The sequence below is a fragment of the Vanessa cardui genome, chromosome 14 (genome assembly GCF_905220365.1).
Source record: "Vanessa cardui chromosome 14, ilVanCard2.1, whole genome shotgun sequence".
In the NCBI taxonomy this organism is placed as follows: Eukaryota; Metazoa; Arthropoda; class Insecta; order Lepidoptera; family Nymphalidae; genus Vanessa; species Vanessa cardui.
Window position 1 is genome coordinate 5168181 of NC_061136.1, and position 144179 is coordinate 5312359.

Consider the following 144179-nt stretch of genomic DNA (forward strand, 5'->3'; position numbering starts at 1 on the left):
GCATTACTGTAAATAAAAATAACGTGTAAAAAGGCAGCATTTGAGAGACAACGTTCCAAGCTACTTAGATCTATCAACTTCTAGTAGTGCAGCGTGATGAAAGAAGGTCCAAACTATCTTTTTTTAATGGTATAGGTGACCAAAGGGCCAGAAGCTTAACTGATGGAAAGTTACTACTATTTATTTTTAATGATATAGTTTGGCGGACGAGCATATAGGCCACTGGTGGTAAGTGGTCACCATCACCAATAGGCAATGAAGCTGTAAGAAATATTAACTATTCCTTACATCGTCAATGTGCCATGTCAACTAAGATGTTATGTCCCTTGTGCCTGTAGTTACACTGGCTCACTCACCCTTCAAACGGGAACACAACAATACTGAGTGCTGTTATTTGGCGGTAGAATAACTGATGAGTGGGAGGTCCCTACCCAGACGGGCTTGCACAAAGCTCTACCACGAAGAACTATATAACTACTATCTGAAACATTAGAGGGCAAGAATCTGTTTTTTGCCGAAAAACTTCTTGATAGGGGTCTAGCAGTATAAGGCTACGTTACTATTAACTCGATTGCAATCCTTAAACTTATACCTTTCCTATGATGTGAGCCCTCGATTCTCTTCAGGTTACCGATTTACGTCGAGGGGATACTCTAAGCTGTCTGCACATGACGCTATTTGCCGGTCCGTAATTTCTAACCTAAGACTCGTCTACTTCAAGTACTATGTCAGTCAAATGCCATTACAGTCTGTTCAGGCAAAGCTCACTTGATAAACGCAGAACGATCCTGAATTTAAACCTTAACTTACGTAGCATACTTATAAAATTAATAGAAGTATTAATTCGTTGTTTTTATTGACCACATATATTGTCAATTTTTATTACATTCAAATTTTTCAGCTCAAAGACAACTTAGAGCTCAGAAAATTATATAATAGTATTTATTAATTTTCAAATTATACTAAATATATTATATCATGGCAAATACACGATTTCTGTGGAATGCATCTAAAGCCTTGTATTAACTATACATGGTGTATAATAATATATTATGTATTTTGCTACACAGCTAAACGGATTTCGAGGAAACCCATTTGGCTTAATGTTGAAATGCCCTGAGATGCTTCAAACTTAGATAATTTATAACGCTCAAAGAAATTATTATAAACAATTATGTGTTTGTGTAATAGGTTGTATAAGCATGTGTGTGTGTGTTATTAAAATATTTCCGTTATTGGAATTGGTGTTTATGTTGTGTTTTTTTTTCACATATATTTTTGTATTCTTATGAAGTTTTAGGGGAAACACGTGAGCATTATTAACTATTTTATTATACCATTGAATTGCATTACTTTATACTTCGGTTTCCCTGTTAGTAGAAATTTGTGTCAGTCCGTTTACGGACCTAAGAGACCTGACTTCTTTCTTCTTATAATTATTGATGCTGATGTAGCGAATAGTTAATAATGTATAAATATAATTCTTATAATGTCAGTCAAATTCGAATCATGTCACATTTGGATTGCCATTTTTGTTAATAAAAACTAAATGTAACCAATTAATTTATATTGCCCGCATAATAAGAATAATACTTTATATAAAATGAGAAAAAAAAACGTAACTTCTAAATTATTTTTAACTTTATTATTTCGTATAAAGTTAAAAATAATATAGAATCTTATTCTCTACGCGATAAAAAATTCTTATATTCAATTATTTACGTAAAACTTATTGCTGTATTATCTATATTTGGTTTGAGTGAATCAACCAATATGAATAATACTTTATTGTATTAATATATCATTACGAATCTCATTCCAAATACATTAAAATATGTCTAAATAATTTATATATATGTATTCGTATAATGTGTTTAAATAGGATTTAGCTTGTATGATATTAATTTTGTTATTATTTTAACCACAATTTAGATTACGTAGATACATTTTCAAATGATATAATAATTATATTCTGTGGTAGGTCTTTGTTCAAGCCCATCAACTAAACTGTTTACGGTTAATAATTATTATTTTGTAATACGTTGTACTGTTTTCATGTTTTAAAATACGAAAGAATGGTTTCAGGTAACTTATTATCAAGGAATATTTGATTTTTTAATATAGTCTTTGAGCGATTATGATTTATCAACCTCTAGGGCAAGATAAAATAACATGGTGATTGTTGTTTTTGGATAGGACTGAATTGAATAGAAAAGTGAGTCGAGATCGCCCAGTGGTTAAAACGCGTACATCTTAACTGATGAATGCGGATTCAAACCCAGGCAAGCACCGCTGATTCATGTGCTTAATTTGTCTTTATAATTCATCTCGTGCTCAACGGTGAAGGAAAACATCGTGAGGAAACCTGCATGTGACAAATTCCATAGAAATTCTGCCACATGTGTATTCCACCAACCCGCATTGGAACAGCGTGGTGGAATATGTTCCAAACCTTCTCCTCAAAGGGAGAGGAGGCCTTTAGTCCAGCAGTGGGAATTTACAGGCTGTTGTTGTTGTTGAATAGAAAAGACCAATTTATTGGACTGGATTACGAGGTGAAGAATGTACGTGATAAGTCGTAGCTGTTACTAGTATAACAGCTTGTAAATATCATACTGTGGGGCTAAGAAATCTCCGTTTAAGGAGAGGACTAGCATATTCAACCTCGCTTTTTATGGCATAGATGGCAAACGAGCAGGAGGCCCACCTGATGGAAAGTGTCTACCACCGCCCATGGACATCTGCAACACCAAGGGGCTTGCAGGTGCGTTGCCGACCTTTAAGAAAGTAGTACGCTCTTTTCTTGAAGGTTCTCATATCGTATCGCTTCTCCAATACTGGTTTTTGGATACACATGTGGCAGAGTTAAATTAATATGAGACATGCAGTTACTTCGAGTTATAAATACAAATGAAGCATATGAAAATTCAGTTTTGATTTGAATTCGCAATCATCACTAAAGATGCAAGCATCCACTAGACCAACTCGGCTGTCTAACTCAATTTATTTCAAAAATATAAATAGATACGATCGGGCTACCATTGCCGAGGACAATGCTGGAAGCCTTCACGCAAATATTAACAATAAGTGTACAAAGTATCAAATCAATTGAATGAATTTTAAAGGGTCGTATACGGGACTTACAAAGAAACAACAATCTCGATAACATATACATATATATATATATATATACACAATTGATTTTTATATACGTTTTATTAATAAATCGTTGCTTGACGCGTAGCGAGACTTTTCGAAAATAATGAAATTTCGAAATTAAAAATACAGGACCAGCTTATAATTACTTTTTTTTAAATAATCGGATAATAAATAAATTAAGTACGTCTGTAAACTTTTGTTACATATACGTCAAATTTAAGACTCTATTTCGCTTTTTCACTTAAATACAAACATGTATGAAATTCTAAGCGATGTAAAGTTTGAGGACCACTTGGAGTATTGCCTCTCGCAAAGGAAATTTTGTTGCCCATTCTTTACATCGGTATGCTATTGACATACAAAATAGAATAAGTTCGATAAATATAATATTACAGATTATAAATATGATTGATTTGTAATATAATCGAAGAATATCGAATAATAAAACGAGTTAAAAGTAAAAGGGAATATGTCTTAAATTTTTAAAATATGTAGTTTAGTTAGATAGTGGCTTAAGAAAATATTGTGATCGTTGAATTTTCATATGCTTTATTTTAGGTTTATCATACATCTCGTGATCAGCGGTGAAGGAAAACTTCACTAGGGAACTTCTCTATCGTATTAAACTGCCATACGTGTATTCACTAATCTGCAATAGAAATATGTGTTGCCATAAGTTTTAACATTTTCCTCAAGCCGAGTAGGAGCGTTAGTTCAGCAGTAAGATGCAAAGTTGGTACATTGCTTTATTTTGCTTATCGCAAAGAAAACAGCATTGAAGTCGTAACAATCGAAATATCACGCGTACAATCCATTAGCCCGAGTTACTTGTATTTAAAGGCAATTGTAAATTCAGTACGGTGGTCGAATAGAGACCGCGTCCACCTTGAAGGTGCCGGTAATAAACTTTTAGGGTGCATTTTGAAATACGTGCCTGGAATCGCATGAAATATCTGTACATTTGTTTCACAAAATAACCTTATTTTCGATAAGCGTTGTATTCCATTTCCATTTCGATTAAAAATTTTTAACGTTAGAAGTCTAACAGGGGATAACTCCTATTATTAAATTCTTTTTTTTTTACTCATATATATACATTTTGAATTGTAAAATAAAAAAAAATATGAATAAAATATATTTAAAAATATAAAATATAGGGCCAACCAATGGCGGGAACAGAGTCCAAGCCACCGGTGGTCAGGGCTCCAGAGAGAGGAACTTCCTTACAATACGCGCCGTGCCGAGGAGTACTGCCTTCTGCATCAGGCCCTTGACCCAGCTGCCTAACAAGAGCCTCTTAAGGTGTCGGTCGAGGTTCTTAGCCATTAGGCATTCGCTGAAACGATTATCGGCACAATAACTGCTGACAACCTCGTGAGCGAAGTCAAGATATTTTATTTGCTTATCCTTCTCAGCCTTATATTATTTATTAAATTATTATACTATTTATAGCACGTCTAGTCAGTCATGTGTATGACGTTCTTGTGTAAATATATAATACTAGTTGTTGTCCACGTCTTCGCTTGCGTTTGAGTTGTCAGGTAAAAACATAACCTAACCTTCTTTGGAGTTCAAGCGTGTTTCACACCAAATTTCATCAAATTTAGTATATTGGTTTGGTTGTGAAAGTGCGACAGAATTACATTCATTTTTATAATATTAAGAATATATATGTTTATTAAAATGTCTTGTAATAATAGACTGACTGATGTATAATAATTATATGAATATAATATTTGTTAAATGCGACAAAGTGGATCAAATATATAAAATTAAAATTATCAAGATAAGATAACATAAAATACTATCAAACTTTAATAATTCGTTACGAAGATTTTTTTAAGATTTTGATTACAATGGAAAAATTATAATTGAACTAATCAAATTCGTTACCAAGCTTTTGGAAAATAAAACTTAATCCACGAAAAACAAATTAATGATGGTATAATTACATGATTTCCGACTCTCTGAAAAATAAAACCTCGAAAAAATACAACACAAACAATATAAGAGTTTATTGGAAACGGTTATTTCTCTAATTAACCAATAAAAGAGGGGTACTCATTATACTCGAAACTTAATATGAACTTAAAAATGCTATATTTTTATTATAAACTAGCGACCCGCCCTAGCTTCGCACGGGTGCAGTCCTTATACTAAATACACAGGAGAATTTGAAGAAATCAAAAATCAAACCTAAACCAAAAAACTTTCCTCTCGAATCATTCTATATACATATATTAGAAAAAACCGCATCAAATTCCGTTGCGTAATTTTAAATATCTAAGCATATATACGGACAGACAGTAGTAAGTGATTTTGTTTTATACTATGTAAAACACAAGACATAATAGATTAGTGTTAGATAAGACTGTGAAAAGTACAGTGAAATGTATCATAAATTTGATACTCGTATCGCTGTTATTTTAAGATAAAAGTTGCAAAGTTTAATGTCTACGTCAGATGAACCATCGTTACTGAATAGCACTTCGAGTCAGCACTCTGACAGTCTTGCTATAAAACGCTAAAAGTACTAAAACTCTCTTGCGTTAAAACCGTAAAAAATAGTGATAATCTCGAAATAAATTTTATTTCTGTTTTAGAAATAAGTGTTTTACAATTCGAAAATGTTTTGCTGTCTGTGTTTAGATATTGTTTAATGTTATAAGTGAATTAGTTTGTTATTATATTTGATTACAAGTACCACATTTTTATAGGTGGATACGGTGGAGTGGCTACTTGGCCTCCTGAGAGTAGGTCGTTACCACCGGATTGGTTTTATCAGAAATGTTAACCATTCCCTGCATTTCCAATTCACCATCAACTTTGGGAAATAAAATACTATGTCCGTTGTGCCTGAAGTTACACTGGCTCACTCAGGTTTCAAACCGAAACACAACAACATTAACTATGGCTGTTTGGTAGTGGAATATCTGATGTGTGAATGGTGGTTTGTGTAAACCCTAGAAAAAGGTGAAAATTTAATAATTTTGATAACATCTTAGAGTTAATCGCAATGTAGACTGTCTGGGTGAGAAATGTCCAAAATTTCTTGTCATCAGAGAAAGCAATATGATATATGGTATGTTTTAGCTCATTTGATATTGATACAAAATGAGCTCGTATAATTATTTTCATAGTAAAAGATTACAGAGAGGTGCACATCTTTGACAATGAAACGATAATAAGGATTAAAGTCAATCAAATACATAGAATTATTTTAATATTGTTAAAGATAAAATTGTTCATTATTAATTATAAAACGATGTATTCGTCACAAATCACTCAGATAAATACAGCTTTTCTTGGCTTATATTGATATAATAATAACTAAATGTTGATATTAATATCACCTTGTTTGAAAGCAATATTCAATGTCTGATTGAATTTAATAGAGGCATTGAGGGCTGTAATGCAGTCGAGTACTATCAATATCTTATGTATAATGTCATTAATAACTGGTAACTTCTGTTATTTTTAATTATAATATAAGATTTTGATAATTTCCATCTTCTGGTTAGTCAAATATGACATTTTATTTTACAAATATAAAAATGTACAAGTTTTTAAAGCAAATATTTTTAGGTATTTGACTCGGCATGTCGTATTGATATGACATGACATCCATTGATTCACGTAGAGGGACTTTTTGCAATCCTTTGATTTTTAACGTTTGTTGAATTTAAAAGGCGAGCCGCAAAAATATAAACCTGGAATATCATAATAACCTGGCCATAGTTATAGACGGAACTTAACTATGAACAAAAGTCGAGTTAACTTTGTAAATTGATCATTATTTTACCGAATAACTATGTGTATATTTTACTAAATGAATCCAACGAGAAGATTTGACAATTTTAAACATAAAACTATATAAATGTTTAAATGAATATATGTAAATTAGGTTATTACCTAATACTAATCGAGTATTTATTACTCAACCTAATTAAACAACTTATTAGGACTCTAAAAGAAAAAAACTGATACCAAAAATCTTTTTAATAATGAAAATAAATATTTAAAAAAAACCTTATGGCAATGCCTTAAATTAATAAAGAAATAACGAATATTCCTATTTAACCCTCCTTTTAAGCTTATCACTTGTCTTAAGACTGAGTACGAAAATAGCCGAAGGGGCCAGAATCGATCCTGCGGAATTATATCGTTAGACGGTCCGTAAACCATTGCGTTATTGACGCTTCTACAACAGATATAAACTAAACCACACTCAATCAAATAATGTCGACAAAAGAAAGTCCTATCTAAAACAAACAAGACACAAAATTTTACTATTTAAATCTCGACATTTTAAAAGTCTAAATTTATAGATGTGACTCTTTGCAAATTGACTCTTTAATTGACACTACAAGCTAACAGGAGCTATTTTTTTTTGTTTCTCGTTGATTTTTACAGAACTTTGTGTAACACGAATCAATGATTTCACCAAAAGCTTTTCGGTTTGAAATATCATCAGTTCATTGTGAGTTTACATTTGGGTTATTCGGACAATTCGACTTTTTTCTGCTCAGACACAAAAAATCCTATACGTTTGTATTTTAGTTACAAACAATACAGAACAAATACTGTTTATTTATACTTCGAACTAAGACATACACTAGGAACAAAAACGAATAAGATGTGGTTTAGAGAATAGACATAGAAACAAACTTACAAAGGAAGGGGTAAGTCCTCCATCATTACATAGTATAATACAATCACTTTTTTTGTCGCTCTATACCTATTTATGCTTAAATCTTTTAAACTACGGAACGGATTTTGATGGGGTTTTTTATAATAGACAGACTAATTCGAGAAGAAGGTTTATATATAGAGCACATGGACAATTTCGCAAAGAAACATTTACACAAAGAACAATTTTAAAAGTTTTACTGTGATGCCATTTAATTAGACCTCGCGGGTGGCAAACAGCGGATCGCTAGTGCTATTATAAGAACATTTAACTCCATTTAAAAATACTAACTGCAGAGCGGAGATGGTCCAGTGTTAAGAACGCATGCATCTTAACCGATACATGCGGGTTCAAATCGAGGGAAGCGCCACTAAATTTTCAGTTGCTTAATTCATTTTAAAAATTCGTCTCTAGCTCGGCGGTGAAAGAAAACATCGTAAGGAAACCTGCATTTGTCTAATTTCAACTGAAATCTGTCACATGTAAATCCACCAACAGGCATTGGAGTAATGTGGTGGAATATGCTTCAAACCTTCTCCTTAAGGGAGGGTAAGTGTTGATATGGAAATTTCAGGATATTACTTTAAAAATACTAACCAAGTTTACATAAAAGGAACATTTTAACTGCAAGTATCTATAGGATCCATCTAAATCACTTATGTTCCTATATGTTAAATGCTATCTCAAAAACAAAATTGCCGTTTAATGGACTGTGTTACGTTCAAGTTTTACGACATATTAATCAATTTTGCTTGAATTTTTAATGTACGGTGATTTTTTTGAAATACTTTCAATAATATAAAAGCCATAGAAAATGTCTTATATATATTAATAGAATAAGCCGATTTTTGTCCCATTGGGGACGATAGTCTCATATAGAAAATAGTAACGGTCTCATTTTGAAAAGATCTAGCCATAGATGAGCAGAAAAATAAAGAGGACTCTTGATTAATAATGAAATATAGATTTAGTATTAGAGAATTGAAAAATGTTACTGGCCTGTTAGAAAGCCGTACTAAAGCGTTATAAGAAAAATCGGAAACGTATCTTTGTATCCAATCGGCAGCAATTTTTTTTCAATTATATAGGAGGACGTGCAAATGGGCCAGTTGATGGTAAGTGGGTGCACACCTACAGTGACGCTATTAAAATATTAAGGATACTTTACATCGCCAATGCGCTACCAACCTTGGTTACCAACCAAGATTTGGGATCGTGACTGTAGTTAAATTGGTTAACTGTTTGGGATGAAAAATATTTTTGTTTTTATTTTCAGTATTAATTAAAACGAATTTCTGAAGTCGGTTTAATTCTTTGCTTTTATTGGTTTGTAATAAAGCTTCATGAATGTTTATTGTTCCATTGTTTCTGTATGAATTTTTTTCATTATTGAATCACATATAGAGCTGAGATGGCCCAGTGGTTAGAACGCGTGCAACTTAACCGATGATTGCGGGTTCAAATCCAGGCAAGCACTACTATATATATATATATATATATATATATATATATATATATATTTATATATATATATATATCTGCTTAATTTGTGTTTATAATTCATCTCGTGCTCGGCGATGAAGGAAAACATCGTGAGGAAACCTGCATGTGTCTAATTTCATTCATCATGTAAGATAATAGAAAAATAGAAATATAACTAACACACCAATCACTGTAATTATTTCGGTTCACTTTATATGAATAACAACTTAATTGAATTCGAAGAATCATTGAATGATTTAAAAAAACCGATCTTATTGTAATATAAAGAAATTGCTCGATAATTTTGTTTTTAACTAAATTCTTAATAATGCTTACTTTAAAATTGGTATAATTAAAGAGAGACTAACCAAAGGTACAGTCAATAACTTCGCGTGTAACGTCGTTCGTTTTGTCCAAATTATTTGTAGCGTATCCATTGTACATTTTACTAATAATCATTATTTCAAACTCATAATTGCTACGTAAGCTATATTTAAATTGATCAGTATACTTTTACTTATTTTAGTTGTTAGACCCATATTTAAGCTAAGTGAAATTATTGCTTGTTTACACATATTTACATTGTCATACTCTACCTTATAGCGTAATGCTCTACCCATTCAAAATAGTCCCTAATAATACCTCCACAAGCCGTACCTTTATAATACAATAACATTTATACCGTTACCTTAATAAATTTCAAAGTAATATTTTATAAACGTAACTACGTCTTGAGTTAAGGTTCGTTGATCTAAATAAGCTTAAAGAACCATAGCGAGCTGTTAATGAGAATTCAGAGCCACCGAACCTTCTCATATTTTATCTGACATTATACCTTTGTAATACACGTATATGATACTTCATAAACATATTTTGGAATGACATTAGAATTGTTTATTCAGTACAGATTTTTATGTTGATTTGATGTTGTTTTAGATACTTTTACATATGACTATGACATATGATTTATCGTTATTGTATACACGTTCTATGGAAAAAAACTTATGCGTTTTAAGATATCAGACTAGTCAATAATATCTTAGCGTGGGCAGGGAACTTGCTTGTAATAATAATGTTTAATTGTAAAATGTTTTGGACTAATTACGTCCATCAGCTCGTAACTCAACATGGTAATAACAATATTGATTTTATTATTATTATAAGATACCATTCCTTCGTCGGAAATTATCACATTCCTTAATAGAAATCTGAGTCGAGATGGCCCAGTGGTTAGAACGCGTGCATATTAACCGATGATTGCGGGTTCAAACCCAGGCAAGCACCGCTGATTCATGTGCTTAATTTGTCTTTATAATTCATCTCGTGCTCGGCGGTGAAGGAAAACATCGTGAGGAAACCTGCATGTGTCTAATTTCATCAAAATTCTGCCACATGTGCATTCCACCAACCCGCATTGGAACAGCGTGGTGGAATATGTTCCAAACCTTCTCCTCAAAGGGAGAGGAGGCCTTTAGCCCAGCAGTGGGAATTTACAGGCTGTTACTTTACTTTTTTTTTTAATAGAAATCATCGGAATAATCAGTAAGGAACTCAGTAGCTACTTTTAGTTTTCATAAATAATATTAATTCTGTATGAAAATCAACTTAAAGACGTCTCTATCGAAAGGTACGTTACTTTATATCAACCGATTCAGAATATACGTTAAACAGATCCTCACACTTGTTAATAATTTTATTTAAATAGGAATGTAAATATTTCACTTTAATTAAATATAGTCTCCATATATTTGTCTTAAAATAAATTACAGGTACTCAAGTTATGATTACGGAAAAGTTTTCGACGCTACGACACACGGCATCCGAATTTGTTTACCGAACGTGACATTCATATCGGATGCGGTATAAACTACGTATCATTTGACGAAGTTATAATCGATCAGAAATAAAATGACAATTGTTTTTTATAGTTATATATAAATAACATAATGCTTCTTAATTTTAACGGATAACCTCTCATGTATCCGACGGCAAATAGTAATCTGGTGGTTGCACGCACACATAGATATTCTACCGTAATATTAACCATTCTTTCATTGTCTCGCATTGTTAAAGCACTACAAACTAAGCTATTATCTTCCTTATGCCTGTAATAACACTGGCTCATTTAAATAGAGCTGAGGTGGCTCAGTGGTTAGAATGCGTGCATCTTAACCGATGATTGCGAGTTCAAACCCAGCCAAGCACTACTATACTTATATATGTGCTTAATTTGTGTTTATAATTCATCTCGTGCTTGGCGGTGAAGGAAAACATCGTGGGGAAACCTGCATGTGTCTAATTTCATTGCAATTCTGCCACATGTGCAACCAACATACACCAACCTGCATTGGAACAGCGTGGTGGAATATGTTCCAAACCCTCTCCATATGTAAGAGGAAGAGGCCTTATCCCAGCAGTGGGAAATTTACGGGCTGTTACTTTACTTTTATTTAAATAAGACCACAACAATACAAACAATTCACTCACTCTTCTAAGTATTTTTTAATAAGAACATCAAATAAATATCTAACTTTAATTTTTTTTGCTGTCTCTACTTATAATCGTCTCACGCACACTAAGCTATCTTATAAGCACGAGCATCACTCACATCTTAATGCACGCCGATATTAATTTAACGAGGTGGAGCGCGCCTTTGTAAGTGAATAGATCTATAATGCTGAAGGAAGTGACAAACAAGATTCTACCACTAATTCGATTAAAATTGTGCACAATTAAATTAGATATTAATATTAATTTTTTTTTAATTGTTTCCGCAAATTTTGAAATGAATCAATCAATCGAAATAAACTTTATTCAAGTAGGCTTTTACCAGCACTTTTGAATCGTCATTTTACAATTTAGTAAAGCTACCACCGGTTCGGAAAGTAGATTCTACCGAAAAGATCTAGATAAAGTGATATAAAATCTTGTATGGAATAATATACTTTTTTTTTTTACCAATGTATTTTTTACCAACGATTTAAAATTACGAAACGGCAAAGTTGAAAATTTCTGCGGAATTTTATTAAAAAATATGTATATTCAATAATAACAATATATATGTCTTTCATCATTCTTACTTTGCATCTAGGGATGCTTCAAAAAAAGCGGTTTGGCCACACGATCCTTATCTCGAAGCAGTTCAAGCGATTTCCGACCTTTTATTTACGTTCAATGATTGAGTCTAAGCGCGTGGTTTGCTTGTCGATATAAATCGCTAATACAAAATAGTTGTACTGTACATAATATAATACATAATATTGTAAATATTATATATAATATAATATGTATATATATATTTGTACACCAGCCACGCGTTGTTGAGGTGGCAGGATACGTTAAATTTAATTTTATGATAATGTTCAAAAACCTTCTATGAAATACGATAACATAAAGGTATCAATTTTATTATCATGTGGGTTTAAAAAAACTGTAATCTTGTTTCAGATATTAAAGATATACATTTGACAAAAAGGCTTTTTATTCACCAAAGCGCATACAATATTCAAACAAATATCTTAAATATTCAGAAACAAATAATATTTACTGGAAAACAATGTCACTGAAATATGTATTCGCATTACAAGTAACTATTGTGAAAATACGAAAAACAAAAGAAGGGCGCGGTAATGATATTCATTGAATGATACCAAACACCAGTGTTTTGCTACAGGATTTTCACTGGATCAAAAGAAATCTGCCGTTTTGTCGTATTTTGTTTTTATCACAATATATTCTGTTCAAATATGATGCTACGTAATACAAAAGAAAACACACCGCTTAGATATTGTTAGTATAATCTTAAGCAGTAAAGTACAAGTACCCCTGGGTAGGTACCAACTTCTCATTACTTATTCTACCGCTAAACAGCTCTAATTAGTATTGGTGTGTTACAGTTTGTATGGTGTGTGAAATTTTTCTTAAAGTACTAATGTTTTTGTGAGGTAACCAATCACGTGGACTATTTTCCAGTCTAGATAATAGATATCTTAAATATACTGGAATAGGGTACCGTAATATAAATAAGAAAATAATTATACCATTGTCATTCTCACAAATTATCAATAATAGGTGTCTCCGCGAAAAATAAATGGCCGTAAAACAACCTTAATACTTATAAATGTTAACGAAGATTTATTCGGTAATTTGTCTTATTTCTCGTGAACAAGACGATTCATTTCTTTTATTTCATTCCATAAATATACTTTTCATGTTCCGTTTTAATAAAAGACGGTGGTAATTATTATTAATGATTTTATTATTTTTATATATACATTTTTTATGCGGGGAATTGGTGAATATTGACTCATGATTGTTTTTTAAATTCCAGGCAAGTACAAATATATTTGCAAGCGCTATTTATGTTTATAATGCTTGCGATCAGTCAAGAAGGAACACATCGTGATGAAAATCTTCCACATAATTATTGTCGTGATGGAACAAACTTTTTTTTTGAGGCTCACCTGATGGAAAGTGACTACCACCGCCCATGGACATCTGCAGCACCAGGGGGCTAGCAGGTGCGTTGCCAGCCTTTGACAAAATATATTCTCTATAGGAGGAACAAAGTTATTTTCGTTAATTATTTATATATTTTTTTGCATACATTTAGCTAGAATATAATAGACTTACCTAATTAAAATGAGGTGTTAAAGATAAAGTATTATTATTAAAAAATATAACACCTTAAAAATGTAACTAATTCAGTAACTTCATTATGAATAGAAAAATCTTATAAAAATCCTAGTTTTATTTGTTAGTAGAACAATGATTTATAGAATTTTGTTTACGTTGTTTATGTCTATGAATATACTTAAGAATAACTATGTTCTGATAAATACAGTTCGTTCCAACAAGATGGATGTTAAGATGCCTGTCGTAAAGTTCATGACGACGATTAAGGTAATCTTCAACCTTCGGGTCTAATCCAATCAACGTATTTCTTTTCTTTTCCTGTCTCAAACAAATACAAGAAGCAAAAAATAGAAGCTTTGTTAAGATGTAAATTAAACGATAGTCTTTTTTTACTTGTAAGTACATAGGCAGCTCACCTGATCGACACCGTTGCTTTGTGAGCATTTGTCTGTGTGTGTGAAATCAAAAATTAAAATGTAAAGTCGTCATCATCCTCCAGACTTGTTGATGGGCATTTATTTTACGTGTTATTCTATTGTTAAAGTATGAAAAACTTATGACCTTATATATAACATAGCAGTTCCCATGTTTCAAGTTAGTTTTTCATCGAACTCAAAATAAAAAATCATTCGCAGGTCTTTTTCCAACGCTGAAAATACAACAGAGGGCACAATATTTATGGAGGAATCGTAGACGTCCGAAATGTCCCGAAAAATAAATGAATCTGTACGTATGTAAGAATGTATGTATGGTCGTTTGTACCTTTTTCAGCTCTCTAAAATTAATTATTTATTAAATAGTAACAGTTTAATAAATTATAATCCAAAATCATCGATAAGTTTTTTTTTTTTTTATGACAGTTGGCAAACAAGCAGGAGGCTCACCAGATGGAAAGTGACTACCACCACCCATGGACATCTGCAAGCCCCCTGGTGTTGCAGATGTCCATGGGTGGTGGTAGTCACTTTCCATCTGGTGAGCCTGCGTTGCCAGCTTTTAAGAAAGGAGTACGCTCTTTTTGCACATTTACAGCTGTAGCTATTAATAATAGATAACAATCGATATCTACAACAATCCCAAAATCACTGGGACAAAAATCGTCTTACGCTATGAATATATAAGATTTGCAAGTATAATATTTTTCAGTTGTTCAAATAATATAAGTCATTTTACTGTTCGCCGAACGCATTTACCAATGTGATTCATTTACTTCAAATCGTAGTTATATACACTCGCCACAGACATTAGTAGCACGTGCTCTCTGAAGTACACGCGTTGCTCTAGACGCTATTCCTGCACTGACTGTCACTGACTGTGTAGTAATCAAATTAACCGTAATGTAACCTAAGCTCTTAGTTGCCAGACATCACTAGACAAAGACGTTTTAGAGTAGTTAACATATTCAGTTGTAAATGTATGTCGAATGAAACATTTAAGGTTGTAAATGGGCCACTTGTTAAGATGTAGTAATGTCAATGCTATTAAAGAGCTGTTCTTTAATTTCATGCATTGTTGGTGGTATGGTTTTGCGGTAACCCGACTAGGTATCACCTACCATCACTCCCGTAACCGCTAAAGAAATGTATGTAGCATTATCGTTATGGTTTGAAAGTAGATTGAGATAATATAACCAGGCACATTATAAAACTTTCGGTTGTAAGGTTTAAAAGCCCGTGTGTCTGTATACTGTTTATTCCCAATATGTCAAAAATTCCTGCCATTATATATTTTTATATCAGGAAGTATGTAACTTTGAATATTAACCAAAAATATTTGGTGAATATTGGAAGGAATTCGATACAGCATTTATTATTGAATTATATGGAGTTTATACATATATAATTAAAGAGGATCATATTTTTTTACCTTTTTCTAGTAGTACTTGCCTTATAAGAGTTTGTCAAATACGAGTATATTACATAATAATTAGTATTTATGGACTAATTCACTTTTATTTATTTATTTTTACTCATATTATATTACATTTTTAAATATAAAATACAAACATATGTATAAAATATATTTAAAAATATAAAATACAGAGGCCAACCAGTGACGGGAACAGGGTCTAAGCCACCGGTGGTCAGGGCTCCAAAGAGAGGAACTTCCTCACAATACGCGCCGTGCCGAGGAGTACTGCCTTCTGCATCAGGCCCTTGACCCAGCCGTCTAACGAGAGTCTCTTAAGATGTTGGTCGAGGCTCTTGGCCATTAGGCCATTCGCTGAAACAACTATCGGCACAATAACTGCTGTATCCACATCCCACATGTCGACAACCTCGTGAGCTAAGTCAAGATATTTTATTTGTTTATCCTTCTCAGCTTTCACGAGATTCTCATCATGAGGGATGGTGATGTCAACAATTATCGTGCGGCGCTCTGACCGATCTATCACCACTATATCAGGCTTGTTGGCGACAACAGTCCTGTCAGTGATTATAGATCGGTCCCAGTACCGTGTGATATGACCATTCTCGAGAACTGGGTCGGGCACATACTTGTAGTATGGTACCTCTGATACCACAAGACCGTATCGAAGTGCAAGTTGTTGATGGATAATCTTGGCCACTTGATTATGTCTGTGCAAATACTCTCCGTTAGCAAGACGAGAACAACCGGAAATAATATGTCTAAGGGATTCGCCCGGAGTGTGACACGCCCGACATATGTCCACCGTGCCATCCCTCACAATATACCTCCGGTAATTGTTCGTCATGATAACTTCATCCATAATCGCACAGACAAAACCTTCGGTTTCACCAAATAGGTTACCGAACCGTAGCCAAGATACGGACGCCATAAAGTCCACATCGGGTCCATGAAGGGCCCGATAGAAGCGTCCGTGTAACTCCTTGCTCTTCCATACCTCCTTGCGGTTCTCAGTACTTAATACTACAGGTTTGTGCCAGTTCTCTTTGCCTAAAGAGAGCGGAGTTAGTCCCTTGTCCATTGTAACTACATCTCGGTGCATATCCAAGTCAGTGTGGAGAAAATACTCCCTGAGTTTGTATACCTCACGATTATGTAGGGTCTTGGCATTTAAAAAGCCACGGCCACCACATCTCCGTGGGATGTACAATCTCATCACCGAAGACCGAGGATGATGCATTCGATATGCAGTCAGCAGGACACGAACTTTCCTATCCAAGGCGTCTAGTTCTTTTTGAGTCCACTTGAGTATGCCGAAAGAGTACATCAAGACCGGCATGACCCAACCATTGAAGGCGCGAACCTTATTGCCACCTGATAAAAGACTTTTGAGTACCTTTTTCAGGCGACCAAAGAAACGCTCCTGCAATGATTGTTTCATGTCGGTCACATTGATGCCTAACGCTTCCGACATACCCAAGTATTTGTATGATTCGTTTGCGGACAGTGACTTAAAGTTTATGGAATCTGAAAGTTGTAATCCGTCAGATTCCATAATCTCTCCTCGCTTTACATGCATAACCGCGCATTTGTCAACTCCAAATTCCATTCTAATAGAATTACTAAAAGTTTCTGTTACCTTTAGTAACTCCATTAGTTGTGAATCTGAAGGTGCAAAGAGCTTTAAGTCATCCATGTAAAGTAGGTGGGATATTACTTTACCTCCTCTCCGCAAACGATAGCCTAGCCTTGAACTCTCCAAGAGAGTACTTAGGGGGTTCAAGGCTAAACAAAACCACAAAGGACTCAAACTATCGCCCTGGAATATTCCCCGCTCAATCCTTATCGGTTCGTCATTACCATGAATCGTTCGGCATCCTGGATAGCGAAGGACTGTCCGCCATTGCCCCATACATGATCTCAAGAAACTGCATAGAGTTGTATCTAATTTATACAACTCCAGCACCCTCAAGAGCCATGTATGCGGCACGGAATCATAGGCCTTCTTGTAATCTATCCAGCATGTCGACAGACTCTTTCGAGAACGACGAACCTGTTGGCTAATGGTCATATCAATGAGGAGTAGCTCCTTAGTGCCTCGTGATCCACCCCTACATCCATTCTGAGAGACAGACAAAATACTATTATTCTGTATGTGACTATTAATCTTATCTCTCAGAAAGGCGGTAAGGAGCTTATAGACCGTCGGTAAACAAGTAATCGGTCTATAATTTTTAGGATCCGTTGCACTACCTGACTTATGGAGCAGGTGGGTGACTCCGGTGGTAAGGAACTGTGGTAGCGACCCAGACTCTAGAGCTGACTGGAACTGGGATGCCAAGCATTCATGCGAGCTGCGCAGCCATTTTAGCCAGAAGTTATGCAGCCCGTCCGGTCCCGGAGACTTCCAGTTGGCAACGGATCGAACTGCAGCAGCTACATCTTCAGAAGCAATGGAAATTTTTCCCATCACTTCCAAAGGCTCGCACGCTTGCCTGACCTCCAGCATCCAATCACCTTCAATGTGGTCGACGGGCACCGACCAGATGTTGCGCCAAAATGTATTCGTGGCATCATCATCTGGGCGGCACCCATCGCTCACATCCTGGTCGAGTCGCTCCCACGTTCTGTACACCCACCTTTGATCGCTCTGGAATTTGCGATTCAAGTGATAACGGTCCACTCGCCGCCTGTACCGACGGATGCGGCTTGCCCATGCATAAACTTTTTGTTTTAGGAAGTCAATACGCTCCACGACATGGGATGGATATTCTTGCGGACTGATACCAGTTCCCAAGAACGCCCGCCCCACGAAACGCATTACACGTGGACGCGTATTCCCTTCCTTAAAACAATATAGTTTTCCAATGAGCACTCTGGTCTCATTAATACGTTTCTCAATCCTGCTCTGCCAGGCCGGTGCAACAGCCTTTGGTCGTGTAGCACGTTCGGTGTCTTCAAATGTAACACCAGCTACACGACATGCTGCAACAGCCGCACAAAACAGAATTGAGTGCGTATCCTCAAGATTTTCACTGCTCTCAAAATAATCTGCGAGCAGTGAATCCAGAGTGCACACTAGGTCCCTATTCCGTTTAGTCATGGGTAAACGTGGCAAACGTGGCCTAAGCTCAGCGGGAGTGTTACGATACTCCCGAATCGCATCCCCCAGTGCGCTCCTCAAATGATCACTGTACTTACTTTTTGTAATAGCCATGTCACCACCACCCTCATCATCATGTTCTGGGCCCTGTGGTATTGCAGGAAGTGGTTCCTCAACCACGGGCGTTGACGGGCCAGAAGTGACATCGCTATTACATGTTTCCGAGCGAATCCGATCAAGTACGGTGTCACTCAGCCTGTTGTTACGCAGAATGACTCGCACCTGATCCGACAGTCGTTGAGCCGAGACGTTGACAGCTGGTTCAAGCGCCTGAAACAGAGAGAGCATCCTAACACGGTACGCAGTGAGGTTAGTTCCCCCCTTTGTAGCCCCATAGTATGCGCGCATGACATTTTCATTAATGGGTTGTGTCCATCGCATGCGCTGCACACCACCACCGGAAGCGGGGACCCTGTTCGAGACCGGTTGGCCTCTGGCTCCCAAGCCCGTCGGTGGCCGGCGTCTCCCCTCTCGACGTACAGGTGTTGGCGACGTCGGCGGGGAGAAGTACTCGTCGCTCGAGCTCGACGCAACTGCAGACACCAGACTACTTCCTTGTGCGGGGTCCTGTGCCTGCGAGGCGGAGCTGAGCGGCGGGTCCGGGGATGGATTGTTGTGCGCTTGTTGTCTGGCTCTTGTCAACATGATCTTAGATTTTTACATTATTTATTGTGTTTTGACACTGTCATTTTGATTTTCTGCATATTGTAGTTATATATTTGTTCATACTGTTATATACGCATATTTTATTACTGTTTTATTTTATATACTGTCTGTATTTTACTTTTTTAGGTTTAAAAATTAGATTTAGATTATTTTAAATAAATTTCTTTGAATAATTCTTTGACAGCTCAATTTTTTGAATGTTGACGTATTCGTTTGGACTTATTATTATTCTAAACATAATAACATAATTTTTCTGACCTTTAATTTTCGGTTTTAAATTATTGAGGTTCCACATAGTTAATGAGGGTTTTGTGAAATATAAACTCCGCCCAAAGTTAATGGTTCGGAATTTGTTTTCGTGTTTATTAATATATTTTATCGCGTATATTTTTATTACCAGGCAGCCACACAATTAATTAATAAGTTTATTATTACTTCTATTTTTTAAATATTTATATACAATATTATTATGAGTCTATATAAGTAGACGATTCCAGACGGTTTGATCATTGACTCGGAATGTGCCCTTGTCCTCGGGACTCTAAATTCCTTAGCCGGTCCGGATAGTATTCAGTAGTTGTATATAGATATCTATGTGTGAAATTTATATTTATGTGACATCAATATCAACCGGTTTGCATTATTTAAAACTTGGCACATGTGCCCCCTGATAAGATAGGTGGTCACCACCGACCGATACGATAGATACAGGTCTGAAACCTTAACTATTTCTGACATTACAATGCGCCACCAATCTTGGGAGCTAATGGTGAAGGTGAGAGTAAGTCAGTGTAACTACAGATACTAGGGCCATTACATCTTAGTTCTTTCTAACAGGAAAAATAATTGGAGTGTTTTAATGTTTGTCAACGAATTGATGTAACGCTTTCGAAGTTCATGTGCATGATATTAATCACCTTTTATTAAGTACTTTTTAAGAACCCAGACCTAAGGAGTAAAACGAGTTCTGTTAATTAGACCTTACTGTCGGCTCACCTGGCTGTCACATGAACCGTAATAGATGCTTGAAATTTTTAGATGACGTATTTCTTTTTCCGTTGAAACAAAAATGTAAATAAGGAATAAAATAATTATTTAAATTTATTTAAGTCATAAATAAATTACTGACTAAAAATGTGCAATTACAAATATTTTCCATCCATGTATGTCATTCAGTTTAAATAAAAACAGGGTCAAAATGAACATACCAACTCTATTGCTGGCCCGTATGCAAAAAAAAAAAATACAAAATGTACAATTAAGTAGTGTGCTCTTTGACAAGCATGCTTGTTAGAGAACCACTGGCTGTTAATTATCTGTTGAAAAGTGTGTTCGTAGTTGTTTTTCAAATTTACTAAAATACATTGTCAAGTGAAACTAAAGGTAGGTATTATATTAAGAAAATGTAAAATAGATGCCATGCCATGCCTTGCATCTTCATTAGCAGCGTTACGAACACTTATGAGTCAGATATTTGCGAGTCTTGCAAATATCTGCAAAAAATGCAAAAATATAATATTAGACACATGCATGTTTCCCCACGTGTATTACTTGTTTTCGGTCACCAGCGTGCACAAGATGGAATATAAACACTTAAGCACAAAAAAATCCAGTGGTGCTTACCTGGGTTTGAAACCGCAATCATTCGTTAAGATGCAGCCGTTCTAAACAATTTTATATTAAAAATACAAATAAAACAATTTTATATTAAAAATACAAATAAAACAATTTTATATTAAAAATACAAATAATATGAAAATAATAACATTATTTTACGAACACCTTATACGCACTCAACAAGAAAAAAATATATACACCTACCGACATGGAGTTATTTCAATAAAAATGTTTTGTAATATTACCTGCATGTCACTAATGTTATCATTATATTTTCTCTGTATAATTTAGTTTAGTTTTTGTACTTTTTTTTAATCAATTTTTACTTTTGTAATGATTAGAGTCGATGACGCAGGGTGCACGGGAAAACTTCTCGAGTTTGTGTTTGCACCCTTTAAACGAAAATATTATTGTATGTATGTTAACAAATAAATAAATAAAATAAAAATAAATAAATAACCACTGGACCATCGGCTCTATTGTATGTAGCCTTATGTGAAAGTAATATTCATAACCAACCGGATAGATTATCATCCATTAGAAATATTATTCAGGTATTTTTTTATTATTGGAGTGTTTAGGTCACGGAACAACATTTAAATACGATTTATGTAAATTGCATGTAAAAAGGTTACATAGAAAAACGGAAAATAATAAAACAAAATGTGAATGAAACAGCATTTCCCAGTGGTTTATATAACATTTAGTATCGAAGTAAATTTATAAAAATGTTTCCTCAATTTTATCCAATTAGATAATGTCTTTCAACTTGTATTTATAAATAGAGCCCTATAAATCAAAATTAACATGTAATAATAACTTCCAAAAAAAATAGAACTTGTCGTAAAATCATTAATCTTGAAATGCTGTAACGATTAACTTTTACTCGTTAACGGGAAAAATTATATATTTTACAAAAATTAAAAATATAGAACTTTCATTCGAACTTCCACCCTCAGTTATGCTCTCGGCTGATTTTATCAAAAATCATTCATCATCATCTTAAAATAGAATACATTATATGGAGTGTATTTGTTCACATAAAGAAATAAAATTATGAGAGAACTATATGTAGTTATTATATATTTATACATGCAATAAAATTTCTTTGAAACGATCCCAAAGTAAATTAGATAAAGGCTCAAATAGGTTGAGGAGCTTCAGACAATCTTTTTTGGATCTAACTCTCTTTAGACCTAATCATATCATAGCTTTGTTTGTATAAATAATAATATATTATGCTCATTTATTACTCACTATAAAATGAACATTTTTTAGTCTATTATAGTTATGTAAAATATTTGATCAAATTTTAAATAAAGCCTATGGTTTCGAACGATTTTGTTTAGGCGTATTTAGGTATGTGTAAAATTCTACAGCATTCACTTTATTTTCATAAAACCACAAATAATCACAAAGAGTTTAAAAGTATTGAGCGTTGAAACATTGAGCAGTTTCTAGGAAAGCGTTCAAAAAGTAAGCACTGAATGCACTCCAATCATTTTCCACCCTGACCATACATGGCGTAACGTGTTGGAACGTGTGCTTTGCGTTCATTGAATAAATATAAAGGCCACCTTTATAGTGTACTTATTAATAATGTTTGTTATGACATTTTGTACCTGTGTAATTATTATTATTCGTTTTAATATTTTTATTCTACTTAAAATTAATTTTAAGACTTGATGTTAGTAACAAGTAAGAAATAATTACTTTATACATACATTTTATGTCAAGAGCTATTTAGTACTTATTTTATGACAGTCTTAAAATGTGTAGTTTTTTTAGTAGTTTACCCTAAAACTAATTTTAGCTCAACTATTTGTTTATTTATAATCTTCATTAAAAAAAAACAATTTTTTTTTATTATTAACAGATAATATACTTAAAGTGATCTAATGAAATGAATGACACAAAATTGATTTTTAGAACATAACACAGCAATAATAAAATAGAAAACATTATATGAAATAAAACAATTTCATAAATATGAAAATAAATAACGTAACATTTTAAAAGTTTAAAATATATGAAAATACTATCGTTCAAAAATAAAATAAGTAACAAAAGGTTAGGTTCACTCAAAGACACAAAGAAACACTCGTATATATCGTGTGTTGTCTTAAAGTCAGTATTTGCTTTACCGTTAATAAAGAAAATACTGTGAGACAAAACAAGGTACAACATTTTTAAGTTTACACATACACAAGTACTACTGAATGTAATTGAATCAATACTGCATTTTGCGAGAACTAGTATTTTTTTATTATATTTTGATTTTTATAATCAGTCAAATAATTTCTAATGAAAAAAAAAATGTAAATTGAAATCAATGAACCGATGAAATATCAACAAGCCATTATATGTATAAATTTATATTTAAATTGGTATGTATCATATAATAATATAATATTAAAAATTATCTACATTTTTTTAATCTAAATAATAATACCTGAAATAAGCACCTTCTAATAGGATTTTATGAAAATTAACTTCCAATGGGATGAATGATGGGTGAACTAGACATTTATTTTGATGTCGCTACTTTCACTGTCCTACGCAATCACTCACTTAGATTGGATTTCACCAAAATTGATTCCCAAAAGGTTACAATTGGTTCTTGAATTCATGATATAAATAGCTCTTGTAAAATTTTCCTTCATATTTCTTAATATAGTATTAAAATAATGTGGAACCAGGTTATGACTTGATAATCCGATTTCGTCCGATAATTTTTATAATAATAAAAAATATTGCTACCATATTCTATGTGGAAATATTTTTCCAACGTTTTGTCATAATATTGATACGACATATTCGTGCTCCGTGCTATTTGCTCTCAGTCTGCTCTCGGTAGTGTGACATAGTAAACTTATCGTATACCAGTTGTCGCCCGCGTCTTCGCGTGTGTGTTAGGGTGTTCATTGCCATGTGTTAGGCAAAAAACGTAGCCTATGTCCTTCCATGCAGATCAAGTTTTCTTCCCACCAAATTTCATCAAATTCTGTCGTGAACGAGCGACAGATAGACAAGAGTTACTTTCACATTTATAATAACTATATAGATTTGAGAGAATGTCATTGAGGCTTTGTCAGTTTATATTAAAACGATTTATTTAACATTATTTAATGTACAAGATCAAGCAGTAACAGGCGTTTGTAAATGTGACGCAAAGTAATTATACCTAAGCTTGGCATGACGTTGAGCCATCGCCAGTAGCGTAATCCAATGATGGAGACTCTGCCCTATTTATAGATTACATTTAATCCAAAGAAGAGACAAAATAACAGCAAAAATGTCAGCATGTACAATTAAAGTAATATCATAAAGGAGACACCCGATTTTGGGCCCAACGTTACAAACATGAAATTTATCCCAAAAAACTTGTCTATTTTTTCAGATTATGCCCTAAAAATATTAACCGAAATAGCAATGGCCAAGTATGAAAAAAAAAGCAAATCATTAGTCTGTAATCACGAACTGACTTTGTAAATGCTTTTTTACCGTAAGCGTTAGATTAACCATATTCAAAGTATTTAAACAATTGTCAATGACAAGTATAAGGTACGTAACCGTACGAGATATACTTTTAAATCGATACGAAATAATGTCGATTAATCGATTGTTGATGAAATTGTTTTTTTATTCTTTAGAAATATTTATTGTATTTTATTTAATACAGTAAAATAAAAATGAATAAATATATACATTATGCACTAAATGCCTTCATACTGATTTTTTATTGCGTACATAATCGGGATAGTCTTATTAATGATCGATTGATTCATCGATTTTTTATCTTAAAATCGATATCGATGGACATTCCTTCAGCAACTATGTGTCATTGTCGCGTCTGTGGGACCTAAAATGCTGGGATGACAGAAACTGTCAGTTTGTGTTGTAGGTACATATCAGAGAATTTATTTAATTGTTATTTTGGTAGTAGGGTATATATTGATGGGCCTAGTTGACAGACTGTTTTCTGGTAGTCGCCAATTGTGAATAATATTGTTAAAGCCCTAATATACACGACTTATTAAACTTAAAACAGAATTAATTGACATAACCTAAAATATATTAAATAATTTTTTTATTGATTTGGCCATTGCAGATCAACCTGAAAATTGGCCCAGCAATATATCTTTATAAGAACTAATTGAGGGCTAAATTGGAGCCCTGTAACGTCAGGCCCAAGTTTGTATGGAAACCGGTGGTCTCCTTTTTATTCTTAAATCCGTCGAATAATTTGTTTTATTTTCAATAAATATTTTGTATTTGTAGTTGAGGCAAGACAAACTGAGATTGAGTCAAAGTAAAAAAATAGTTACAATGTAAGGGGATGGTACTAACTGAGGCATCCGTCCGAGTCGCACAAAGGCCTAACACAATGTATTGGATAATCATAAGAAATATAATTGCAAATAGCCTTCAACATTGTTGTTGAGTGGGAATTTACAGGCTGTTGTTGTCAACAGCCTGTAAATTCCCACTGTTGGGTAAAGGCCTCCCCTCCCTTTGAAGAGAAGGTTTGGAACATATTCCACCACGCTGTTCCAATGCGGCTTGGTGGAATACACATGTGGCAGAATTTCTATAAAATTTGTCACATGCAGGTTTCCTCGCGATGTTTTCCTTCACCGTTGAGCACGAGATGAATTATAAAAACAAATTAAGCACATGAATCAGCGGTGCTTGCCTGGGTTTGAACCCGTAATCATCGGTTAAGATGCACGCGTTCTAACCACTGGGCCATCTCGACTCAAATAGCCTTAGACTGTATTAATATCAATCATTAAATAGATCAAAACCTAATCATACTGGTTGGGATCCGAATCAGTCAAGACTAACGTTTGTTTTCTCACTCTAATGTGTACGTAGCCTTATTTATCTATTGTTTTATTTTCAAACGTTTTATATAACAGATAGTTCCTAGTACGTCACGATGACGGTAGATATCTCTCGGTCACGTGTTCAATGTCTGAGTTCCCACACGGTCATGTATACGCAATCAATCAAGAGGGTAAATGTGAGTCACGGGAGTTGCTTATTATACGTTCCATTCTTGTTTGCACTATCTAAGCCGACGACGGTAAAGCGTGAAGTGCATATTTAATATGATTGTATAATAACTACAACAAGGGTCTTATAGTTCAGATTTTAACATACGACATTTCTCTTTTGGGCATGAGAACTGACATTATCTTTATATCCTTAAGGAAAACGTTATTTTTACAATTCATCCTTGCGTTTAATTTAAATGTGTTTATAAAAAGGTATTAACGAATACTTCTCAGTATATTTGTATTTGATATTGTATTGTATGTCTCAAGTACTAGCTGAGCATGATAATTAAAAGTACCTACAGAATGTTGATAGTGGTGTATTTTTCTTGCAGTTTAGTATGTATAAACGGAGGGCATTTACTATCAAATTATTAAGCATTCTTGTCAGTTTAATGATTACTCGTTTTTGTATGAAGTAACTTAATATTTTATCGTTCAAAGAGAATATTTTTCATAATACCTTTTTCCTCTTGATGTAAATAAGAATCTTAGTCGTTTAGCGGTAAAAGGTCGTATTATTTCGCTTTCATTCCATTATCTTTATGAATAAACCACAATGTATTTAATTATTGCTTTAAGGAAACTTAAGTCGTTTTTTTATGGAAAAAGGAATTTTATTTTTATAGAAATAAGTATTATTTTAGGAAGAAATACAAAAATGGAAATTTGGTTGACTCAGTTCTATAACAGAATTTATTATAGTTTTATAAAATATTTATTTTACTTTTATATACAGTTAACTTTCCCATGGAGGCCAAAATCTTCTTAAATAAGAATCACAAAAAATCTCAAGAGTCACAGTTTCTACAGGTTCTAGGCGATAAAACTGCATTGACTACTACGGATTATGATATGCATATTGATAAAAGTTTAAATATATACAAGTAATAAAGAGTAAAGTAACAGCCTATAAATTTCCCAATGCTGGGATAAGGCCTCCTCTTCCATTAAGGAAAGGGTTTGGAACATATCCACCACGCTGTTCAAATGCGGGTTGGTGGCATACACATGTGGCAGAATTTCGAAGAATTTAGACACATGAAAGTTTCTTCACGAAGTTTTCCTTCACCGCCGAGCACGAGACGAATTACAAACACAAATAAAGCACACATATATGTGCTTGCCTGGATTTCAACCCGTAATCACCGGTTAAGATGCACGCGTTCTATACAAATATGCACTAGAAGTAGTTACTGTATAAATCTTGACCGCGTGGAATGTTGGCAAGAATGCTAGCAGCATTTCCCCGTTCAATCGCAATTCCGTACCTCTGGGCAAAAAACGAACCAGCCCTCCTGTCACCGGTCTAAAAAAAATCTATCATTGTAACATTTATCTGTAGTAGATTCAATACATTAATAAAAATTACAGGAAGGAATACAACTTTTAGTGATAAAATTTAGTAGAAAAATTGCATCACTAAATTTTATTCATATTCCAGGTAATAGGTGAAACACGAGAAAATTTACGCCATATTTTATTGTTCGGAGCTTTATAGTCATAGATTGGCAATTAACTGCAATAATAAAATTTATTGAATACCGCCTGTGAAACGTAATAACTTTAACGGCTGTTTTACAGCAGTGAATGTGAAATGTTTATGTACTATAATTAAGTATAAATAATTCTATATGTATGTTTTATAACGGCATGATTATTTAAAACAAATAATTATCGTTACCATCATTTATTCATATCCCCATATATTTACTTTGCACGAAATGTTTGATAATATTTTAAGAAAAATGAGTTGAGAAAATTCTGAAGACTGCTCATTTTTTATCTCGTTAGAAATACGCATTTGCGCGTTTCCTCCACATAAAATGCGACGCAGAATGCGCTATAATATTCATTAAGATCCAGCCGTACACATACCGTCCCTTCAAGGGGCGTCACGGGAACGTTATGCTATTGGGAATACTTGTGCTACAAGCAGCCGCTAGTAAGTGTTGAAGCATTAAATATTTATGGAATTAAACAAATTCACCGCCACGTTCAAATTCTTATCATAAATGGTGACACCGGATCGAGACCAGGTAATTCTATTTCCCTATAGAAACAAAACAACCGTGAATTATTTAGAATGCAATTGAAGTTATTCCTAAAATAACTCAAATTCCACCCGGTAAACAGTTACTCTTAAAACATCAACAAAATTACTTAATAAAGTGTTTGCTTTAAAGGGCTGCAATTCCGAAACAGAAATACCCGTGCACAAATTTACTTTACACTCGTAGAGAAATATTCATAAGAAATGTTGAATATATTTAATTTATACTCAAGGCATTTTCTTGAATAAGTTAAATTAATTAATCAAATTACTTTGCTTATTAAATTTGCAGTTTAAAAATTTTAATTAGAATTTTTATCACGACTTGATTTATTACAAGTATTTTACGGAAAATAAAGTACTCCAAGTAGCATACTTCTAAAATGACATCAAAAGTGTTAGCAAGAAAAATATCACCGAAAAATTCGCATAAAAGAGAGAAATAAATCATAAGACCTCGGAGAAAAAGGCAAGTGGGCATATAAATCTTCGTTAGGCTTTTATAGACGGGCTTCACGTATTTTCACAGATTTTTGACGCGATGTGAACTATCGCTTGCTATATATCATCTTGACAAATTTCTGCTATTCATATTGATTCTATTTGAGAACGTACTTATAACTTTTTTGTGCGTGTGAAATATCAATCTAGCAAGCAAATGGGCCATCTGATGATAAGTGGTCACTGTCGATATTAGCTATTAGCGCTATAAGAAATATTTAAAACATTCCTTACATAGCCAAACGTACTACCAATTTTAGGGACTAAGATGTTATGACCCTTGTGCCTAAATATTAAGATAAAGAGAACGCAACGATTCTAAGTAACCATGTTCGGCAGTATTTATTACCACTTTACTTGGTGGTAGAACTTTCTGCAAGCCTCTCGGATAGGTACCATCCACTTATCAGATATTCTACCGCCAAACAACAGAACTTAGTATTGTTGTGTTGATGGGAGTGAGCCGGTGTTACTATAGTCACAAGGTGATGTAAGAAATGGTTAATACTTACAGCGCCAGCATACAGAATAAAAGAGAAATAATCTATAAGTTACTTGGCTAATGTAAAAGAAGTTTGAGGGAATAAAATAAATTAAAGCCTCATCGTAAAGAATTATGTTCTATAAACAATTCATACAAGATATGTATACCCATGCGTCGATCATGTACCCGTTTGCTGGTGTCTGGTATTACGTTACGTGTCTACTATAGCTATCCAAGCTGCATATCATTGACAAGATTAGGGCATTGCATTACTCTAATCAATATCCATTATCAGAGTAACTACCTAATGATAGCCAATATAGTCAAAAGCCTTGTTGGTTCAGTAACGAACTATTAAGGGTACTAAACCAGAAATCTTGAATACAGTTTCAAACAACTTATAAATTCTCAGTCTTTCTGTATCTCTCCAACCATGTTGAATTATGGGAGTGAGTTAGTAGTGAAGTGAGCGCTTTAAAGCAATGACTTAATTAGAAAAAAAAAACTCAGACAAATATTGATATAAATCGATTAAATTAAATTTTAAATACTTAATTATTATATTTAATGTATGTCATATTCATTGGCAAAGATACTATGAAACAAAGTTCATTTAACTTTGAATAAAAACAGTCATGTATCGACAATCCACAACTTTTTTAATAAATGAATATGTGTAGTCATTAGTAACATCTTTACTCTCGTATAATTTATTCAATGAAGCTTCAGGTTTTCCAGCAAAAAAATCGCTTTAAACATCAATGTATATTTTTAAAGGTAAATTTTAAAGCATAATCGTGCTGAATTGTAGAGCTTGCTACTACTACGTCCTTGAAAAAGGTCATGTGCCTTATACAATTCACACGTAGCAGTGTATACTCGTAGCAAACGTAGTCAATTCCCCTATCGTCGTAGCTTGTTGCGCGTTTATCACTGTAACTCGCTACTAAAACTGTTACTTTAGAAGCGAATTACATACTCCCACAATATAAACGTATACTATATTATAAGGTTATGTTTGTATACATAATATCAACTAAGTTACAGTCCTTGGTATTAACTGTACGCTATAGTAACATTTGTACGTAGCTACCTAAATATTTATAATGTCACGTCGTTCAGTCATATCCAAATATCCTAATGAAAGGTAATATTTAAAAAAAAGAATGATTTCTACAGCTTTGTTTAAATTAAAATTGTCAAAATAGTTAAGTTTATTAGACAGTTCATTTAAACTTATCAGAAGATTATTCATGTTGATTGCTTTTGGCATTCTTTTTCCATAAAACGTATTTTTATTAAGTCTAAAATCTTTGCATTTTGCTAATTTATTTTCATCATGAATGATCCTCTTGCCTCGCATCGTTATCGTTTAAGATACTATTGCATTTAACGTCTCTTTTATTAAGTTATTAATGAGACTACTAATTCAATTTTCAAAAGCCAGAATAAGGAGATGACGAATGTTTATATAAATAGGAATCTGGTAATGCGGAAAAAATATGAATCAAAGAAGACCATGTTCTTAATATGACTTTGCAAAAATATTCGTTTATATTTTTAATATAGCTAAATATAAAACATATGCCAAAGCATATCAATCATTGCATAAATATTATTCACAACTATTGCCAGATCATCGATTAAAACAATTCCTGATAACTAATGCTGTTTGTGCAGTAAACATGTACTATGAGATCACTGTTCGTAATCCAACTGCTCGATTTGGCATTGGATCCAGACAGCGGCTGACAAATCACCAAACTATATACATAACTCGCGCTACATTTCATATCATCCCTATGTAATTATTAATTGAATTAAAAACTAAAATTTGTTTCATTCAAGGCTCGCGTCATTTGATTATTCACAATGTAAGGTCTTGAAGTGAGATGATGACAACATTCTTCATTCTCAACAATAAAACAATTTATAGTTTTACTAGCGACCCGCCCCGGCTTCGCACGGATGAAATGAGATATGACATCACAGTAGAAACTTCTAAAATTATAAGTGTTTGTTTCCTTATTTGTTCATGTATTATATATACCTTCTGCTTGAATCACTCTATCTTTTAATAAAACCACATCAAAATCCGTAGCGTAGCTTTAAAGATTTAGGCATACAAAGGGATATAGGTACAGGAAAAGTGATTTTGTTTTATACTATGTAATGATTTTAGTTCCAATGTTTGTCATTTTTTTAATGTATTTTTCAACAAGGTGGGAAGGGTCTAATTAATTTGAACATATTTTTAATTTAGATACACAGGTTTTATTTTTAAATATGTTATGATACACGGTATGAATTAAAATAAAAAAGCATGATAGGTTCTACCCTCGGTCCATAACGTATGACACTTTTTATCAAAATATATAAAAAGGGTCTCTACGCTAACAAAGTCGCGCTGCAATAAAATTGTAATATATGATTATGGCTTAGGCTAAGCGGACTCAAGCGATATCCATGAACGCTTTGAACAAAAAGTTATATAAAGCCTGTACATACCGCTTACCGTATTTTAGGGTATTTCTGATATAAGATTTTTGTATAAATAATAATATTATGTTAATACTTTTAATTCAAGGCAGCCCTATACTGGACCCTATTATTTTTTATTAATATTAAATTTATAGAAGGTCGTAAATGAAATGGTATTAAATCGAACAAACATCAGGTATAAAATAAAATTATATCGTTTGTTGGTGTTAGTGTGATATAAAAAAACACACACAATAATCGAGAAATTAATTAAAGCATCGCGAAAAACCTATATAAAATCAATCATTTTTAAAAATTTATCTTTGAAAATACATCATTAAAATAACTACCAATCGCATATATTTAACTGTAATTATTTTTACTGATACGTAAAAAACATATACAGCTTTAATTCGTAGTCACAACATATGGATGTTTAATTAAGGAGCATTATAAGGATCTGTCGATAAGTGTACATTTGGCGAAAAATAAAGCAAATGAAAACTCAGTGACGTTTATCTGGATTGGAAACTGTGTCTATGTGTTCTTATTCACTAATTCATCTCTGTTCAAAATGTAACATAACTTGATATCTTTGCCAGCATTTAAACGTTTTTATAAAATATTTATTTATTATATCAACCAATCGGTACCTGTGTCTATATATGTAGATGTTGAAATTATATATGTACATATTTGTTTTTAAATTAAATTATTCCATTGAAAATGCTTTTGGGATTGTGTTTATCGTGTAACAATTACGCAATAAATTTACGTAATCAAATAGTTCTGTTTTATAGCCACATAGAGAATTGCTATTTTAAAGTCAATTAATATTAAATGGTTTCGCTGTTTATTCTTTGCGGGAGAAAATAAATAAAATGTTGTTTCATGCTTGTCAATTTCATTATAGTTTAATGTAAAATTCTAAACAATTAATTTCGTGTATTTATTGAGTGCTTACACATTACCACAGAAGAGACATTTACCGGATCCGAATGCATTGAGTTGTGTGTTTACTGGGTCTGTGGTGGTGTGTGTGAACTCACCCGTACTACATACACAGTCGCCAAATAAAAAAGTACCCGATAAAACGGCCTCTGTGTGAGTGACTGTAGGGTGCGATCGACACGTATGCTGTGATGACAAACCGCATGATGGCCTCTTACATCGTTATGTTCTTCCCTCCTGTTAGCGCATTTGGGTGCGTGTGCGTTACGTGTATACTATATACTTCATCAATGTGTGTACTGAACTCACAGCAAACATAGTACTTTTTTATTGATTTCCTTTAATTATAAATCACGTGAACAATCATCAATTTCAATGGTTTACGTCATGGGTGTCATGGTTTAAATCTTTCGATCGGTGAATTTTATTCTATACTATTTATAGTTTGTTTATATTATCAGAAAGACGAAATATGAAAAAAAAAATACAAAAAACAATTGAGTGACTTTTGTGAGGAACAGTTTTTCGAATCAATGAAACAAAATAGTTTAGTATTTTACTACGGGATTGATATTTTAATCTTGTTCAGAGATAAAAACTTGTAGAGCTAGTATACTCCACGGCTTTTTCTTTTTTCATAATTAGGTGGATTTTGTCCAAAACGGTTTAGTTTAGTCCTATTTACATACAGCTCAGATATCATCCGACAACCGTTAAGAAAAAAAAGAAACTAAAACGGAAAAAGTTCTAAAATGTTCTCTCTAAAGGAGTTTATAGTGTTATTACGTTTTAATTTAATTATATTTATCATATAATACACGTCAAAATTAACTGCATCACAAAGAACAACTGTCAAAGCATCGTTCTATTCGTTGTTCGCTATTTAAATTAAAAACAAATGAACAAATGAAATCTAAATAGCGCGTTCTATTTTTAAATCTTTGTCAGAGATAAATAAATATAGAACATCGTGTACGTGCTGAAAAAAACGGTGATAATTTAATTTTAGAATTTTTATTCGCAAACGTACTTCAGTGTTTGCGAATGCCTTTTCCGTGGCGTGTTTAAGTGGGTAGTTATCAAAGGTATAAATGCTTAACATTTCCTCAGAAAAGCTTAATTAGCTGTATGTAACATTACACTCGAAGCTGAAGTTCTAGCATTTGCATCATGCTTAAGATTAAGGATGTAGAAATTTTAACTAATGATATTCCACGCATAAAATTTTCGTCTGTAAACTAACTTTGTATATTTTGTTAACTAGTAATAAGTTTAAATTAGATCTGAAGAAGAATCTGCTTAAAATTTCCTGGATTCCATTTTTTTAAATTCATAATATACTCATAATATATATAAAATTTCCTGTAAAATTTTATAAGTTCTTAAAATGTGATTAATGAAAATATTTGAATTTGAACTCAACGTGAATTCCATTGTTTTGAAAACGATTTATTTTATTTACAAAATTTAAATTAAAAAATATATTAAATAATAAATAAAATAAATATTGGACAACATCACACACAATACTCTGATCCCAATGTAAGTAGCTAAAGCACTTGTCTTATGGAAAATCAGAAGTAGCGATAATACCACAACTACCCAGACTACAGACAGAGCTAGTTAAGTATAAAAAAATATAATATCGATCAGCTATGACAACGTGCATCATAAAATATATACTCGTATACATATATAAAAAAGAGATATAAAATACTGGCGACCTGCCACGGTTTTGCACGGCTGCAATTTATTCATATAGTAAATGTTATGATGTAGAAATATATACCTATTATATCATTCAGGAGTAATGTAGTTCCTATAAGTGAATGCTTTTTTAGTATTGGATTATAAGTTCCGGAGATCACTTCCTACATACAAACAAAGAAATTTTAACGCTTTATAAAATTATTCATTCATCAATAGAAACATATTGATCTTATACATACCAATGTTTAAATCTTACTTTACTTGCTTTTTAATTATGAATTCATTATTAAGTCATTTAATATATACTAATGTGAATTAAAAATAGTTACCGTACAAATTTTGAACGCATAGAATGGTGGGAAGATTGCTTGTAGCGTTTCCCAATTCAGTTGCAATTGAACCTCTGAACAAAAATCAAACCTGTCATCGATCGAGGCAATAAGGCGAGGTGTTAACTTTTAATGACGCTTTTTGCACTACTACTCCAAGGGTCAAGTGTTCAACTAAAATATAAAATCTCAGAAAAGACGCTTAAATTTTAAATCAAGAATAAAAAAAATGTTTTTCATTTATGAAATGAGATTTTAACTTTAATTATAAAATAAATATTTTCATTTATATAAAAACACTTCGTAACTAATTGCGTCGAAACTTGCAAATAATACAGCTGATGTTAAATTGCACGAATATATCGATGTTGAATTAACGATCCTGAAAATCAAGATGTCAAGCTCTGCAGATTTTAAAAAGCTTTTTTTCAGTGTATGTTTTTTAATCATTTTTTTTTTGTATGACTGCTTATATTTGTTAATATTAATTAATATACTTAAATATAGCTCGACAGCAATATTTTGAAGTCTCTCAAGATTGTTGACTTGGTCCTCACTAAATCGAGAAAGCTTGCGTCTGCACAATCCAGAATTGACAGAGACAAAATCATCGTAGTAAGCTACGATGATTTTGGTAGGAATTGGAAGTTGATTTGAGACACCACAAGGAGCTCAGCACAGCCAATATTTCACGAATGACTTTTTTTTTGGCAGATTTTATAATATTTACGTGCCTAGGGTTTTATTTGTCTTCTTGGGATTCTGAATTTCTTGGCCAATTTAAAAGTTTTCCTGCTATTTACTGTTGCTTATCTCTACTAGGGATCGCCATTTTCTGGTTGTAGTCCAGAATTTCTTCTTTCTTCATCAGAGTTTAGAGTATACAAATCTTGTAACGTGACATTGCGGCCGCTATAAAATTCGAGCCTTTAGTTTTAATTTCATCTATTAAATTGCATGTAAGTAATGAACCTTTGATACCATTTAAAACAATCTGGTTACGTGTTTGTTTGTACTTTACCGATTTTTTGGATCAAAACCTGTTCAATACTTTATATTTTCTTCTTGTAATAAATATTAACAAAATTAATGGTTACTTTAAACATTCGCTCATTAACGTTTAATAAATATATTTGTATATCATAGGCGTACCTATTATATAACATCGTTAAAGCCGATTTATATACTAAATTTCATCAAATTTGAAACGGTTATCGTATCGTTATGACGCATTAAATGTCACTACTAATGTTTAGTATGCATGATGTCATAATTTTAGACATACACGTTGGCGCGTATATACCCTTACACAGACATATTCCGATACACACTGATTAAAATTTGTACTGTTTTAATTACACTGAAACTTTGAATTTCGAAAAAAAATATTTAAAATCCGTTCAATTTTAGTGAGAAGTGAATTATAAAACCTATGAAACATATATCACAATACACCAATATTATACACATTGGATTTCAATAAAATCTATTCGACCGATTGAGCGTGATGCTTTTATTACGGGATAGCAGTTTATATGGACACGGGAACCTTTTTTTGATAAATTGTAACCCTAGTCACCCTCCAGTCTGTAACATACACAAGATCTCTAAAAATATCACGCGAAACTTTCCAATTGTATTATATATTTTCCCATAAAATAGCTACTAATCAACAAATCCATTATTATCACACTTTCATGAGTGTAATATCAGTAGGTTATACATATATTTATATATATTATAGTTAAAACCGGAATACAATAAAACTACTGCTGTTTGGCAGTAGAATATCTGATGAGTGGACCGTTCCTACCCAGATGGACATCTATCCATCCATCCATGTCAGCTGAAGGACGTCCACTGCTGGATATAGGCCTCCCCCAAAGATCGCCACAACGACCGGTCTTGTGCAGCCCGCAACCAGCGGTTTCCCACAACCTTCAACAGGTCGTCGGATCACCTTGTGGGGGGGTCTACCCATATACCCTCTCCCCTATCACTCGAGAACTCTTCGGCTCCAAGCAAAGCAAAGCTCAACTTCTCTACAGAGGAAATAAGCATAACAAAAAAGAGGAGGCTAATGCTCTGACAGATCCACTGCAAAAAAAAAGAGTAGGCAGTCTGATAACGCTAAATGCCTTTCTAAGTAAGAGTAACAGCTGCTGGCGATCCGTTGCCTAGAAAACTAAAGTTCCTATATCTTATAGCGTTCCGAGTATTCCTGCCTTATAATCTTAGAAAAGCGATAGATTATAATTTACAGAAACAGTGATCGAAATACGAAAGCACATTATTTAAAGAGATGAAACAACGTGGAAATTTCTGTTGGTAGGACATAACTACCTGGTACAAGGCCTGGCATAACCTACAATCATCTCCATGATGGACAAGATCAACGATGACTTCGACTTTAATTCCAATCATGCTCGGTAATTAAGAAAATACCTGCTTCTGTCAGAATAATCTTTAGGAAACAAATACTACAACTCGTCCTTAAATCGAGATTAGGACTTAACCCATCAGTGGCATAATTGTACATGATTCAAACGGAATTACTTTTATGTATCCATTTTTTTTTTGGTAGTATTGTACGCCGTTCAATCGATTTGGGTTTTAGCTTTTATAGTTAATCTTGTTAACTAAAAGCGTTTTGCCGATTTCAAAATGGGTCAGTTTTTGTTGAGTCAAACTAAAAAAACCAGCGTTTTGAAATTCGACGTGTACTTCACGAACTTCATTGAATTGAAATAGCCACTTTCCTTAATTAAGCCAACCATCGTTGTTTTTGTTCCACAAAAATTTGCTCCCTTAAAACAATAACGAGTAACGGCTTAACCTATAAACGTAGAGAATGATTAGATAAAACAATTCTGTCCTCCTCTATGAAATGTCAAAACAATAATGATGAAAAGAGATAAAAAAATGTTCAATTAAACTTTTAAGGTTAAGGTTAAAGGTTTAAGGTGCCAATTTTTTTAATATTAAATTAACGACATTTTAATTATTTTACTTTATGGTACCGGTTTGTGTAAGCCCATCTAGGTATGTATAACATTATTCAATCATATACATACTTATAATAATACTGTTTATTTTCGCTTTTAAAGGTTACGAGGAATTAAAGTGCAATGACATGCATATAAACTCCAAATCCAGACTTCATTATTCAATCCAATAGAAACACAAACACGTGACTATATCATGTTAGTGAAATCAGCCGGTTCACTTGTCTTTCACGACGCTGATGTATATGAGCTGTCTAAGAATTTCTCTATAGAAAAAACCCGATAACTTTTCATACAGCATATCCAGAAATTAAATGCACTGATATCACTCGAATTGTTTATGTACAAATTTTAAATAACAACACACAGGGGGAAAATATTCATGCTTAGATGTAAGCTATTAGGAATCCGCATAACTGCTACATACATTTTAGTGTGTCAGTGATACAAACATTTTAAAGCGTTTAAACTGTGCGTCATAAAGCACGTGAGCGGAACCCTTTCCTGGCGTACAGCCAGATATGATGATACGACGAGAACAAGTCCGTTAACTACGGACGCTTTTGAACAAAGCACAATTTTATCGCGTTTCGTATGGGTGTGGTATCGGAATTATGTCATAAATTACATTATACTTTTATTTACGTGGGTTCCTTTATAGCGTGGGTAAGGGTTGAGATTGGTTTATTAATTTAATAAACGATTATTCTTGATGAAACGGTTATCTTTATAGCGATCATCTGCTATAAAATGTACACGTATATTATAAAGAGGTTATTTGATGTAATTTTATATGATACTAGACTAGACAAAGAAGCATTAATTACTTATTCATTCTTTTGAAGAAAAAATAGGGCAATAGATTAGGAAGGATAGGAAGTAGATATACGGGAAAATGTATCTTGTAATGGTAAATGGTCACTATCACTAATAGAGATAGGCAATGTGAAAAATACTCATTCTTTAATGCCTCTATACACAACCAACCTCAGGGACTAAAATGTAATATTCCTGTACCTGGAATTACACTCATTCACTCTTCAAACCGACACACAGAGTGAGAGGTACCTACCTAAATGGACATCAACAAAACCCCAAACACCGAGCAACAAACGCTCAGCATTAAATTTAAACTACCATCATATTTAATCTGAATATATAGTTGGAAAAATCGATTGAATCATTTCATTTTTTTATATATGTATCTTATATAAAAATGGAAAAATAATAAATCATTTTAAAAAGGTCTTTCAAAACCTAGACACATTTCGTGTTGCTGTTCGTGTAATATTTAAGGATGATCTGAACAGAATTTACAGCTTGTAACTAAATGTATCGACTTAGGTTTTATAGCTACTTCATACAATAAATTCGATACGAATATTACATTAAAGGTAAATTGACTATTCCAAATATTACATGAGCATTTTATGAGGTGCCGTTTCGAATTCAGAGTGTATTTATTTCTTAGTTGATTTTCATATAGCTTTCGTATTTATTGTCGACTTTATTTTATTACGTAAGTAAAAACTATTTTTTTAATCTGTGAAATAGCCATGACGATAAAAAGTTAGGAGAGTGAAAAATGGAACAAATGGTCAAATAAGCTATCATTAATCTTCAGCGTGACAGCTAAAAATGCTTGCTTGTAGATTGTAACTTAAGTATCTTCAAGCTTCCAGCCTTACATTGATATGAGTTTAGAAATGGAGATGAAAATTACATGTATTATATAGTAACAACGCTCTATCAAAAATGATTGTTAAAATTAGTATGTGCAGATGAGCATAAATATATAAATGTACGTAAGTATGTTAATATACCTATATATGTATGTGTATGTACTTGATCATTTTTACGTACAGGGAAAATGCTAAAGCTTAAGTATTACACCTGAACACATATTGATTTGGTGGTAGGGTTTTATACAAGCCTGATGTGGACAGCTAACCTATCACTTATTCCATGGCTTTTATAAAAGTAAAAAAAAGTGAAGTAACAGCCTGTAAATTAAAAACACTGCAGGGCTAAGGCCTCTCCCATTAAAGAGAGGGTTTGGAATATATTCCATTACGCTGTTCCATTGCGGGTTGATGGAATGAACATGCGGCAGAATTTCAATGAAATTAGACACATGCAGGTTTCCTCACGATGTTTTCCTTCACCGTTTCAACCTGAAAACATCGGTTTCACATCAGCTCATAATAAATTAATGATTAATTACTCAATTTATAATAATAGTCTGTTAGTTTTGTGTTCTGATTCGATGAATGAGGAAGTCAGTGTTATTTCAAGCGCAAGAGACATTACTTTAGTGTCTAGTAAGTTGTTTACTCATTGGTGATGAAAGGAAGGTTTAATATTTTTCAGTGCAAACACCACCATCGAATCTAAAAATATAACTCTAATTTTGGAGTAACAATAAATTTTTAAAAGTATTCAGCGAAATCATTGCTAAATTTTATGAATAACATTTTTTATTAATAAAATCTTTTCAAAGGGTGACTTAAATACATTCTCTGACTTCGTCGCGTTAAAATTTAACTCAATCAAAAGAGGCTGGAAACTGAAGGACTTAACAAATTCCTTTGTAAATTATCAATTATCTATCTATTAAATAATACGATTTTATAAACAGCGATACCAATAAATTAAGCTAACTTCTATCAAGCGTAGGAATGATTATCGTCAAGAATTTCTCTCTCTGTAAGTATATAAACTATAAGAGAATATTTATTTTGCAATACCTTAAAAGTAAAAATTAGATTTTGATATTTTTTAGATTGGATATTTTTCATAATTTCAATGATTAAATAATAATTTTGAAATACTATTTTTTTTAAATTAATTAACAATTTAATGGTACAATAATTTAAGGTAATAAACTACAATGTTTTATTAATAAATATATTTTAAGCTTTAGCACATTAGTCATAATTTATTATTAGATTTCATAAATTTTTAATTTAGAAATCCACGATAAAAATACATAAATAAATCTTTTTTCCCTCGGTAGTAAGAAAACGTCCACGCTACTGTGAAATACTAATTTCATGATGCATTGCAGAGGTTGAAATATTAGAAAATAAATGATATAAAAGTTTCAAACGCGTTTTTCATCAATTATTTATTTTTCATCTTAAAAATATTAGTATATTTATTTAGTTTTAACTATTGTACTACAGTGATTTTACAATTAATCAATTAAAGTAATAATCAATAGAAAATATTCGACATCGCAACTCTAATATTGCACAATTCGTCAGAAGTTTAGCTATAGAAGTACTGTTATTAAGCATGTTAGTGGTATCATCATATTGCACCCGTTTAAAAAGTATCTAGCGCGCATAGCAGACGGCATCCGCGCATGCGCCTGTCGTGAACATATCTGTGACGCGAACCCAGTTGCGGATTTACAAATTTGCCGCTAGTAGGTTATTCAATTTTTGCCGCCCCTACTAACTATTGAAATTCAAATTAATTACCTACATTTATTTTGAAATTGCAACTTTTTGATTTGTGTGATATCGTCCTTATTGCATCGGCTTTTTCCCGTTATTAGTATGATTATGAACTAGGTGATATTTCTTTAAGAACTAGATTATTTTTCTAACCCGCTATGTAGTGACGGGAATACGGATTACGGACGTACAGTGTATACATATAATTATAAGTATTTTTTATTCCTATAATATAATAACAAATTTTGGGTAAATTTGCCGCCCCTCTTAATCTTACGCCCTAGGCTCTAGCCTACATAGCCTATTAGTAAATCCGCCACTAATCGAACCTATAAGATTTTCCTCTACTTAAGAGTTCCTAACGCGAAGAAGTTTACAATTCAGAATTTTTATTAACCATCCTGAGTCGTTATACCATGTTGAGTTTGATACAGGTATTTATAGGAATAATACTAGAATATTGAAAGACGATATAAAGTCGTGGTGATTCTCATTGATGCTGGCTGACTATATAGGAAATATTATTTAGCCAACTGGCTACCTACCTTCCTCTTTTAAACTTACCTCTTGAATCACACTATGTATTAAAAAAATCACATCAATATACGTTGCGCAATTTTAAAAGTCTAAGCATACCTAGTGGACAGATATGCAGCGGGAAGCTATTTTTTATACTATGTAGTAATACCCATGTATCTCCCTCTTAAAACAAGCTGTCACATTTGCCATCCATTCCAATGTGTATGCATTTCTAGCGCAAAACCAAGATGTACGCGCTTTCTAACGCAGGGGGTAAATACTGCCAACCACAAACCACTTCGAAATGCTACAGAGAGTTTCTTGAAAGATAAAAGTAACAACATTTTATTGAATTTAATTTGAACCTCTAGATCTGCAGCTTTATAATCTAGCCACTATACATACGAGGGGCTTAAGATAGACGATTCAAACCACAACAGAAAAACCAAATCATCATTCATGAACATTGAGGCGAGTTTTCCTGCTATTACATGCAGTTATGTTTTCGCCTTGGTCCACTTTTCTCTCCGTTAATTAATTTAAAAAAAATGTTCGAAATAAAATATATAAAACCTTTTTTGTGAATGGATATAAATGCGTGGTTTTACTCATGTTCAATACTGCAGAATTATTATTAATGTAAATGTATTTATAAAGAAAAGGTCTTTTGTCATGGAAACGAAATGTCGTCCTTTTAACCCCGTTTATTTCAGAATATTATAAGAGCAAAATTCAAAAGAGCTTGTTAGGCAAAAGATACTCTAAAGAAGATTTCTTTTCATAATGTCTACGACGTTTTGTGTTATGGCTAAAAGCCTTTTTTATGAAGTTGTGTAGCAATAATTTAATGTTTTAGTTCTAAATGTCAATTAAATTAAATAAATGCATGATGTCATTTGCCAAGAGCCGAGATGGCCCAGTGATAAGAACGCGTGTACCTTAACCGATGATTACGGGTTCAAACCCAGGCAAGCACCACTGAATTTTCAGGTACTTAATGTGTGTTTATAATTCATCTCCTGCTCGGTGGTTCAGAAAAACATCGTAAGGAAACCTGTACATGTCTTATTTCATAGAAACTTTGCCACATGTGTATTCTCCGACCCGCATTGGTACAGTGTGGTGGAATATGTTCCAAAACCTTCTCCTCATAGGGAGAGGAGGCCTTAGCTCAGCAGTGAAAAGTTATACAAACATCCACTCGTCACAAAGTTTGGCATTTCTCTGCCCACAAATATCCGAACTACTGATTTACATTTGATTAATGTATGATATGGCAAAACAGATAAGAGTTACGGTGAATTGACTTCCGTATCACTGATTTGCCCTTATTCCGCCTTTTCAACCGACTTCCAAAAGGAGGAGGTTATCAATTCGTCTGTATTTTTTTTTTTTTTTTTTTTTTTTTTTTTTTTTTTTATGTTTGTTACCTCATAACTTTTTACTGGGTGGACCGATTTTGATAATTTTTTTTTTGTTTGAAAGGTAGTGCTTCCCGTGGGGTCCCATTTTTTTTATTTTTTTTTCCGATGATGGTATCCATGTGAAAACGACATAAGTCTTAAATTTGCATTATGTATATGCGCGACAAATAGGTGAATAACTGAAAATCACGTTAACCAATTTTGATAATTCTTTTTTTATTATAAAATATATACTTCAAGGGTAATTTGGTGAAAGTTTGGTAAGGTTCTGAGCACAGGATCCATGACAAAGTAACGGAACGGAAGGGAGCGGAACAATTCTGAGGAGCACGTTAGCGATACTCGGTCGAATCTTTTATTTATAGGTTATTTGGATATTTGAGTCACCTTCCGTAATGTGGTTATGTTTATGTAATTATCATAGTCGAATATTATAATCAACTAGCTACCCACCCCGGCTTCGCACGGGTGCAATACGGATACTAAATATACTACAGAATTTGTTTATATACGACATCACATCGCAAACTTCTAAAATTATCAGTGTTTCTTTACTATATTGTTCATGTATTATATACACAAACCTTCCCCTTGAATCACACTATCTTTTAAAAAAACCGCATCAAAATCCGTTGCGTAGATTTAAAGATATACGGACAGAGAAAGCGACTTTGTTTTATACTATGTAGTGATGGAACTCCTATACGGCTCGCAGTTAGGGTGCGATATGGGGCAGAATTTCTTACTATCTTTAATCAAATTTTGTGTATGTGATGTGATGTCATATGATGTACGAAATATAGTTGGTCTTTTTCAAAGTTTTTTTGCTGAGTTCGATTACAGCTCTTTCGAGGGATCCTTGTAGTTTACGCCGCGTGACGTATTAAATCCGCATTTTCGAAAGTCTATTTTTGCTTTATTCGCAAGTTTCCTTTGAAATTGTCCTCGAAGTAGTTTCTGACTCATATAAACGGAACGCTTAATCTATCCATATTAAAAAAAAATAGTTAGTCAACATCAGCTTCACTTAAAATCAAAAAATAAATAAAATTTTAACAAAAAGAAAAACCGACTTCAAACAAAACACTATTTTAAAACAAATGAATATGCACGAAAAAGTAATAAAAATAATTGCGTATTCAACATATTTTTTAGAGTCTTCCTAAGTTAAATGAAATGAAAAATATTAGACTACTTAAAAGTCGATTAACGATTATATCATGTAGTTATAATTATTGTTATATTTGGAGTCGGTGTCAGCCAATAAAACCCTACAGTATATCTATCAAAAAACAATACGAGAATACTTTAACAAATATGTTTTTTACAAATTACCTTTTACACAATAATATACTGGATCAATCAAGGGGCTCGTATCGCTTTTTTCTTTTTTTTGTTGGGGCAAGGGCACCGTGGCTGACACCGGCTCCAAATATACCAATAACTATAACTACATGATATAATCGTTAATCGCCTTTTAAGTAGTCTAATATTTTTCATTTCATTTAACTTAGGAAGACTCTAAAAAATATGTTGAATACGCAATTATTTTTATTACTTTTTCGTGCATATTCATTTGTTTTAAAATAGTGTTTTGTTTGAAGTCGGTTTTTCTTTTTGTTAAAATTTTATTTATTTGTAGTATCTACTAGATTTGAACATTGAAAATTCATTGATAGTTTGTTTTTACTTGACTTACTTTGACGTCAAGTATGCATTTTTTTTTAGAGAGTCGAGATGGCCCAGTTGTTAGAACGCGTGCATCTTAACCGATGTTTGCGGGTTCAAACCCAGGCAAGCACCGCTGATTCATGTGCTTAATTTGTCTTTATAATTCATCTCGTGCTCAGCGGTGAAAGAAAACATCGTAAGGAAACCTGCATTTGACAAATTTCATAGAAATTCTGCCACATGTGTATTCCACCAACCCGCATTGGAACAGCGTGGTGGAATATGTTCCAAACCTTCTCCTCTATGGGAGAGGAGGCCTTTAGCCCAGCAGTGGGAATTTACAGGCTGTTGTTGTTGTCGATACGTTTTTTTTAAGGCTTAGCTTGAGAATATTTGTATATTTCAGCGTAACTTTAGGTGTATAAATCTAAAATAATAGTAGCCTAAGTTACTCCTTATTTCATCACCTATCTGACAGTAAAAGTCCCGTCAAAATCGGTCCAGCCGTTCCAGAGATTAGCTGGTAAACATATAGACTACAAACAAAAAAATTGTTAAATATTTTTATTTTGGTATATGTACCGTGTATACATACACATGGAGTTAGTAAAACGCGGTTATTTTAATTTTACAAACAGACACTCCAATCTTTTTATTTGCATAGATAAATAAGTGGTGTCAGTTATAAAATTAAATATATGTTTTAGTTATTGTAACACGTTAACACAGACGATTAATCATTACGCAAATTATAAAGTAACTTCACACGTATGGGTGTTATATGAATCGGGTGTTACATTCATGAGTAAGCCACAATATGCCAATGTAGCTGAAATTCTACTTTGATAAAATTTTAATGCAATTCATTAGTGGGCAATGTGATGTGATGATTTTAGAATAATTTAACAGCAATTCGTACAAACAAACATTTAGAGTGATTTAATATTTAATCATTGCATTGTTTACTACGTGTATTTTACAATTCAATCGAACAATAGAATTACGTATTATTTATTAAAGGTTTTGATTTCCTTTTTTTTTCATGTTTATTAGTCTGCCAATACGGTGACCATGAAGGTTATACGTATTTTCAATATAAAAAAAGCAAGTGCTATGACCTTCTACGAAGTTCTCCTTTCTCCCTTCCATCATGACACCTATAACATTCTTTGAAATTACGTACGAATAAGATTTACACGAATTTACTTGAAATTTATATCCACCAATTTCACGTTATACGAAATTACGAAAACCAAAGCTAATATTCCACCTTCCTAGCAATTTTAAGTCATATCTCGTATTATGTAATACTTTAAAAGGAAGCTGATTTTATGTCAAACCCAAATTTTAATATTTGATGATTAGGGTGCGGGGTTCGAGATATTATTAAATATTGTAAATATGTCATCTCATTTTATGCTTCCATTGCATATATAAATTTATGATGTTATATTGATGAGTCGTTCTTTCGTTTCCGTTTTATAACCGTATTCAAAGAGATATGTCGTCTCATTATGCTTCCAATCAGTTCAATAGCTAAAGAAAAGAACAAAATTTTCTCTTTTCAAAGTATAATATAATGTATTATACTTGATTGAGGAATTTAAAAAAAAAAAAGAATTATAGTAATTGTTTTAAACTTATTATTGTAAAGATCTTTATTCTCTTATGAACGTAATGTAAATATGATAATAAATTAATGTACCTAACATTAATTTATACTATTATAAATGTATATCATAGTATATCAGTCACTCACATAAATCAATACAAATCTTATCTAGATATAGATTTTAGACACAAAGGTACGAAGGTATTTATTGAGAACAGTAATTTCTTACCAAAATTAATATTTCCGTAATAAAGGAAAGAGAATAAACGAAATAAATACGTAATTACCAGAAATGCTTCTCACAAGGATTCGGGATTGTAATTCCAGGTCAATGACCTAGTTTAGTATAATCATTTAATCTCATTCTAAGTGGAATATAAGTGACATTATAAGTAACCTTAGTGATGGAACGGAATAATAACCAAATGATATCTAATTAAAACTTAACATTTGGCTAAACAAATATTTTTTTTGTATTCATAAGGATTAAAGACTACCTAAAAGGTTATTGAACAAAAGTGTTCTTCTATGATAATAAAATAACTTATTTATATGTACTTATATTGCACTCAGATACCTTTACTACCGAACAGGAAATCTGATAGATAGTTTTAGAGTAAATGCATAAAGACTGAACTGCTTGTGCACAAATATGCACCATATTTTTTTGCGTAATTATATATTGCATTTTCTTTAGAATGGGTGTGACTGAATTTAATCAGCAATAAATTACTAGTGTCAATGTAATATTTATTTTATTAATGAGAGTCCAACATAAAGGGTGTAGTGACTACTGTGTTTAGTAACGCTTTGAGCAAGTTCGTTGGGTTGGTTTCATCCTTTCCACCCAGTAATATTTAACGTTGTACCGGGTTTTTGGGGTGAGTGCGATGCTACAGGCACAAGGGACATATATTCTCAGTTCCTTTTTAAATAAGTAACTGTTCATCACGATTCATAAAGAAATTTATTTTAATTTGGTACAAACCTTAATCGGATAACGTATAAGTATTCAAAAAGCCTCAGTCGTCTGAAAGCTTGTTGCTAGATTTAGACTAGTCTAAATACTGAAATGTTCTCCAAGTATTAGAGCTGACTATTGTTTTGAGCGCTTAGGGTGTTTAAGTGTGTTTTGTTTTCGAGAAATCCTTGAGATAGATTTGCATCTCCAAAGCGAAGATTCGTTATAATTTTCCCTTAAGCTTCTTTGAAAGAAATAACATATCGAGAATAATATAATATTATAGTAAATATTGAAAGCTTAAATGAAAAAACATACGGAACGGACATGAAATTACATAAATTCTCTACACTCAATTTGATAAAAAAATCAATACAAACGAGCTCAGATGATCCAATAAAAATCGCGGCTGAAAATCCGGCGCATGTACCATTTGGCTATCACCGATTCATAACGTAATTAGCGTTGTGTGGGCGTGTCCTATGATATTTTTTACGTGTGTAATAACAAAGTGCTTTAGGGTGCTAAAGGGAATACGTTAACGACGTCTAATCTTAAAGACAAGCCATTTGCGTAGAGAATATAATAGCTTGCGAATGTGTGCAGAAACAGAAGTGCACCCTTTATTTGACTGACATCTCGGGACTATTTTATCCAACAAGATCAAAGAGAATTGGGAAGAATGAACAGGCCTTTTATGCTTTTTTTTCACTGTGAATCCTTCCAAATACTTTCGAATTCTGACTTGTAACTGGATTTTTCTTGTCTCAAGCATCCAAACATTTTTCTCTGCCTTTATTAGCATTATATCAATTAGTTGACTGTCTTGTGGATCTAGTGTATAAACCCCAAATTAGTCAAAAAAAAAAAAAAAAAAATTCTTGAATATCAGACCTTTTTTTTACCAACTTAAAGACGGAGTCTTTAAGTTGGTAGTGTGTGAAATGATCATGCATTTGAACTATTTCCAATCTTGTCGGATTTACCAAACTGTAAGTAACATTCTAAGGCAAAGTTTTAGCACTATTTTATTATTGAACTTTAAAAAATTCAGAGATATTATATTAGCAAAACCTATTTTCTTATCGCAAATCGTTTTGAACAACTTAACTACTCGACAACGAATCTTAACATAATTCACAAACCAAATTCAGAGAATCTTTAAAAAATCTCACTTTTAATGTTTCAATTACAGCATATTTAAATGAACCAGCGTTTAGTAACAGTCACAACAAAAGGACGTTTCGTACTCCTTTGTTAGCCCTACACGACGGTTGACTTATTAGCTACCTTTTGTTCTCATACTATATCGCTTTAAGTGTGCCCAAGTATTCTTCAGTTACAAAAGGAAATATAAAGACTGCCTTTTCGGTTGGAACATCGTCAGCGTCTTAAATAAAGGTTATATCACGATCAGGTTGGCTAAAAGGGCCTCGCGTGAATTGACCCATTTATCATTGCTTTTGTCTAAAATCTATGTTAGTTTCCCATATTGTGAGATAATCTTAAGATTTCAATTTGCATAAACGATGTTTATCAATTTAAAATCTATTTTTACGTATTAACGCGAAAATACTAGTGTCTTTTAAGTTTGACTGTTTCTGAGTTGTTATTGTAATCAAATTTGAAGATATTGTTAAGTAAATATTTACTTTCTTTATATGCATATGTTTAGCTATTCCACATATTTTCATATTATTGTTTTAGGCGTGGGCACTGGTCATATCTTCTTTTATTGTGACAAAAAAATTTATGGTACAGTTCCGTCAACAATTTTTTTTCATCGTCAGGTGGCCCTGATTGTGAGTAGTCAACATCACCCATAGACAATGACGCTGTAAGAAGTATTAACTATTCCTTACATCGTCAATGTGCCACCAATCTTGGGAACTAAGATATTATGTCCCTTGTGTCTGTAGTAACACTGGCTCACCCCCCCCCCCCCTTCAAACCAGAACAAAACAATACTGAGTACTGTTATTTGGCGCTAGAATAACAAATAATAATATGATAAGTGGGTGGTACCTACCCAGACGGGCCTGATGATTTTTTTGTCTACCTGCGTTATACTTTATTTGAAACCGGCTCAAAATTGTAGATAAATTAAATCAATCTTGTACATATTTCTTGAATGTGACTTATGTATGTATTTGTTTGTGTACAATTAATAGTATTTCGATTTGAAATCACCAGAAAAAAAATGTTTGTTAGTTTCAATTGTTTCACATACAAAATGTGGCATAAACCCGTGAAAATCCCGGATACAATGAGCGTTCAGATATTGTATAGTCTTAGGTATTTCAAACGTACTACGATCATCACAATACACGAACTGCCATGGGCGAGCTTATAATACACGCCTGCCGTTTGATACAGAATGATATATTTTGGTGTTTGTCAAAATTTCACAATAATACTTGCAGGGGTGATTTTTAAACAAAACATTTTTTTTAATATGGGTCAAATTTATCCATTACTCCTTTGATATATAGCAGAAGCTCTGATTAACAGCTGAGAGGGAAGTGGTTAGATCGCGGGTCTCAACCCAGACAGGCACCACTGAATATTCATGTGCTTAATTTGTGTTAATAATTCATCTCGTTTTCGACGTGACGTGAGGAAACCTGCATATGTCTAATTTCAAATAAATTCTGCCACATGTGTATTTCACCAACCCGCATTGGAACAGCGTGATGTGATGGACTATGTTCCGAGCCTTCTCTTCGAAAGGGAGAGGAGGCCTTAACCCAGTATTGGGAAATTAACAGACTGATGTTGTTGTTATTCCTGCATGGCACAATAAATTAATTAAGCTACGAACTGAATCGAATCTCATCGCTTGTTTTTTTACTTTTTTTCCTGAAGCGGTTAAAACGAGAATATAATGGGGGTATTATAATGGGGGTATCCGCTTGGATAGCAAACATCGATCTAGTAGCTTTAAATGTATTTAATGGTTGACACACTTTCTTAAAGGTTTTCAATCTTGAGACAAATCTTACAGGTCCACGAGGCTTACCAATAATTTGGGAATAGTGGTGATTGAAAACAAAGTCAAGTATCCTATAAACTCGTTAACCCTTAATAACGATTGAACTAGAAGATGCGATCTTAATACATTCCCTTAAAGACTCAATAGGCAAACTGTTACGATTAAATATATGTGATATTATAGTTTTTGATCGTAGTAAAGTATTTTATTTTATTTTGAAGTACTGTTGGAAGAATTTTAACTAATGATATCAAGTTCAAACTGAGTCAACAAGAAGTAGTCCTGACTTCTTGTTTTATGTGCTTAATTTGGGTTTATATTTCATCTCATGCTTGACACGTTAAATTTTAAAAGTAAATTCTGACATGTCCATCAAAAAACATCAGAAAAGCTTAGTATCACTCAATAAAGAAGGCAGTAAAAAAGTGGGTCTATCATAGCTTGGATATTGAACCACAGTTACAATATATTTACTAATAGCTGATTACATTAAAACTCTCAAAGGGTTGAAAAATCAAATACCCAAAGTTAACACTCAGCGGTGTAAATAACAAAGCCACTATAGTTTTTGACGAACTACATATAAATAAATGTGTGTGTGTCTGAACCGATTGTTATAAATAAATTAAAAAAACCAACATAATTCAACGCAAAACTTACCAAAGAATATTCTAGAAGGTGGAACAAAAATACAGCGCCGAATTTACTGGATCCGTTTATACTTTATGCGACTTGAGTTCATTTATCACGCACCTCGACGTATATTATCAGCGCTCTGGCGTTTTTTTTTTGCGTGATTGATGCGGCCTATTTAGGATATGAACCCACATAGGTGTACCACATCAAACGTTTTGCTCATATAGCGTGACATGTAGCGAATTTAGAATGGAATGAATATTTTAATACGCGTATTTCATGTGTCGTTTGACAAGAATCGTTTCGAAATTATTACTCTTAAAATTATATATCATGTGCTTTTGTTGAATGATAATTTGATACAATGTAACTTACATTATATAGTATTGTAAATTTAATTATAATATAGTTGGCAATCGAGCAGGAGCCTCACGTGATGAAAAGAGACTAAGACTGTCCATGGATATCTGCAACAGAGTCTTACAAGTGTGTTACCGACCTTTAAGATATGTGTAGGCTTTCCTTAAATGTTTCTAAGTCGTATCAGTTCGCAAAAACCGCCAACGGAAGTTGGTTGCATAGAGTAGTTACGCGAGGCATAAAATGCTTTAAAATCGCGCTGTTGTGGATTTTCAGACATCTAGGTAGAATAGAACTTCAGTTTGACGCAATATCCGGAAATGATATCCAATATGCTACAGCTAGCCTAAGGCCTTTTTGTAACTAAATCCACAATACTGCTCCAATGCGCGATAGATTTTACATACGTCAGAATTTTATTCAGTTATCGTGAGTGTATTCACTCGATGTTTTCTTTTCCTGTCGAACGCTAGATGAAATATCAATACAAATGAAGACATAAAAAGTCAGTGAATACGGACACTAGGTAAACTACACTTTACTAAAAATGAGTAGGTTTTTTTAGTTTTTGAATATACCTATATGTTTACCTGCAGTGTGTCTCGTACGTATTAAAATATACGACATATATATTAACGTATGAAGAATCTAATGAGTGTATAATTTTTGTTCAGCACTAGCCCTTTCAGTGTAATAAAAATAAAAGTTGTATATAGTCTCTTATTGTATTCCTCTTCACACGGGTATAATAAGGATCTTTTATAATGATGAACAAATAAAAAAGAAAAAGTCTTGCATTTTTCTTTCTATAAGATTGAACTTCTCTTTTCTCAATCATAATATGAATGTAAAATAAATATAAAACTTAATTTTAAATCGTTCTGCTTATTAATAAAAACCGTTATAAAATCCATTGTCATTAAAAGATCTAAGAGTAAAGCAATTTTCTTTAATAATATGTAGAGATAATAGAACAATTTTATAAGACAATTATTTATTCTTTTATTGTATTTTTATATATATCTTAGAGATATTATTTCAGGAAATGTTTTTAAATTCAACAACAACGAATTGTGTCTCGAGATATTCTTTTTCATTGGCATTGGCACACGAAAAACTAACAAATGTCCATCAATTTTTACAAATACGCGTCTACGTCTTTTGTCCCATATGTAACATTAACAAAATACTTTGCTCACAAAAATTTTTTTTTCGACTATACTATACATTATATACATCTACTATATATATATATATATTATTAAATATCTCTAGTTTTAAAAATGAAAGTAATGTAAAGTACCTTTAACTACATCACAAAAAATGTATGCTATTTGAAACATTAGATTTCTATATGTATAATATACACTTAATACTTTACAAATATTTGTATATATTTATTAATATTAGCTGTTTTTAAAATCTCATATGTTTTTTAATACGATTAATGAGCGTATAAGTATTTTCTAGGTGAACACAAAAATAAATGTAACTTATTAACGATAAATTATGAATACTGACACGAATATACAGAAACAAATATAAAAAAAACGGTAAAGAAACGGGTTTTGATTAAATTACATAAATAATCTCAAATTCTATATATATTAAAAAAATTATCTACGTTCCATTTTTGAACTGTTATTTCCTATTCTATTAACTCACGCTAGCGAATTAAAAGGATCAACATAGATTTATGTCGAGCTGTTTGCGAAGCCTGCGTACCGTGACAAGGATATCTAAGTAACTAATTGTTTATTTGTCTCAATTAACGACACTACGTGTAAGCTTGTAATGAAACGAAAGAAAAATAAATTGAAAGCATATAATTATTATTAAAAAAAAAAAAAGTATCGCACATTTCCCTACAACCGCCTCACCATACTTGAATGTTAATTCTTTCACGCTATACTTTTTTATCTGGTCGTTATTTCATATCTGCGGATGTGGAAATGGGTCACCCAAAGTCAAGTAGGTACCACGGCTCATATTAATCACACTATCAATGGTTTGAATTTTTTTCAATTTGATAATACCTTAATCTGAAGGAAATTCAGCGGTTTTTTTTTTGGACAATATGGTATTATTTACAAATATTTAATATCAAAAGCAATATAGCCAGGAGGCGATCCTTCATTTACAACGCGTACTATCAGTTAACTCACTAATTGTACAATAGCATGCAAAAAAAAATACAAAAAAACATTCCTGTCTTTTATTTACTTATATACGTTATACTTTATGGTAATCTTATACACAATATATGATTTGTTTGTAAGGGGATATATTTAATTTGATTCAATTATTTCAACAATTTGATTACATACTGAAACCTATATTGTAATGTTTTTGTGGAATAAATCACCGTCAGACTTAGAGCAGGCCAAAGGCTGCTTTATCCTAATTTTATTTGAGGTCTTTTACATACTCCACCCATCGTTTCTATGGTCGTCCCCTTCCTCTATATCCATCCACGTCCTTGCTCATGGATTAAAAAAGGCCTTCTTTAAAGGCCGGCAACGCACCTGCTATCCCCCTGGTGTTGCAAATGTCCATGGGCGGTAGTAGTCACTTTCCATCAGGTGAGCCTCCTACTCGTTTGCCACCTATGTTATAAAAAATATTTAACTATTATTATGATTATTATTTTTTACCTATTCATTTTACTATCTGGTGTCACGAGCTAATAACTACTCTTAGTATGAATATACTAATATATTTTGGTTTGTATGATATTATTAGAACGAATTCACGGACTATATTGTATACATATTTATCAATAGAAGGCTTTTAATTTATTTTGATAGCATTTAATTCGACATCAATATAATTTTAAATGCTCGATGATATTAATATCCGTGTTCCATTATCATTTATTGAAATAAGTCTGTTTATTTTCATGTAATTTGATTTAATTTTGTGAACAAAAATGATGATACAAAGCCTTTATTGTACAAGGGAAAGGCAAATTAAATATCCATGAAATATCTCGTATTATTTAATGATAATAATCTATTACTATTGTACAAACCGTTGGACCGTGTTGACATACCGTTTCATATATATTGTAAAAAAAATTGAGGAAAAGGTTTGATCAGCACTTATCCCAAGAACGTCAGATTCAATTCGTTATCTTTAATTCCTACCAAAATTTTGTAAGCATCTAGCACTGATTCATTCTAAACCTCCTATTTAGCAATTCCCCATTTGACTCGAAAGAGGAGCTTGAGCGTCTTCTAAATCTGTGAATATGAATTGAATATTCATATTTCGTCATTGTAAATATGACCTTATTCTTATTTCTTCGAATTTCTTAAGAAGGTCAAGTGGCTCCCATTTCCCACTCTCACAGGAATACTTACATTCTCCATCGTCTTTATTCAATAATTTTTCATCCTTCAATTCCGCTCTATTTATAGAAACTATTCAAATTTTTCAGTTCTATACATAATCGAACTCCTTTTTGGAGTAAGATGTGCATTATAACTTCTTTGATTTAAAAGCATCTTAAATACTATCTCAGAATATAATGCTGTAAATATCACGAGAATTAAATTAAATTTGATACGTGGATTTTATCTAATTAAATACATAAATATGTTTACGCGATATATGTATTTGTATATCAATAATTGTACTTTAATTTAGCTTAAGAACATTATTATTTCATTCTAATATATTATGTTTGTTATACGCTCCACCCTTTGTTACATCTTATTCTTTCGTGAACTTGTCTCGAAGAAAACGCTGTTATAGCGATAAAGCCGGGTCTTGTGCATGTAAAGTTAAAGTAAAGTAACAGCCTATAAAATTTCCACAGCTGGGATAAGGCTTCCTCTTCCATTAAGGAGAGGGTTTGGAACATATTCCACCACGCCGTTCCAATGCAAGTTGGTGGAATGCACATGTGGCAGAATTTAGATGAAATTAGACACATGCAGGTTTCCTCACTATGTTTTCCTTCACCGCCGAGCACGAGACGAATAACAAACACAAATTAAGCACATATATATAGTGGTGCTTGCCTGGGCTTGGACCCGCAATCATCAGTTAAGATGCACGCGTTCTAACCAATGGCCCATCTCAGCTCGTGCATGTGAGGATGACTTATGTAAACTTACATATATTGGAGTAAAATAAATAGCCATTAGATTTGACTCGATTTCAAATAACGTACATTTATTTTTCAATAAATCCGATTTGAATAAATACTGTAACCATTTCTGTTTTTTTTCTAACTTTTCAATCGAAGAAAATTAGATTTGGGTTCACAAGTATTCGAAACAATAAAACGTTTGAATTTGAATTGATTTTAGATTACGTTGTATTGGAAACAAATGATGATTATTTCCGTATTCTATTATTAGTATTCATTAAAATGTTACATATATATATACATGTATAGATATATATATATGGCTATACATGTCATGAATTCTAAAAGTTGTATTTAGCATTTTTAATTGAAGTTATAAATAATTTGAATTTGTCGTATATCAATTATTGAAATCTAGCAAAATGAATTTCCACAGCCAATAGATAAAACATCAAAGATTTTTATGAACCATGTTATTTGTAAAATGATTTGGTGCAATTTAACCTTAAATTTTTCATCGCCAAAAGCATTATTTACGTTCAAAGAATGCATTTTCAAACCGAAGCTATAATTATCCCTCCATTAGTCCTATCTCTTTTTTTCGTTTAATTATTGCATATGAGTGAAAGTGAGAAAAATAGTATAGGGTATTGTGACACCTAACTTTAATATCCTTTGGATATTCGTTCCCAATGAAGTAAGTTCCGGTATATGATTCGCTCATATAAATGCGGATTAAACTTCAGATCTGGATGAATATATTCGATGCGGTCAATTGAGTGTCTGCGTCGTTGGCGTGACAGCACTTCAAAGTTAAAGAACAATGGTAATAAATCATTTGATCCCGTCAAATTCAGAGGCATGATATCCAGAATCTATTTGAAAAGAAATATTTTTTGGTTATTTCTCCTACCAATGAAGTAAATGTACATTTTTTTTAAACATCAAGAACAACAACAAAAGCCTGTGAATTCCCACTGCTGGGCTAAAGGCCTCCGTTCCCTTTGAGGAAAAGGTTTGGAACATATTCCACCACGTCACGTAGAATTTCTATGAAATTTGTCACATGCAGGTTTCCACACCATATTTTCCTTCACCGCTGAGCACGAGACGAATTATAAAGACAAATTAAGCACATAAATCAGCGGTGCTTGCCTGGGTTTGAATCCGCAATCATCGGTTAAGATGCACGCGTTCTAACCACTGGGCCATCTCGACTCTTTTTGAACATCGAATCGGAAAAATCCTTCCAAACCTACTTAATCGTATAAAAAATATATATTCATTCAATAACTCGATCAGATTACTGAATAAATTAAAAGTGTATTTGTAATTAATTCCGATACGAGCCTATAAGATACGATTTCAATCAACGGAACACGTTTTGAGTCGAAATTATTTCGATTTCATTCTGTTTTTGTAAATTAAGTCTTTTGTACACGTAATTAAGTTCACTCAAATTACATTCGTAATAATATGTGTGACTATTGTGTGTGTTTATCACAGAAATCAGTATAATTCTCTGTAGGCTTCACGGGCTTTTTGAAGCTCGGATACTTTGCCAATTTTTGAACTCTATGCTGCTACTATGAATAGGGCACATCAGGTGATTGAACTCAGGAAGCCCTATAAGCTAGTCACTATATGTATATGAAATCTTAAGATACACAAAAGTCTACGATGACTTACAAGAGATTCTTGTGAGCGGAAAGAAAAAAATGTGTTTCCATCAGATGTCAACGGGATTCATATAGCTATTTCCCATATTGATCTAACCTTGCCACTGATAATAAAAGTTTGGAATGGTAACCAATAAAGATGCCAAGTGGTCTACTTGACATAAAACTTTGAAGACTTCTGTACTAGACCAACGAGGCAGTCAAGAGGTAAATTATCCAGTCCACCCAACTTGCACTAAACCATGTCATAATATAATCCCAAACTTTCATTTATATGGTTTCCTCGCCTGTTACAGAGATTAACAATCTCAATGCAAGGTATATTCAAATTTCAAAGGCAAGATTTAGCAATGGAAACTTCCAATTAATCTTAATCAAAATCCCCGAGATTGACAAGTACGACTATAGTATATACATATTAATGAGTTCGAAACTTGAAATCGGTATTTTAATTTATTTCTAAGTATAAGATTTTAAATTAACGTGGTTACTTTTATTATTACAGTTATTTTATACGGGATATGTATCATGTGTTTTTTTGGTTGGTGGAACTCGATATTTCAACATTATCTACGAATGTTTTGTTCATGAGACTCACTTATATAATAGCTGTAATGATTTAAAAATGCCACACGGCTGGAGCGATTTTGAGGGGTAGGTGCTATGTATAGCTGATGTAAGAAGCAGTAACTTAGGCTACAAGAATACTTTTTTTGTTAAAATCAAACGCGCGCGAAGCCACAGTCACGGCTAGTTTACAATAAGATTACTTTACAATGTCAAAGCTAATTAACTTTTATCATACAGAAACCTATACTACCTTATATTTCGTTAATTAATTACTCATTTAGGTATACTTATAAAAATGAAACGAAAATTATTTTCTTTTTCATTTGATTCATATTGAAATAATTGAACATGCGAATGTCATAAAATATATTTATACAAACTCGTGAGATCACGTAATGTATTAAAAGATATATCTTCATAGCTTTTTTATAACTAAATTTCATACGCCATCACTCCGTACGCCTTATAGCGCACTCGTTGCTGTACATAAAACGTGGCTAACAGACCCAGTGTACATAAAACATAAGATAGTATAGTCATTGCTAATTAGTAATTTATGAAATACTAACTACCCGCACCGGCTTCGCACGGGTGCATTACGAACACCAAATATACCACAGAATTTGTTTATATACGACATCACGTTAGAAACTTCAAAATTATTAGTGTTTCTTTATTATATTGACCATATATTATATACAAAAACATTCATCATGGATCACTCAATCTAAAAAAAAAACCGCATCGAAATCCGTTTCGTAATTTTAAACAACTAAGCATACATTAGGACAGAAATAAGTAAGCGACTTTGTTTTATTCTAAAGTCCTATTTTGAATTATAGAGTCTATATTTTGATTATTCAACCAGAAGGAACTCTTTGTGTCAATATTCGTATTGTTATAAGGTTGTTGTTGTTGGTAGTGTTTATTTTTCTATGCACTCTTAATGTAATTTTGATGTAATGATTTCAAACGCTGAGATGGCTCAGTGGTTAGAACGCGTGCATCTTAACCGATGATTGCGGGTTGCAAGCCCAGGCAAGTATATATGTATGTGCTTAATTGTGTTTATAATTCATCTCATGCTCGGCGGTGAAGGAAAACATCGTGAAGAAACCTGCATGTGTCTAATTTCATTGAAATTAGAACCCACATTGGAACAGCGTGGTGGAATATGTTCCAAACCTTCTCCTCGGTGAGAGAGGAGGCCTTAGCCCAGCAGTGGGAAATTTACAGGCTGTTACTGTTACTGATTTTAAACAGATTTATTTATACGCGATATTTTAGTTTTTTTAATAAAATTCTGTTTTTAACGTGATGAATAAATTGATACAATCATTTCTAAAAAAAAATATATTTTGTGTGAAATTCAAAAAGTCTTAAGTGCCTCGGTATTAACTTTTGATTGAATTCGTTGCAGGATGTTCAAACACGGGTTGATAAATTATTTTTAAAGCCATTCAATCACGGCGCCTCTTTGATACTGTTTTTTTTTACGAGTTTGTTTTTATTTTGTGTCGACACATCAACGAATTTGTTTCAGAAAATAATTGGTCTGCTATCGATGTGGTCGATTCAGACTTTTGATTTCCTATAATTTTTTATTTTAATTTGAGGATATTATAAAAGTATTTTTACTTAATAATGTAAAACGGGTACAATCAAGAGCAAAACTGAGAAATCAATACAACAACGTAAGATGGTTTCTTATATAAGAGAAAAAGAGATAAAAAATAACGAAATAAATTGTAATAACTGGTACTTTATTTATCGAATTGCTATTTGTAATTTTTATAATTTACTATTTTTTTAATACATGGCAAGACTAAATTAATGTAACAAATTGCAGCTGGGATAGCTTGTTTCAATTATTATAAAATAGTTTTATAATATAAGTAATGGATCTTCTTGGTTGGTATTTTTATGCTTAATTAAATTAATAAAAATGTAATTAAATACTACTGTTTTACTACCATACATTGATTAATAAAGTACGGGAATAAATTTAATAATCCATTTAATACATTTCAAACCCCAGTAGATCAGTATACCATAAGTTACAAATGTCAGTGTAAAAAAAACACATATTAGCTCTACGCCATAATACAACATGTCATTTGGATTACAATATTGGAACGATGAAATGAACAAAGATGAAAGAAATAAGGAAAATGAAACATTTTATCTTGAACCGCGAAAGGGCTTTAACGATAACGGTTTACGTTTCGCTGCTTATAGAAAAGCGAATATAGAATTTCTTATACAAAGAATGAGGTACAATTTGTAAATTTACCTACGTTCTGAACCGTCCATCCAAGGGTCCTTGTCATATTATGCTAAGCAATGAAAGATTTCAGGGATTTGAAAAGATATTATTAACCATTCAATGAAAAATTTGGTAATAATTATTGGACATAATTCATTGAAGAAGAAAACATAAATTTGAATGAGCTTTCTATTTTTAAATTTATAAATTAAAAATCGAATACAAGATTCTATTTTTAAGATTTGTTTTTATTGAAGAACTTTGTTTGTGTTTGTGCGTGTACACACTTATTGATCACCAAGGGTAAAATTGTATCTTATTAATGTATTATGTAACACTAGTATTAATCAAATTAACTTCAGTTAATCTGGAAAACAAACTCCTGTTAGGTATTACTTTTAAAGTAAATTATCAGTCTGCGAATAATGCTTATATTAGGGTCAAGATATTTCAATGATAGTTACATGCCTAGGTTTAAGTCCATTATAACTATCTCACCTTATAGAAATTTATTTTCAGACAAATTAAAACTAAAGTCAGCTATGTGTAGTACATATAAATGCTTAGAGTACAGAACGTACGTTCATACATTTTACAACACAGAGACAGACTAATTATAAAATGTAATAAGCTAATACGCTAGAAATAGGGTTCGTTGTTCCGATTAAGCTATGAGAATGGCTACCTTGGGTCATTAATGAAGTTTTAGTGCTCTTGACTACTCGTAGTTTGTCGATGACGTAGTTCAGAATACAAACCACATTTTGTTCAACTCTAGATATTTAAATTTATATCAGTTTTAAAATGACTGAATAAGATTTCGTAAATATACTTTACTTATACGTTTATAATGTTCGATTTTAGTTGTAGTCTTTTTTATCACTGTTTTTCTACTTCTATATACACCTTCATTTAATCTTATCACTAGTATTAGGAGTGGAGATGACAATAAATTCGCTATTGACGCATTAATATGTCATACTGTGCCTCTTCATTGTCAAGCTAGTGACGCTAGTCGCTCTGGATTTGAACAAATGAAACCTATTAATAAATAAGATGATACATATAAATAAAACTTACCCTATATAATAGCAGGTACAAAAAATAGTATCATTATATATATCATTATAAATAGAGCATTAGTTCAAGAGATTGCACCCTACATAAAATAAATTTTATATGTTTTTAATATTAGTTTAGATAATAATGAAATAAGTTTAGATAATAAAAGGTTTTATTAAAATTATAAAGCAAACCCAACGTATCCTTCTTGCGTTATTTGTATAAAAATTTATAGCTTAAATAATAATTGCTTAATATAAGAGTTGTTCAGCAAAACATTTGGCATTTCTAAGATTTCAGAGTATTTAAACAAAGATTAACCGATGAGAATATTCTTATATAAACTGTACTTATAAATATTCAAGAGTTCTTAAGTTTCAATTATTTATATAGGAACTTGCGTACTCTTAACACAGTCAATATTCGCCGTGGGAAAACATCAAAGCCAAGCTTAGTGTATGTAACAGTTAAAGAATCCTTAGCGGCGATACGATACACTGACAATAGATTTATTTAGTTTGACTCCGATACGGGATAAGTACTCCATTGTGATTATTTACAATACAAAGGATACACTTACAAAAGACCAAATGCCTGAAAGAGTTATGGTAAAGTGAAGACTCATATATCAATCCAAATATACTTTATACCAGTCGATTCTCGCAAATCATTTTATATGTGAGCTAAGTTCAATTCGAAATATGAACTTTTTTTCATGGAATAGGTTGGCTGACGAACATATGGGCCACCTGATGGTAAATGGTCAGCATCACCTATAGACAATGACGCTGTAAGAAATATTCACTATTCTTACATCGTCAATGCGTCACAAACTTTGGGAACTAAGATGCTATGTCCCTTGTGCCTGTAGTTACACTGATTCACTCACCCTTCAAACCGGAACCGGAATATTGCGTACTTTTATTTTGCAGTAGAATATCTGATAAGCGGGTGGTACCTACCCAGGTGGGCTAGCAACAAACCCCTACCACCAAGTAAAATTATAAAGAGGAATCCGTTTTTATTACAACTTATGCGTATTGTTTTAAACTCAGAATTGTATGAATATCGTACGGCAATTAGAACTGTTCTTATTTTATTAATCTGTCAAACGTAAATACTGAACCTAAATGGTTACCTTTCTAGTGTTCTTGAAGAAACCCTTTTTTAATAGCTTCAAATAACAAAGTACATAAAAAGTACTAATTATTACATTTCAAGCAAAGTAAAACGCTTTTGTATTTTTTCAATACGATTATGTACGCTGTAGTTTATGAATATAAATATAAGGTAAGAATTTAAAGAGCTTTAAAGAATTTTTGAAACTAAGTTTATTTATAACTATACATTTCAACAACTCTATGACAAAACTTCTACTCTTAAAGAGTACATTCATTTGTATATAAGTAAATTCATACAATAAAGATTATTATGTCAATTAGTAAAATTCATTAAGCGATTGCAAGAATAAAAAAAAAAATAACATGCAGGAATAACTTTCCTCCGTTATAATATTTAGGAGGGATCTTCAAAGACGACGAATTTCGAGGAAAGATTTTTCGTAGAAAATTAAGCCTTTCTTTAATTAAATGGATTGCTGAAATAATCATCTTAGGCTCGTTGCGAGGTGCTGAGATTAATTTTATGAAGCTGATGTAATCTTATTTCTTTCACTATATTCGACATAATTAGTTTTTAAATAAAGGTAAATGTTGTTAGAAATTAGCTTAGAAATTTTATGTTATTAAGTTTATTAATAAACTTAATAAACTCATCAGGCTTCAAAGGAAAGTATTCCAAGGTTATTTGTCTTTATGCAGGAAGATTATGGCTTTAATATTATAAACGTCCAATATAATATATGTAAACAATAATATATTTTGTTATAACGAATATGTGAATTAACTTTTGAACCAACTATCTTTCAGTTTGTATATAAACAATACATTATCACTGATACAAATTACAAAAACAATAACAGCCTGTAAATTTTCCACTGCTGGTCCAAAAACTTCTCTCTCTTTGAGGAGAAGGTTTGGAATATATTCCACCACGCTGTCCAATGTAATTGGTGGAATATACATGTGGTAAAATTTCTATGAAATTAGACACAAGCAGGTTCCTTCACGATGTTTTCCTTTACCGCCGAGCACGCTGATGAATTATAAACCCAGATTAAGCACATGAATATTTAGCGGTGCTTGCTCTGGTTTGAATCAATAATCGGATAAGATGCACGCGTTCTGACCACTGGGCGATCTCGGCTTTGGTTTCCAAAAATATTTAAAAAATCAAATAATGCTAAAAAACTACAATTCGTAAAAGAACATAATTTCGAGTTAGCTTTTAACAATAATGGTCTAAATGTTACCGACACTACAGTATTTCTAGGAATCACTTTAGATTCAAAACTTTTGTGGAAATCTCATATATCGTTCCAGACAGGAAGACTCAGCTCCACAACACACGAGTTTAGAAGAGTTAGACCACTAACTAATGTTGATACTGGTCGATACTTCGGTAACTCTCATAGCATTGTGTATTACGGCATTTTTGTTTGGGGGTAACGCTGCGCATTTTGAAACTGTTCATACTGCGAAAAATAGCTGTTAGGTATATTTATAATCTTGGAGCTCTAGATTGTCTTCGGGATCCTTTTAATAGAATGGGTATACTCATTGTTGCTTTACAAAATGTTTACAACAGTACTATGTATATTCACAAGAACATCATCACCATCATCAACAGCCTGTCAATTTCCCACTGCTGGGCTAAGACCTCCTCTCCCTTTGAGGAGAAGGTTTGAAACATATTCCAACACGCTGTCCCAATGCGGGTTGGTTGAAAACACACTTGGCAGAATATTTATGAAATTAGACACATGCAGGTTTTTTTACGATGGTTTCCTTCACCGCCGATCACGAGAGGAATTATAAAGACAAATTAAGCACATAAATATTCAGAGGTGCTTGCCTGGGTTTGAACCCGCCATCATCAGTTAAAATGCACGCGTTCTGACCATTGGGCAATCTCAGCTCATTCACAATAAGGCCTTTTAAGCCTTTTAAAATAAGGAAACGTCACGGCTTCTTCAATCATTGTATGGACGCGAGGAGAAAAAGTAAACTAACACATAGTTTCCAACTACGCAAATTTAATGAATCTCACCTGAGGCACGGTATTCGTTTCTCTAATAAGATTCCACAGGAATGAAAAAAAAAAATGATTTTGATGAATTCACATGGCATTTGGTTTTTGTCATTATTGTTTTTTATTTCTAAATTTAACTTAGAATCGAATCTAAGTTGAAGAGAAAATATTATAGTGTTCTTTTGAGTATTTTGTTAAAATAAAGAAATAAATTTGTAATAAAGAAACCAATCAATAAATTCTACAATGTCTTATAGAAAATAAATTCAATATAAAAAAATAAAGATCAACTAAATAATAAAATTACAAATGTGTAATGTATAAAAATGCCCCTATATACAATAGGGATACTTTAACTACATATCAAAATTGCAATTAACCATAAACGTTTTAATATAATATTTTATTGTACACGAAAATTAATTAATTATTATAGAAATGTAAGAAAAACAATGTACACATAGGAGCTTCAATTGCTTATAAGCAATTTTCATTGAATAATAATTAATGGTGTCGGTAAAATATTGGTAAATAATAAGTAAATATCTATATATTTTTATACACGCATACACACACTGATATATCATTAATAAATATGATGGTACTCAGACAGTCAATAGTTTCATATTTACTATACGATAATGCGTGAATAGTTTGTTAATAATAATATTCTTTATAAGAAATTGGTGCTTATTATTGAAAGTAAAAACAAAAGATAACACAGTCTTTAGAAAAGCTTATCATTACTTTTGTTCAGACTTACACATAGAGTGAGATAAAACATAAAGGTAGGATCGGTGTCTGAAAGTTAATCGGTTTCAAAAAGCAGTGTGTGACGAACAAGAAATAGTCAAGTTTAAGCTGTTAAGGCTACACGTTAACCTTTATATAATTTGCAGCTCATTAATAAAACACGGCTAAGCAAAGTCTATTCCCTCATAGAGCCTTTACTAAGCCTAAACACACGCACAGAATATAGAAGTATATCTAACCACCATATCTTATACGAATTGCGGATGTATAGATGTGTCAAAATATTGATTGATGTGTCAGTAAAAATATTTTTATTTAAAACATACGTCACATAACTGAGATTTGCCGACAACTTTGTTATCATAGCGAATACTCTGCAAGGTTTGAAAGAAATTCTAAATAGCCTAAGCAATTCGAATTAAACCAAAATTTTGGTCAACCTTCAAATATCCTCGACACCAGTAGTCCTGTAACGACTTACGATGCCAAGACATGGACACTGGCAAATGATAGAGAGTAAGCCATGTTTTGGCAAAGGTAAGGGTTGGACGCGATAATTTAAAAAAGAGAAATGGCTGAATGGATCTTGGCTATCTAAGACCGAGTGATCTATGGTTTTGTTTTGTCAAGCAGTTAAGAAAAAAGATTAGCCTGGTCGTACTCACGACTACATGTGCAATTATTATGTTATTTATTAAGTATGCTTGATTTAGTATTTTTATATGACAAGAACCCAAGTTTTTTGAACAGCTTAATCTTTTTTTTTATCTACTGGACAATAAATACCCCGCAGACATAAAGTAAATTTTAAACAAATCATTTTATTATTTCATATCATAACATTAATTATAATTTAACCCAAATTAATACTGTTACGAAATTCAATAAAACGATGTACTTAACTGTGGCTTACAACGTCAGAGATATCACGTAGGAATTCCATTGAGAATCAATCCAAGTGGGTATTTATAGATTGGATTGTAATTTTAAATGTAAATTTTATATTATAAGCAGTTTGTAAACATTTTATGAACAGCCATACGCGGTAAGCGCTGTGTGGCACGTGACCACGGAACGTGCTTCGACCGCACAGACATCGCTTAGCGGTCCCAGTGAGTTATTTCACAGATTTTATCTGAATATAAACGCCAAGCATAAACCTTTATTTCTGTAGTTATCCTTATAAGTAAACATCAAACACTTTTGCATATTAAATTATTCATAAAGCCGTAAATGACATCAACAGATTTAGTCTAGCTTCATGAAATATTCTGCGAAATAAATGATATGAAAATGTAAATTGTTACCAAAGTATGTTTCGTAATTATGGTCTCCTTTAAAATAAATATAGTATTCCTATAAATATCACTTTTAAGCTGTAGTGGGTAATTACTGTTTTATTTATTTGATCATCCCATTAATATCGTCATATAATTAAACAATGAACAAAGAACTTTCCTGTGTTTGCAACAAGGCTTCATGACACAAGATAGAAAAGGCCCGACTGAAATTCTTTTTTTTTATGGTATAGGTTGGCGGACGAGCATATGGGCCACCCGATGGTAAGTGGTCACCATCACCCATAGACAATGACGCTGTAAGAAATATTAACTATTCCCTACATCGTCAATGTGCCACCAACCTTGGGAACTAAGATGTTATGTCCCCTGTGCCTGTAGTTACACTGACCCTTCAAACCGTAACACAACAATACTGAGTACTGTTATTTGGCGGTAGAATAACTGATGAGTGGGTGGTACCTACCCAGACGGACTTGCACAAAGCCTTACCACCAAAAAAATATTTTGCACAACAAGTGTATATGGTCTCAGATCTAAAATGTTAGACAGACATAATATAGAACAAAACATATGGAAAATCCGTCTATACATCGGAAACCGAAATGAAGTCTTGGATAGAAGGTTTTATAATAATCTCTTAAGACTACTCTATTTCACTCATAATTTTAGCCGGACAGCAACAATATTGCTGTTTACCAGTGATTTAATTGAATGATATACATCCAGAATAAAACCCTTACACAGGTGATGTTGATATACGATTATTGTGCATTCGGTAGACGTATCCAAGTTTCAGAAGTTTTTCTGACACATAAGCTTCCTAAATTAATATTCTACATGATCATTTCATCAAAAATTAGCAACGTTACTCTAGATCTTTAAATTATATTCTAAAGATCTTCAAAGAAGAATAGAAATTAATAACATTTTGTTAATTTTTTTATGAAATGGCAAATGGACAGGAGGCTCACCTGATGGAAAGTGACTACCACCGCCCATGGACATTTGCAACACCGAGGGACCTGCAAGTCCCTCGGCGTTGCCGACCTTCGACATAGGAGTACGCTCTTTTCTTGAAGGTTCCCATGTCGTATCGGTTCGGAAAAACCGCCGGCGAAAGCTGGTTCCACGAAGTGGTGGTGCGAGGAAGAAAATGTCTAAGAAATCTTGCTGTTGTGGATTTGATTTCATTTAACATTTTGTCATTTATAACCACAATCGATTAAACATTTATTAGAATGTAGTTGATGTATCTCGTTACAGTAGTGTCATATACATATCTAGTCTGTCGCAAATAGATTTGAGATCTCTTGAATATTCAAGCATACAAACAGTTCTCGCCATCATGATGAATGTCTAATTAAATGCCGTTTCGCGTTGTATTCATGTTTGTCGGCGTGATTTGTGCGTGAATTAAATCACATACGAGTATTCACTTTGAGATTACACGATGTACTTCATAGCTTATCTATAAATATATTAGCTATCTATGAATTTGTCATTGCAAACACTACCTACGGTACTCATTCTAAACGTAGATCATAAGGTCTATGGGATCATTAACATTACACACCCACGTCATATAAAGAGCAGCGACTGAGCTATATGCCTTTACAGATTCCATCCCTTACGCAAAGGAATTACACATTAATGTTCTTACATTTCTTAAGTTCTGATAACCTTACGTAGAAATGAAAACCAAATAGAAAGGGTATATGACTTGTTATATGATAGGTTTTTATTTTTTAGAGAGTCCAGAGATTAGAAACCATGCACCTGACAGATTGCGGGTTCAAAACCTCGCAAGCGCATTGGAGCAGCGTGTTAGAGTTGGCTTCCAACCTCAAAAGGGAGACGAGGCCTCATTCCAACATTTATAGTCTGTTATTTTTATATATTCATTTAAATTAATAAATACATTAAGAAAAAATAATGACTGAAATTTTTTACTAAAGATCGATTAGTAAAAATGATTACATAATCTCTGTTGTAAAACAACCCGTATCGTTAATAATTTACCAAAATACTGTTTACAATTAACCGAATACTATTTATCGACGAATAGTAAACAGGCTTGTCGGTTCAACGTTATTGGTAAAAACCAATAAAATGAAGCTAATATGAACTCTCTGTTCAATCGTTTCTTTTAATTACAAAATATATGAATCAGTTTTTAATTTTTAGTTTTGAAAAATGTAAAAAGTAGTCTTTCAAGTGACTTTTGATTTTGAGAGCTGCGGTATTAAACAATACAGAATTTAACCTAAAGCTAATTTCGGTTTTTCTTTTCCTTGCCCTTGCCCAAACAATTCGGAGCGCAGAATTTTTTATACATAGCGATGTTCAATATTTCTTAGGGTCTTATGATTAATTATATAATACATGAGTATAATTATATAATACTGGCTTTACGTTTAATACATATTTTCTTAATTTTAAATTTGTTCTACAGTTAAAATAATTCTTATGAAAGTATTTAATATATTAAATAGCTTGGAACTGAATAACAATAATTAACATGATTTTGTGATTAACTTAGAAAATGAAAACCTTTCTTAAGTTATTACAGATAAATACATGTATTCCATGTAACGAAAAAAGATGTGCCTTTAGTACGCGAGACACAAACGAATTCCGAAACGCTGAAATTACCTTTATAATGTTGTGAAATAAAATTTATATTTATTTTATTTCGAGAGTTATAAAATTGCTTTTACAAAGAGAACAAATGATACATTCTAAAGGACAGCATTCTACGTAGAAGTTTTATCTGCTAGCTTCTAAAAGTTACTAAACCGCGAATTAGCTAAGCGAGCTTTCCTCGTTCACATTAACTCCTTCCGTTCGATAGTTTTACAACTTGTTATTTATTATACACATTAAATGTAATATATGTGAAACGAATTCTTACTTAGTAGACTATAAATACAGTAAAAGCCATGACGAATTAAAAGCAATTAGTACGAGGCTAATTATGAGTTAGATTATAAATACAAAACAAAAGACAAATAAGCAGGAATATTAAAGTCAGGAATCAGAGGCCGATGAAGCGCATAAAAGCAAATACAACGCTTTTTTTGTGAATGCGATAGTATTGTCACTGTATTGTATAATTTATTAGCTGAAACTGACACTCTTTTCGCTTTTAAAACTTTAACTGTAGCAGACAAATCATAACCCCAAAAATTACAGTATTTATATTAAAAATATTACTTACAAAATTAAAAAAAAAGAAATTTAAATTTAATAATATTTGATTCACTAGTTCGTTTCTTCATTTGTTACTTACTTCGTTTTTGGTACTTCATTCGTTTTTCACTTTTATCGTTATTTTATTTAAATATTTTTGTACGTTAAAGCATCATACATAAACCTTACTTTATTTAGTATTAAGAATATTTATTTTAGTGTATTACTTTACTTGGAGACATATATTAAATAAATAAAACAAATATTACTTTTATTGATTCTCTAAATTTAAAGCCAATAAATATGAATAATTGTAATTACATTTAAACAAACAATCAACTGTCTAAATAATTTCAACATAAACCCATTAAAATAGAATCCTATATGTTATTTTATATGTAACACAGTTATGTAACACATGTAAACAAAATGACCCTCTTCATCACACAGATTTATGCCGCCAGGCGCCTGAACTCTGAACGACCCTCTTAACTACAGGCAATGGCCGCTGGAAGTTACTAAGCAAAAATCGTAATGTATACAATAAATGGATTATTCGTTGGGATACAAATTAACCTGATTTCATGTTAAAATTGAATAAAATGTGAGAGGAGATATTATGTCAATATTATTATTTAAAAATAAATAAAATATTTCTTTTATTTCTGGTATAGTCTACATGTATACCACTGCTGGGATTCCTCTACTCTTGAGATGAGACACATGCCTTTTTCTTCTGCTTTACGATACAATGGCTCATGTCGTTATACTTGCGCTTACACCGTTAAGTGCGAGATCGTTTTTATAATCCTAAATTATGCACATAACAAATACGGATGTAATTATTTAGCCTAAAGTAACGCTGTAGGGCTTTGTACAATCCTACCTGGTAGGCAGGTAGGTACCAACCACTCATCATAATATCTATCGCGAAGCAATACTTTAGTTGTAATTCGGAAGTCAAGTGAGCTAGTGTAACAACAGGCTTTGAGGATATATTTCAGTTACCAAGGTTTCTGATAAATTGACATTGTAAGGTATGATTAAAATTCTTTGGTGACCACTTATCATCAGTTGGCATATTTGCAAGTGTGACTACGACCTACGTATACCTATCCTATAAAATAACTGTATCTACATCTACCTATGTTATAAAAAATCCATTTCATCTGCCCGAAGGGCCAATACAGCACATAATTAAAGTCTGTCTGTCTATCTGTCGCTTTTTCACGACCAAACCATTGACCGAGTCAAAATCGGTTGAAATTTGAAATGAAGCAAACTTGAACTCCGAGAAAGGCTACTTTTTTGCCTAACACATAACAAAGACTACTAGTATAAATATATAGGCAAAATATAAAATTATTATATGCACAGTAAATTAGTTTGCTATTTACCTCATTTTATTGTATAGAGTTGCAATTCAATGGGAAATGCTGCTAACATTCTTGCTATCATTCCACTTAAATGTAATGTAAATAATTCTAATATGAATACATGGTTTTAACTATTCGGCGGTTCCAGCTATGAAGTTTGCGTAATATTAAATCTGTAATTGGACTATTAAAATATAAAATATATTTTTAAAATGGAATTAATAAAATTTGAAAAAGCAATTTCTATTCGATCAGTCGATACCAAAATTGATTACAAATCAGTAATTACTATTACCTAATACAACAATATACCATCAATATAAATTCCAATCATAACTAAATAACTTCGCACTTTATAGTTTAGAAGGTACTTAGATACGATCTTACAAGTAATTTGACCCTCGTAAGGGTCGCTTGATTTATTCACCAACAGTATTAAAATTACAAGACCCTTAGAATGGACAAGGGAATGACATATGACTTAGGACGTTGTAATTTCAAAACGGATATTTAATCATGTCTTGCTAATTGATTTTCAATACATTGTTACTAGGACGAAAATGTTATATATGATACACCATACATTTTCTTTATGTCCTTATATATTTTTATTCTATATTGGGTTATAGGGCTCTGTGAAAGCTCGTCTGGGTAATGTGCTATGAGATATTCGACCGCAAAACAACAATACAGTTTTGTTTCAGTTAGATGGGATGAGTAAGTGTTACTACAGGCATAATGGACATAATATTTATGTTCTCCAGGTATGTAAGGAATATTTCTTATACCGCCAATGTCTGTGGTCTGCGGTGAACACTTGCCATTTGGTGGCTTATTCGGTGACCGTCTAAAACATAAAAAAATCATAGCGTTAAAACCAAAGGATATTGTTTTCTATTACAATCTGTTTCAATAAGTAAATTTCATTTCATTTCATTTAAGTACATTTTAATAAAGAAGTTTCAGGATTAAAATGTTTTATTTCACATTAAATTCGGTTTGTTTTTTTTTCTCATTAGTAATAGAACAATACATATACATGACCTTTTTCGACACACTAAGTCCTGATAATGTGTTATTATTAACGATATATTATACAAAGAAAACTTATCTCTGCTTGCCAAACTAGAGTGAGTAATATGAGTTTATATCATTAATAGGTCAAAATAACAAGTACATCTATATATATAATGAAATAAGGAGTGTCTGTTTGTAATATTAAAAAAAAACACTTTTTACTATATGTACGTATGTATATAATATACATATACCAAAATAACACTTTGAAAAAATGTTGTTTGCTTGTTCTAACTATCTCTGAAAAGGCTGGCCCGATTTCTTTTGGGACTTTTATTGACAAAAAAAATACTGATGTTATAAGGAATAACTTAGGCTACAAAACTTTATTGTTAAATTCAAACGCGTACATATAAAGTCGCGGGCACAGCTTGTTAGAAATATTCTTAGTATTTTTTAATACATTTGTTTTTAATGCATACGTTATATCCTTTATAATTTTTATTGACGTTTCATATCTTCGTCATAAAATATGAGTGAGCGTAATAATTTAGTTTATAATACTAATTTTAGTTAGGCAGATATGACTTGGCATTCCAATTTGTTCAGATAAACTACTATTTAGGTGATTAAGCAGCTGTTACTATTCGCTATTTAACGTAACTTTATAACTTTGATAATTACGATACTCTAATATTTAATTCAGCTATTTATAGAATGAAAAACCGAGATGGCCCAGTTATTAGAACGTGTGCATCTTAACTGCCGATTGCGGGCTCAAACCCAGGCAAGCACTAATAAATATGCATGTGCTTAATTTGTGTCTATAATTCATCTCGTGCTTGGCGGAGAAAACATCACACGAGGCAACCTGCATGTGTCTAATTTCATAGAGATTATGCCACATGTGTATTCCACCAACCCGAATTGGAGCAGCGTGTGGGAATATGCTCGAATACTTATCCTCAAAGGAAAGGGAGGCTTAAGCACTGGTAAATTTACAGGCTATTGATGATGATGATTCATAGAATAAATATTTTAACATTGATTATTAGTGCTAAGCACTTTAAAGTATACGGTTTTTTCTGTCTAAAACCTTTAGAATGAAACCGGATTCTTAAAGGTAAACAGATTATTTGGACTGGTCTCGCGATAGCAATCTTTGCACGATATTTATCAATATATAATAACTAATAATAATGAAAACAAATACTTTTTGTTTTTTTTTTCTTTCTAAATTACGTTAATCTTAAAATCGTTAACTATTCTTAAAGAAAAAGGTTATAACGCAAGATTTTCTTATGAGGAATAAAGGTAATGCGATCAAACAAAATACAAGTCTAATAAATCTTATATATGCGCAATGAAATGGATGTATCGTGCTCCCTCGTTGCTCGTTACTCCCCTTGCTTCTGTGAATACGTGTTCCAAGCCTCATGCCTTATTCTACAAATCACGTTTGTGTATAACAAAACAATAACCGTTTTATTTTATTGTCGAATAAAGCGCCATTCGTTTAATTTATCAACGGAGAAAATAGTTTTAACGGACCTTAAAGTAAAAGTAATAGCCCGGAAATGTCCCATTGGTAGATTAACCTTTTTTCCGGGATAGTCCGTTGGAGGAAATGATTTAGATCTTACTTTTTTTTTATAAAAATCCGCATATATTTTTAACTTTGCCGTTTCGTAAATTCAAATTGTTTAAAAAAATACATTGGTAAAAAGGCATATTATTCCTTCCAAACAGGATATATTAATTTAAATAATTGTATTTAACCAACTTGTCTTTGTATTTTTTAAATGTTGAAAAAGAGTAACTACTGAGTTTCTTGCCGGTTCTTCTTGGTAGAATTTAGCTTCACTTAATTGTAAATTCACGATTCAAAAGTGCTTGTAAAAGCCTACTTGAATAAAGTTTATTTTGATTATGGTTTTTTTTTGGTTTTGTATCCGTAATGTTGATTACAAGGTATTATTATAAACATTAGTTCACACCAGAGTGTGAAGTATCAGTGTTCTATGCGAAAATGACTATGAATATTATGTAAATGTATAAAAATGAAGTTTGACCGTAAGTTTGTCTGTCGACAATTTACGAGTGACATACGAAGTGAATTTCAGAATCGCACTCCTCACCTTATTAATACTAAATAATAATATTTGTAATTAAAACTACTCGCACGTTATACCTATTATTATATGCATATCTTTTAGTAGCATGTTTTAAATGTGATTTTCAAAATTATATTTACATAAGTACATAAATATATTATGAAAGGATATTATTTTGTTTCTCTTGTTCCAATTTGTAAATCGTGAATTTTGTAACGTGTTCCATTAGGGTTTTACTGTACATCCATATTTAATTACTTTATCATCAATTTAAAATGAAATTATAAATGTGTCGGTTGCTCTTTCACGACCAAACCACTGAAGCAAATTAGATGTAATTTATTTTTTACTTATTGATAAATGCTTTTGTATATTTTCTCGACGAGCAACCCGTCCCAGCTTCACACGAGTGCAATGCTGATACTTAATATTCTACAGAATTTGTCTATGTACGACATCGCATTAGATACTTTTAAAATTAACAACGTTTTCTATTTTATAGTCGATGTGTTATATACAAAGACCTAATAAAGATAAAATAATAAGCAGAGTGATTCAAGAGGTATTGAATCACTCTGCTTATTAAAAAATCGAATCGAAATCCGTTGAGTAATATTGCAGATCTAAGCATACATAGGGACAGATAACGGTAAGCGACTTTGTTTTATACTGTGTAAGGATAAGGATAAGCATGTTGAATTTGAATAATATTTACATAGAGGTTAAGTGCCCCGTTATGATTGATTACACTTGACGTAAGTGGACGGGACAGCTGGTCCTCGGACGTGTAGTGCGTCTGTCGGGAGAGATAGATGTCACGGTGGCGTGACATAGATATCACTTATTATATGTGAAATGAACACTTCATACACCAATTGTTCAATTATTTCCAGTAACAGTTATCAATTATTTAACATGATATGACTTTACTTGGTAGTAGAGCTTTTGTGCAAGCCTTCCCTGGTAATCATAAATACTTATCATTGGTATGTTTCGGTTTAAATTATGAATTAGCCAATATAACTACAGGCACAAGAGATATGTTATCTTGGAATCCAACGTTGGTGTCGTACTGGTGATATAGACCAAAGTCTAAAATGCAGTGGTGTGCACATAAGTGTGGCACGGATTATCAATCCGCCTACTTATAACATTTTTTTCGAATTGTGACATCGAGTTAATGCCAACATCTAAACTGAAAACTTAATAAAAATATTTCCAATAAATAATAAGTTACTTTTGTAAAATTAAACACTTCATCGGTCAAAAAAATAATAGAACAAGCAGTAAAAAATACCTCATATTTTTCACTTTTAGTGGCTGGATAGTTATTTTTGCCATTAAATTTTTAACATTTTCATTTAAAATGGCACTTCACTAGTTCTATTTGAATTGCTCTGCAAATAACCTTTTTAACGCCACCAAATATGAATCTTAAGGGTACAAGTTATAACGGGAGAAATTATGTATCTTCTCAAGCGTATAATGTTTGAATTGCCGCTTTACAAAACAAATGCGTGTGTATATTACAGTTTACATTTGTTAAAATGACAGTTATATTAGGATATACGTAATTTATTATATCATACGAAACTGCGTACATAAAAGACTTATGATTTTGATCATGGAGAACTACTCTCGAAAACATTAATAAACATTATTTTGCATACATCTGTGAATATTTTTTCCTTAGCTGTATTGTTTGGTGTTTTGTTATTCAGTACCAGTACGCCAGATACAATAGTTAATTATATTTGTTATGACGTAATTAGATATCTATTAAGATTTCCAGTCCTTGGAAGTGTTGAGCTCAATATTTTGTTACCTTGGCCTACATCAGATTGTTATTGTATTTGAAAAATATATTTTTATTAGGGCTTGACCAATCCTGGAAGTGAGATTTTTCAGTGGTTTCACGGCTCTCGTTGTCGTTACATTGCACAACAAGTACGATTTCAAGGAATTGAATTTGTTTGAATAGACGTTTCAAATCATTATCTAAGTTAAGAAAATACGTTACCACACTACTAAATTAGATGATAATTTTTTACTAAACTGATCAGCCACAAATAATTTATTAACATAAGAATTAATAACATTTAAAGTTTAAATATATACAAATATGAAATAAAACTAGTTACTGTATAAATCTTGACCGCGTGGAATGGTGGCAAGGCTAGCGGCATTACCCCGTTGAATCGCAATTCCGATCCTCTGGCCAAAAAACGAACCAGCCCTCCTGTCACCAGTGGAGGCAATGAGGCGATGTGTGTTTTTTACTAATGATATTTATTTATGGACTTTAGTGTGTAATCTAAAGCGATTGTAAGAGGTTACGTTTTAGATTTAATTGTTGTAGTCTGGTGACGAGTTGACTGGAACTGACTGTTATCCTTGGATTTACTATCTCATCACAATTAGGCTAAGTTTAAGCTCTAGTGAAGAAGACATCCTGTGGAGTCTAAATATCTTGTCAAAAAATCCAAATCAGTAACATACTACTACTGCCTTTTTTAAAGCTAATACTAAAAGCTCGTGTAATATTCTGTTAGCAGCGGTTGGATACGAAGTCATGTACACCTACAATCAAATACGTCTTTGAAATATGTCGTCAAATACGAGCAGAAAAAATAGCGCAGTGTAAATGATACGTGATAATATGAAGAATATGTAAATCGTACGGGAATTTACAATTCCCGTACGATTTACATATTATACGGCGTGCAAATGAAGTAATTTAAAACATCTCAATTATAAAAAAAAAATCGGCTACTCGTGTAAACCACCGAACTAATTTCATTTCGACGTTATTAAAATCACAATAGTCTGAGTATTGTATTACGTTAATTAATTATTAGTTGTGGATCCAGTGATAACAAATAGAAACTTTCGTTTCAGAAGTTTTGGCATTTGATGGATTGTTGTTTAAAACTAATTGAGTCAAGCTGCTTGAGGTATTATTTTGTTAACAGCGAGATCTGAATTCAATAGATTACATTTTTTATGTTATTGAGTGGCATAATGATGATCGTTTTAGATGAATGATTGGGGTGAAAGTTTTTTGATGTGAAATAGCTATTGTGGGATAAGAGAATAGACAGGCTTGTATTTCGAGACGACAAACCATCATGATGATTTATCTTTTGAGATAAATTAATCTGTGAATTGACTTATTGAAAAGTTTAAGGCGTAGCCAAAAATTATACCACAAAATTTGGGATTCATTTCAGTTGTATATGACATAAACATTATTTGAATCCATATTTGGCAAATCGAACGATCAACTATTAACTATTAAAGTTATTAAACAAACACGCGTTTAGGTACCGTTGAAACAAACTTTGAAATTACAGTTAAATACAAACTCGGAGATACAAAATATTTTCTAGTAATACTAGATGTCACCCGTGACTTCGCTCGTTGACATTCGATCGTTGACTTTGACATTCGATCGAATTTGATGAAATTGAATTGAATTTCGATCTAGATACAAAAATAATTCTACCATAGATGGTTTTATAATTAATACGAAATGCACAATTCAGAATATAATAGAACAATCCGGGAAGATATGAATAAATTACTAAATCACACAATAAACAAAACCACAAGTACTTTCATAAACCTAAAGTATAGATGGGACTAATAACAAATAAAATTTTCATAAACAATTAATATCTAAAATATATGCTTTAGCTACATTAGAGAGCTTCATTAAAGAGTCTACACATACGTATAAACTATTGCATATCGGTCAGTAATTGAGTCGTTATTTTGTAATTTCACCACTAATAATATAATTGCATGTTATTTCATAAATATCACCGGCTAATTTCAGTTAATGTATTATTTCACTGGATACATTTAATGGTATTAAATATAAGCCTTATTAAACATTGCCTAATTTATTAATGAACTAAAATCTGATAGATACCTATATCATCAACTGATGTTCGATTCTTGTTATATTTTGGATTTTTTTGTGCACACATAAAATTTGTAAAAAGCGACCCGCCCGGCTTCGCACGGCTTCAATAATGATACTAAATATATTACAGAATATTTTTATTTACGACATCACATTAAAACTTCGAAAATTAGTAGTGTTTCTTTATTTTATTATCGATGTATTATATACAAAAACTTTTCTTTCGAATCACTCTATCTATTAAAAAAAAACCGCATTAAAATCCGTTGCGTAGTTTTAAAGATTTAAGCTTATAAAGAGACATAGAGACAGAGAAAGCGAGTTTGTTTTATACTATTTAGTGAATTTTTCTACGTAAATCTTGTAATATCATCATTTAACTAATAATTGTAATGATACTTATGTGACCTACAGTCGTAAGACGCTGACAAAAATTACATAAAAAGGTCAAAATATATTTCAAATGTCAAAATATATATTTAAATTTGTAATGAAATGAATGATGAGAGAAAGATTTTTACCTAAAAATCGGCTTAAGGTGATTAAATATTACTTACATTAGGCTTCAAATCTCTCACAGCTGCGCTAAAGGATTCTTCTTGAGAATAAAATTGAAACTAAATTAATTTTATATCTGACCCAAATAGGCAATAATAATTTTATCGGTGTACTTGAAAATATTTATTTGTCATACTTTAATAAAACTCGAATTACTTTACTCGAATTTAAAATGTCGTATCTTTAAACTATTTTTAAATGCGAATAGTTGTTGCCTGTTTGTAAAGACAACTATGTTAATACATAACAAATTTGTACAATGTATTTTATTTTCGGTTTGGTGGTGATGTTCTTTGATACAAAATAGAAATTATTTGTGTAAATTCAGGCGCAACGTTCTATAAATTTCCGCCCGGCTCCAAATATCAGTGTCAATTAAAAAAGCTACGCTTTAACACCGGTCCGAAATATGAATTTTACTAAAAATAACGGACTAGAAATTAGTTTGTTATTCTCTTACAACAAATTGTTTTTGATGTTGCTTAAAAAATGTATAAAAAATTTATATTAATAACTAGCTGACCCGGCAAACTTCGTACTGCCATAATCGAAATGCTTAAATTGGTACAAATGTGATGTGAATAGAAACCATTGCACGCAGCGAAACGGGTGATATGAACTTTAACAATAAACAATTGATACTTAAATTAAAAACGACACTGTCAATAATTTTTTTTATATATTCAATGACACAGGAATCATGAGGTTGCGTGATAAATTGCCATGTTGCTATGATTAAGTCCTTACAACATAAAATTTGCAAAACCATTTAGTATAAACTGGCTATACCATAAGTTTTAATTTGAAACTCATTTACAATACCAATCAATATAATTTCATTAAATACAACACAGATAAAATATAGGTGGGTAAAGTTTTATTATGGTGTATATAGTCGTAGGGGGTAACCGAGCGCAGTGGGTAAGCGAGCGCACTGCCTGTAACTCCGGAATAAGGTGCGGGAGGCGAAGGGTTTGTTTCGACCAATCAGTGGGGCCTAAATGGTAAATTAGTTGCGACATGCCTGCGCGCTGCACTATGTGTTGTTTGTTAGTAATTGCTAAAAAAGTATTTTCGTTGATTTACTTTCAACTTTTTAGTGTTTTGGAAAACACTGATATGTCTCAAACTGTTCTGTAATTACGATAAAATTACTCTTTCGTTTATCAAATATACATATTTCTTTCGATTGTATAGTGTGATTAGAGGTTATGTTGAGCGTTTGAGAATTGGCCGTCATTTGTTTGATATTTGGCTTTCTGGATAAAGTATGCGCGGGTAAGTGAGCGCATGCGCACACTTATAACATCATCATCATCATCAGCCCGTTCAGACTCCACCTCCACCGTGCCTGAGGACGTCCTACGCGATGTTTGCCGAGACGCGGTCTCCACTCTAGAACATGTTCTCCCCAACGGTTATCGGTTCTATGACAAATATGGCCAGCTCACTGCCACTTCAGCTTACTCATCCGGTGGGTTATGTCGATGACTTTGATTTTTTGACGGATCACCTGATGCGATCCCTCAGAGAAACGCCGAGCATAACCCTTTTCATAGCAAGTTGAGCGACTGATGGACCAGCCTTGTCGTGAGTGTGAGTGAGTGAGTGAGCGTTTCGGCTTGTATGCCATGACGGGTAGGACGCACTGGTTGAAGACTTTTGTCTTAAGACACTGTGGGATCGACAATGTAAAGATTCGACGTAACTTCCCAAACACTGCCCAACGCAGCTGAATTCACCTCGTCCTCAAGGTTGTTTCTACCTAATCGCAAAATCTGCCCGAGGTAGACATACATATCTTTGAACAACTTCGAGGACGGTTCATTGAACATGATCTTGGTTTTATCCAAGTTTATCCGTAGGCCGATACGCATAGAAGAATCAGCTAGCTCGTTCAACATTTGTTGTAGGTCATGCAGCGTTTCTGCCACGATGACTTTACTGACATACTTGAGTGTATTCGCCATTGATGTTGATGCCACGTCCTTTCCAGTTCAGCGTCTTGAACATATGCTCCATTGCATTAGTGAACAATTTTGTGGAAATAACGTCCCCTTATCTCACTCCTCGATGCAATAGTATGGGATTTGTTTGCTGATTCTGTACTCGGTGGTAGCTTCGTAGAGACATCTCATCACTTGGATGTGACACTAATTAACTTGGCAACGTTGCAGGAACTCCAGAACAACCCAGATTTCAACCGAGTCAAAGGCCTACTCATAGACCATAAATGCATGACACGGGGCCGATTATACTAATGGGACTCCTGTAAAATCTACCATACTGTATGGATGTGGTCTATGGTGCCGTATCCGGTCCGAAACCCAGCCTGTTCCGGGGGTTGGAATTCTTCGAATCTTTGGGCAAGACGGTTCGTGATCACACTTGAAAACAGCTTATAGACGTAGCTCAGTAGGGATATGGGACGATAGTTCTTCAGCAGGATTTTGTTCATATATAGTGGATAAAATAGAGTTCCTCAGTCTAATGCTTTCAAGTCCCCACTACTGTCTATCGTTGTGCGCTTGCGCAAGACTGCGAATCATGGAAGAAGGAGTAAAGAAACAACGTTGTGGACCTGAAAGATAATTTTGTTTGACTGGTTTTAAAAGAAATGTTATAAGTTGATTAGTTATAGAATGCGCTTTTAACCTATTGCGTTTACTTACCCCACGGGTGTCCGCACTTATTATCAAAATGTTAATTTCATTGTTACGGAATATGTTTTTGAACGGGATGTTTTATTAATTTATGTTTTATGAAAAATAATACTTATTCGGGTTTAAATTGAATAGCCGAATAAGTATTCTTTTCGAAACTATTTTATTTTTGCTTTAGTTCTGCGCAGTGAGGTGTGAAAACAGTAAAGTGTGTGCACTTGGCCCGAATGACTCTACTTTATATTGCTCAAAAATAGTCACATCACAACAATTCAATACTTACAAAACAAAGTTTGTCTACACACAGTGTATACTTACAAAACAAAGTTTGTCTACACACAGTAACAATACACTCTGTTAATCAATTTAAAGCTGACTGATAAACTATATTTTTTGTTTTGTTTTGTGGTCCGTAAATAAACAAATATGAAGGTTTTTCCGGCGCGCGAACACGCGACGTATCCATGTCCATGCGCGAAACAGGGAAACTCCTATGTTGGCGTTCATAAATGTAATATGTGACAAAACTTAAGTTTTATCAAACAATCTATGAACATAAAATTGATCTGATAGACAGTAAACAATTGAAGTTACTTAAAATTAAGGTTATTTTTGTCCCTCCTAAACATGTGCTTATAAAGATATAACTATTTTTTCAATTTTGATTTCTGCATAACGGGGACAAAATGACAACATGGGAAATGTTTGACAAAGTAGGGATGACCCATGTTACAAAAGCATGATTATGGCGTTAATAATGACATCAATACCGAACATTGATACTTCATGTTTATTGAGCTCTAAACATCGATGTTAATCGATAACATCGGTATTTTTTTGCGACTGGAAGAAATTATTAAAATGGAGAAATAGATGTAACGAACTCATATGTAGCTCACCGCATAGACCTTGTATCATATTTTTAAAGACAACGTGAAATAACTCTGGATCAAGAGTTTCATCGGGAATTTCAGCTGATATAACGTTATCGATTTGATCCGGAGTAATTTTATGGACCAGCCAAATTAATACATGTGCATGCGGAAATCCCCTTTTTTGACATTCAATGCAGTACATATGGCAACGCACCTCTCCAAATATACATTATTTTTATAAGTGCTTTCAATTTCTGCCGAAAAACACGTGCTGTAATGTCATGACGGTCAGTTGTCGACTGTTCTTCAAATAAATTGTTTTTAATATCATCCCACTGCGGATTACATGTGAATGTAATGAATAGATCCGGTCAACCATTTTTCGTACATAAAAATTGTGTCTTGTGCATATTTGCTCATATGCCATGGACAACCAATAAACGAAGATGGCAATATAGTCAATCGCCCGATGTCATTTGCATTAGCATTATTCGCTATCGCATCTTCCAAGTGAATATATTCTTCGGATCTTAATTTTGCTTGGTTGAAACGAAAAAAAATAAAACGTTCAGTTGCTATTTTAGCATACGTATACGTTTACCACATCTCGAGATATAATTTTGTGCTTGTGGACGAACCATCAATCGATACGAATAAAAATTCATGACAGTAACTTTATTCTGTATATTTAGACATGACAACAAATGCAAACACTGTTATGTTATGTACTTTTAAACAATAAATTGACATAAGACGTATTACCTATTGTAACTGGTGGATGAGTGTACTCATTTTTTAAATAATACTTTCTTTTAATTTAACAGCACAATTCCTCGTCTAAAAATATCCAATAACAAAATTACCCGCCATTTATTGAATTCATTTATTACAAAAAATCTGATAAATGAGGAACCAATCGACCGATTTTGAGCAAACTTCACATAAACCATCTACTAAGTAGCCCAAACAAACCCTGAAAATTTAGTTTGGATATGTGAGCCCATTCTTGAGCTATAAAGTGACATCGAAAAATGCCACTTATTTTTGTAGAAATAGATTCGAAAAATACACTTAGCGATGTTTTAAATAATGTAAAATCAATTTTAAAACAGCAATGTTTTATTGTCTAACATCAATAATCATAGAAAATCAATGGTAATTCTCTAATAAATCTATTTCTAAGGAAAAACAAAGATGTTTTTTTTATTACATTCCTAGAATTTTTATCATACTTTCTCACCTTATAAACCTTCCCTGGACTTCCACCAATAATTCAAGACCAAAATTAGCCAAATCGGTCCAGCCGTTCTGGAGTTTTAGCGAGACTAACGAACAGCAACTTATTTTTATATATATAGATGTGTTTCGATTTATAAAATTTAACGAATATTATATAATGTATATGATAACCGCCACTTTTTCAAGTGTTATATGATAAATTTGCTTTACATTCTAATTAAATATTTCTTATATTTCATAATATACTATACATAAATTTTCCTTCATTAAAGGCCGGCAACGCACCTGCAATCCCCCTGGTGTTGCAGATGTCCATGGGCGGTGGTAGTCACTTTCCATCAGGTGAGTCTCCTGCTCGTTTGCCAACTATGTCATAAAAAAAGCTATACATGATAAACAAATGAGCAACACTGACGCTATTATTTTATATCTGTATCAAATGGTTGTATTCTAAATATAGTACAAATAATATATTCTTAGTAATATCACGTAGCTGAATAATAAACATTTTTATACGAATTGTGACCCTCGTTTCACATTTACAACTATCGTAAAATTTTATTTACGATTTAATAATATTTTTAACATCCTTGTAAATTATGTTACTACTTTTCTTCTTAGCTTCTCGCTTAAAGTTAACATGTTCCTAAGTTTGGTCTCAGTAGTCAACTTATTTTTAATTGGCCTCCCAGGCACTATCGTACAATGTACATCAATGAAATAGTACTTTTACTAGTTGCTGTACTATGTATGTATGTATACTTGTACATAGCCAACGAATGCACTTGATACAATTTAATTGTTATAGAAAAAGAATCACGTACAGAAAAAGTACATTATTTTAAGCTTTTGTCCGAAACATCAAGAATGTTTTATTATATATATTTACTTCATTTCGTGTTCTTATACCTACAGTAAAATATTCGATCAATGGATAAATTAATGGAATTGAAAATAAATTGAGTAGAATACTAGGAAATTTAATATGCGAATAGAACCTTTCAGGACTAATTGATATTCCACGTTTATTTGACGGCCATTAAAACATAACACTATGTTAAAGTTTTTGAAATTACTTTAACGAATTAACGAGTTTTGTTGGTTAGAAACAATAGTATTTAGAGGTGTCCCATCCACCCACGTTATAAAAGGATACGTAGCCGAGGGCTATTTTACAATGATAAGTGAAATTTACAACCACATTGGAACCAAGTTATATATCCCATTAAACGCTTTAGGTCTTTTTAATGTAAGGAAACTTATTGAAACACAACTTATTTAGTATGATATTCTTTAATAGACATTAGTTTATAATCCAAATCAACTATACTTCAAATTTTCTCACTATATTTGGTGTAAGTACATAAAAAAACTGTTATTAACAACGTTAATATATATTTTTGTGATCACTTAGTGGAAACGTACCCAATGCTCAATAGATTTTCCATCTTATGTATTAAGGAGTTCAGAATTTTGTTCGAACACGCAACCTATCAATAGAATCAGATAGTATTCTCATTATTTTGTTGTAACTATTTATGATTATATGTAGAGCCTATGAAACCGTTATTAAGGTGCGTAGAATGTTGAAGGCCGTGTGAACATCAAAAGCTGCAAGTATAAAATGTTTGGCAATGTGGCAAAAACAGTAATAATTTTTATTTGTCTGTAGTATACTAATTAATATACTGCGCAAACTTGTGGAATCATTTATATATCGATTCTTTAACATCCTACGCTTTCGATGTATACATATGTGATATATACATATATGTACGTTACTTGTTAAAATTTTTATACTCCCTTAAGAAGGGTCTATTCGTACTCCTTTGTACGGGTGATGCGTTCTAACGCAGTGTCTCTGTTATCGTTTAGATTATTTATAGCTGTGCGGCTATTTTTTAGTTTTAGTTTTAGTTTTTCTATTTTTAATAGTATGTAACTTGTAATTTTTCAGATGTTTATAATTTTTTGTTTAGTTTAACATTTTCTTGAAAAATACGTCATCAAAAAATGCATGAAAGTTCTTTAAATTATCCATAGGTAGCACACGTTTCAAACGAGGCAACTATTTCACTCAAACGCTCTTCAAATTTCAATGTATTACCTGAGGCATGTATGGACATATACCTTTATGAATAACGACAAAAGGTTTGCAACGTTACACTATATAGTGCCAATCACTATTCAAAATATATAGAAAGGTTGTCTTTTGTTAGTCGTCATGTATTGGGAAAATAACAGTATCCTATATCCTTACTTGGAACGCTCATTGCTTGATCTATTATTATTATTTCAATTTAATATAAATACATTAAAACTGGATGGATAAAATATTAAAAAGTACACGAACAACATTAAATGATTTAAACACAAAGCACCTAAACAGTTAATTACCTTTGACTTAAATACAAATATAAAATTTCCAAGCACTTTGACAAAATTTATTTGAACAAAATAATAAAATAAGTAAAATCACGAGTTCATGGAAAAACGTAACAAAAGGTTCTGCACCTCTGATATATATATATATATATATATATCTATATATATATATATATATATATATATATATATATATATATATATATATATATATATCTATATATATATATATCTATATATATATATATATATATATTTATCCCGCAAACAATTGGCCGTCCACTGAAGGCGAAAATGCATTTAAACTGGCGTCCACCTGCTTTTGGCGTCCGTATACCGGACGCCACTTTTTTAGCCGGTGGCATTGAGGTCCTATTCATCCTAGCTAGCCGTAGTACAAAAATCGACGGAAGCTAAAAATCGCACTAAACAGTTGCAATAAAATATTGAAAAGTTCCCGAAGAAATCACCGCGCAGGTGAGGCGCTGCCGCAGCGCGTATATCGCACACTGTATATCGAGGGGAATTCCTGACTACGGATTCGCGTATTTGGCGTCCAAAATTGCGACGTTGCCATCTCGCTCATTACTTACGCGTTACATAATACCTATTCGGTGCTTGATTATTGTTTGTTTTAAATCAGTCATTTAATGTTTATAAAATATATTAATAATGAATATGTGAATCCCCGAGGACTTCGTGGAAGTTTTTTTTAAATATATTACAATAATTAATATTTATATTAATTATTCATAATAATAATATAAAGTATATCTGTCTGTCTGCTATCTTTACACGCTTAAGCTGCTGAACCGATTTAGATGAAATTTAGTATGGGGACTTTGTAGAAAAGAACATAGGATAATTTTGTCTCCAAAATTATACCCTAACGAGATAAAAAAGGAAAGTAAAAGTTTGTACAGGGAATCTATATCCGATAAACTGATTTAAATTAAATTTGGTATGAAGATAGGATAGTTTCCATCCACGAAATCATCCTCTAAGGGGATAAAAGGGGGTGAAAGTTTGTACAACATCTATATCAATCGTGATTGGTATCTGTACTGTTAAATCTTCTGTTATCTGTGATTGGTAGTTTTTATTATTCGGTGTAAACAAACCGGCGTTAAGCTTAGTAACTTTGTACAGAGGCCAAATAGGCATATACGGACGCCCAATAGCTGTATACGGACGCCCAATAGCTGTATACGGACGCCCAATAGCTGTATACGGACGCCCAATAGCTGTATACGGACGCCTAATAGCTGTATACGGACGCCCGTTAGCTTTATACGGACGCCCAATAGCTGTATACGGACGCCTAATAGCTGTATACGGACGCCCAATAGCTTTATACGGACGCCTAATAGCTGCATACGGACGCTCAATCAAAAAAAAAAAAACAGAAATCAAAATAAAATTTGTTCAAATAGGCTTTAACAAGCACTTTTGAATCGTCATTTTACAATTAAGTGAAGCTACCACCGGTTCGGAAAGTAGATTCTACGGAGAAGAACCGGCAAAAAACTCAGTAGTTACTCTATTTCAACACTTAAAAAATACAAAGTCATGTTAATTAAATACAATTATTTATATTAATATATTCAGCTGGGAAGTCAACAGATACCTCGACGCTTTTTTATCATCTATTAAATCTTGTTTCGAATAATATGCCTTTTTTACCAATGTAATAGGTTGGGGAAAAAGTTTCTTCGTATTTTATATGAAAATTCAAAAAGTTTTTTTTATAGTTTATTTACATTTGACTAAAGTATGTAAGGTGCCATTTTGTTCCATAACTTTTTGCCATCTTGTTGGTAGTGACATGATCACATTGCTTTAAAAATTTTGGGGCTTCTGATCGAAAAACTGCGACAAGTGGTTTTGGCAGTCCTCTCGTGATGTTAACCTGACACTGCCTAAGGAATTCTGCAGAGAGCGAAACAGATGAAAATCTGAAGGTGCAAGGTCAGGACTATACGGCGGATGCATTAATACCTCCCAGCCAAACTCTCGTAATTTTTGTTGAGTGGCTAAAGATGTGTGAGGTCTAGCGTTGTCATGGTGAAAAACCACACCCCTTCTGTTGATTAATTCTGGCCGCTTTCTCTCAATTTCTCGCTTCAATCTCACCAATTGTTCGCAATACAGTTCTGAATCGATGGTCCTGCCGGGCGGTAACTGCTCATAATGAATGATGCCCTTCCAATCCCACCATACACACAGCATTACCTTGTTGCAAGTTAATCCGGGTTTTGCCACAGTCTGTGAAGCTTGACCGGCCTTTGACCACGATCTTTTTCGCACGTTCTTGTCGTATGTGATCCACTTTTCATCACCAGTTATCAGCTTCTTCAAAAATGGTTCGGTTTCATTACGTCGTAATAAAGAATCACAAATGAGTACACGGTTCATCAGGTTTCTTTCAGTGAGTTCATGAGGCACCCATATATCGAGCTTTTTTGTGTACCCAGCTTTATTCAAATGAGTCAAAACCGTTTTGTGGTCAATTGCCAGTTCTTCAGCTACATCGTAACTACTAATATGCCGATCTTGCTCCACTTTTTCAAAAATGGCATCAATTTTGTCCGTAACAGGGCGACCAGAGCGAGATGCATCTTTGATATCAAAATTTCCGGCTTGAAAACGCTTAAACCAAACTTGCGCTACTCTCACAGATACTGCATTAGGTCCATAAACATCACAAATTCTTTTCGCGGCTTGAGTTGCATTTTTACCTTTTTTATAGTAAAATTTTAAAATGTATCGAATTTCTTCTTTAGATTCACTCATTTTAACAACAACAAAAACAAATGAAAATCACACAAATTCCTAATTTGAATTTGGAAGTGCCTTCTTTAAAATTAAAACTTTTTAATGATACCAAAACCAGCCAGATACAAATGGTATAGCCAAAGAGATTTTATTACAAGTTCATACATACTATATGCGAAAAGACTTTTTCCCCAACCTAATATTTTTTACAAACGATTTGAATTTACGAAATGGCAAAGTTAAAAATTTCTGCCGAATTTTATTATAATATAGAATCGGATACCTTGCCCCAAGAAGGATTTATTGACTTTGCGGAGTCGGAAACTTGGTGTTATAAGCTTATCCTTACTTTTAGTGCACAAACAATGATGATCACTGATTTTATCAAAGTGATCAATGTTACTGTGAATATACATTATATCGTTGTAAATATACTGAGACGCAACAGTGAGTATTCCTACTTTTTTAAAAACATCCCGAAGAGAGTATCTAGCTCCAAGATTATAAATAAACCGGATTGCTCTCTTTTGTAAAATAAAGACAGATTCAATACCTGCAGTGTTACCCCAAAGTAATATATATGACAAATACTGTGAAAAAAACCAAAATATACTAGACGAGCGGTATCAACCACAGTTAGTTGTCTAACTTTTCTAAAAGCGTATGTTGCAGAGCTGAGTCTTCCTGTTAGGGATGATAAATGAGGACTCCACTGAAGTTTGGAATCCAATTCTATTCCTGAGAACACCGTAGTATCGGCTACATCAAGACGGTCACCGTTTATAGATATCTTATAATTATGCTTTCTAACATTGGGTAGGGTAAAAACTACACATTTTGTTTTTTGAACAATCAAAACTAAATTATTTACTGTAAACCAATTGTGTATCTGTGATAATGCACCGTTCACATCGTTATAATCAGTTTTTTTTGTCATCCCTAAAAATCAGTGAAGTATTTAACATAAAAAGGATCATTTATATATACCAGAAATAGAAAGGGACCCAAAATTGAACCTTGTACAATAGCCGATAGATCGTGATCTTGAAGCATACAGTACTATTTTAGGTGGTACTATGTGGCTGTATGCTACCAACTATAAAATGAAAGCACTGCTCCCAGTAATTTCATTTTATTATAAATACTATCATTTTATTATAGTAAATATACAATTTGGTAGGTAGATTTTTATGACATACAGGAAAAATAAAACACAGGCGATAACAAATGCAACAACAAAGTAATATGATAGAGAAGTCATAATTATTCCGATGAAGTTTTATGGGCAGAGCCACTTGTGCTAAGAGTGAAAATGAGAGACACGATCATATTTGCGCAAACCAAATATGAATGTAATATAAAAAATTTGAAAAAGATTCGTATTTACACATAATAACATATCGGACATCCGTATATGTATAAGCCTTACGAATATTAGAGCAAAATAAACGTTGAACTGTTTGAACAGAACAGCGATAGGAAAAGAAAGAGACAACAAACCTAAAGCTGGCAACGTCGCACTTCCAAATAGTAGTAGTCCTTTGAGGACGCTAAATAATCGATGCCATAGGTAAATTATGATCAATATATCTAGGATACCTTAAATGTACCATCATGGTTAGGGATTCAAAAGTGTTTGGGCATGACTGAAAGACGAATATCGTGGAATTTTTTTATATCGGAAAACAACGTATCCCAAGGACCTGGAAATCAAAAAACTAAGCAGTATTCATTAAGACATGTTAAGTAAATTAAGGGGAACTTGGGGACGTCGTAATGATGCACCACGTGCATGACGCCAAAAAGGTTGTAGGATGTATATATATATATATATATATATATATATATATATATATATATATATATATATATATATATATATATATATATATAAAGCTAAATATAATTTCTATAAGTATTGTAACTAAATAAAACTACCGTATACTCCGAGCCAAACTTCGTGTAATAAAATTCTATTTACAATAAAACATATAAAATTGTTCAAAGGAAACATTTTTGAGTAAAACAAGTGTTCCTTTCCGTGAAAAGGAATTCCGCTTTTAGTACTTATTGATATAAAATATTGTAAAAGTATTCAAGTTCTGAGAAATATCTAGCATAAATAATAAATCAGACAAAGAGACCGTTTGTATAGCGTTATTTTCTTAAATTACTAGCGAGGCACGTAGAGTACTGTTCTTTATCCTCAATAATCTTAGCAAAAAGTGAGCAAAACTAACATTCCTATTCTGTAATACTCGAATGTCACTTCACTTCAAAGGAAACGACACATTTTGAAGCGTATCTATGCGATACAAGTAACATAATTATTTTGTCGTTAGCATTCGCCGAGTGAAACACGACCATAATCATCATTATTGTTAGTGAAATTTCTAGGAAAACATTTCCCTATTTTAATAATATATAATGTTTATTTTCACGTTTCGAAAGGTTTTTTTTTTCATATTGTTTCAAAAACATTTTAATTATTCTTTAAGAATTCTCTTTTCATTTGATTCGTGAAATGTTGACAATTGACTTACCTACAGTAGTACAGGTACAGTTATATATAATCAATGTCGTAAATCACATTCTGAAATTTTACGGTCGTATTATGCGCTAAGTGAGAAGTTTGATTTTGCCTATTTATCATCACCATGCAACTCGAATCTCGCTGAGCTCATATTAGTTTTTTGTTACAGAATATATGAAATGACTGCAGGCAAGTTGAAGAGTTCCGTAATACGGATATATATTTCCCTTTAACGTTTTCACTAATAAAAATAGAATATATATTTTTAAATGAATAAACAAGCTGTATGTATTAGGACACTTATGTGCTTTTTAAAAAAGTTCTCACTTCAAACCGAAACACAGAATATTTGTATATCGTTCCTGTCAATACCAGTTTTCCAATTAATTTAATTCATCCAACTAAGATGGAACTCTGTTCAAATATTGTGGAAACTTCCGTGAAAATTTCTAACATTATATCATCAATGTTCGAAATGTCAAGTCGTATCGAATTATTATTCGTAAAAAGTATTAGATACATTGCGATGTATGTCGAGCACGAGTAAGTGGCCTTACAGAGCTAAGGTCTTAGCTGATGATGTCTTGTTTTTGAAGAGCACATTTTCGGCTTCCAAGATGAATAACGAATTAGGTTCTTTATAAGGTACATCATTTGTATCTAAATTCATAGGTAAAATATTATCGTAATGTTTTATGTGGAGTTACTTGTGTGTATGTTAAAAGCTGATGTAACAAAAGATTATTGTTTTTTATTTTAAATCTATAGTCTTAATATCAATAACCTAAAAATTTTGCCCTAAAGCCCTAAAGGCTCATCCAGTGTTCGTTTGATGAAGACCAGTGTATCTATAAAGACATATTAGAACAGCAAGCTAAAGTTATGACACCTAAACTGTCTCCACTTGGGGCGTCTCATCGGGGAAATTTCCATGATATCACTTTATGTACATTAATATATTTTTATTTTCTACTAATAATCGAAGTCTTTGTTATTAAATTAATTTATCCTACCATTAGTCCCTCTCATTCGACTTCATTATGTATTAATTCCTTCACTGTTCAGGTTGTTTGCCAGTGGAACTTTCTTTCTGTTTAAATTTAAACCTCGTGATTGAAAATAGGTATGTAAACAATATCAAAATTATAAAAGCTGTTAATAATTTCGTGCAGGTCTACGACAGGCCCAATCGAAACCTATCAACATTAAAAGATTTTTTAGTCGACAACATACGAGTACATATATCCGCAAAATTCATTTAGTCGAGATATTTCGATATTGAATCCATAAAATCCAATGACATGAAGTTCAACGAGCGGCCATGTTTGACAAATAGAACTTTCGAAATACTTACTACTTTTGAACTTTATGTTTGTTGGAATGCCAAAATTATTAAAATTTCCTTTTTTTTCACCACCTAAACAGATATAACCTCAAACATTTATGTTTAGAAATATTCACAATGTATACGAAAAAGTTAGATGTTATATGAAATGTAAATGATAATTTTTATTTTTTTTATGGTATAGGTTGACGGACGAGCATATGGGCCACCTGATGGTAAGTGGTCACCATCACCCATAGACAATGACGCTGCAAGAAATATTAAGTATTCCTTAAATTGTCAATGCGCCACCAACCTTGGGAACTAAGACATTGTGTCCCTTGTGCCTGTAGTTACACCGGCTCACTCACCCTTAAAACCGGAACACAACAATACTGAGTACTGTTGTTTGGCGGTAGAGTAACTGATGAGTGGCCCAGACGGGCTTGCACCAAGCCCTACCACCAAGTAAATTGTTTCGTTTTATTTAATTCACCCGAGATAAGTCGTATTTACATTCAGTGTATTTATTAACAACAATATTATATTCACATAACACGTGTCTTTGTGAACTTTATCATACATACTCTCACAGTATTAAGCTAACGAAATGTATGTGGCATTCTGTCAGATACAAATCAATTTAGGAACTGAACATCGAGATCGGACAGCACTATCTCTGAAACTGAAGTCGAAGTCAAACATTTTTAGTCGGAAATTCTATTTACTAACAGAACAGAACATTGACGGATACAAATATATGAGCTCTAGCGTAAAACCTTTTTATTTGTTACATTTAAAAAATATAAATGTTTAACTTTAGAACGTATTCTTTAATTTTTATCTGAAGATGTGAATGTGTGGAATTCAAATCGTATTTGTCGAATATATGATGTTGTGTTTAAGAATTACGTAAAGAGAATATTAATACCGATTTTAATTTTAGAAAGAGCGAGTGAAAGTTACGTACGATTTCCGCAATTGTTTGACTAATAGCATCGTTTAATAATTTATAGCATCTGGAGTTCAACAAAACAGGAAGCATTTAGCACTGTGAGTCGCCAGTTCTATCACGTAGGTGCTTCTAGCCCAAACTTTTCGTTGAATAGTAGAAATGAATATTTATGTATAATATTAGTAATTACTTAAATTTAAGTATAGTTAATATACAGATGGCCCAGTGGTTCAAACGCGTGCATCGTAACCGATGATTATGGGTTCAAACCCAGGCAAGCACCACTGAATATTCATGTGCTTAATTTGTGTTTATAATTCATCTCGTGCTCGCCGGTGAAGGAAAACATCGTGAGGAAACCTGCATGTGTCTAATTTCTTACAAATTCTGCCACATTTACATTCCACCAACTCGCATTGCAACAGAGTGGTGGAAAATTTTCCACATCTTTTTCCTTAAAGGGAGAGGAGGTCTTAGCCCAGCAGTGGGAAATTTACAGGCTGTTGTTGTTGTTGTAGCTGATACTTTTAAAACTAACATCAGTGTAGTTATATTGTAGAATGTAGTAATCTCCAAGATCATTAAACTACAATCTCTCAAGTTAAGAGAAATTGTTGCAAGGCAAGTTCTATTTAAGGTAATCATTATCCATTAAGCAACAAAAGAGCTACGAGGAAGACTTATCTCGCTATTTTATTTTGTTATGGGTAGGCGAAAGAGTAAATGACTCCATGTACGTGGTCACTGTTACTTATAAACATTGACGCTGTATGGAATTTGAATGACTTCTTACAAATAGTCACCAAAGAAACTTAGATGTTATGTTCCTTGTGTACCCTCTCTGACACGCATTTCAAAATAACAAACAACTATACTTAGTATCACTATTTGTCAGTAGAATATATGGTGAAAGATTGGTGCCTACTCCAAGGAATTCACTCAATGCCCTATCCATTAAAAGTTCCAATAAGTAATCGTTATTGTAACTTTTAAATATTTTTGCTTTTTATAGCTGACTATTAACCTATTTATCCTTAAGCAGTGTTTGTTGTCCTCATTTGGAACTTAGGACGAAACTAGGCCAACTTGGTTTTCGGTTCGTGAACAACGACGATTTGGCTTTTTTTTGGGCCATGTGTTCGTTTTTGGGGCAAACATTAACACAAATTCTCCGGCGTTGCTTTGTGATTGTGATGACACGTCTGGATGCGGAACAAGTGATTGTCAGCTCAACAAATAGAGGTTCGTATTGATCTTATACTAAAACATTTTCGTTGCTTTTTACCAGAGACTTTGTTATATTCGGTATTTTTTGTTTAATACAATTCTATGATCGAATCGATGAATATAACGTAAAACCACTAAAATAATAGCAAGTTTAATAGGAATTTTTGTCTCAATCTCAATTTCTTAATTTTTTTTTGATAATATTCTTTACATACTATTATTATAAACAAAAAAACTTGTATATCAATAAGATTAAACCCGGGAAGTTACTTTATGTAAATTAGATGTTTCCAAATAACAAGTTACATTTGGAAAGCTCTGTGAGTTTACCATTGTGTACCTCCAATGCCTACCTACGTGGTCTAGGAAACCATTCGTATATACGTGATTTGAATATTAAACAGTTATATCTCGCAGTATATATTACTTATGATTGTGTTTTGCTTCCAATTTTGACAAAAATAGAATAATATTACGTGTTTCATGATCATGCTACTGATTCCAGTCACGATCCATGGGCGACACTACGTTGTGGTAACTTTCGTTCGTTCGTGTTATCCGTATAAAATTTTGTCAATGGAATTTATCCATAGATACTTGAAATTTAGTATTGATATGAAAGCTTATATATATATATATATATATATATATATATATAAAACTATTTCGCTCGCGTTTTAGGGTATTGGTTGGGTGTCATGTTATGCAAAGAAAGTAGCCTGTCTTTTCTTGGAGTTCAAGTTTGCTTCATACCAAATTTCATCAAATTTAGTTCAGCGATTTGGTTGTGATAGAACGACAGACAGACAGAGTTACTTTCGCATTTATAATATTAATATAGATTCTATATAAAATCCTCGTTTTAAAATGTATATCAAAAATAAAAATATATTATTAAGTCGAATATTTTTGTATGATGTTTGTATTTACTAATGCAGTATATTAGTGAAAAGACCCTATTCATATTTGGATGAAAAATTCTATACATAATAACGTTAAATTTGGTATTGATTTATATTCAATAACAACACCAACAACTCGATCAGAAAATTACTGTCTTTGTAATGTATGTCATGGTAAGGTAAGTCTTGATGTCGGTTACAAGTAAAACAAATAAAAGCAATAACGACTAAAAACAAGCGATCAGAATTTACCAAGAATTGCTGTTTGGAGGTAGAATAAGTACTGACTGGATAACACCCAGACGACCTTGAAAAACGCCATCTTCATCATCAAACCGTTAAGTGTATTCTTAATTCATTCTAAAATTTCAATAACGGTTTAAATTTAAACTAAGAATAACTGATTATTTTACGTCTTAGTTTTGAAATCGAAGTTCGGATCATTAGCGGTTACCAATAACGTAATGCTTGTGAAGCTTATTTGGTGAAATTTTGGTAACTAGACAGGGTCAACTAACTTCAGTAACGTGTAAAGGACAGCTATTATATTTTGTTATTTTAGATGAGATATCAGAAATTTCAGGAATTCGATGTAATCATATGTACGACTATGTTTTCTTTGTATTATCGAAAACCAACGTTTAGAATAAATTGATGGAAATATTGTCGATTGTAATCGATTTATAAATGGTCCCTTATCTCGTTTATGGAGCTTTTTTGTAATTATTATTTTAATAATTTTCAAGAGAGCTGAGATGGCCCAGTGGTTAGAACGCGTGCATCTTAACCGATGATTGCGGGTTCAAACCCAGGCAAGCACCACTATATATATGTGCTTAATTGTGTTTATAATTCATCTCGTGCTCGGCGGTGAAGGAAAACATCGTGAGGAAACCTGCATGTGTCTAATTTCATCGAAATTCTGTCACATGTGCATTCCACCAACCCGCATTGGAACAGCGTGGTGGAATATGTTCCAATCTCTCTCCTTAATGGAAGAGGAGGCCTTATCTCAGCAGTGGGAAATTTACAGGCTGTTACTTTACTTTACTTTTCAAAGTTGTCAGGACTGTCATAACTTAATTGGATAAAGTTGTTACAAGTTTCTAATTTTATGATATTTCGATATTAATAAACTTTGTGGGGACCACGCACCACTGCTTCAAGATATTGGCGCAGACAAAAATATTAAGCGCTACTTTCAACGCCTACTACAATTCCATTATCCTGCATTAGAACAGCGTGGTGGAAAATGTTCCAAACCTTCTCCTCAAGGAGAGAGGAGGCCTTAGCCCAGCTGTGAGAAATTTACAGGCTGTTCTCGTAAGAAGCGGTCAATAGTTTTTAGTCGACAGACTTAGGAACTAAGATGTTACGTCCCTTGTGCTTGCAGTTACACTGACTCATTCATCCTTCTAACTGGATCTTAAAATTACTAAATAATACTACTTGGTGTTAAAGTTTAATATGAGAAAGTGGGTACCAGCCAAGATGGGCTGGTATTGTAACTACAAAAATTAATGACTTTTATACCAAAACATTGCCAATAACAGGATCTAAAGAAGGATGAGAATATATAATCAAGCTCCTTCTCTCATCCTTTAAAACATAAACAAAAATTTATAGTGGCGGGTTAATATTGCATCTCTTATTAACACCTTTTGTAATAATTAATCTTCCCACTTAAACAATTATTCATACTTAATTTACTAACTTCAACCATTAGTCATAAGGCTTGTTATACATGCAAACCTAAACACTTTGTAACATCACATCGGGGTATAATGTGCAAATTAACCAATGTAATTAAACACTAATGGTATCACATATTAAATCGTGCTGTTACTAACGATTTTGAATCGTATACATATGATGTATAATATATATATATGTATAATACGGACTTTGTATGAACAAATATTTGGACTGGATCCTAATATAACGACGTAAATTACGTAGGGCTGCCGTTTAGAATGCAGAATGAAACCGAACGAATTTAACTTAAATGGTTAATTGAGTAATTAAATACAACAATTAATTATTTCTTATTTGTAGTAATATGTGACAATCTGTTCGATGTCAGAGCAAAGAGTGAAGATCTGTTGTCTGAAATACATTTAAACACGATCGAATGATATAACACGATCAGCGAATAAGTGGGTGGTATGGTATGGTAATTCTTGGTAGCGATCGATGTTCGGGAGGTCTTGCGAAACAAAGCAGCGACGGTGGCAACAGGTGGTAGCTTTAAGGAACGTGAATCATGCATGGTGTGATTATTTTTTAACACGTGTGTAAGCAAGGGTTGAAATTTGAATATATGCTAATATATTTTTGTTTTGTTGAAATAAAACTCTGCTAAGTTTTTTTTGCTGGTTCTATTCAGGTTCTGTGTTTATTTCCGAACCGGTAGTACATTTTTGATTACCAATAAGCAATTGTATCGCTTCTATATTGAATAAAGATTTTCGACTTTGACTTTGATCAACGTATTCAGCTTTCGCGTATCAATACGAACACGAGGGACTGCCTTGACGAAGGTTTAAGAACTATCATGAGAGGCCTTGTTGGTATCAATTGGGAGAGGCTTGATATTTCGAATTGTGAGATGTTATTATTTTTACTTACTAGTTGCCTTAAAATCATTGTTTAATAGTTAGGGAGGCGAGGTAGCTAAATGGCGTAATTCAACGGCGCTGTCGAGACCTATCAAAATCGAAAGATAAAATAATTTCGAAAAGAAAAGCTCGTATGGTAAAAACCATTTTAGCGGTGGGTTTGGCGTGTACGGTTTTTCAAAAATGTTAAAAAAAACAGTTACTTGGGCATTCTCGAGCACGTCAGATATTCATACTACGTATGCCCCAAGTGCCTCTGATAACAACTGTACACTAATCTGCCGGTTTGCGTGGTGGGGGTAGGCATATAAAGTAGTCAAAAATGCAAAAAAAAAAACATTTACTCGAGCGCGTCAGATTTTCGGAAGGGGTGTTAAGTAGGCCCCAAGGAAGCTCCCTTAAAAAAAACTGACGATTTCGGCGTGACGATAAGTTACGATGAATTTTTGAAAATGCAAAAAAAAAAGTTTTTATGAAATACTCGAGCGCGTCAGATTTTCATAGGGGAGGTTTATCTCGGTATCCTGAAAGCATATTTTCTTAATCTGACAAAAATGTTGGTGGGTTCTCTTAATCTGACCGAAAAAGGTTTTTTGGTTTCTTTTTTTTCCTTTCTTTCTCCTCTTTTCTCTTAATTCCCTCTTTTTTGCTTCAATTCTTCACTTCGTTTTGCTTACGGTACGTCCGAAAAACAATTTAAGGATCAACAGGCTATTGAATAATATACATACATGAAAATGGACATTTTAATAATACTTTTGTATACAGATACGCGTAACTTTTTCTGAGTCACAATACAATAGACAAATGATAAATCTCAAATCCATTAAATGTAGATTTATTGACTCCATAATCTTGAAATGTAGTCAAATCAAAACCTATATTGCACAATTTAGCTAAAAATATATAAAAAATATGTATAATATTCTAGATTTTTCTAAGTCACTAAATCAAAGGTTTAGAGTTGTACTTCTTAAAAATATTATTTATAATTAATAATTATATAAAGGTATTTAAACGAATAAATGTGTTTTGAAACTTCAAAAGAAAATGTAATTAACATTTTTGAACAATCGATTTAACTCATCGTTTTAATTAAATAACGAGAGCTAAGTGTAACAAATAAACACATATTTATTTCGAAATAAAAACACGGCATTCCCTGAATTTTAATATTTACGATATTAACTCATACGGTATTTCAAAACATTGTAACCAACAAAACAATACGATGAATAAACCTAATTTTATTATATTTGAAATCCAATTATTCAAAATTGAACTTTTTTGTAAGATTAATTTTACAAAAGGATTCCAGGAAATGAAAACGTAGATAACATACGTTTCAAATAAAATAATTGACTCATATTTTATATTTAAAGATAATTGGAAGCAAATCTGAAACAAATGAAACAAAAAAAGCCGTTCGGGTTTGGCAAACCTTTTTTCGAATCGGCACGTTATATTTATCGTTGCGTTTAACGTAACGTTATCTTATAACGATAATAATTATACTGATAGTGAAGTGACTCGGCCGCTTGAAAAAGAAACGTATAGTAAAAATACAACATTCGAATTAAGAAAGCTATCCTAAATTATCAATATTTATTTCTTATGTGAATATGATCTTTACACAAACGTAATAACTGGTACCTAATATCATATGACCTAATATATTCGTCAATTTGACACGTCAATTTACATGACTAATAGCGTCGATTGGCGCGATAGAGAGCTATTTCTTTTGGTTGAGTTAATCCGCAGTAATCGATTTTATTGAATTTGCCGATGCTACATTTAAGTTGTGTCGTACTATACGCTTGCGAATGTAAAAAAGAGCAAAGAGAGTTCTACCAGCTTCGTCTGCAATATTTTATTTATTTATTTATTTATTTGCTGTTTCATGCTCATGTTTCATGCTTTAATCGTAGCTGTCCTAAGTTGCCGGTCATTAGCGATGCCTGTAAAGTAGCATCTCAATCTTATTTGTTTCTTTAGCACGGTTGACTAATTATAGTCTGTAAAAACAATATATTTTATTCAAAAATAGAGTTAGACTATTAAATACAAGAAAATGTTATAAAATGCGTACACTGATAACGTAATAAGTTAGTATTGGTGACGAAATAAAAGCGTATTTAATTATTAACAAATTTACAAATGATTAGTTCAGATACAATAACAATTATAACACACTTAGCACTTGATTTATATAAAACTAATCACTTGAGACTTTCCTCTGATTTTATGGGATGGTCGATAGGTGTTAGGAAAAAAAATTGTCATTCCTTGTCATATCTTGCTTTATACCAAATTTCATCAAATTCGCTTCAGTTGTTTGACTGTAAAAAATCAATATACAGACAAACAAAAAGAGTAACTTTCACACTTATAAAATAAATATGTTTTTTGTGTTTGCAGCTAATCCTATAAAAAGTCGACATTTACAACGTAAAATTATTCACGTTAAAACCAAATGAATACCGAAAAAGGAATTTATACATTATATACATATATGCTTTTTTTTACTACTTACTTTATACATATATTATTATTAGACCGAATTTATAACTCGCTCAAGTGTGATATATATTCCTTTTTAATACAGGACCTGTTCGAACAGTCACTACAGGCTTATTGACAATTTTTGCCCCGTATCGTTCGATATAGAGCATTTACATAATGTTATGAAGCTAGTACGGATTTCAGGCGCCAAGGAACTAACATGATATTCTTACTTATACAGCATCTGTCTGATGATTTACGTTTTTTAATTATTTAAATTTTCATTAACAAAATATTTTAGTTTTTATGTAACCGTTACAAAAACAACAACAACAGCCTGTCAATTTCCCTCTGCTGGGCTAAGGCCTCCTCTCCCTTTGAGGAGAAGGTTTGGAACATATACCAACACACTGTTCAAATGCGGGTTCATGGGTGGAAATATCCGTTATGTTCATTTGTTTTTTAAACTTACACCTTGACGGTCCAATATATTTAGGCAAAAATTTAAATTTCTTTACTACACACATTACATTATATGTATCTATATACGGGGGAGGTTTTTTAGTGTAGTAGTACCTATGTTCGTAAATAGAGTGTACCAGCTATTTCCAGTCTCCATATAATCTGATGAAATGGTAATACACATGACTAGAGAGAGATTAATTGCAGGGCGAACGGTTTTATGTGCTTTCCGAAGCACGAGATTTTATCATGGCTAACTTCGTAGCTCTAACCTGCTACTGTAAATTTGTTACCCGAACAAACTTACTATTTTTTTTATTATTAACATCAAGTCTTTACATCCTTATCGAAGAAAAAAGGAACTGCGTCTGTAATACCATACGGTAATGATAAGTTCTCTTTCCTTTTGAGGTTTGGAGTTTCTTCAACCAGGCTGCTACAATGCGGATTGATGGATAAATATGTAGTAGTTTTTTAATTATTCTTATGTGAAGGCTTCTCGCGATATTCGCCTCCACCGTGTTATAATTGTTGGATTATTTTATACACATATTATAGTCCATTCACTGACTAGGAAATTTAGTGATGCCTTTGATTTTAACCTGCAGTCATCAGCTTCACGACTTCTAAGCATTGGATTATTACGGCTACGCGAGTACGAACCAAACAAGTGAAGCAATATAAATCTCAGCAATAGGATTACTAAAGGTGGTGAAAAACGTGCAAATTTGACCTCTGATAAATCTCGCTTTAGTAAACATTCCAAATCATTTTATGAATAAAAATATCCTCTATTTTGTAATACTTTATCAGATGGCAAATATTGCTCCCGAGAAACGAATAAACCATAAAGTATTCGCCGCGTTTGCCTCCAGCGTTTGTTTTGTCTTATTTGCTCAACACGTTATTTGATTTACGTTTTAAAGTTAGTCTCAATGTTCCTTAGTGGAGAGTTTCAACGTAGCTAACATGTTTGTTCTGAAAAACTCTTATCAAAGTAAACAATTTGCTTTTGCATTTACCTAAGACTTATTAATCGAAAACGAATTTCGAATTTCACGTTTATGCAAAAGTTCTCCTCTTAAAGATTAAACTTCCTTAAAGCGGATAGGCTGATGTTATCTTTTATAACTGAAACTGGATAAGCTATGAATAAATGAGTCATTTATAGCCAATGTGTATTTGTAATTAAAACATAATCCAGGAATAATATCAATTATTTTAAACGACATTGTACTAGAACTAATATCATAGTCTAAATTTGTATCATCTAGATTAGTTCCTTTGAAGTTATTATCAACAGTCTTTACAAATGCGATTAAAAATGTGATTTTTAATTTTGTAATTTAAGTAAACACGAATGCAAGTTTAAGTCGCCTTGTATTTTATTTTATTTTTTTTTATTTTTACTTAATTATTTAATAATTTGGATCCAGTTTTAAGCGACAATTTACTTTAATAGAAATGTATATCTAAAGAAATTTCAAAAAACTCAGTAAAAAATTACGCGTGCTTATTGTAAGTTAAAGCTTAAATGATTTTGAATGGAATATCATGTCTTTGCATACATGCAATCATATTGACTATTTGTATCAAAACTGGATAGGATTTGCCCTGCACGCTCTATCGAGTCCTGCATTTAACTGAAACCTGTCTGAAATTAATATTATATTAATATCGTCTACAATTCCATACATAAATAGTTATGTAAGTATGTAAATTTCAGATGATATTATTGAAAGTTTTACACTAGATAAAATAATTAAACATTCAATTCAAACGTTAGACAATTCCAAATTCAAATGTTAGAACTCACTGGTCCTACTGACTTTCTTGGTAGTTCTTCTCGATAGAATCTACATTCCTTGGTAATTTTTCATTTAATACAATTATCTAAAAATACAATTTGAAAGTGTTTTTAAGAGGTTACTTGAATGAAGGATATATTTATGTTAATTTGATCATATTAACGAGAAGCATGAGTATATATCATGTTGGTTCCCAAGGTTGGCGTATTGGCCAAGGAAAGATTGGTTAGAACTTACTATGCGATGGTACATTTGCCTATCCGCATAACATAAAATCAAATGCAACCACCAAAAAAGCATAAAAAAATCATCGCAAACTTTATAAGCATATATGTATGTAATCTGTGAAAATACAAGACAAAGCCTTATAGAACAATAGAACAATGCTTAGAAATTGAATACATTTTTTATATTATTATTCATAGCTTTTTACGTATTCAAAATAAATATCATTTATTTTCAATACATAGAAAATTATTATTTGTAAAAAGTACAAAAAAATGTATTAACGTGATCAACGTTTGTTTCATTTATTAAAAAAGAAAATAATACTATATAAATATGATTATTTGATATAGCATTCAGGAATAATTTAAATTGTTCAATCAGTAAGTTTACTTGGTGGTAGGGCTTTGTGCAAACCCGCCTGGGTTGGTACCAGCCACTCATCAGACATTTTACCGCTAAAAAACAGTACCCAGTATTGTCGTGTTCCGGTTTGAAGCCTGTAGCATAAGGGAAATAGCATTTTAGTTCCCAAGGTTGGTGGTGGAATAGTTAATATTTCGTGCAGCGTCATTATCTATGGGTTATGGTGACCACTTACCATCAGGGAGCCCATATGCTCGTCCGCGAACCTATTCCATAATAATAAAAAAGTAAGCTTTTTTAGAATAAGTTCATTAGATTCAGTCATTACCTTATATTCGTTTTAGCGCTTTGAGTTTGAGCGAGCCAGTACAACAACCACGAGAGAAAATTTTAGTTAAGAACAATTTACATCTCAAGGTCATTGGTACATTCTCGATGTAAGGAATAACTAATTTATTTCAGCGTCAATACACCCGTACCATTAACATGGAATATTTTATCTCAATACGCTCCAAAAGTATCATTTCAGACAAATTGGCTTGACTTCTTTATTTAAATTATTTTGCGTAATTATTTCTCCTATAAATATTTCATAGAGTCATTATAAAGGAACGAACTCAAAGGAAATCACATTTATATTTATAAATATCACATTTTACGTTACAAATGTAAAAAGCATTCGATAAGTGATAAAGTCGCGCTTTCGATATTCATTTATTCATATCTATACATAAGAATTCCGATAAGGGATCGCTATGTAAATATTTCGTAAAACATTATCACTGTCACTGAATATTATTTATCATTTTGTATCATTTTGAAAGTCAACTATATATAGATGAAAGCTCTTTTATGTGTAAGTACTTTAAAGAGCTCTCATCAAGAGAAAACATTATTTACTATTCTTTTATATTGATTTATGTCGTATGAATCGGAAAACTTAAGTAACAGCTTTGTAATATCCACTATTAGAACGAATTAGGAACTTATCTATTAAATCTCTCAACTGTAGGGCTGTTCTGTAACAAGAAACTCGATACTCACCGCGTGAAATGTCAGAATTTTTTATGTGTGACACCGACGTTAATAATTGTAAAGTTTATAGGTTATACATATCAAAATATACAGATTTAGTTCGCAGACACTAAATGGAATTTTCGTCTCAAAACATGAGTCAAAAATGAATTAAGAATTATTTTCTGCTTAATTTCGACCACGGTGACTAATTTTAAGGATTAGACAAGTAAATGTCGTGTGAGTTCTCATTAGACAAATGTATGACTCCGAGTCACACCTGAACCCTCTCACTATCATAATACAATGATACGATAAACCGTAAACCACAAACTTTCCACGGGTTTGGAACCCAGCCAACATTCGAGTCCAAAAACTCTGGCTACAGAGTTCCTTTTGGTAGAAAAACTCAATATATTTTTATGAGCCAAATTCGGTATCGATCCCAGAATCTACAGAATTCAAATCAGTCTTGACTAACATGACTAACTCAGTATTGAAGTGATAGAATATGATGATTTAGGAAATAATACATTCTTATAAAATTCATATACCTATAGAGTAAAATTAAAGTGCGTACTTATTAATAGTATAAGAGAGCGTCATGCCTTTTTCCATAACGGCATACGTCAGCGTAACTGTTATCACCAAGGCGCTCCAATTGATGCTTCGCTTCAAAAATCAAGGCGTTAATAATATTAACACAGAAACGTTGCAAAGCTGCTTGTGACAACGAGACAATTACATTTCAAATCGAAAACCCAGTAAATGCTTCCGTACCATATGTTGAAAGTGATCAAACAACTCTTGTACGGAAAATGGAAAAGTATAATAAGAAAAGTTTTGAAATAGACTGCGCGAGATAACTTTCATTATCCTTAAAACAGTGCCGTGCTCGCCTCGGGCATATGATGTATCCACTGTATTTGAAGTTAGTCACTGTTTTTAGACTGCCCATTGATGTCCGAGACCCGGACAACGACTTTTACTAGAAACTAAAGGTCCTATGTACTTACATAACATAAACTTTTATGCTCTTTTTATGTTTCTATTATAGCTAATATTCTTTCAATCGCATATAATCAGAAAGGTCATATCAGCCACATGATCGTCAGTGGTCACCATAGACTATACACATTAACCATTCCTCAATGCCCCTTCTTCCAGCCGTTCTTATGTTTTACGACGCAGTTAGGCTGATGATCATATGGCCCACGTGGTGTTTAGTAGCTAACACCATAGACATTGGTGCTTTAAGAAATATTCAGCATTTCTAATTACTTAATCATTATTTCGTTAATAATGAGTAATAATTTACTCGGGGTCACTAACCTTTAAGCCGGGACGAACCAATACTAGATATTGCTGCATCATAACTTTAGAATATAGGATGAATTACCCACACGACTTTAAAATTTTGTCGAAAAATTTAATAAATAGTCACAAGACTCAAAAAAAATAAATTATTTTATAAATATATGTTTAACTAACAACAATTTTAATTGTATTACAAAATGTAATTTCTAAGATATAATTCCTTCATTTAATAATTGCTTCTAATTAATGCTAACTAATACTACAAATGTATATAAGTTTGTAACGCCTTCGCGTCTTAACAACTTAGCCGATAATCATGAAATTTAGTATATACGTCAGGGGTACAAAGTACCTAGGGTACATAACACCTGCCGCTCTCCACCGGCAAAGGTTTCACACTCTATTATAATGTAATCAAAAACAGTTACCTCAATATTATTGGGTAGTGAACTCAACGCTCAGTTATATACTAGCTGAACCTGTGGTTTTTCCTGTGCAAACTTTATAGACGAAACTTCCACGAAGTTTGAAATTAAAAAATATCCTTACTTAAACAATTGCTTCAATAAAAGACAGAATAACTTTCGTTTTAATAACTTTTATATATATTAGTATACGTACTAATGTTATAGCAAACTTTATGCTAACATAATAACTTGTTAATAGTCAAGACACCTGAGGCGGGTAAGTGTATAGGATATGAAAACCTTACCCCGCCTGATGTGCATTAAGTACGTGTGTACTTTATAAACTGGATTAAAGTAAGTTACCACTTTAACCCCGAGGTAATTCCTAGGCTGAAAATTGCAAATCAAGCTTCGTGTACGGAGTTATTTACGTACAAATTTAAATTGTGAATAATCCGTCTAACTTAAGAAGGTTATTTCTGTAGAAGCGTTTAAAAAAGCATATTATTTGCATATATAATATGTTTTTTTTCATAATATTTATAAGACATATCCGTATATCTTGACCAAATTATAACGTGATAACTTTGTGTTGTAATTCAAGAGATATATTTCACTTCGTATTGTCGCAGCTTATTTCAGATTCGCAAGATTCACAATAACGTGCTCTAGGCACGTTTGGAGATTTATCCGTAGCCCAGTTAGCTCTAACAACATAAATGATTCATCACTACTACAGCCTTACAACTACGGAATCCAATTAATTTCGAGGTATTTTTTTATTATTTTCTCATTTCAAAGGATTTTATTTAAAATAAAGATGAGTATCATTTAATAAATAACATTACTAAGTAGTCTTTGTATCTGTTTGTATACATTAATACATGCTGTCTCCAAAAAGTAAGTAAAACAATACTTACTACTAACAACACGTTCAGTAAATAGTGTAGACACAGCTTCAAGCAAACGGGAACATAGATAATATAACAAGTCCAGTTTACAATGCTTATTTATGATTTTATCCTTTTACAATCAAAAATCACATTCTGATGTCAAGCTCAAGAATCTCCTTTCGTACAATTATTTTGCATCCAGACTTAAAACCGATAAGTTTTGTCATTTATTACATTTAATTAATTCTATGATTGATTTAATTCAAGAGTTGGGAGTCATACAATCTTCTATGTAGGAAAATTCACAAATCTGTTAATTAAATTATTAAAATAATAATAGGCTTATGCTAGCTTGTTAATCCATACTTGAACGGAGATATTATTTTGGTATAGATCTCATTAATTTTGAAAGACGTGTTGCTTAATAAAACCTATAAATTTAATTTTTTCAATATTAATCAGAAATATACATTAAAATGAAACAAACGTTGAGCACGTTATTACTTTTTTTTTGTACATTTTACGCTTAATAATTTGTATGTATTGTAAATAAATGATATTTCTGATTCGAATGCCATAACCTCTATTGAATAAAATTATGTAAATACAGGCTTATATTCCTAAATATACATTCGAATCTGTTCCTTTAAAAAACACTATCGCTATTCTAAAAAAAAAACGTTAATTCTTACTTCTCAAAGCACTCACTTCAAATTGTTTGATATATATTTATAGTAATCATTATCAAGATTAATAATATATTTTATACATTTAGCAAACTAACTAAAAAGATTCTATGCTTCCGCTCACTTTTTTAAAATGTACCAATCCTATTAAATACACACGTGTAAGAATTTCATTACATTGAAACGATCCGACGTAATATTTTTAAAGTAAACATTGTACTCGTTGATCTGCGGAAACTCAACACAAAGCCTTTTATGTTTATAATAATGGATGAAAATGTAGAGTAAATTTAATACAAATATTAATCGTTCGTTATAAGGATCGATACATGACAGGTACTAGTGTTATTAATTTTTTAGCGTGTTAGCTGCTTGACTATTTAATATTGTAAAGTATTACAGTTGTTTCCATGCCTTATGCTTATTATATTCTTTTTATAAATATCTTTGATGGATTATATCTACATTGTGGTTACACCATGATTAATGAAAGTATAAATTCGTCTTCCACAATCACAAATAATTAAAATTTAATCATATATGTATTTTTTTATATAACATATTTAAATAACATGACAGAAATTTGATTATTTAAATTTCGAATTACGATATGTACATATTTATTTTTTGAAATGAACATTTTTGTTTTATTAATTTTTGTTACGATTCCACACGTTATCACAATGTTTATGTTTGGTACGAGTTCAAACAATGACCGATATTAATACATATATATAATATATATATATATATGTCAGAGATTGGAAAACGGAACGTCAAATCCTAATCGATTTGGGCTATTCGGAAACAATGGTGGACAACACTGTGGTGGTGGACAGCTGACGGTTGCCAAGGGTTGTATATATAGAAAAAGCTAATAATTGATGAACGTCCGACTTCGCTGCGTTTCTTAATATACATCATAGAAGAAGATCGCCCACAATCTCCAACGTTCCCTTCGTTATATACTTGTATTTTATTAATTTAATTTTGAATTCAAATGAAAATCCTTTATTCTACCGGTTCAGAAAGGAAAACGTAGACCTGAGAAGATCCGGTAAAATAAACTTAGCGCGTCTTTTTTGCTATGCAATATCATAAGAAATACTCAGAATGAAAAGTAATACAAAATTCAACATCGATTTGTATTATTAATTATAAAAGGAACTTTTAGTGGGACACAGTTCTAATTACATGATTCTTAATTATAATACAAAAAAGTAATGAATAGAAAAAGTTGATAGAATATTTGTAAGTAAAAATGATTCGTCCACGCTTCTATGTTAAATTATATTCCATATTATATGATATTGTTATTACGGAACCCATTACGTCCATGTCAGACACACGATCTATGTAATTAGTCAATTAATAACATGAGCATGAATTAGCTGCTTATACTAACAGGAAAACTCTTCCCTAATAACTCCTTTATTTACATTATCACATAAATTATTAATATATATGAAAAGTATTCAGTCAAGTCTCCGACGATAATAAGAAAATGCTACATTGATTTTTTATTTTTTTTAGTAAATGAGTGACTGACACTTAGAATAACAGAATACCCACCAGTGGTGAATTTACCAACAGGCTAAGTAAGCTGGAGCCTAGGGTGGCAGATTTAAAGGGGCGGCTAATTGAACCCAAATTTGGTATTATCTTACAGAAATAAAAAAATATATATATTTATACATATTACGTCCGTAATCCGTACACTCCTCACTACATAGCAGGTTGGAAAAATAATCTAGTAACTGACAGAAATATCATATCATAGTTTATAATAATACAAATAACGGGAAAAAAACCGATGTAAAGAGGACGATAGAACGCAAATCATAAATGTTGCAAAAATAAAGTAGAGGCCGCAAAAATTGAATAGCCTACTAGTGGCAGATTTGTAAATCCGCTACTGATACTAACAAAATGGAAGGTGCTGGTATTTTATATTATTATACTGGTGGAATTCTAATAAAAATTAATAAACAATATTATTTGGAAAAAACAATTATCAAGCAGCTAACACAAACCAAAAAACATCCCACATTACTTAAGCCTACCAACAAATATTGTATTCCGGCATACATTTTTTTCAACGGCGTTTGAAATTATATCGATACGTCCGCCATTTTGAATCAGAAAAGCGCGGGAATTCGTCGCTCCTATTAATGTCATCGAATCGAACGATGTTAGGCGATGCATTGCTTAATTGTTCACACCGCTAATGCAGCTATTGATTATACTTCTACCCTACATTGCTGTAATTAACAGTTTCGAATTCGAAATTCGAATTTTGTAATTTGTATCTAAATTTAATACATAGCTTCATTCAAATTCGTCAACCATTCCATCTATAGCGGTAATTCCTAACTGCAATTACTAGTACAAATTTAGATCGACACCGCATTAACTTAAACGACCACGTGTTACTAATGACTGCGGTAGCTGATCTCTACAATAGTATACAGTTAATTAATTAAATTACAATTCGCTAATTATATCGATACTCATTTAACACATTAACTGTTTATGTAAATAACCAAAATATTTAGGCGGATAAATATTTAATTAACCCTTCTGTATACAATGTACATGGGCACATTTTCGTCCCTTATCATATGGTGAATTTCGGTATTGAAAAATATAAAACTATTTTATAAAAGTCTTAATGGACATGTATATGTCACCGTAAGATTACAAAACTCGTTAGAATACAATTTGTCTCGTCAGATTCTGACGGAATATTGTGAACTGTGAAATATATTTATTAAGCAATAATAATATAATAATATGCATATATTTATTAAGCAACAGGTCTCTTAAAACTAATGAGGTCTATACCAAAATGATATCTCCGTTCAAGTATGGATTAACAGTATAAGCCTATTATTATTAAATTAATTTAATTAACAGATTTGTGAATTTTCCTAAACAGAAGATTGTATGACTCCCAACTCATGAGTAAAATCAATCATAAAATTAAATAAATGTAATAAACGAGTATACTTATCGCTTTGAATTCTTTGTTCGATAAATAAATGTCAAAAAGGAAGTTTTTGAATTTGACATTAGAATGTAATTTTTGATTGTCAATTGTAAAAATTATGAATAAGCATTGTAAACTGGACTTGTTATATTATCTATGTTACCGTTTGCTTGAAGCTGTGTCTACACTATTTACTAAACGTGTTGTTAGTAGTAAGTATTGTTTTACTTACTTTTTGAAGACTGAACATGTATAAACAATGTGTAAAATACATACAAAGACTACTAAGTTATGTAATTTATTAAAAGATGCTCATGTTTATATTAAATATAAATAAAATTTTAACAAAAAGAAAAACCGACTTCAAACAAAACACTATTTTAAAACAAATGAATATGCACGAAAAAGTAATAAAAATAATTGCGTATTCAACATATTTTTTAGAGTCTTCCTAAGTTAAATGAAATGAAAAATATTAGACTACTTAAAAGTCGATTAACGATTATATCATGTAGTTATAATTATTGTTATATTTGGAGCCGGTGTCAGCCACGGTGCCCTTGCCCCAACAATCAAAAGAAAGAAGCGATACGAGCCCCTTGATTGATCCAGTATATTATTGTGTAAAAGGTAATTTGTAAAAAACATATTTGTTAAAGTATTCTCGTATTGTTTTTTGATAGATATACTGTAGGGTTTTATTGGCTGACACCGACTCCAAATATAACAATAATTATAACTACATGATATAATCGTTAATCGACTTTTAAGTAGTCTAATATTTTTCATTTCATTTAACTTAGGAAGACTCTAAAAAATATGTTGAATACGCAATTATTTTTATTACTTTTTCGTGCATATTCATTTGTTTTAAAATAGTGTTTTGTTTGAAGTCGGTTTTTCTTTTTGTTAAAATTTTATTTATTTTTTGATTTTAAGTGAAGCTGATGTTGACTAACTAATTTTTTTTAATATGGATAGATTAAGCGTTCCGTTTATATGAGTCAGAAACTACTTCGAGGACAATTTCAAAGGAAACTTGCGAATAAAGCAAAAATAGACTTTCGAAAATGCGGATTTAATACGTCACGCGGCGTAAACTACAAGGATCCCTCGAAAGAGCTGTAATCGAACTCAGCAAAAAAACTTTGAAAAAGACCAACTATATTTCGTACATCATATGACATCACATCACATACACAAAATTTGATAAAAGATTGTAAGAAATTCTGCCCCATATCGCACCCTAACTGCGAGCCGTATAGGAGTTCCATCACTACATAGTATAAAACAAAGTCGCTTTCTCTGTTCCTATATCTTTAAATCTACGCAACGGATTTTGATGCGGTTTTTTTGAAAAGATAGTGTGATTCAAGGGGAAGGTTTGTGTATATAATACATGAACAATATAGTAAAGAAACACTCATAATTTTAGAAGTTTGCGATGTGATGTCGTATATAAACAAATTCTGTAGTATATTTAGTATCAGTATTGCACCCGTGCGAAGCCGGGGTGGGTAGCTAGTTGATTATAATATTCGACTATGATAATTACATAAACATAACCACATTACGGAAGGTGACTCAAATATCCAAATAACCTATAAATAAAAGATTCGACCGAGTATCGCTAACGTGCTCCTCAGAATTGTTCCGTTCCCTTCCGTTCCGTTACTTTGTCATGGATCCTGTGCTCAGAACCTTACCAAACTTTCACCAAATTACCCTTGTAGTATATATTTTATAATAAAAAAAGAATTATCAAAATTGGTTAACGTGATTTTCAGTTATTCAGCTATTTATCGCGCATATACATAATGCAAAATTTAAGACTTATGTCGTTTTTACATGGATACCATCATCGGAAAAAAAAATTAAAAAAATGGGACCCCACGGGAAGCACTACATTTCAAACAAAAAACAAAATTATCAAAATCGGTCCACCCAGTGAAAAGTTATGAGGTAACAAACATAAAAAAAAAAAAAAAAAATACAGACGAATTGATAACCTCCTCCTTTTGGAAGTCGGTTGAAAATACTATGAAATGAGAAAATAATAAAAAAATACCTCGAAATTAATCGGATTCTGTAGTTGTAAAGCTGTAGCAGTGATGAATCATTTATGTTGTTAGAGCTAACTGGGCTACGGATAAATCTCCAAACGTGCCTAGAGCACGTTATTGCTTGAATCTTGCGAATCTGAAATAAGCTGTGACAATACGAAGTGAAATATATCTCTTGAATTACAACACAATGTTATCACGTTATAATTTGGTCAAGATATACATACGGATATGTCTTATAGATCTTTTTTTTTATAAATATTACGAGAAAAAAAAATTGTTGTTTTTTGATTTTATCTAACTTCAAATATACGTAACATAATTTTTAAACACTTCTACAGAAATAACCTTTTTAAGTTAGGCGGGTTATAAATCACAATTTAAATTTGTACGTAAATAACTCCGTACACGAAACTTGATTTGCAATTTTCAGCCTAGGAATTACCTCGGGGTTAAAGTGGTAACTTACTTTAATCCAGTTTATAAAGTACACACGTACTTAATGCACATCAGGCGGGGTAAGGTTTTCATATCCTATACACTTACCCGCCTCAGGTGTCTTGACTATTAACAAGTTATTATGTTAGCATAAAGTTTGCTATAACATTAGTACGTATACTAATCTATATAAAAGTTATTAAAGCGAAAATTACTGTCTTTTATTGAAGCATTTGTTTAAGTAAGGATATATTTTTTATTAATTTCAAACTTCGAGGAGGTTTCGTCTATAAAGTTTGCACAGGAAAAACCACAGTTTCAGCTGGTATATAACTGAGCGTTGAGTCCACTGCGCAATATTATTGAGGTAACTGTTTTTGATTACATTATCCCTTATCGCGGCAAAAAAATTTTTTAAAGAAATGCAAAAACAAATTATTTCGGTAGTTTCTTTGGGTTATAAAAAACATCAAAAAAATAAATAAAAAAATCATGATATGGAAATTTTGGAAAAACAATATGTATACTATAGTCTATTCCAATGGGAAGAGGAGAAAAGGTAAATAAACAACTTTGACCTTGAATTGATATGTCATTTGCGTTCAACTAGTGAGGTCAAAATAATTGAATGAATGGGTAATTAATGCTAAAGAACGATATATATTTTTTTATTTTAAAAGTAATTTTCCGTTTAAACAAAGTCAGGTCGTAATAAAAAACTTCAGAGAATTCCGAATATGCATCCGTGCACATGATACGAAAGATGAGAGACGAATGTCTTTCTTAACATTGTATTATTTTCAAAACTATAAAATTGCTTTGCACAAAACTGATCTACATTTCGAGATAAGAGATTATTTTTAAGTAAAATAATTCTTTTAACATTTTTGGAAAAATATTATTTTTATGTAAAAACCTTACTGTACAAAAATAACTTTTTTATCTATCGTTAGGTAACTTTTTACGTTTCTAATAAATAATTCATATTATATATTACAACCAATTAAATAAATATATTTAAAAAAAATATCTATAATGAATTTTAAAACTAAAATAATATATTTTTTATCTGTATAAATTCATTCGTCTACATTCGTTTAGCGAACATGCCTAGTTGAGGCCTCTATTTTTAATGTTCGTCATCGAGAAATGGCGTCTTGAATGTCGACAAAACTGTTTTCGTTACTTTGGAAGTGAAATTAAAGTGGATCTATGTAGTTTAGTGAAATATTGTTGTATTACAAATGAAGATATATTAATCAAGAACTGTTTGTAGTTAATCTTATAGTGGAATTATCAACAAAACACTTGTGATATTGAAAAATACGGTATGTTTTGAATGTCTCCTTTTGTCATTGGAATGGACTATATAACATACATTGCTACGTTTACTGTGATTAGCGCCTTTTCGAGACTGTATATTATACTATACATTGCTTCATTTAGGCAGGGTTTGAATTAAACTGCTTTTAACGTTTACAAAAAAATAAACGGCATAATTTTAAATAAAAATACAAATATTACTGATAATAAAAATATTTAATCAAAAAGAAATATTTTTTGAATAAAACTTTACCTAATTAAAAACCTAAAAAATGTTTTTATTATAAAAACAGTATATGTTTGGCTTTATTGCTTGTGGTGACTGTAAAAAACAATTTAGTTTTTTCACATAACAAAGGTGAACCATAATATTTGAATATATATATATGAAAATAGTTGAATAATCGCCAAAAAATCTAGTATTTCTTCTCTTGTAACTTTTATGGATCTTCCACATCCTTGTATGCTATTTAAATTAGTGTGAGTTATAATGATATCTACTAAGTTTCCTGTAAAAAATCTATAAAATTTAACTAAAGGAGACCAATTAGATGGAATATTTTCCAGGAACATAGGTTTTGCTATTTCTGCATTGTTTTTAAACTGTGCTTTTTGCGAACTAAAGGTAAATTGATTTTTCTAGTAGAGTAAAGAGGGTAAGGATGAAATTGAAGGTACTGCGTCATAATTACTCTCTGATGGATTAGGAAACACCTGAGTAAGAATGTAAGTAAGAGGAACTTCAGTTGTTTCGGCATAATTGTCATCTGTATGCGTTCCGTCATCATCAGAACTTTGTAAGAGGTTTAACCTTTCGTAGCTGGAAATTATCGAGGCTGCTTCGGAACTTTCTGCCGGTCCAATCATTCCAGCTTCATCACCGCTATTTGCCCCATCACTTGAGTCAGATTTTGCATTCTGTTCAGGCACTAAGGATAAAATCCGCCTAGCTTTTTCACTCATAGCAGTCTAAAACCAAAGCAAAAGAAACATGCATAACAACCATCCCAACCATCATGTTAGTGAAGCAATAGTGTGTTATAGGTAGGTAAATACTTTGTTATTGGTCCCATAATGAAGAAAATTATTCATGCAGTATTAATAAATAATAGATAACACAAAATAATAATATAAGTAACAGTATTTTTATGGGAATCGAGCCCACAACCTCGTGAATGTCTCAGCAGACGATTTCTAAAAACACCTGGGTAGTAGATTCTCTTTAAATTATAATAAAATTGATTCAGTAGTTCAAATAGAAAAGAAGATTGGAAGCATCTTAATTTTTTTTAAAGTTTAGTTGGTTTAGAGTTAATCAATATTGATCCCATGAAGTTAGCAATGTATATTATTCTATACACATCAAATGAAAGGTAAATTACTCCTATTGTGACATTGTATAGTATAATATACGTTAGTAAAAAATACGACAAAATCATGCTTATTCGTATAGCGAAAACAGCAATTTTATAAAAATATGTAAGTACAGACATTAGAGAATGTTTATTTTATAAAATACATACACATTAAGGCGCTTAATAATAAAAATAAAATAAAACTTACCTTGGATAAAAAATAACGGTTCATCTTGACAGTTATTTTTCAAATTTGATTTAACATTACTACAGATACAATAATATTTTTATTTTTTAAGTGTAAATAAACGTCTAGAAATGTCAATGGTTCAATAAAACTATGTTAAAATATATTTGTTGTAATTGTATATTTTTGTGAAGTTATACGTATAGTATACTATACAAAATAAAGATAAGGGATAACCCTTATAATCGAGTGTGAAACTTTTGCCGGTAGAGAGCGGCAGGTGTTATGTACCCTAGGTCCTTTGTATCCCTGACGTGTATGCTAAATTTCATGATTATCGGTTAAGTTGTTAAGACGCGAAGGCGTTACAAACTTACTTTCACATTTGTAGTATTAGTTAGGATTAATTGGAAACAATAATTATATCTAAGAAATAACATTTTGTAATACAATTATAATTGTTGTTAGTTAAACATATATTTATAAAATTATATTTTAATTTTGGAGACTATATATGATTTTATAATTTGTATTTAATTTTACGATTTTCTGAAGTCGTGTGGGTAATTACCAATCCATTCATTCTATATTCTAAAGACATGATGCAGCAATATCTAGTATTGGTTCGTCCCATTTTGAAGATTATTGACCCCGAGTAAATTCAAGATTATTAAGTAATTAAGTAATGCTAAGGTTACTACCCACATACCGTCACGTGGTCCATATGATCATCTGCTTAACTGCGTCGTTAAGAAAAACAACGGCTGGAACAAGCTTATTACTATAGCGTCAATCTTAAAGAAGGAATTGTTAATATTTTTTGCAGCACCAATGTCTATAGTCGATGGTGACCACTTACCATCACGTGGCTCATATAACCTCTCTGCTTATCTACGATTAGAAAAATTTAAACTGTGACAATATAAAAAGAGCGTAAAATTTATTTGTTATATAAGTATATAGGACCTTACGTTCAAGTAAAGGTCGTTGTCCGGGTTTCGGACATCAATGGGCAGTCTAAAAACAGTGACTAACTTCAAATACAGTGGATACATCATATGCCCGAGGCGAGCACGGCACTGTTTTAAGGATAATGAAAGTTATCTCGCGCAGTCTATTTCAAAACTTTTCTTATTATACTTTTCCATTTTCCGTACAAGAGTTGTCTGATCACTTTCAACATATGGCACGGAAGCATTTACAGGGTTTTCGATTTGAAATGTAATTGTCTCGTTGTCACTAGCAGCTTTCCAACGTTTCTGTGTTAATATTATTAACGCCTTGATTTTTTTGGATCATCAATTGGAGCGCCTTGGTGATAACAGTTACGCTGACGTATGCCGTGACGGAAAACGGCAAGACGCTCTTTTATATCGGTATACTATCTATCTTAATAATGAGAATACAACAACAATAGCCTGTAAATTTCCCGCTGTTGGGCTAAGGCCTCCTCTCCCTTTCGAGGAGAAAGTTTGGAACATATTCCACAACGCTGTTACAATTGGTGAAATACACATGTGGCAGAATTCCGATGAAATAAGACACATGCAGGTTTCCTCACAATGTTTTCCTTCAAATATTAAGCACATGAATTAGTGGTGCTTGTCTGGATTTGAACCCGCAATCATCGGTTAAGATGCACGCGTTTTAACCACTGAACCATCTCGGCTCAGGGTCATCTGGGCAATAATAAGAATACCAATTTTATATTACTAACTATATATTTGATTCTACTCTTTGTTTATTTTTTGAATTGTTTCGGAAATCATCAATTTGTGTTAACGTCATATTCATCTTTTCATATGTTTGAAAATGATGGAATCAAAAGCTTAACAATCAAATAATCTATAAAAGAACAAAATCCATTTGTAATTCTCTTTGTTTTCTATATTAATACCGTTATGTAATATAAGATCATTTGTTCATATTTTAATCTTAATAAATCCATTGGTTGTTTGAAAAAAAATTATATGTAATATGTATGGTAATATTGTATTATTACTTCAGTTAATCATGTGGTTAATTTCAATCCTGTAGCTTCGGGGATCAATTCCGAATTAGGCTCATAAAAAGATATTGAGTTTTTCTCCCAAAAGGATCTCCGTAGCAAGAGTTTTCGGACTTTAATGTTGGCAGGGTTTCAAACCCGTGCCCCAGAAAGCACGTCAAACCGTGCACCTGATCTCCTTTGAAAGTTTGCGGTTTACGGTTTATCGTATCATTGGATTATGATAGTGAGAGTGTTCAGGTGTGACACAGAGTCATACATTTGTCTAATGAGAACTCACACGAAATTTACATGTCTTGTCCTTGAAATTAGTCACTGTAGTCGAAATTAAGGAAAAAAATAATTCTTAATTTATTTTTTGATTCAAGTTTTGCGATAAAAATAATGGAATGGAGTAGTGTCCGCGTGCTAAATCTATATATTTTGATATGTATAACCTACAAATCTTATAATTATTAACGTCAGTGTCACACTTAACATTCTGACATTTCACGCGGTGAGTATCGAGTTTCTTGTTACAGCATACAGTTGTCAGATTGAGCGGCGTGGTGACGAAATATTTAATATCCTAATTTATTAATTCTAAAGGTGGATATTACAAAGTTGTTACATAAAATTTCTGATTCATACGACAAAAATCAATATAAAAAAATAGTAAATAATATTTTCTATTAAACGATGAAAGCTTTTTAATGTACTTACACATAAAAGAGCTTTCATCATTATATAGTCGACTTTCAAAATGATACAAAATGATAAATAATATTCAGTGACAGTGATAATGTTTTACGAAATATTTACATAGCGATCCCTTATCGGAATTCTTATGTATAGATATGAATAAATGAATATCGAAAGCGCGACTTTATCACTTATCGAATGCTTTTTACATTTGTAACGTAAAATGTGATTTTTATAAATATAAATGTGATTTCCTTTGAGTTCGTTCCTTTATAATGACTCTATGAAATATTTATAGGAGAAATAATTACGCAAAATAATTTAAATAAAGAAGTCAAGCCAATTTGTCTGAAATGATACTTTTGGAGCGCATTGAGATAAAATATTTCATGTTAATGGTACGGGTGTATTGGCGATGAAATAAATTAGTTATTCCTTGTATCAAGAATGTACCAATGACCTTGAAATGTAATATTTCTTAACTAAAATTTGCCTAGTGGTTGTTGTATTGGCTCACACAAACTTCAACACGGAACGAAGTAATGTGCCCTAACCTCAAGGAAAATATCACATTGAAAAAAATATCGTTGAAGCGAATTATTTGTAATATCAGTATTTATGTACAAAACTGGGACTTTTATGCTGTTTATTGATGATCATATAAAAAATTGGTGGATATAAAAAAATGTATGAATGTGAGTGGGATTGCCATTAATTAATTATGATTTATTTTATAACGTTAAATATTTTCTTTAATCTTTATAAATAACAAGCATTTCAATATTATTTTTTTTAAACGCGCGACGTTTCGTTAGCGATATGTTTCTAGTGATCACTTTTTAATACAACTAATAGTTGCATTCTTCGATACAATATTTGTCGCATCATTTTGTGTTTTTTTTTTTTTAATTATAACTATACTAATATTATAAAGAGTTAAAATGAACATAGGTAGCGACTGAATCTCATTATCTAATTCTAAAAAACTTACTGTTGGAATTTCAATAATTTTAATTTACATAATTTCTGAATGCTGTACCAAATATAGGATATCTGTATCATATTATTTTCTTTTTCAATAAATTGCAACTAAAGAAGCCTAGAAGTCGCTCGTGTAATATAAAAAATAAAAAGTTATAATGTTTTGTATTTAAATTATACTACAAAAAACTACAACTGAAGTTTTTAAATAAATCTATGCTAAGATTTTACATAATACTCTGTATTAGTTAAAAATATACTTTAAAGAAATTCATACTCAAGAAATAGAAAATGTTTTACGTATCTTCGTGGCATAATTTAATCGGCTACGGATACACGTAGCAGGAAAAGGATTTATGCGGTATCTTTTATAGAACTAAAATATACTGATTTGCAATTTATGTAAAGATTTTAAAAATGGTTCTAATAGTTTTGAACGTTAAATGGTAGCACAAATGACGGTTGCAAAAGAGGATCTGATTATTAATTGACTTGTTGTAGATGTCCATGGATGGTTGTATTGGTTGTCCATAAGGTGAGCTTTGCTTATGTTTGCTATTTATGGCATTAAAAAGAACTGCCTTGTTATATACTTTCCAGAATAAACGATCATCAGTAAAGATCCTTGCATCATAGCTGAACCATCGCGGCTTAAATTAATAAGTATAAGTAATCCACACACAAGGGCTTGCACTAAAGCAAGCCTTTTTTGTAATGTAGCGACGAACGACGAACGACGAGCGAACGAGCAAATGGGCCATGTAATGGTAAAAAATATTAACCGTTCCTTTCATTGCCAATGCACCACCAACCTTGGGAACTAAGATGTTATCTATTGCGCCTGTTGTCTGAACAGTTTTTTTTTGGTATTTTGAAGTTGTCGACAACCACGCACATTCATAATATTGAATTCAGCTTTCATTTTCACATACCCTATATTACAATAAATCGTTATTTGGAACATTTGGAATACAATTTCGTGTGCCACAAAAATAAAGCCGCTACCTTTAACCAAGATAAATAGAAAAATAATTGATAATTTGAATCCAATGTAAATTGTAACCGAATAAATGAAAAGCAATCAATTTGACCAAACTCATTGTGGATGCAAAACGTAGAGCCAAACCGAAGGTATGTACATGTTACTATATCACTAGTCCAATGGTTGTGGTTCCGTGCTACTGAATCGATCCCTATCGTATAGTCAGATAGCAAGAGGCGTCAAGTGAAAGTATATATCAATTAATATTAAAATAGCCCGTAAATATCCTTTTAAAAACTTAAGTCACCTTTCCTTGTATGGAGACTGTTTACTATTAATTCCACCAGTTTTTTCAAATTCGAGCCGACCGATAACTAAAATACAATGCAGCAAAAAGTATAGTATATAATTTAGTCACATTATATATTAAAATGAAAATATCCGAACGCATAGTTAGCATACAATTGAATCGATTGCATTATGCCATCAGAACGGAAAACGAGAGATGCAATTTCGAAGCGATTAGAATAACGAGAAAACCACTTATAAACTAAAAGATGATAATAACGTAACCCGTTTTTTAAAATAACTATTGTGTTTTATACTTCATAGAAATTAGATTTTTTATTCATAATGCAGGCAAGCAAATATGCTACGTGGTGATAAGTGGTCACCGCGGTCAATAGCTGTTATGTTATGATCTTTTTAGTTACTTATTTAGTTTTCCTAAGCTGATATATAAATATTAAGTACTACTGTTTGACGGTAGAATATATGATGAGTGGATTTACTCAAGCGGATAACACAAAATACATAATTATTTATAACAACTTAAAATAATCAAAATATATTAACAAAAAAAAAGAGAATTCATAATCGTTATACATTCTAATTACAAAGTTTACGATTACAGTCGAAGAAATAAAACATTCATCAGTTTTCAAATTAATTCATTTATCAAGTCTTAAGCTCTTAGTACCTTTTGAATCTAAACATCAAATCATTGCGACGCAATATGTAATTCTGTATCGGTAAAGCAGATTATCGCTAATACTGAGCACACGAAAATAGATCTTAAGGTGACAAACCTTTTCTTACCCAGACTGTACCCTATCTACTTGTATGTTGTGTAGATCGAGTAGCTGTTACGCTAGCTGTAATTGATGATTCGATAATTAGCGGTGAAGCTACTCATAAGTCGATAGAATTTGCAGAAATTGATTTGCAGAAATCGCTAATCAGACGTCAACAAATTATTAGGCGTTCATTACATTAGTATCAAAGCGCTACAAACGATGAGATTTAGGTTAAATCTATTGTGCCTGTAATTACACTAGCTCAATCATCATTTACATTAAAGCAAAGCCTTACGTACATTTTGCTGTATAATGACTGTTAAGTGGTTATTTATGCCAATACGGGTATGATATAATTAAACCACGTCAAACATTCGCTATTTTAGACTTAAATAAAGACAATAATTATCGCCGATCGAACTTCAATAATAATTTGTCTCGACTCATTGGCTTAGCGGTGAGCTATTGGGTTGAAGATGTGGGTTCAATCCCCCGTCAAAAAGTTATTGAGTTTTTTGTTGTAATTCTTAGTTACAATCTGGAATATTCTTCGTTCTGTCCTCGTCCTGTCTGTGCAATTTCCGGTCTTGTCAGAATTGCCGTCTCATCAGATTATGCGAGAGTGCACACACACTTATGTACTGTAATATGTATGTATATAGGTGGCTGATGACACCATCATCTTCTTCTCTTATTATTATTAATTTTAATGATAAGTAGTTACGAAAACAAAACAAGTAAGTATTTATGGTAACAATTCACAGGATTTAGAATTGTAAATGTTTATTTAAATCATTAGATAGAAAGAAAGATTCCTGTTTTAAAAAACCAACATCACGTTTATTCAATTTTGTAGGAACGACGAATATAAATATTTATAAGTACTTTAAAAGGAAATTTTCGACGTAGTTTTTATTAAGCGAGGAATTAACTATTACTCATTATTATTTCTTATAAGATTTTATTTAATATTTTATTGAGAAATTCCATTGTACAGGTTATGCGTATGAACGACATTTTTTCTTAGAAGTGTAATAATTTAAATTTAAATTCATATATAAAATATTTGTTGTATTAAAATGTCAGTATTTATTGTTCTGCACACAAAGATGTCAACTTACAGTCAAACGTATAATAATATCGGTTGACTTTTGCTAATAATCAAAGTTTAAATTTTATATTTAAAAAAAAAATATTTAAAAATAGAATTCCAGGAATTATCTCTGTTTAAAAAATCAGTGGACGATTAATTAAGAATATCTTATTTTAAATAAGCCAAAAAGTAAAGTCTCTGCTGTAGCTATGATAAAAGTTTAGTACAAATATTTGCTCTGAAATTGATAACAAATTAAAGCATCGAAATTGTGATAAAACCGATCTTTAAAATATATTTCGTTGATGAAATATACCTTGAAATTGGCTTAAATATTTATCAAGCAAATAAGACGTTCTTTGATGTTTAAACGCCTAAGGGCTCTGAGTTCAATAACTTCGATATAATATTTCGTAAAATATAATTTTTAATTAGCCAATTAATCATTTTTAATGTTTGATTACGAAATTCATACTGGAATTTTAAAGAAATATTATTTTTACATATTATGTACAGTCCTTAGTTATCTACAATATAAAAAAGATTAAGGGTTTGTCTGTTAAAATAACCGCTTTTTACTAAATACATATGTATAAATACACGATAAATTTATATAAATAGCATTTTTTGCAAATTTTTCTATGTCTGTCTGTTTTTTCTCTTTTAATCTCTTTAACAGCTGGCCCGATTTTGACGGGACTTTTGACCGGCAGATAGCGAATGTAATAAAGAGTAACTTAGGCTACAACAGTAGTTTTTTATGAAATCCAAATTTACACGAATTCGCGGTCACAGATAGTATTAAAGTAAAAATAAAATTTTAACAAACAGAAAAACCGACTTCAAACAAAACACTATTTTAAAACAAATGAATATGCACGAAAAAGTAATAAAAATAATTGCGTATTCAACCTATTTTTTAGAGTCTTCCTAAGTTAAATGAAATGAAAAATATTAGACTACTTTAGTTATTGGTATATTTGGAGCCGGTGTCAGCCACGGTGCCCTTGCCCCAACAATCAAAAAAAAGAAGCGATACGAGCCCCTTGATTGATCCAGTATATTATTGTGTAAAAGCTAATTTGTAAAAAACATATTTGTTAAAGTATTCTCGTATTGTTTTTTGATAGATATACTGTAGGGTTTTATTGGCTGACACCGACTCCAAATATAACAATAATTATAACTACATGATATAATCGTTAATCGACTTTAAAGTAGTCTAATATTTTTCATTTCATTTAACTTAGGAAGACTCTAAAAAATATGTTGAATACGCAATTATTTTTATTACTTTTTCGTGCATATTCATTTGTTTTAAAATAGTGTTTTGTTTGAAGTCGGTTTTTCTTTTTGTTAAAATTTTATTTATTTTTTGATTTTAAGTGAAGCTGATGTTGACTAACTAATTTTTTTTAATATGGATAGATTAAGCGTTCCGTTTATATGAGTCAGAAACTACTTCGAGGACAATTTCAAAGAAAACTTGCGAATAAAGCAAAAATAGACTTTCGAAAATGCGGATTTAATACGTCACGCGGCGTAAACTACAAGGATCCCTCGAAAGAGCTGTAATCGAACTCAACAAAAAATCTTTGAAAAAGACCAACTATATTTCGTACATCATATGACATCACATCACATACACAAAATTTGATTAAAGATAGTAAGAAATTCTGCCCCATATCGCACCCTAACTGCGAGCCGTATAGGAGTTCCATCACTACATAGTATAAAACAAAGTCGCTTTCTCTGTCCCTATATCTTTAAATCTACGCAACGGATTTTGATGCGGTTTTTTTTAAAAGATAGTGTGATTCAAGGGGAAGGTTTGTGTATATAATACATGAACAATATAGTAAAGAAACACTGATAATTTTAGAAGTTTGCGATGTGATGTCGTATATAAACAAATTCTGTAGTATATTTAGTATCAGTATTGCACCCGTGCGAAGCCGGGGTGGGTAGCTAGTTGATTAAAATATTCGACTATGATAATTACATAAACATAACCACATTACGGAAGGTGACTCAAATACCCAAATAACCTATAAATAAAAGATTCGACCGAGTATCGCTAACGTGCTCCTCAGAATTGTTCCGTTCCCTTCCGTTCCGTTACTTTGTCATGGATCCTGTGCTCAGAACCTTACCAAACTTTCATGAAATTACACTTGAAGTATATATTTTATAATAAAAAAAGAATTATCAAAATTGGTTAACGTGATTTTCAGTTATTCACCTATTTGTCGCGTATATACATAATGCAAATTTAAGACTTATGTCGTTTTCACATGGATACCATCATCGGAAAAAAAAATAAAAAAAATGGGGCCCCACGGGAAGCACTACCTTTCAAACAAAAAAAAATTATCAAAATCGGTCCACCCAGTGAAAAGTTATGAGGTAACAAACATAAAAAAAAAAAAAATACAGACGAATTGATAACCTCCTCCTTTTGGAAGTCGGTTGAAAACCAGGTATGATGCAATAATTCCATAAATATATATGTACATAGATACAAAGCATTAGAATAATTATTGTTTTAAACAACGCGAGCTATTTCATTTCATTTCGCTACATTGTAGATTTACCTCGAGATAATTTTCTTAAAATGAAGAAGAACAAAGTTCTAGCACTAGTATGTGAACTGACATGACAATATGATCATCTGAACTTCTTGGTAAATGAGTAATCCATCAAAGCAATTTTTATTACGCGTATTTTCAAGTTTGAAGTTGCAAAGTGAATATCGGATAATTCCTCAAATTTCAATATTGATAACAGTTAATGTCTAACGAAAATGTACTTGGTATATAACATACAATCAACGAATTAAATGTATTTCAATAATAAATACATATATCAGACAAAGTTTATAACAGTTGTTGTCTCCCGAAAAATGTTTTACTCAAATGAAGCTAAAGTATACAGAAGGATTCAATATTCGTTGATTTACATGTGTATAGGTATACCTATACATTTAATCAAGTTTGCTATGCAAGTTTTGCTTGTTCTTATAACTGTGAAAGTCAGACAGTATATAGTACGACCGAACTTAAATGTAGCATCGGCAAAATTCGTGAAACCGATTGCTGCCGATTACCAATAGAAACAGCTCCCTATCGCACCATTCGACGCTATTCGTCGCTATAGATTCTCGCGTCAGTTCAACTCTTGAAAACAAGTGCATCTAATACGACGTGTCAAATTGACGTATATATTAGGTCATATGATATTACAAGCTATTACGTTTGCGTAAAGATCATATTCACATAAGGAATAAAGATTGTCAATTTGGGATAGTGTACTTAATAGGGATGTGATCGGTTACGATACGATACGATACGGTTAGATAGGTAACCTAACGTAATGTAAAGTTAAGCATATTATTTTATGCAGTTCATATATTTTTAGTTACAATACAAATAATTTCAGATTTTATACGTAATTTAGACGACATGTGTATAATTAGAACCAAACAATAATACAGAAATCCAATGCATAAAAAAATCCACTTAGTTTTAACAACCGACAATATTTTCATAAAAAGCTTTTTGTATCCTGAAGATTTTGCTTAAAATGACGTCGCTTTTTCTTTAAATTTTTCGAAGCGTGTCTTTAAAGGTGGAAATCTGACGACCAACCATACAATAGGGTGCATAGCTTTGGTAGCAATTTTTCTTTGATGAGAGATATTTTCCAGACACAACAAAATTTATAATTAGTAAGAATATTTATTTAAAAAATATCGTCGAGTTAATTTATTGTTATTTGTTAAGTTTGTCTAATATAATCGTTATTATAAATTATTTCTTGTATCAAAGTTAAAAATCATTATTCAATCTTTAAATATTATTATTAAAATATCTACCACTATTTCGGAATTATACTCCTAGAATCTGAGAAAAACCGACTAAGAAAAAACGTGGCGGGATTTTTTTAAGTATCATATTTTAAACATTACTTTATATTATAAGGAAAATGAATCATTTACATTTGCTTTGCTTGTTACCAAATAACAAAGCGTTACCATTAATACACACAAGTTTAACTTTAATAACATTTTCATAAATTCAAACTTTCAGTTATAAAACGTTATCAAGAAGTTTGGTATAGCAAACTCTATAATAAACCCTTCAACTATTCCATGGTTTCAAGAACATACATTCTTACACGTTTATGTTAGTAAAATAAAAGCAAGAAGTAGTTTACTTGGTGGTAGGGCTTTATGCAAGCCCGTTTGGGTAGTTACCACCCACTCATCAGTTATTCTACCGCCAAATAACAGTACTCAGTATTGTTGTATTCCGGTTTGAAGGGTGAGTGAGCCAGTGTACAGTACAGGCACAAAGGGCATAACATCTTAGTTCCCAAGGTTGGTGGCACAATGACGATGAAAGGAATAGTTAATATTTCTTACAGCGTCATTGTCTATGGGTGATGGTGACCACTTACAATCAGGTGGCCCATATGCTCGTCCGCCAACTTATACCATAATAAAAAAAAGTATTCGACATTTAAAAATGACGGTGGTTTTTGTAAAAACTTTTATTCCTTTTACGAATAGAGGTCAGAAGACGGGATTAGATCGTCGTTATCGGGCGAGCCAGAAAATTGCACTTCACTTGTTATGAGAAAATTCTTCACATTCCGTTTCGCTATTTTCTTTATTCACCGTATCTGTCCTTGTTCCGCTGGGGTTTTTCTTATTTTAATTTGAAATTGTATATACGTTAAATATAACAAACAATTAAATATTTAAAGTTATACGTATAAACGGCCTTTAATATCTGCTAATGGAATTCCCGCGAAACGTCGCGTTCATTCAAAAGATTTTTTTCGGAATTTCGAGATCGAATTATTTTGATTTCATTTCACTGTAAACTGCAAGTCACTCATCTACATTTGCCGCAAAAAATGTCACATAGTATACGTTAAATCATTTAGAATTGGAGTTTGTCAAAAACAATTTGTTTTAGTACATTGTAATCAAAGAATCCTCTTTAATTTTCTGCGTATCTAACACTGAAGTATTAATAACCATAATCACTCGGAATCGCTTACACTTAATAATGTTTAAGAAACCATAAAGTAAATAATAATAGTAATAAGTTATTTTATAACAAATATTTTATTAGTTCCGTAAACACTTACAATTCTACGTCATCTCGTTGCCGCAGCTTACATAGATGATGTCGGTCGGAGAGATTTTATTATGGAAGATCCTTTAATATTTACATGAGATATGATGGTAGTTCCTGAAAGGGTTAAGAGGGCATATGCGTCCCATCTTTATATACATAAATCACCCGAGATAAAAGGTACTAGTGATGTGAGACCATCTTTAGTAGTATAAAGTATTTTCAGTGATTCGAAATACAAATTTATAATATGAATATGAAAACTTTCTAAAATGAGGTTCACTATAAAATCAATGACATGATCTGAACACACAAGTAGTCTTTGTTGCTACCAAAACGAATATGTCAAATAACATTTAAATTAAAACAATTCAATTTATTTTAATTTATATTTATTAATTTTCATTAGTATAGAAATTAGTAGCAGACTGCATTGATATATAATTGATATGAGCATGCCGTGTACACATGCTTAGAAATGTAATGTAGCTCAAAATTGTGTAATTTAGTAATTTTAATGTATGTTCTGATTGTATTCTGTTTGTGTACCTATGAATAAATAAATAAATAAAAGAAATAAATCTCAAACTCAAATAACTTTATTTAACTTTATTTAATATGGAAGTATTACACTTCCTTATTGATGGTCAATTGAAACAGTACCACCGGTTTGAAAAAGCAAATATCCTGATCTGAGAAGAACCGGCGACAGAAACTAATGTTTTTTTTAATGACAAGAGTTGCATAATTTTACAAAGACGGATCCTAAGGTAATTAAATATTTTTACTGTTAGTAGGATAACTTGATATCATGGCATGTTTAACTTAAAAACTATTGTGATGATAAATTTATATCTGTGATCAACCATTTCGTAGATATAACATTAATATCAATCCTTAATAGTCATTAAGCCAGCATTGGAACATGTACAAACATTAAATTTACATTAATTACAAAGATTGCTATTGATATACATGCAAATGGATCAGGGGTCGTTTTTTATACGTATCTATGTAGCTGACTGGTCGACTCTCGGCTGAAATTTTTCATTTTTATTCACAAAGCGATTATGGAAGTGGTACATGTCCACACAACTCGGTTATCTAATCAAGTTTTATATCGCTGGATTTTGTGGCTTTATGCTCCATTGTAATTGAATGAATCTACATCTACACCATTTACTGATTGGAGAGCTTCCTGCACGAATATGTATGAATACTTGTCTATTTTTATTTTGGTAAATGGGTTTCCTGTTGGTAAGTGATCACTGACACATATTGGTGACATCGCTAGCTTATGAAATATTAACCGATCCCTTACATTTCAACACTAATCTTGGAAGGTAATATGTTATGTTTCTTGAGCCTGTAGTCGTTAAAACCTTAAAACCTGGAACTATCGGCAGTAAAACAAATGACAAGTGAGTTGTACCTACACGTTCTTGCACAAATCCCTATCACCAAGTAAAACTTCTCCACCAACTTCACAACGTTACGTAAAAAGTCTAATAAGATTATATTAACAATACAATTTAATCTGTTGCAATATTTCATTATTTGCCAGTAAAACTGAAATGTGGGTTTTTAAAATTGGAATTGTAGGCAATGAAATATCGACAGTCGACTTACCAAAGAGATTGTGACCACGACTGGTACAACACTCTCGAAACGTCAGAACTAACAAGAAAAAATTAAATATTAATGTAGGAGCATGGCTTTGCTATTAGTTTGGATGAAATAGATTTTCTACCTGAGCAGACATAGTCTTAAAGTTATATGTGCTCTGCTATCTTGCTTGTGACAAAGATCCGTGACCAGTACTATAAAAAAAAAAAACATCAACAACAAATGTTTTTCGCATTTCGAACGTTCGTGACAATAAATTCATTGAATAACAGATTAAAGAAAAAGCATGATTGGAATAAACTGAAAATCATAAAGATTGTGAAAATAAGAAAAAAGTTCGTATAACTTTTGAGATTGAGATGAAACGCTTCGAAAATGTTTTCTTATTTTCTTAATAATTAAGATTTCAAACTTCGTAACGATCAGTAGATCTTAATCACTTATGACTCGTCTTTCTGAAAGTTATTTTTTGTTTCATAATATTATTACAATTAATCCAGGTATTAATATTGAGAACGCTTTGTCGAAAATGTAATAAACAAACAATTTTTGATATAAATATATGTTTCATAGCATATTATTTTTAATGGTGGAAATAGTCATGTTTTACTTAAGGTTGACTTTACATTAGAATTCTGAAAACGTTCAGAATATATTTATATCAGAACGTTTCTGTGCTCATGTTTATTATATCCCATCAAAAATAATACTTGTCAAAAAAACCAAGTCTCGCAACTCAGTTGTTGCGGTAAAAAGTTGTGAGATCCATGTAATACCAAGTCTTATCCATGTAATACTTAAGCGACTTAAATAAATTAATTTAATTAAATTATTTAGTGCGATGACCAAGTCAATATATGGACCACGATCGTGGTCTTAGGGAGTGGACGTATTAAGACTTGGTATTACATGGATCTCACAGATCTCACAGCTTTTTACCGCAGAACAACTGAGTTGCGAGACTTGGTTTTTTTGACAAGTATTGTTTTTGATGGGATCTCATTTCTTTTTGTATTTTGTAGACAGTTCTACTTTTTTTCTTTTCGGTACCTTCTACTTATATCTACCAGCAAAGAATTTTCTTAAAGACCTCTCTCTGACTTATTAACTTTTCTTATTTTTGTAGGTAGCCTTCCGTATTCTCTTTTCCGGTACTACTTCTTGAGCTTCAGCTACAGTTTTTCTAAGAGCCCACTCCCTGTCTCTATGTGTTTTTCTGGGAGGCCTTGATGTTAAAATTTTTGACAAATCTGGACGGTAAATGCTTCTTAGTCTGTTGTATTCACAAATTGAGGATTCCTGCGCTTTAACACTTCCAAAGTCGATGTTAATTAGATGTAAACCGTCCAGACTTGTAACTCTCGAAAGTGCCACGTAAGCTTGACCGGATGTGAATACTGCAGCAACCGATATCAATATTTTATGTAATTATTTTATGTAATTTCTTGGTGGTAGGGCTTTGTGCAAGCCCGTCTGGGTAGGTACCACCCACTCATCAGTTATTCTACCGCCAAACAACAGTACTCAGTATTGTTGTGTTCCGGTCTGAAGGGTGAGTGAGCCAGTGTAACTACAGGCACAAGGGACATAACATCTTAGTTCCCAAGGTTGGTGGTACATTGACGATGTAAGGAATAGTTAATAATTCTTACAGCGTTAATGTCTATGGGCGATGGTGACCACTTACCATCAGGTGGCCCATATGCTCGTCCGCCAACCTATACCATAAAAAAAATAAAAATTAATACACCAAAATATTAATATGTATATTATTATTAATAATATATACTATTATTAATAAAATTAATGTTATTATTAAAACTAATAATATATAATATCCAAATATTTAATAATATTATAAAATAAATTAAAAAATAATAAATAAATACAGGAAAAGCGGTCTTTGGAAATGTAAAGAAACATGGTCATAGTTTAGTCTGGTCTTGTAATTGTATGTGTGCACTAGTTGAGAACGTAATTACACAATTAACAAACATTTTAGAAAGCTTATTTATATAATAAATTTATTATATTGTTATTATAATAATATAATAAATAATCTCCCTTTGTATTTGTAATTTTTTATTTTTTTTATTTTATCATTTTGTTAATTATTTTAGTTTTTCCTTGGTTCATACACCAAACACTACTTTTATTCCAAATTTGAAGCTTCTAGGTCTGCTAGAAGTGCCTTAGAATTTTGATGATCGGTGAGTCAGTCAGTGAGTGAGTGACAAAATTAAGAAACTTTGACCCGTTATAATTCTTGAAATACTGGTTAAAATTGAATGAAATTTGAAATATACCGTGTCTTTACAATGCTTGCATGGTTACTGAAAATTCAGTCTTCTAGTTTTATCCACAACGAAGTTACGGGGGGTCGAAAATGGCCTGAATTGCTTCGAGAAAAGGATGGTACGGCCGTGCTGCTTTTTTGCTCGACTTGGTGGGTGGCACTGCCGTGCCCCCAGATGTATATTAATAGAAACACTTTTAAGATGATAAAATATGTTACCTAAATATCATTTTTTTAAGTTTGAGTAGGTAACAGTTGCTTTAAAGTATTTATTATATAATGTTCCTTTCTTGTCTGTTTTACTAAGAAAATAATAAGCAATTGTTCATTTTATTTCTATACCAGAATTTATGAGGATCATAATAAATTGAATCGAGTACAATGCGTCTAGCATTCTTACATCCATTCCACACGGTCAAGATTTATACAGTAACTATTTTCAATTCATATTTGTATATGTTTAAGAATTTAATGTAAATAAATGATTACAAAGTACAATGCTTCTATATTGAAGGAAATTTTTAATTCTGACGATATAAACATTTCTTGTAATATCCATGGCCATAATACATTTTAGGCTTATGGAGAAGACCAGCGGTCGTGAATCAGTTACATACCAAGCTAAGCTAACTGCGTCACAGATAAATCTCCGTACTATGCCTCTTGGAGACAAGGAATTAGTTTACTATTTGACTTCGGGTGCTTTCAACTTTTAAATAAAAACAAAAATTATATGATTGTTATGAATACTTAAATTGGTGTTGATGTTACCATGTGGTTCTGGCAAAGCATAATTGATAATTCTATAGATTAATAGAGAAAATATTGCTTTCTCAATAAGCTTCCTATTGGTAAACGTCAGTCTCATATAGCTGAAGAACTTAATTCAAACCCTAGGTAAAGCTGATGAGATATCCTTACCTATAGTTAGAAATTTTGATGTTACTTTCGTGGCAAAGATTCATTTTCGTCCTGCAATAAAGACAAAAGCGAGGAAAAGAAGAAACCACCTGCGTTTCCATATAAAATTAAACACTATGATATCTCTTAGTATTGAAATTAATGAATATAAAATAAAATAGCGCTAAGAAACCATTGATCTAATCAATTCGTTCAGAAGGTCAACACAATTCTTTGCGTATACAAAGGAGACACGTTATATACATGTTATATACACGATATGTTTGCATTTTCAAATAAATCCTAATTCCCAATTAACATAAATAACGCTTTTAGTCACAGGCGTATCATATAAGTGCATCTATTACCAAACTGCTCTGCGACGTTATGCTGATTGCGTTACTTAAAAGTTTTAATTATTAATAATTTGAGATAAGTACTTTAAAACATTAGACAAATTTATACCTTATAGTCACTACTTTAAGTATTTATTTTGCTGTAACACATTTTTTTATTGTGGTCTTTCATTCAATGTACCATTAAACATATAACAAAAGATAGAATATAACACTTTTAACTGTAAACAATGTTTCATGTTATATTTCGATAAATAAAGCTTACTTCGATATTAAATTTAAATTAATGATAAAATTTAGTCCAATTAATATATTCTAAAATATTAATATTTTTTCTTCGTGATTAATAAGCGGTAATGACGTTCCAATAATTATGTTTTAAAAGAGAACAGTGTTAATTACGATAAAATTGTTAATTAATATTAATTATGGCATTCAATGCTGACATCGAATACGAATTTTATTAACAATCGGTACCTTTTAAAATTTATGGTTATAAAGTTATGAAACATTAATTTTCAAAGTTATAGAGATGAACATTATTTCGTTATAATTAGTTACTTTGACAAAACAATGTGACTTCGGCAATAATTTGTATCTTTGGTCTTTCCGGTTTTTTAATAAAAATAATAATAATTTTATTTTTATTAGTAAAATTAGATTTGTGATAGATAATGGATATTGAAGTACGGGATTTATTCCTGATTATTCTGTTTAAAATATGTTTCAGATATTTATAATATGAAGGCTGTTCTTGAGATTGACTATTGAGGTCGGCTTGTCCATGTGTTCTAGGGGATTTTAAGTGTTCACCACCGCCCATATATATGGTGCTGTAGAAAATATGAAACATTTCTTACATTGCCGATCATATAAATAATAATGGGATAAGCATAAATAAAAATGGAAATTATTTGCAAATGAGATTTATCTATACAATATTTGTGATTATTTTCTTTTATCAGATTTTTTATGTATCATAATATTCTAACTTATCTTAAAGACTAAAAACTTACCTTACTTACCGAACCCAGTATTCAATCACTGTTAATCAAAAGGAGGCTTACATTGAGTACATTGTATACAAAACACTATACAACAAAAAAGGTAGCTTTCAAAACTTTATTCCATTCTTTAGTTTCCAAAGATTCTACTCTTCTTTCTTAGCATCAAAGTCTTTTCAAGTTTCACTATTTTTTATTCCTTGTAAAGTTTTAAATATTTGTTTTGAACGAGCTTTTCCAGATTACTTACCTGCATGCTTTGAAACTTTATGAATGCAAAATGAATATTACGGTATTTAGTTCAACTGATATATAAAATGAAAATTATATACAAAATAAAATCTAAATTATTAATAAGGGTTTATAAATATAAATATATATTTTTTTTTCTTTTACTATTATTTTACATTATCTTATTATTTAAATTAAAATGTAAAAAATGTACTAAATTATATCACATACCACTAATTCAAACATCAGATTAAGCATTATATGTATATATAGGTATGTTATACAAATAAATCGTGTTTTGTGCGAAGCATAATTTGCTCTGACATATTATAATATTGTTCCGGTATTATTATTATAAATATTAAAAAATTACTGCGCCAAAAAAGAACCTTATTTTGTATGTAATCTGTAAAATTATATAATATTTGTACTATTTATATTGGTACTTACAATTCGTTTTCAACAATTCTACTTTGATAAAACAAAATGGTCTCAGTTACTAAAAACATTCATCATTGATTAGTACAATTTCAAAGCGATTGCTTGCTGGCATTAACTATTATTTAACTATTAAATCCATTTTAATAAGAAGATTACTAAAATGAAACAGAATATTATCTAGAGTAACTCGTATATTATTCGTAATAATTTTTATATATTTAGCTCTATATTGTGTTAAAAACATTCACATTAAAGAAATACGATGTTTAAATAAGAATTATTAACATTGAGTGTATTAAGTGAACTTAAAAGAATGATAATGTAAGTAAACTTAAAAGAATGATAATGTCATCTTTATTATGCTTAAATGAAGTATCGGTCACCGGTTGACAGCCGTCATTACAAAAATAAAAGGATTATAAAAAAATATTAAAAGAGAATAAACGATTTTAAAAGAGTCAAATTTCACTTGAGTTTGTTACATTCTCATCCATCTAATTAAGAATTTGATAACGAGGTCCTCATTTACCTTCGTGATATAAATTTAAAAATTCAAAATGATTACAAAGCAAGTGTACTTGATGTAATGGTGGCATTTCGTTGAATCTCTGGAAATTTTTGCAGCAATAGACTTCAAGGTAATACATCTGTTTCGATATTATAATGATTTTATAATTTGTAATAATAATAATAAATTATTTAAATTGACACATGGAACAGATTCGATGTGTCGAGTATATTTTTATGATTTTGCTTGGTCACAAAACTATAGTTAACAAACCCATATTTGTGTAGAGCAACCATCACAAATTTACTCTTGCGACCGCTTCGTTGACTTGCAAATGATAGTCTTGCATAATTTTCCTCGACTTTCGCTTAATGACTTCTTTCATTTCTTCTTTTATAGAAACGTTGTACTATTCAGTGATTGTATACCCATTTATTTATATACAACTGGGAATACATATATTAGTAAAATTAGACATTAATCACCGTTGGTGATATTCCATAGGCCAACTATGTCAATACTTAAATCTTACATAATAAAATAACTTCTCAATAACGGACTTTTTAAATTACTCATTATTAAACAGACGTATAAGGTGTGTGAGATTCTATTATACTATTCCAGGCTATGATCTATCTCTGTGCCAAATATAATTTAGATCTGTTCAACCATTCTCGGTGATTTGGTAACAATAAATGAAATCAAAATAATCATTGTTAAAGTACTACTCATTAGAAAACTTTTACATCATCATGTGACAGTGTTGAATCAAATGAAAATATTAGTAAGATGTAAGCAAGTATAAAGAGCACTGAAATGGTTAATCACATTACATATTAATATGAATCGGCATCTGCTGGAGATAATCTAACAACAACGTGTGTATGCTAAATTGAAATACTAGTAAGTTTGATTATATAACTGTCTAGTAATTTTGAATGCCTTGAAACTTTCAACTCGAATAGAAAATGAATATTTATTTGAATGAACAATATTTCAACAATATTTTGTATTTAATGATGTAACTGATAACTGTTACCTTTAACGAGTACCAATAATATAAAGCTTTTGAAGCGAATTCAGAGTGATAACCAGACACAATAGAGCAACTTTAGACAGTTCTGGACATCGCTAATGAAGTGTCCGCTTGAAATGAGATGAGACGACGGTTTCATTGTTGGACGATTTTAACAAATAATTAGACAGCTGGAGCTATTTAACAAAAGACTGAAAGTGCCAAGTAAAGTATATCTAAATTATTGTAAGTTGTTGCGAGTCTATTAAATACAATTGCCTCAGACTATTTTATAAGGTTATAAGCCTGGGCTCACAGCCAGGTTTCTTCAGGTAGGTCACAGAAATTCTTAGTAGTAGACCGCCCTCTCTCGTGCCTCTGAAAGAAAATGTTACTCCTGTGACCGAACATTTTCTATGCGTATTTGCCGTCCCATTGAATTACGACATTGCACCTGTGTTTGCGAAGATACTTGTGCACTAGAATAGCCCTGCTGAGTTGACTAGTCTCGTAGAGTTTGGCCGTCGTGGCAGAAATCGATGAGGATGACAACCTCATCATAATTGTTTAAGAATTATAAACAAACAAGCGTAAATTTGTCGTCTAGTACCGGATTTAATGTCCGAATATCCGTTTCTTGTACATAAAACAGTCACATGAAGTTATTTCTGCTCGGAGTAGATTACAAAACTTGTGAACCGATGAGCGTTGGAGTAGACGAAATCAGATATCACGCAATATAGGGTGTTTTTCAACAAGCGGGACTGAGGAAGATAGTAGGTCCCGACTCGATACGGAAGTCATATATCCGGAAGCTTTGGCGTACCTCGAACCCAGCACTAGATGTTAATTAAGTGACCGACTAGTACGATGCTGCATTCTGGCTCTTATTTTATTATTAACGTGTAATGCCAAATTTCAACGACACTGATAAGTAATGTATTTCCTCTATTTGAACCCAAGACCTCGTAATTTAGAAATTATGATATATATTCATACAAACAACGACGTAGTTTAATAAATTTACCATATAATATAGGTATGTTGTGCATATCAAAGCAAAATATGCGGTCGCAATTAAGATACTTCGTCAAGCAAAATAATTTAAAAGCAAAAGTTCACTGAACAATTATTATACACTTACTTATACTTTCCATCTTATTACTGCTTACTAACGAATATAGTAGACTTGATATATATATATATATATATATATATATATATATATATATATATATATATATATATATATATATATATATGTGTGTGTGTGTGTGTACATAGTTTAGATCAAAAATAAATAATGTTTTTTTTTATTGTACTCGTAAATGTATTCGAGTTTTAACTTTTTTGTTTTTCAGAATCATTCAATTTGAAAATGGTTACTACATTGTGATTGCCCAATATTTTATGCATGATATTTCAATTAAGTACTTTGGCTTTATATCATTTTTACTTTGTAAGGTTTTTTGACAGAAAAATATAATACCTATTATTCGCATGAACCAGGGCTGAAAACCAAAATATATAAGCTCGTCACTTAAGACTTCAAGACTGTTTACACTAATGATATAATAGAGTAGAGAATAATATCCAAAATTGTATGTTTGCTTTTGTTTTATTGATAAAATTAGGTTCATAAAAAATTACGTACAAATTTATAGTTTTAGAATTATAATACCTTTTTAGGTTTCCATTTTTGCCAACATTCCTAAATACCTTAATACAAAACCCATACAAAAATCGATCATATCCATGGTACGAAGATTTATTTCATAAATAATCTTACAAATATTTGCTACAAGAGTATCTTTAGCAAATGATTTAATTCTCACTATTTGTGGATGTCTGCTGATAATTTATTCACGATCGGTGAATATTCGAGAGCACGCCATGAGGTTTGATGTATGATATTCAAGTTTGTACTTTGAAAGCATTTATATACATAATAATGTTATGATATATACTTAATTGGTGGTAGGGCTTTGTGCAAGCCCGCCTGGATAGGTACCACCCACTCATCAGATATTCTACCGCTAAACAACAGTACGCAGTATTGTTGTGTTCCTGTTTGAAGGGTGAGTGAGCCAGTGTAATTACAGACACAAGAGACAACTTAGTTCCCAAGGTTGGTGGCGCATTGACGATGTAAGGATTAGTTAATATTTTTGACAGCGTCATTGTCTATGGGTGACGGTGACCACTTACCATTAGGTGGCTCATATGTTCGTCCGCAAACGTATTTCATAAAAATATCATTTTTACCAAATACAATAAGCATGATTCTCAATAGTTATTATTATTTATAGATTGGGTTACAAAGCTATGTCAGTAAAATACATATAACAAACATTTATTAAGAAATCAATACATGGATATATAAAATACTTCTTCTCAGTCAGTTCCAAAGTTTTATATTGAACTATACCAGTATCAATAAACCTTTTTATAGTATCAGTAAGCAAACTGGCGGATGTCCATTTGATCTTAAGCGATCACCACTGCCCACAAGTAGACGCAGTACAAAAATTTAATGAATCCTTGAACCTTATTAACTGGCAACTCCTGCGGTATCTAGAGGAGATTAGCTGCAGCTGATTAGCAGCTGATTAGTGACCGCCAGTACGGTTTCCTTCGGTGTTGCTCGGCCAGTGATCTTCTAGTTTACCTTACTCACAGGTGGGCGGAAGTAGTTGAGAGCAAGGGGGAGGCATTAGCAGTCAGCTTGGACATAGCGAAAGCCTTCGATCGCGTGTGGCACAAAGAGCTTCTTTCGAAGCTTCCTTCCTATGGGCTTCCCGGGAAATTATGCAATTGGATTACCAGCTTTTTGGCAGATCGAAGTATCAAGGTCGTTATCGACGGTGCATGCTCTGACTTCAAATTCGTCAATGCTGATGTTCCACAAGGCTGCGTTCTATCGCCCACTTTGTTTATTCTGCATATCAATGATTTGTTGCAAATCGGGAACATTCATTGCTATGCAGATGACAGTACCGTTGACACCTTATACACCGGCCGCGCTAATATTTCTCGGGAAAACGTCGAAGAAAACCGGAACAAACTTGTGTCTGAAATCGAGTCTTCGTTAAACGAAGTTTCGAACTGGGGCCGGCTAAATTTAGTCTATTTCAACCCCAAAAAGACGCAAGTTTGCGCGATAACCGCTAAAAAAACACCATTTGTCGTATCTCCACGATTTGAGAACATCCCGATAGCCGCTACGGGTAGTATCGGAATACTTGGCGTTGATATTTCGAGGCTCGTTCAGTTCCGCGGTCAATTGGAAGGCAAAGCCAAATTGCCTTCTAAAAGCTCGGTGTGCTGAGCAAGGCGAGACAGTATTTCACGTCGGCCTATCGCCTAAAACTTTACAAGGCGCAAATTCGGCCTCACATGGAGTACTGCTCTCACCTCTGGGCGGGTGCTCCCCAGTACCAGGTCCTTCCATTTGACCGCATCAAACGTAGAGCGGCTCGAGTTATCGACGATCAAGCCCTTTCCGATCTCCTTGATCTTTTGGCTTTGCGTAGAGATGTTGGATCACTCTGCATCTTCTACCGAATTTTTAACGGGGAATGTTCCGAGGAATTGTTCGGATTAATCCCGGCCGCTGAATTTCACCTTCGGACATCTCGTCAAAATTCGAAGTTTCACCCGCACCACCTCGATGTCCGGAAATCCAGAACAGCGCGATTTCTTAGACATTTTCTGCCTCGCACAACCACTTTGTGAAACCAGCTTTCGCCGGCGGTTTTTCCGAACCGACACGACATGGGAACCTTTAAGAAAAGAGCGTACACCTTTCCTAAAGACCGGCAACGCACCTGCAAGCCCCCTGGCGTTGCAGATGTCTATGGGCGGTGGCAGTCACTTTCCATCAGGTGAGCCTCCTGCTCGTTTGCCACCTATCACATAATAAAAAATGAGAGATTTGTACCTACCCAGATGGGCTTGCTCAAAGCCCAAACCACGAAGTCACCCATTTGACTAAGATACCTCGTCCATTACCTCACCTGTCGAGATGGCTGCTAAACCAGAAACAAGAACTGAACAAACAAAAAACTTTTCTTTATATATAACTAGCAACCCGCCCCAGCTTCGCATGGTTGATACTTTATAGACTACAGAATGTCATTCTATACAAAGTTCATAGATTTTTGTCAGTAGACAATAAAAACCGCAATGTCCGTGCATTTTAAATCTGTAATATCTTCGATAATATTCATTTAAATTATATGCTGTAAAGGCCCATATCTATTATGGAATGCGAATATGAAATTCACAATGTATTAAAAGTATAAGGTATAAGGATTAATGTTGTATTACTTAAAAACGAAAATAAGCCATTATTTCTCGTAAAAAGTAAAAGATAAAAAATATAATCCATAAGAGATAGACATATACAGTATATCATGGGTTTTATGTAGATATTTTCAATAAATTATTTTGATTGATATACTTTATTTAAGTAGACTTTTACAAGAACTTTTGAATAGTCCTTTAACAACTATATTAAATAAAGCTACCACCGTTATGGAATGTAGATTGTACCGAGAACAACCGGCAAGAAATTCAGTAGTTACTCTTTTTCAACATTTAAAAATACAAGGTAATGTTAATTATATTTTTAAGTAGTTTATCCCGCCTGGAAATCAACAAGTATTAGCTTTATGCTTTGGACTTTTTAAAGGTGTACACTATTATAATACATTACTTTGATCCTATCTTGTAGCGTTCAGCTAGCGTTTACAATGCAAAGAAATGTGTTTATTTAGGATTTCACATAATAAATCTCTAAAATTATTAATGTTTTAGTACATCTTGCATGTATTATACATATAAGAACCATCATATTGAATCACTCTATCTATTAAAAATAACGCATCAAAATCCATTGTGTAAATTTAAAGGTCTCAGTATACACAGGGACAAACAGATAGTAGAAAGCGAATTTGTTTTATATTATGTTGTATGTTCCTATGACTTGTATGATACGGCACCACATAACAAAGAAGATAAACTAACATTTCAAGACATGGCATAATTACATCACAGATCTTTCCGGGATTGGACAGAAAATTAGCGCAGTCCAGAACTCGTTCGCAAACTCAGTCGTGTCATTATTACCTTCATTTCTTCAAATTTATCTTAAGGGACTTTATATTTCTCGTAATATAAATCTATATGGAACATGATCATCATTAATAAGGTGTTATGAATCGCGAATTATTTAAATATAATAAAAGATATATACAATACAGCTGTTCTTTAATTTTAATAATGAAACCCGCATCTAGTACTTTTATATTGTATTTATATCGTATTTATACAGATAATAAATAATCATTGTTCGATAATTAATATTAACGGTATTACTTACGTCCTACAATAACACATAAACACGTACATCATCATCATCATCCTCCTGCCCTTTTCCCAATTTTATTTGGGGTCGGCGCAGCATGTCTTCTCCTTCCATACTTCTCTGTCAGACGTCATCTCACAAGTATCATTCTTTCTTACCATATCGTCTTTCACACAGTCCATCCATCGTTTTCTTGGTCGTCCTCTACCTCTATATCCATCCACATTCATACAATAATATTATGCCCCATAAACACGTACGTACATACATATATTATGTACTTTATTTTTTAGGTATTATTTATTTTTCAATTCCAGCATGCCAACTCTAATTGTTTTTTGTTCGATTTTCAAATTGGAAATACGATATTCTTTCAAATATTTAAAAAGATATTAATAACCAAGTGTCCAATAACTTTTTAATATAACGGCACAATTTTCATTGAATATATTATAATATCTTTTGCAATTTCGTTTTCCTGCAAAACATGAAAATTCCGCATTTCCTCCATCGAGAGATACGAAGTAAGCTTGCTTTGAAAATGTCTTAGAATTTGATTTCGTGCTGAGAGAAAATATTTTGCGGTCATCGCACTAAAAACATTTGATGAAAAATTTATTCGGTATTAAAAACTTGAATTTTTATCGAAACCGATGGAATATTTTCTCGATCGTTTTTAAAGTTTCATATATTTTTATTGAAATTTATTTTAAAAAATACAGATTATATAACACGGATTTGAATCCCGAGTTGGGCCAATAACAGCTTCGAATCAAGTAAAATATTCTTTATTCAAATAGGCGGATGAAAGCACTTTTGAATCATCGTTTTACATTGTTCAATTAAATTTAAAGTTACCTATCTTTCGGACAAAAGTTCTTCTAATCTACGGATTCTTTTTTATAAATAATTGGCCAAATAAAAAAAACCAATCCAAGAGATTATATATTATTATTCACTGTAAACGTGCAAAAGATATGCGATTTATTTTTCATTGAAAAAAAACTGCTTTGCTAAAATCAGCCGTAAGCACGTAATTAAGGAATAAACACTTAAACACAATAAAGAAAGTTTAAAAATGTTAAAAGGTATTAAAAATCAAGCTGTTCAAAATGCAGTAGCAAGCTATATCTAGTTTAAAGTGATAACTAGAATTATTGTTTGGTAATTAATACTATCCATATTATTATGAAAGTACCAATCAATTTGGTAGTAGGGCTTTGTGAAAGGTAGGTGTCACCAACTCATCACGACTCTACAAAATTACAATATTTATATATTCAACGTTAATGTACATTATGAATTCAAACAAATCATTTATCACACTTATTATACAATCTTGTCTAAAAGTCACTAATGCGTTCACAGCTCAAAGAAGCCGCTTTTTCATTTTATCTCTTTACCACGTAAATAAAGGCTTTCCGGATTTAATGATAAAATGCTTTTTCGTTTCCATTTTCTATAACAAGAGCAGATTAACTTATAAAAATGTACATTATGTTTTTACGTTATAAGCAGTTTTCACGTTTTTATTGGCGTTAACTGGGGATGAACTGTTTTATGCGTTAAAGTTTATACACTTTTTATAAAAGTAAAAAAAAAGTAACAGCCTGTAAATTCCCACTGCTGGGCTAAAGGCCTCCTCTCCCTTTGAGGAGAAGGTTTGGAACATATTCCACCACGCTGTTCCAATGCGGGTTGGTGGAATACACATGTGGCAGAATTTGTTTAAAATTTGTCACATGCAGGTTTCCTCACGATGTTTTCCTTCACCGCTGAGCACGAGATGAATTAAAAAGACAAATTAAGCACATGAATCAGCGGTGCTCGCCTGGGTTTGAACCCGCAATCATCGGTTAAGATGCACGCGTTCTAACCACTGGGCCATCTCTGCTCATTTTTATAATGTGGATAAAAAAATATCACGACGATAAATATAGTGACACGTCTAACTTCAAATATATTACATATCGTACTTAAGTTATAAAGAGGTACGTTGTTATGTTTTACTCGGTTATTTTTTTTACATTATTTTATTTAATAGATTTTAGACGTAACTAATTTCTTCAATGTCTTTAAAAAAACACTCATTCCGTTCTTTAAATGCAATATTTACTGATACAGAGTAACTATTGATAGAAGTTTCCTTGTCTGTTTGTAACATTAAAATAGCCCATTTTTAATTAATTCATATGTAGTTATACACAGGACTTTAACTGACAGATAACTGATATAATAAGGGGTAACTTAGGCTACATTAATGTATATATATTTAATTCAAACGCGTACAAGGTCTTGGGCACAGCTAGTTGATTTATAAATCACTGCTTAAAGTTTGTTGACGATCTGATATGATATTCTGAAATAATAAAATGGAAGTTTCCA